The 142,033-nt window shown below is 49.6% G+C and overlaps 4 protein-coding genes across 5 annotated transcripts; 2 read left to right on the forward strand and 2 right to left on the reverse strand.

Annotated features, from left to right (window-relative positions):
• Window positions 1–19,360: 19,360 nt before the first annotated feature.
• LOC128096205 (group IID secretory phospholipase A2-like) lies at window positions 19,361–32,368 on the reverse strand. Its single transcript, XM_052715461.1, has 4 exons — window positions 32,313–32,368; window positions 32,109–32,203; window positions 22,271–22,415; window positions 19,361–21,675 (listed from the first exon to the last, which is right to left on the reverse strand). Exons 1-4 carry the CDS (start codon window positions 32,366–32,368, stop codon window positions 21,522–21,524), a joined length of 450 nt encoding a protein of 149 aa, XP_052571421.1. The 3' UTR covers window positions 19,361–21,521.
• Window positions 32,369–46,171: 13,803 nt separating this feature from the next.
• Window positions 46,172–52,448, forward strand: Pla2g2f (phospholipase A2 group IIF). The gene is made up of 5 exons (XM_052717432.1): window positions 46,172–46,447; window positions 47,047–47,099; window positions 49,975–50,119; window positions 50,976–51,085; window positions 51,849–52,448. The coding sequence occupies exons 1-5, from the start codon at window positions 46,332–46,334 to the stop codon at window positions 52,058–52,060; spliced, it is 636 nt and encodes a 211-aa protein (XP_052573392.1). The 5' UTR covers window positions 46,172–46,331; the 3' UTR covers window positions 52,061–52,448.
• Window positions 52,449–56,788: 4,340 nt separating this feature from the next.
• Pla2g2c (phospholipase A2 group IIC) lies at window positions 56,789–86,265 on the reverse strand. 2 transcript variants are annotated; one of them, XM_052717434.1, is made up of 7 exons: window positions 78,819–79,009; window positions 78,412–78,496; window positions 75,002–75,102; window positions 72,444–72,588; window positions 70,710–70,813; window positions 59,870–60,137; window positions 56,791–59,455 (listed from the first exon to the last, which is right to left on the reverse strand). In XM_052717434.1, exons 3-6 carry the CDS (start codon window positions 75,039–75,041, stop codon window positions 59,974–59,976), a joined length of 453 nt encoding a protein of 150 aa, XP_052573394.1. In that variant the 5' UTR covers window positions 75,042–75,102; window positions 78,412–78,496; window positions 78,819–79,009; the 3' UTR covers window positions 56,791–59,455; window positions 59,870–59,973. The 2 variants fall into 2 exon arrangements, with proteins under 2 accessions (XP_052573393.1, XP_052573394.1); XM_052717433.1 differs by lacking the exons at window positions 72,444–72,588; window positions 78,819–79,009 and adding an exon at window positions 85,109–86,265 and having other exon boundaries at window positions 56,789–59,455.
• On the forward strand, window positions 79,044–84,945 carry Ubxn10 (UBX domain protein 10). Its single transcript, XM_052717430.1, has 2 exons — window positions 79,044–79,135; window positions 83,429–84,945. The coding sequence occupies exon 2, from the start codon at window positions 83,444–83,446 to the stop codon at window positions 84,284–84,286; it is 843 nt and encodes a 280-aa protein (XP_052573390.1). The 5' UTR covers window positions 79,044–79,135; window positions 83,429–83,443; the 3' UTR covers window positions 84,287–84,945.
• Window positions 86,266–142,033: the final 55,768 nt, after the last annotated feature.

Below are 142,033 nucleotides of genomic sequence, written 5' to 3' on the forward strand. Positions count from 1 at the left end.
CACCCCTAATCCCAGCACCTGGGAGGTGGAGGAGGCAGGAGAGTCAGGAGTTCAAGGCTAGCCTCTGCTCCATAGTGAGTAAGTTTGAGTTTAGCCTAGACTACATGAGACTATGTCTCAAAGAGAACCAATTAACTAATTAAAATGAGACTCCTAATGCTCACCTGGTGCGGATCCAGGGATGCAGGGGTTCTGAGATGTCACTGAGTGGAAAGAAATGGTTTAAATAAGATTCAAGGGGGCTGGAAGTACAGTTAGTGGCAGAGTGACTACCTAGTTTTCACCAAGGGCATTGAAAATCCCAACTCATCTATCACCTTGTAAAAGATGGCGCTTTCTTATGCCAATATGACAAGAGGGTTCTTCCCAAGGAAGGGCCCAGGCTCCTTCACTCACATCTCCAAAATGTGCAGGACACATGAGGTCTCTATTTAGAGAACTCCAGCGTTCAAACACTTTCTAAATAAAGTTAATTATATGAGATCACCCCAAATTCACACGTTTTGGCATACACTAGCGACTATATTTAAACAATACCAGAGTGGGCCTCACATGCTGATTTCACACATGAAAATTGGGGAGGGGGAGGCTTGGGAGAGATGGTGCAGTTGGTAAAGAGCCTGCTTTGAGCAAGCATGAAGACCTGGATTGGATCACCAGGACTCATTAAAAAAAAAAAAAAAAAGCTGGGCGTGGTGGTGTGTGCTTGTAATCTCAGTAGTGGGGAGGTGAGACAGGCAGATTCCTGGCTCAATAGCCAGCCACAAGACTGACAACTGAAGTTCACACACACACACACACACACACACACACACACACACACACACACACACCAATACGTATACCCACACACATTTTTTTTTTCCAAAATCAGAACCATTTCCCAAGCGCAGCCTTGAGTGGGTTTGTGGGAACTCAGAAGTGTCCCTCTGATGCCTGGTGTCTGTTTTGATGGCATTAAGAGACCTGGACCCTGCTTCTCCTGTCAGGGTCGGATGGCAGGCTGGGTGTCATGTTGCTGGTAAGTTCTACAGAAGGGCAGATGGTCAGGTCCTTCTCTCTGGGCCTCCTAGCTCTGAGCCCTGGTATCCAAAGATGCTCAGCCAGGCCAGGAATGCTGTGAGGTTAGAAAAACAGCAACACAGCATGGAGGCTTTGGGCTGAATGGGACCACAAGGAACCTCTATTTATCTACTAGGGCCAGGAGAGGTTGGGAGACTGATCCCAGAGTCAGATCTGAGGATCTGACGCTAAGCCTTCACTTTGCCCATCATCACGTACTCCCAATGAAGGAGGAAACAGAATGCAGTACAATTCAGTGACTACCCCCACACTAGGGGGTTCCCAAGAGATGCCCAGCACTCAAAGCAAAAGCTAGCCCCTTTTTTTCTCTGTTCTAAATGCCTCTTTGAATTCTCCCCTGGGTGGTTAGTCTGGCAGGGCTCTAGGATTCATCCTGACTCTGTGGAACGGCACATGGTCATTGCCACCTTGGGTCTGCCTGCAGGGCTATGAACAGATCTGAGGAAACAGAGAGCTGAGTGAACCCCTAAACCTGTGAAGAAACCTCCTCATTTTTGGTCTGCCCACTCCTTAGCAGAAACACCGTCAGATAAGTCATCTCCTTGAGATTTCATGGCTGCCCTTTAAGAGATATGGAAATGCTCAGTGTGTAAAGGTCAGTGGAGAATGTGAATACACACACTCAGCAGGCCCCGGGATGCTCAGTGTGTAAAAGTCAGTGGAGAACATGAATACACACTCAGCAGGCCCTGGAGACCACAGGACCCATGCCAGCATCTGAAATTGTGCTTTGGACTCAAATGGGGCAGCAAGACGGGCCAAATGTATTAACACATGGATGTCAGTGCGTGTGTGCGTGCGTGCGTGCGTGTGTGTGTGTGTGTGTGTGTGTGTGTGTGCGCGCGTGCGTGAGTGTACATGCTCATAGCTGTCTCCAGACTGAAAAGGAGACAAAAAGGAAGTCTAGTGGTGACTGAGCAGGGAGAACAAAGCTGAGCACGCTAGTGTGGTAACAGGTGCATTGAGCTCCGCCATGCAGGAGGCTCCGCCATGCAGGAGGCTGCCTAGCCCCGAGCACCCACATGTTAGGCAGATGTTCTCATCCCACAGTGAGAGTGACGCCAGAAGCTCAGGGTGGTAGAGTGCTTTGCCTGAGGCCACACAGGTTCCAAGGAAGGCAGGTAGGAAGGAAGCAACCAGCTGCCTGATGTTCAAGCTGGAGCAGATGGTATCCGCTTGCCTCAGAAGCTGGGAGGGAGGGCCAGGTCTTGCAACAAGTCTGGAGGAAGACTCATTTTGTCTCCGCCAGGGTGACTGTGGTAAGCTGAACCTAAGATGTGCTTCCCAGGGCTCCTTTCCATGCAGAACACTGGGTTTGCAAGAGAAGGGGGTGTTTTGTGTAGTTTGTCTAGAAAGCAGAAGGGACGTCGCAGACATTCTCACTTTGCACCTAGAAGGTCTGAGCCTAGCATGAAGTCAAATTCGCTCACGGCTCAGACCCACTGTCACAGCCTGGCTCGCCTGGCAGGTGGGAATCTCATGACATGCTCTCCAGGTCTCTCCTTCTGCACTGGCCCAGGTGTGTCTTTAACTCAGTGAGAGAGGGAGGGAGGGAGGGAGGAGGAGGAGGAGGAGGAGGAGGAGGAGGAGGAGGAGGAGGGCTTCTGCAGGCTGGAACACAGCAAGCTGAGGTAAGGACTCTGAAGCTTACATGGTTCCAGCCTACTCTGTAGGCACCTCTCACTCTCACCCTCCTAGTTTCCAATCAAACCTCTTCATCCACTACATAGCCATCCTTCCTGACTCTCAGCCCTGCTAACTTCCTGATTCGGTAGCTTCAGGCACAAGGAAAACAGCCTCCCTCCCACACCATGTGAAGCCAGCCAGGTCCCAGGATCAGTGTATCACGGCAGTGTGGTATCCTGCCTCAGCCCAGTCCCTGGATGGCATAGAATGTGTTACTAGCTGTAGTTTCCGAGGAACAGAACCCAAAGGAAGGTTTTCTGGCTTTCTTTGGAATTATCTGGGATAGCTTTTTCTTCTTGATTGAAATGCATTTATGACTGGATTTCAGTGATAAAGAGGACATGCATTTCCCACAGCCTGCAGGGCTCAAGCAGTGACCTCACTGGTTACCCCATTCAAGCACGGAGTCCTGGGATGGCCAAGTAATTGGTGGGGCAGAATATTTTAGTGAGATAAAAACTGGGGTAGGAGAGCTTATAGGAAGAAACCATGAATTCGAGGCTCTGAATTCCCACTCAAGACCTGCAGAAGGGACACAAGTGTTTTCTTGCTGCCTGGGCAGGGCGCAGGTACCCACAGAGAGGCTGGGGTGGGAGGGCCCTGGAGCGTGCAGATGGAAGGGCTGTTCTGAAGCAGTTAGAGCGGGCCAGCTCTGTCCCCTGGCTCCTGTTGACAGATGTTTGCTGCATGACTTGTCCTGTCATGGAGCTGACACAGACTGGCTTTAGCTGTCAGAACGGCACTGCTCCCTTGCTTTGCAATGGCCCAGCAGTAGGGGCTCTCCGTCCTGGTCATGACCTGGCCAGAGGGACCTGAACTGGATCATCTCTCAATCCACAGGACACCACACTGAGTCCTACATCCCATATTGTGCTGGGTGGACCTGGTGATTGGGAAGAAATTTCCTTCATTCCTTCCTCCCTCCCTCCCTCCCTTCCTCTGTCCCTCCGTCCCTCCCTCCCTCTCTCTTTCTTCTTTTTTTTGTCTTGTCCTCCCTCCCTTCCTTCCTTCCTTCCTCCCTCCCTTCCTCCCACCTGCCCATTTGTCTTGTCTTTCCTTCTTTTAATCCTTTCTGTCTTGGCTAGTTGTGGGGACAGGGTCTTGATATATAGGCCTGGCTGGCCTGGAATTCACTATGTAGACCAAGCAGGGATTACAGGTGTGTGCCACCAAGCCCAACTGAAAGGAACTTTACACTAAGACACAAGGATGCCTAAGATAACAGCAAACCCCATCACAACACAGGGTCTGCTGTCTCAGGGGCTTCTAGAGGGGCCTTGTGGCCTGGAGTCTGCTGAGAACCTTCTTTTGAGAGGCACTGCTGGTTGGTTGTTGGAGCTACCAAGTCCTAGAGTCACATGTGATTCCACCGGCAAAAGGCAGTGACCCGTAGGAGATGGAGCTGAGAGTGTCCGTAGGGAACATGGATGCCTTGACCCCACCCCTGCTGCAGCACTTAAGGGGTGAGTTTCCGGTGATGGGTGGGCTGTGCGAGAAGATCCAGGCCCGTCTTGCTGACATTCACTGACAGGTCTTGCCAGTGAACCACTGTTGCTCTGCAGGGCCTGGCTGTTTGGGTTGGATGTGTTAATGTGGTTGGCCTTTGGTGCTTCAGTTAACAAAAGGGGACAGTGGCTGGGCATGGTGGTGCATTCCTGTAATCCCAGTACTTGGGATGTGGAGGCAGGAGGCTCGGGGGTTCAAGGCCATCCTCGGCCACACAGAGTTCAATGACAGCCTGGGCTACTTGAGTCTCTGTCTCAAAGAAAGAGCTAGAGAGACGGCTTTGTAGTGCTCTTCTGGATGACCTGGGTTCCGTTCCCAGTGCCCACAATGGGCAGCTCACAACTGCCTGGAACTCCAGCTCCAGGAGATCCAATGCCTGCCCTCCTCTGGACTCATCAGGCACCTGGACTCATGTGCACATACACTCAGACATACACGTATACACACTTATAAATACCAGCCTTAAAAAACCGAACAAAACAGAATGGGGCTTACATCCTCCCAAGGTGACCTCAGGCCTTTGATTTCTCTTCTCTCTGCCTTTGTTCTGTGGCTGTCCAGTGGGCTACTATACGCCTTCTTCATAGCTTGCTGGGGGTGTCTATATGATAAAGTGGGGTACAAAGCATACGTTATATTGCCTGGCTTGTAGTCAGCACTCAATAAATGGTGCATGTCATGGAGTGGAGCACCAAACCAAGCCTGAGCATTCCAACTGCAATGTCAATCCCTAAACACAAGAAAGGAGAGCTGAGGTAGCTATGAGCCATAGGTGTGGGGGGGGGGACCCCTCTCCTCTTTCCAAGACCCCACCTTCATGGGTGTGACTACGGGTGATGCTCAAATGGTGCAGTTCTCCTTAGGGGAGCACTAGTGAGCTCCCAGGAGGAAGAAACCACAGTTGTGAAAAGCAGCACCTGCAAGGAGACCCTAGTTGAACACCGGGCAAGCAGGCCTGCAGCTGGTCCCAAAGGCTATCCATTCTCATGTCCACCCTTTGCCTATGTGGTGCATCAGGTTGGATGGATGCCCCAGCTCCACCTCACCAGGCAAAGGCTTCTGCACAAGCCTCTGCTCCAAAGCTTCCTCTAGAAAAGTATGTCATCTCAGTCTTCCCCAGCAGGGGTCCTCCTTCCTCTTCTGGTCTCCCACAGCCTCTCTCTCTCTCTCTCTCTCTCTCTCTCTCTCTCTCTCTCTCTCTCTCTCTCTCTCTTCTCCCTCCCTCTCTTTCTCTTCTCCCCTCCCTCCCTCTCTCTCTCCTCCTCCCTCTTCCCTCCCTCCCGTCCCCCCCGCCCTGCCCTCTGTATCCTGAGCACCCATGGTTAATCCCATAACACATGCTTACTAAACATCTACCTGTGCCAGGCTTGGATGGACCCACACCTGCCGGTCTGTCCCCCCCCCCCCCCCCAGAGACTCACGCTGGGGCAGGGAGTGACTTGAAAAGACACTAGCTTTGTGAGAGAACAACAGGTTAAGGGAAGAAGAGTCCGCTTAAACCAAGAGACAGGGCAGGAAGGCGGGGCCTGCCAAGGACCCCTGGGCCCCATGTCCACCTGAGCAGAGCCATAGCAGCCTCTGACTCGGAGCCGTGACTCTGGATCAGGAAATTTGACTTGCTTGGGGGCAGAGCTCAGCCCCCTTCACTTAGCAGAGAGGAGAAAACTCAATCCACGTGGCGCCCAGGGGATTCTAAGACTATGCCCTAGGGATATTCTAAGATTCTGTGGCCTTGGGATGCACAGGCAGAAAGTCCATTTCAGAATGACCAGATGCCTAAGTGATCAGAGCTGGTGATCCACAGCCTGGAAACCTGTGGTCAAGTGTGGAGACACTGGGGATGGACAAGTCCTAGGAAACTAAATGGGTCACACACACGGCATACTGTTTCGTGACTCCCAGTCAAAAAGGTGGACAGAGCTCATCTGGTGCTCACATGTATCCAAGGGATGTACTGTAGACATCTAGAGTCTGGGACAACTTGAATTTCTGGCACTAATTTTCCAGATCTCTGAAGCTGGCATGGTGGCCCGGAGGTCAGTGTGCAGGAGGCATATCCTGGTCATGAATACAGGAGACACCATGACAAAGCATCCGCCACTTGGGGTACACTTTATTTTTTTATCTTTTAAGGGTTTATTTATAACTTTCTTCATCTGTTATGATAGAACAATTTCTTACATCGAAGTCTTCACTTCTCTGCTTTTAAAACAGAGTATATGCCTGTAACAACAGCCTTATCCCCTCCTGTGTGTGTGTGTGTGTGTGTGTGTGTGTGTGTGTGTGTGTGTGTGTGTGTACATGTGCATATTCCCATGCATACATATGCATATGGAGCCAGAAGGTAATGCTGGGAGGCGCTCATTGAATCTGGAGCTCATCAATTCAGCTATAGCAACTATACCAACAGCCTGCACCAGGTATCTACTCATCCCTGCCTCAGCCGGGGTTACAGGCGTTTGCTGCTGTGAGGGTTATTTTACATAGGTCCTAGGTATCAGACATTCATTTCCTTCATGCAGCTGCAGCAAGCCACTTACAGACTAAGTCATCTCACTAGCTTTTCCTTACCCTTTCTAAGTGGTTTGGGGCCATCAGGTCAATCCCCCTGCACCTACCTACAGCTACTGACCTACTGATCTTTTCCTAACCCAGCAAGGAGCTTAGGAGAACACGAGATGACTCTTAGAGAGAGAACGGTTGCCCTTCAAAGTCACGTATTCCTCTCTGCAGAGTTTCTGGGAATCTGCCAAGTCACTTGTCAAGTCTGAGCACCCAGCCCTGAGCCTCTGAAGATTGTTTTTCTTGGTGTCTAAAAGGCGTTGAGTCATCAGTCCTGAACTGCTGATCTGGAAATTCAGAATGTCGCATGACTGGTTTCCCATGAATCAAAGCGAGCCAGCTGCCGGGCGCCGGGCTTACTCAGGCTTCCAATAAACCTGTGGGCTGCAAACTGTGACCCTGTCATTACCATCCAGATCATGGCTCGGTCTAGACAGGCCTGCCACCTTGTGGAACATCGGGAATTCTAAAGATTCGGTCCAGTGTGGACCGCTGGATTGTCCTTTTCCAAGTGTTCTGACCCGGGCTGATTCTCCCAGAAGCCCACTTGATTGAGAGGGAACCTGAGAGATGAAAGAAAGTGTCCTGGGGGAAGGCTGCACTTGAATTTGTGTTGGAGGTGGGACTCAAAACAGGTTCTCTGACCCTGGAGTCTGGGGCAGTCCAAGCAATCCAAGTTGGCTCCCTGTAGCTGATTCACGGGACAACTCGAGGGACCAGGACAGTGCAGCTGCTGTCCCAGGAGGAGGGCTACATATTGGTGGCATCTATGAGCTACCCTTGGCTCCCCAACTCACAGTGACAGCAGAGAGGTCACTTCTCTGTGGCTTGCTGCATCATTTCATAGAGCTCAAATAAGCTGCCCTGGGTGGCAAGGAGCCCTGGGGAAGGACAGAAGGACACAGCCATAAAAAGTGTCAATAAAACACATCACCCATGGCCTCCAATGCTGATGCTAACAATGACAATTGCAGATGCTGGGTTCCACACTGGCCTCTGTGCCCCAAAACACACTTCAGTTCATCACACTTTGAAACTGGTGGGGACAGGATCGTGATCCCTCTTCCTGGGTAATAACTGAGGCCCAGGGAGTGCCAACAACTTGTACCCAAGATTCTACAGCCTGGAAATCAGAGACCCCAGCACTGACAGTCCTGCTCATGGGACTCAGAGCCCCCATACATGACCATGACATCAGTCTTCCCTGCCAGCCTTCCATGCAGCACATCTCCCCAGGATTGTGTAGTGTTTCAGGATTATCTAGTCATTTTTCTATTAGTACGAGGTTTAGGGGTTTTTTTTTTTCCTTAGTCACTTGAATGTTGATGGGAAATTGCAAGCCACTGGTGGAGAGAAAATGTTCTCTACCTTCTTATGTTCAGACACTGTGGGACCAGCAAATTGAACTAGGAAAGGTCAGATTAGCAGGGCAAATACACACACACACACACACACACACACACACACACACACATATGTATAAAGTGTGCGTGTGTGCATGTACGTTCATGGAAGTTTAACTTTTATATCACTTTAATAAAGAGAATTTTGGGCTTCAAGGGATAATGAATTGAGGAGAAAATTACTAGGAAGTATATGTAATGAAAGATAAAGGCTTCTGTGGTAAGGTCTATTTGTGCAAAATCATCTCGATGTTCATGCCTGGCTTCAATAGTACAAGAGAAAAGGGTCCCCTTCCTCAAAGGGAAATTGATACCTTGCTGGTGTGATAAGAGGAGCCCAAGAGCGCTCTTTCTACATCTATCGATTCTCAGTTGCTGTTAGTGTTAAACAGTCCTTACATCAGAGCAGCACATTTTTGGGGTAACGTGCTCTGTTGCCCTTCATTTCTGTGATGTTGGTTGTCAACCCGACAGAATCTAGAATCACCCGGAAGATGGACTTCTGATCATGCCCGTGATTATCTTGATCACATAGCTTGGTGTGGGAAGACCCGTTTTGTTTGTGAGTGCAACCATTCATTCCCCATTCCCCAACCATGCTGGGCTGTATGAAGCGGAGGGAGCTAGCTGGTTAGCAAGCACATGCTCACCCCTCTCATTTCCGGCTTGTGGGTGGGATGTGAGCAGCTGCTTCAAGTGCCTGCTACCTTGACTTGCCCGCCACGATGGACTGCACCCTTGAACTGTGCTAAAACGAATCCTTCCTCTTCCTGGAGTTATTTTTGGCAATGTATTTGATCACAGCAACAGCAAAAAAGACAAAGGTAGCTAGTGAGTGTGGATCATTTCCTGGAGTCTTTGAACCGAGGAACCAGAGAGGGATAGACAACTCTTTCTTAAACGAATTATTTAGATTAACAAAAGTGGAAAAGGGAAGAGAGGTGGGCTACAGGCCACTGTAGATTACTGGTCCCTGCATGGACGAGGCTCTAAATAAAATAAAGGAAGCAAATACTCAGTGGCCCCATGAAGGTCCTACAATAGGGCGAGGCTTGCAAGGTAAGCTGTCGGTGAGGGGTAGGAGCCCACAGAGTCCACTGGGCTAGAGTTTAGTCTAGAATGTATCTTGTCTTTTGGCTCTGTGACTGTGCCTTGGCTCCAGGGATAGATGTGGTTAGTCCAGGCTGGTGATAGGGTATCCAGATGAGGAAGGTGGGGTGAGTGCTAGTTGGGCACAGAATTAGAGGAGAAAGGCTTCTTCAGAGGGTGACCCCAACAGATACAACAGAATCTCCAGTATGTATTGTTCAAAGTCCAGCTTCTGGGGCTGAGATGTCTCAGTTGGTAAAGTGCTTGGCCATGCGAGCACAAAGACCCAAGTTTGAATCCCAGCAGCCACATAAAGAGCCAGGCACTGTAGTGGGTATCTGTAGTCCCAGCATGGAGGAGGCAGAGAGGAGAGGATCTTTGGGGCTTGCCAGCCAGCCAGTCTAGTCAACTAGGTGAGCTCCAAGGTCAATAACAGACTGTGTCTCAGAAGATAAATGGAGGGCGATCAAGAAAGACACTCAACATTGACTTCCGGCCTCCGTGAGCATGCACACACCTGTGTACTTGCACCTGCACACTCATACCTATGTACACACGGAAACACACACATCCATCACACATATACGTATAACATTGGAACACACACACATCCGTCACACATATACATATAACACCACACATGTAACACAACACATACATGTAACACACATATGCACTGCAGTTTCCTGAACTCAGTACAGTGGTATGCATTTGTGACCCCAGCTATTTGGAAGGCTAAGGCAGGAGGACCCCAAGTTCAAGACACAACTGGGCAATTGAGCAAAACTTTATCTTAAAATAAAACTTACAGGAAGGACTGAGAAGCCAGGCATGATGGTACATGCTTGAAGTCTCAGCACGTGGGAGAGGGAGGTAGAAGGATCAGGAATTCAAGCCTCAACTATGTATCAAGTTCAAGGCATGGGCTGTCTGAGGCCCTGTCTTGACACATACACCCTCAAAGATATAGGATACAGTGTAACTCAGTGGTAGAGTGATTGTCTAGCGTTATGAGGCTCTGTGTTTGATCCCTAGTACAGGAGAGCAGAAACCAGGAAGGGAGGAAGAAGGGACAGCGGAGGGAGGAAGGGAGGGAGGGAGGAGGAAGGGAGGGAGGAGGAAGAGAGGAAGGGAGGGGGAGGGAGGAGGGAGAAGGAAGGGAGGAGTTTCTTGTCATCTACTTCAGGTCTAGGAGATGAGGATCCTGAGGTTGTGGAAATGAAAAGGGACATTCCTAACAGAAGCAACATGAGATGTTTTGTTACTAAATAATTGATTGATTAATTATCAGGGGGCATTCACATGACAGGACATGTGTGGCAGTCACAGGACAACTTGTGGGAGTCAGTTCTCTTTTTCTACCCTGTCGCTGTGGGTCCCAGAGACTGAATTCAGGTCTTCAGACTTGAAGGCAAGCACCCTTACCTGCTGAGCCATCTCGCCAGCCTGGAAGAGGTTTAGGAAACAAGGCTGGGGATGCTGAGAAAGCAGACTTGAGTCTCCCTTCAAGCTTCACAGGGGAAGTGAAGTGGCCACTCTGTCCATCAGCCGAGCAAGGACCATTGAGGCTCCATCTCAGGATGGGACTTCATCCCATCCTTAGTCCCATTCTCTGAGAAGCAGAGGCAGAGGCAGCCAAGCTGGAGACTGCCACATAGTGGCCTCCAGGGGAACAGGGGGCTGCTCTTCACAAAGGTAGAGGGCTCTTTTGGGTTTTTTGTTGGTTGGTTTGTTTTGTTGAGGCAGGGTCTCCTGTAGCTGAGTTTATCTTCAAATTTGTGTATCTCAGGATGACCTTGAATTACTGACCTTCCTTCTTTCACCTCCCCATTCTGGGATTATAGGTGTGCCATCACCTCACATGCCTCATGGAGGAAGGGGGCTGGGAGGTGATAAAACACAGCCCTTTCCAATGTGCCCCCCGACCTCTGCCACCCTGTCTGTCATGAGTGCACTATGCCGTAAACACAGGATAAGCACATTTGTGTCTTACCACAATCCCAGAATTGATTGATCAACAATGAATTCACAAGGTGCGAAGGTTCCAGTGACAGCAATTTGTCATATAATCCCACCTACTTTGGTGACTGGCTGATGCAAATGCAGGTACTTTTACTCCAATTTTAATAACTAATATTAAGTCTCAAATCACACAGCACACAGCACTCAGTCAATCATCTATCTGTCTCTATCTATCTATCTATCTATCTTCTATCTATATATTATCTACCTTTATATTGTAGATGGAGTTTTTTTTGTCAGGATCACTGGCTCCCAAATAACCACACAGAGACTTATTAATTTTAAATGCTTGGATGATAGCTTAGGCTCATTACTAACTAACTCTTAAATCTTAGATTAACTCATATTTCTTATCTACACTCTACCCAGTGGTGGTACCTTTTTTCAGCATGGCATATTTATCTCTTGCTTCCTCTGCATCTAGCTGGTGAACTTGTCCTCCTTCTTCCCGAATTCTCTTTTTCTCCATAAGTCCCATTAACCTCTCACCTGCCTAGCTATTGTTCATTCAGCCCTTTATTAAACCAATGAGAGCAACAATTATTCAGTGTACAAAAAGATTCTTCCACAGTAATATATTATCCGTCATCCTTCTGTCTGTCTAGCTATCTATCTGAATATATGTGGTTTATAGATTGAATACAAGTTACAGAGGCTACAACAGAGTATAGAGGACTCAGAAATATAAGTGGAGTCTGGATTGATAAGATATAATGAACCCCAAAGTAGCTAAGAAAAAGAGTGTGGCCAGAGGTTCCAGGTCTAGGTGGGCAGGCAGGTGGATGGGCACTACAGTTGAGTAGGCCTTGTCAATATCTGTGGTGGTTTGAAAGAAAATGGCCCCCAAAAGGAGTGGCACTATTAGGAGGTGTGGCCTTGCTGGAGGAAGTGTGTCACTGTGGGAGCCGGCTTTGAGGTCTCTTTTGCTCAAGCTTCCCTCAGTATGACAGCCAGTCAACTTCCTGATGCCTTCTGGTCAAGATGTAGCACTCTCAGCTCCAGCACCACATCTGCCTGCATGCCTCCATGCTCCCAGCCATAATGATAATAAACTGAACCTCTGAAACTGTAATCGAGCCACCCCAATTCAATGTTTTCCTTTATAAGAATTGCCGTGATCATGGTGTCTCTTCACAGCAATAAAAAACTCAAACTAAGAAAATATCATGGAGATAAAAGTGGGGGCTAAGTTGATCTGAAGCCCCAGGAACAGTGGGGAGTTCTCTGCCTGTTGGTCCTTGATGCGCGTGCGCGCGCGCACACACACACACACACACACACACATGCACACACACACACACAGAAGACAATTGGCAGTGCTAGGTGTCCACCACTTTATGGGGTCCAGGTGAGGGAGTTACACCCTTCCCCTAGCCTGATATATTAAATGAATTCTTGGGCCTGATTTCTCTGATATGGTTTTAATACACCCACGTGCCCCTACAGTCTCAATTCATCCCTGTAAACGTATAGGGTGACTCCCTTTCTACTCCCAGGAATAAGTCACTTAACAGTCTGCTCCATGGGTGGTGACAGAAATGGTGTTGTTTACTTGGTCCACCCAGGAGCCTAGTCATCCTCCACCCTCAAAATGGAGTCACAGTTGCTTGTAAATGGAGTCTCTCAGGGCAAGGCATGGAGGCTGACAGGGTGACGCTGTTCAGGGTTGTAGATGTGGGCTTGTTTTCTCCACCAACTTAAAGAATAACAAGGCAGGGAAAGCAAGGTCTCAGCACTGACTCCATCTGGAAAACCAAAACTGTTTGGGGCCTGGGGGGTCCCCTCCCTCAGAATCTGCTGGTTTGGTCTATTGAAGGGGATTGCATAATCTACACAAAGAAAGGGAAGCTAATGGGTTCCCACCACAGGAGCCTGCCCCATGTGTGGGGAATTTGAAAGTCCCACAGAACAGTTTCCCCTGGTGAGGAGGGGGGACACCCACGCCAGCCACAGTCAGTGTTTAAGGGAAAAGTACATTGATCTACCTGGAGCCTGTTTGTCTGACCACCCCGCCAGCCCCTCAGCACCGCCTGAAGAAAGCCGCTGTTCTAGGCAACCTGAGTAACTTAGAACTGAGCAGAGCTTGACCTCAGCATCATCCGGTGAGAAGTGCTCACCGGAAGAGAGAGAGGATTCACTCAAAAAGTCCCTCTCAGCTAGACACTCCATCTTACAGATCACAAACTGAGGACCAGGGAAGAAAAGCCAGTAACTCAAGCTCACACATCTAGGAAGTGGCCCTGTCGGGAGGAATAGCATGAGCTTTCCTAGCAGGCTGTGCGACTTCATTCATTCACTTACTCATCTAGTCAGAAGAATTTTTTACCCGACCCCCCCCCCCCCCCCAGCATTGGTGTATTGGTGTTGATGCTGGAAACGTTGCAATCCACCCTTGCCTTGCCTGCCTTTACACATTCTAGTTGAGGATGGAGTGGGGAGGCTGAATGAGTGAGGGATTAAGAACAGATAGAGCAAAGCAGAAGGGGGTGGGCGGGGCGGAGGGGGCGGGGGCGGACGTCTCAGCAAGTTCAAGGTCAGCTTGGGCTCCAAGGTGAGTTCCAGATCAGAACTATCTAACCCAGGGTTAGATAGGTGGTAGATAAGAAGATGAAGGAAAGATGAGAATGGAGAGGTGGGGAGAGAAAAAGGCAGGAATAGATGAAGGGGGACAGGGAGGGGAGAAAGGAGAGAGCGAGGCAGAGGAGCGGTTGAGAGGGGAGCATCCCAGGACTGGGAGGAGGAGGAAGGTCAGGGGTTGGGATGAAGGCTGAGCAGGTTAAGTTGGAAGCACTTCCCTAACAGGTGCTGAGATAGAGTGTTAATCCCAACACTAGAGAATAAGACCACTACCACAGTTTTTTAGCCCAAGTTGGAGAATGCTTTATTAAATACTGGCCAGAATGATGGGCACAGGCCAGGTCCATACCTGGAATTACATTAGTCAGAGGCTTATTAAAGACAAACCCCACAAGACTAGTACTTCCTGCTTTCATCCAATCAGGGGCAAGTATAAATCCCGACATACTTCCTGCCTACATAACTCCCACCTTTGTGTGATCAAGCACATCCTGTGCAGTTGGGGCAACCAACCTTGTTGACAGAAGTGAAAACACATGGCTTGTTATCTTACAGCAACAACAGTCCTCAGCATTCCAGGAAGTTATCTGTCCTTGGGCAAGTGGGGCTCACAGGTTAGAGGCATTTTTTTGTTTTATAGCTCTCTTAAGCACAGTAATTTAAACCTAAAACATAACTTAAGCCCTCACAGAGGAAGCTGAAGCTGGAAAAGAACCAAGAGGAAGCCTAGCCTGCTTCCCCTGGCCAGCTGTTAGCTTTCTCAAAATATCCTCTTTATTTTCATTTTTAAAAAATCTCAGAGGAAGTGCTGGAGACCCAGGTCAGTCGGTAGAGTCCTTGCCCAGCACACAGGAAGCCCTGAGATCAGTCCCCATCACCCTAGGCATAAACTGGTATAGTAGAACACACCAGTAATTCCAGTCCTCAGAGAGTGGAGGCAGGAGGATTTGAAGTTCAGCACAGCAACATCAAAGCCAGTGGAGGCTCCCTGAGACCCTGTCACAAATAAACTAACAAATGAACAACCCACAGGATTCTGAGAAAGCAAGCTGAGCTACCCATCAGCCAGGGCCCTGGCTCTGGCCTGTCTAGGCTGTCTGGGAGACAGAGTCATTTGCCAACTCCCAGAAATGAGGGAAGATGGCAGAAATTCTAAGTGAAAATGTCCCTACACCCCAGTCTCCCTCAAGCGGACACTGGCAGGGTGTGGGATAGCAGGAGCCCAGCCACATATAAGCCATGTCAGAAGGAGGGGCTGATGGATGGCAGGAACACAGGTATTCGGGGCAGGATGCAGCTGGAAAAACAGGCAGGGACAGGTCAAAGCCACTGACAAGCACCTCACCTTGATCTGGTCCATGGAGGTAGAACCCTGAATCCACAAGGCCAGAGGGCTGCATCAGCCAAGGGCTAGGAAGGGGCCAAGTGTGAGATAAAGCAGGGTTCCAATGAAAGCCCCCCCTCTTGTGTTTGGCAGTGTTGGGGAGAGTCCAGGGCCTTGCTCATGTTAGGCAAACTTTCTACCTCTAAGCCCCACCCCTGTGTGTGTGTGTGTGTGTGTGTGTGTACATGCATACATGAACATGCATGTTTGGGAGTGCAAGCAGAGGCTGGAAGAGGGCATCAGGTTACCTCCATCAATCTTCTATTCTTTTGAGGCAGGGTCTCCCCCTGAACCTGGGGGCTCCATTTTCTCTGCTAGGCTGGAAAGCTCCCATGATCCTCCAGTCCCCATTCCTCTCAGAGCTGGGATTCTAGGCATGCACAGGCCATTTGCTTGTTACATAGTTCCTGGGACCCTAACTCTGGTCCTCATGATTGTGCAACAAAGGCTCTTAGCTGCTGAGCTGTGTTTTCAACCCCGGAACTTTTCATCTTGAGACAGGGTCCCACTAAATGTCTCAGCCTGGCTTTGAACTCACTCTCTATCCCACACTGTCCTTGAATTTGGAACCTTCTTCCCCCAGTCTTTTCAGTAACCTTTCATTGCCTTTTCAGTCTTTTCATTGCCACCAGGCTTGGCTTGAACACCATTATCGCCATTGTGTGATTAGAACCATTTCCCCTGGTCTCTTGGGTTACTCCACCCCATACTCACAGCAAGGTCTGTGGGAATGGCTAATCCCCTAGAAGGACATTTGGGCTGAATCAGAAGCTGTCCCAGTTAAGAGTATAGGAGTAAGTAAGGGTGGGACAGGGCCCTGCAGCCAGGGAGCTCAGGGTTCAAATTCCAGCCCTGGCACTTATCAACAGCTGATTCATTCCTGAAGTTTCTGTAGTGCAGGGAACAACACCTAAGTCTGAGGCAGAGGGGAAGGACAGGGCTCCTGGGTGTTTGACAGGTGTGCAGAGCTGCCCACCCCTTCCCACAGGGCATTCCTTGGTAGACCTGGACTGGAGAGATCTGGGAGCCTAAGAGATACCTCCTCCTGAAGGAGAGGTGAGCAGAGGGCAAATACCCTGGGAGTCTTTCCCTCTTTTCTGCTTCTTGCCCAGTTTCAGTAATAGAAAATTTGTTCAGAAGAAGTCTCCTCTTGCCTTGAGGTCCACAGATGTGGCTGCCTGAGGCTCCATCTGCCTGTAGTAGTCCTAAGTCCCATGTCTTTACCTGCCCAGTGATCATATATAGCTGCAAGGGAAGCCCAGCTCTGCCACATGCCTTGTCTTCCCCATTAGCACATCTCAGTGCTCAGGCTTGTCATTCTGGCAGCAGCCCCCTACTATCTTGATTCTGCCAGCCACTTGTCTTCTGGGACACTGACAGCCCCTTGGTAGAGAGTCACAGTGTCACAAACACAGACACATGTGTGTCTTTCCATGATAGATTCACAAGCCACAGTCCACGAGCAACATCAGCATGCGTTGGGTTCATTAGCTGTAGTATACCAAGTAATCCTAATTTCCTCTGGTAGCATGGCCATTGGCCATCATGGGTGTTATGATACAGGGCGCAGGAGGTCTTGGAGGGTTGGGCCAAGGTGCCCTGGTGGGTGAGGGAGACATGCCATGAAGACGCAGCGGCGGGTGGAGGGGTGGAAAGTTTACTCACACCATGCAGACATGGCATCCATGTGGAAAGTTTATTTTGGGGGGAGGGTAGAGGGAATAGAGGGATGGAGAGAGAGAGAAAGAGAAAGGGAGGGAAGAGGAAAAGCAGAAGTGTGTACACCTCATGGCGAGAAAAGGAAAAGAGGAAGAAGAAGGGAGAGGTTTTTCCTTAAAGGAGGCTTCTGCTTAAAACGGCGACGTCAGGACACTGGGCAGCCCCAAGGGGCGGTTCAGAATGCTTACAACGGGTCATTTCATTCCCATCTTAAGTACTGATATTAGATCTCAGGTCACACTCCACACTTCAAAGAGGGCACAGAATGGCTGGAGTTAAAGAGGCTATGGAGCTCAAAGACCCTACTGGAGGCAGAGAGCTGGTACAGAGGCAGACACCGCAGGTGGCCAGCTGAGATATTCAGAAGCTGTTGGGGGGAGGGGAGGCGAGTGCTGGAGGCCAGCTGAGCCACAGAGCTGGGCCAAGGTAAATTGAGGCAGGGGCAAGACAAGAATCTGGCAGCAATTCAAGTTCTCTTGAGCCACCCACCAGGATGGCCAGAGAAGGGCAGTGCGGTCAGTTGGCCCTCCTTCTGTGAGGTCCAGGAAAGGGCGATGCAGTTACATCCTTTCCAAGTCTGATGTGTTCTATAAGCTCATGGGCCTGACTTTTCTTTTGTTTTCTTTTGTTTATTTGTTTTTCTTTTGAGTCTCTAGCCCAAGTTAGCTTTAACTCAATAGGTAGTTGAGGATGACCTTGAACTACCCCCCTCTGCCTGCTCCCCCTCCCCACAAGGTTTCTCTGGGTTGCTCTGGCTATCTTGGAACTCACTCTGTAGACCATGCTGGCCTAGACCTCAGATTATCCTGCCTCTGCCTCCTGAGTGCTGGGATTAAAAGCATGCGCCAACACCTCCCAGTGACCTTGAATTTCTAATCCTCCTGCCTCTACCTCTAGAGTGCTAGGATTACGGGTGTTCAGGGGCACACTCCACTTTATTTGTTGGTGAGGGTTGAACCCAGGGCTTCACACATGCTAAGCAAGCACTCTGCTGTCTGAGCTATGTCCCCAGCCCCACTGATATTGATATGTTAATATGCTCACTCCTTTCCAATTTACCTTGACAAGTTCATATGCAGGACTCCCTTATGTGCACGAACAAGATGCTTAACATTCTGTGCCTTGTGGGTCTTGCTGAACAGGTGGCAGTGTCTGTGTGCACAGAAAGATTCTGCCATCCCTCCTCAGCATTTGCCCAAAATAGAGGGAGCTGCTACTTCGTAACAACACTGAGTACTCCACACAAGGCGCAGCCTCAAAGCTGATGTCCGCAGACTATGGAATGCTAGTCACAAGCGGGATCTGCACTTCTTCTCAGGGACAACTAAATTCATGGTAGTCCGGACCAACCAGGGTACCAGCTCAAGCTTGGGGTGGCTAGTCCCTAGGGAAAGTTGGCTTCGAGGACCAGGACTGCAATGGAGCCGTGGGGAGCCTGCCCAGGAGGAAAACCGAAAGAGGGCAGTCCGCCAAGGGGCAGGAAAAAAAGCAGGCTCTGAAGACATCCGGGCACCCAAGAGCCAATCTGGGAGGCAAGCTCTCGATACTCATCACCCCACATCCACTGCACCCCCGCTTTCCAGTCCCACCCCCACTCTCTCTGTCTCTTTTTCTTTTTTCTGAGATAGGCTCTCATGTAGCCCAGGCTGGCTCAATGTAGCTAAGGATGAGCCCGGGCTTCTGACCTTTCTGCCTCTGCCCACTGAGTGCTGGGGTTACAGCAGGCACCATCTCTCTTATGCACTGCTGGGAACAGAACCCAGGGCTCCCTGCATGCCCTCAGGCACTGTGCTTGGAGTTGTGTGGACACCAACATTGCTGAGCTCACATTGATCGCATCCCCTTCCTGTTGTCCTTTCTACCTTGCACACAAGGAACCAGGGAGTCCCTCGATAGTGTGTTTAGTCACGGCTTTGAACTAGCCTGTTAGGGTCTGCAGATGACCCCACAAAAGACCACCATTGACGTATGCAAAAGCCAGAGTGTTTATCTTTTAAGAAAAGAATTCCTGCATGCAGGGATCAGCCACACAACAACATGCCAATGACTCCCCCCAGAGAAGCTCGAAGGCTCCTTTTATGGACAACCAGGAGGGGATTAGGTCATCCGAAACATGATTGGCCAAGCGAGCAGCAGCCACACTATTACATTTCTGATCGGCTGAGGCTGTAAGTGCCGAATCATGCCTGGTGTGCAACATCTCCCTCACCTGCCTAATCAGAAACTGAGACCTAAACAGAAACTCAGGCCTAGTAGAGGCTGGGGCCCGGAGAACCCCACCACGGTACTGCCGTGGCTTCCCAAGCCACCTTCTTGTCTCAGCCTTTGATACTATCATGTCAAGCCTGAATTTTTTTTTACTAGACTTTAATAAATAAATAAAGTGGCAGTTTTTAGTGCACTGTAGGCCCTGTCCCCAGCACACACAGCTTCCTACTCTCACGGTCCTCCATTAGAGTGGGTATTTTGATGGTGGGAACTTGAACCCAGAGCCTGTAGCTGGGAATTCTTTGTACTCTGCCTCACTGGGGTTTTGGGAAGACTGCTCTGTCATGTGTTGCCGTGTGTCACAGGCTGGAGGGTGTGGGTGGCTCTAGGTGCCCTGAGCCCCGTGGCTGGAAACACAGCTAATCACACAAGCATGACAGATGTTCTCTGAAACCACTGTTACCAGTCAAATACCAGCTCAGACCCCGCCAGATGATCCCTTTTGCCAAGTTCTGCAATCTCAGTAGCAGTAGGGACAGAGGCAGGCTGAATCGGTTTGAGCCAAAAAGGCTACCTACCCAGTGGAGGCACCCCTCAAACCTAGCTGCTCTCTCCCTTTTAAAAGGACCCTCATCCTTGTTCAGACGGGAGGCTGATCTTCCACAGATGCCGTCTCCTGACTCTGCCACTGATGAACACACACTTTCCTGGGCTATAGCATCGGCTCTGCATTTTGTAATTAGGTCCATGGTTCTGGGAGGCAGGAAGAACATGAAGACAGTGGACTCTCCTGTTACCTGCCTGCCATGTGTCTCCCTAGAGGTGGGATAGGAGTCAGAGGTTCTTGTGCCAGTGGTTTATTGAGAGGGCTCTTTGGAGAAACTTTGCAGGGAACCAGGGGAGGACATCGGTCCTGGGAAGAGATGAGCCCCTGGGACATCTCACCACTCTGGCCTCAGGTGACACGTGGGGAGTTATGCCACCAGACATCCAGCACAAAGAAGCCCTTAGAACTGGAGAGAAGGGCCAACCCAGAGAGGCTTCCAGAGGAGGAGTCCCCCAGCCTACATTGCAGCAGGAGGTTCCAGAGATAGTACAAATAGACAAGAAACAGCAGGCCAGGCCCCAGCACATGGAGCAACAAGATCGTAGCTTCCCCAGTCCTCAAGGCCAGCCCTTTTGCAAGGAGGGCTTGAAAAGCCAGCTGGTCCAGGAGACTAGACTCTGGGGCGTCGGGCAGCAATCCTGGGGGACTTCAGTCCTCCAGATGCCCTGGAACAGGATGGAATCCAGGAGACGGACAGTGGGCTCTCCTAGCATGTAGGACTCTTGCCCTTGCAGCGGGGCCGCCAGTAGTAACGCAGGCGCTTGTTGTAGCTGTTCAGATTTTGCTTCAGGCACAAGGCCACCTCCTTGTCACAAGCACACAACTCCTTCTCACACCAGCTCCCTCTGTCAGCTGTGGGTGAGAGAAACAGGGAATGGCTCAGTATCTGTCCCTTCCTGAGACTGCCTGCGGGGTGTCGAGGGGGTCCTGAAAGCAACACAGAGTTCCTGCTCATCTTTGGTGACACCCCCCCACACCCCCAAACGGCCTCTCTGATTGGACAGTGTGCATGTCCTCCATCTCGCTCCTTTACCTATCATCACATCCATTCACTACACTGTCATTGAGCAGCTACTGAGAGGCTGGTCCTGGAGGGGGAAAGCCAAACCAAATGGACAGGTGGGAAGGCAGGTGGTGGAGGACCACAGAACGGCCAAAGAAACAGCACCAAGCAGAAGCATGGGAGACGCAGGCCTGCAAGAGGACCAGGCAGTGTCAAGGGGTCATCCCAGCTCAGATCACTGCTCCTTCCCAAAGCCGAGGTAGCCAACGGGTGTCCCCACAAGGTGAACATCTGTGTTAGCGTCCACAGTTCCATTAACCTTAAGGTGAGCTGTTACGAGGTCCAACAGAGGTAAAAGGGAAGGCCATATTGGGGATACCTGTGTGTTCTCCCATGAGAATGGGGGTGGCTAGCATCCCCTGAAGGTTTCCCTGTTGGCTCGGTTTGACAGATTTCCGAGGAGGACATTGAATTCCAGAGAGGTTAAACAGTGTTAAACACACAGCTAGTCAATGAGGGCCTTCTTTCTGGATACCAAAAGGGTGAGGTGTCCCCTGGTCCTTTCCATACCCCCACCCCATTCCTGCCCGTCCCCAATTGCCCATGAGAGAGGAACAGCACCAGGTGTGAGTGTTTGATGTAATACCACTGGGTCTTTGGAGGCAGGGAGGGCTAGGACTTCGCTTTTGCAGCCTTGGCCCTCAAACCCTGATACTCACAGCACTGGATATTGCCCTGGGAAATGCTGTATTTGTAAGTGTCTGTAAAGATCCTGCATCCATCAGTCTTGAGGTGAGCATAGCAGCAATCATGTCTTTGACAGCACCTATGGAGAGAGGCAGACACTTGTAGGAGTCACTAGTCAACTCTGGTCACTGCCTGCTCCCCCCACATGCCCACCAGGGACGATCGAAGACATCTGAGTCCCCTTGAGGTCATGAGAGCTGCTGCTAGTCAAGGGCTCCCATACACCAGACGCCTGTTCCACTCACATACTCTCCCTTAATACCATGACTATCCCATGATAGAGGTACTGGTATCATTCCCATTTCACAGATGAAGAAACATAATTCTGGGGCTTGAGACACTTGGCAAAGGTCACATGACTCCTCTGTCTGAGGAGTCTGACCCTCAAAATGGTTGTGAAAATCAAATGAGAAAAGGCAAAGAGTTTGGGCTTCAGAATACCGTGTGTAATGGTAACAAGGAGTGTGGGATATTAGACCCAGGTTAGGGAGATGTCGGGACTTCAAGGCATTCTGGGGAACCTGCTAGAAGGCCAGTTCCAAGAGGACTGGGACTATACTAGCACTTAGCAGAGTTCCTAGCACATAGTACACGCTCATCAAAATGAGTTTTCTAATGGGTCAGTGAACACAGAAGGAAGGAGAGCCGGAAGTAGGTCAGGGAGGGGAGTTTACCAGTCTGTGGCATCTTTGGGTTCTCCTTTGCCACCAAGTCCACAGTGACAGCCATAGGGCCAGTAGTTGAAGAAGGCTATCTTCCCAGTCATGTGTCTGACCATCTTGTTCAGGTCCAGGAGCCCTCCCTGGGTTGGAGTCATACCTGCCAAACATCCAAACAAGAAGGAAAGGGGCAAAGTTCATGGGGGTGCCAGGGTCCCCGAGCAGTGTGGGGGCTCAACAGTGCTGGGCCCAGCAAGGGACTTGAGATGACAGTGTTATCAAATAGTGGCCACTGCTCCTGGTATTTAAAAAGTGTTGGCTAGGGTAGTGTAGCCTGGTGATTGAGTGCAAGCCTAACGGGTGTGAACCCTGAGTTCTGTGCCCAGAACTGAGGAGGTAAAATAAAAAAATACAGCGACTGGAACTCAGTCCTTAGTAACAGGTCTTTCAGGTATTCATTTCCCGGTTCCATCCCTTTTTAAAGGTTTATTATTATTATTTCTCTCTCTGTCTCTGTCTCTGTCTCTGTCTCTCTCTCTGTCTCTCTGTCTCTCTCTCTCTCTGTGTGTGTGTGTGTGTGTGTGTGTGTGTGTGTGTGTGTGTGTATGCGTGGGCACATAAGTGCAGGTGCCTTCAGAGACCAGAAGACAGCATAGAATCACCTGGATCTGTAGTTACAGGTGCTTGTGAGCAGCATAATGTGGGTGCTGTGAATCAAGCTTGGGCCCTCTACAAGAGTAGCACATGCTCTTAACCCTGAGCCATCTTTCTAGCCCCGCCATCCCTTTTTAAATAAATAAAGTTTCAGATGTACAGAAAAGCGGCAGCAATGGTCCAGAGGGCTCTCAGTTCCTCCTCACTCAATTTCTTCTCATGCTATCATCTTACATGATTATGGCGCTTCTGTGAAAATCAAAGTTGGTACATGGGTGTGTGTGTGTGTGTGTGTGTGTGTGTGTGTGTGTGTGCTGGAATCCTTTATTTTGGCAAGGAGGGTTGAGACAAGGTCTCAGCACAGACTGGTCCAGAACTTGCTGAGTAGCTGAGGCTGACCTTGAATTCCTGACCCTCTTGCCTCTACCTGCTAAGTGCTTGGATTACAATCTGTGCCACCATGCCCAGCTAGAAATTCCATTTTTTTTTTTTTGAGACAGAGTCTCACTATATAGCTCTGGCTGACCTAGAATTCATTATGTAGATCAGACTGGCCTTAAACTCTCAGAGATCTGCCTGCCTCTGCCTCTTTTGCTGGTATTAAAAGTGTACCTGGCCAGAATTCCAATTTTTTTTTATGTATGTGTGTCTGTGTGTGTTTATGAGTGTCTGGGCACATGCATATCTGAGTAGAGAGAACAGAGGTCAGCATAATATATTATGTTTGGGAACGTTGTCCACTTGCCTTTGAGATGAGGCCTATCATTAGCCCGAAGCTCACCAATTAGGCTAGACTGGCAAGCCGATGAGGCCAGCAATCCTCCTGTCTCTGGCCGTCCAGTCCTGGGATTACAAGCACATGCCACCACATCTGGCATTTCCCACTCGGGTTCTGAAGGTCAAACTCAGGTTTGTATGTTTTCAAGGCAAGTTCTCTACCAACTGGGCTGTCCCCCAAGCCCAGGAATTCCATTTGTAACCCCCATTTTACAAACGAGCAAATGGAGGCCCCCTGACTTACTCAAGGTCACAGAAGGAAGAAAATCAAGCCAGAGTCAAAACCGATGTTGTCTGGCTTCTCTATCTCTGGGTATTGATTTCCCATTTGGAATGAGAAAAGGAGGTCTGACTCACCCTCCCTCCCACAGCCAGCCCTTCCTCTCTGGAGAAATCTTCGCTTTATAGCGGCCTAGTAGGTCTCTGGGGAGGCGGTGTGATTTAGAAATCAATGCTGTTCATTTCAGGTCTCGTAGCTGCTGGCTAGAATTGATCTTAAGGGAAATCTGCTTTATTGGGAGAGAGGAACACATTATGTTAAATTAGGAGAAGTAAAATATATGGAATCGATGAATTCAGGGAAAACCTGGGAGAAACAGACAAGGAATGCAGGGGATGCAGGTCAGGTGCAGCCACGAGGCTTAGGGGAGATGGGACCAAGCAGTCCGGTCCTGGCCTGGCATCTCACTGAGTTCCTTCAGGCCCAGCGTAAATATTAAGGAGAGCCGAGGCCCATGCTGGAGGACTCTGGTGTGAGAAATGGGGCATTGGAAGGCATTTGTGCAGTGGACAAAGAGGAGGTCCTAAGCAGGTGGCCCTGGGTTGTGATTAGGAATGACTGGTTATTGTGTGGGTGGTGGTGTCCTCTCTGTGGGTGAGTCTGTGTGTGGCACAGTGTTCCTGGCTAAGGGGTGTTAGAGGGAGGCCTAGCTAATCCTTGACTTCACTGATAAATGACCCTAGGTCCCCAGGAATCATGTAGAATTGCCATCTGGAATTAGAGAAAGTCTCAGATTCCACGATGAAGAACCCCAAAACAACTAACTGCAAAAACAGAATCTACCTTGGGCACCAGCTGAAGATCTGTAATGCCTCTGCATTACATTGTCTCTCTGCTGAAGGATACATTTGGGAAGCTCCAGTTGAAGATCTGCATTACATTGTCTCTGTGTTGAAGGACAAATTTGGGAAGCCCCATGGCATGCTTGTGAATGGGTTTCACTGTCACCCTGGGCAAGTGTCCCTCTCAAGGGTGCGGGGGTCCCCAAGACAACATAAACTCACTTTCTTTTCTTTTCTTTTCTTTTTTTTTTTTTGAGACAGGGTTTCTCTGTGTAGCCCTGGCTATCCTGGAACTCTCTCTATAGACAAGGCTAGTCTCAAAGTCAGAGATATGCCTGCCTCTGCCTCCCTAGTGCTGTGACTGGAGGCGTGTGCCTCACCTCCTGGCTATAAAATCGCTTTTTTAAAAAAATGAAAGACCTTTTATAAAATCATGTATTTGGAGATGAATTAAGAAAATGGAAGCCAATGTGCAAGCAGCCATGCTTTTACATCTGATCTTCAAAAGAGTGAGTAGAAACTGTCCCCGGATCCCTTTCCTGCCAATGGGAGAGGGATCCTCTTCCCAGAATGCCACACAGTTCAATCTCCCCTAGTTCTCTGGCTCAGACCAGAAGGCATGGTCCTAGGTGCCTGGCAGCTTTTGATGACTCCTTGCTAGTGGTGGAAGTGTTGGGGACTGGAGTGCTAGTGTCCCGAGGATCAGAGTAGCCCAGTCTCGCTAGGGTGAAACACCTGGGATCTACCTTCAATCCTGCTTCCTCCCCAGCCTCACACCTGTCCCCACTCACCAGCCAGCAGCAGCAGCCCACACAGCAGGGCAAGTCTCATGGTTCCAGCACAGAGCGAGTCAGGCAGTCGTTAGAAGTCCCCCGCCACGTAGGCAGTCCCTTATATTAGGTCCCCCAACCCATCCTACCCAGTCTTTCTCAGCTCCTGGGGAATCGGCCCACGTGCCTCCCGCTTCCTCTTTTCTATGACTCTGGGGCTGTACTTTTTTATTTAATGTATTGGGATCCCCACCAGATTTTTGATAAAAAAGGAAACATGTACCTAGAATGGGGGATTCAGCAAGCACCTTCAAAGTCTAGGGGATGGAACCCAAGGTCTCCAACAAGCTAGGGAAGCACTCTATCCCTAAGCCACAACCCCAGCCCCACAGCCCAAGATTTGAAAAACACACAACCTGAAATGTAGGATCATCTGGGAAAACAGGAAACATGATTAGCATTTTGGTTTATGTCCTTGTGGTACTGCGTTTTATCTATGTATTTACATATCTATGTATCTATCAGTCATCAATAATCTATTGTCCATCTAATATCATAAATGATATCCACCTAATACAAAAATCATGTCATAAATACCAATAATTTATCATCTGCTATGTATGCAATCTATCATCTATCTATTGCCAATCAAACATTTATCATCTTTCTAATCTATCATCTATCATTCTAACATCTATCACTCTATCTACTTACCTACCATCCGTCTATTACATATAGACTTTTATTTTTCTGCCTCTGTACTTTCACTTTACCAAACTAGGAAAATGTTATACGTGGTACTTTGTAGTTAGTTCCCAACCTTCCCCCCCGCCCCCCCCCCCACCACCAAAAGCCTCATGTAACCCAGGCTGGCTACAAACTCTTCGTTTAGTCAAAGATGACCTTGAATTTCCGGTCCTCCCCCACCTCCCAAGTTCTAGAACTACAGCCGTGTACCATCATGTCCAGTCTGTGTGGTGCCAGGCTGGGGACCCAGGGCCTCATGCATCCGAGGCCAGCACTCTGCCAACTGAACCCAGCCCCACCTCAGTCTTTTCTTCCACTTATTGACATTAGCTGAACACGTCTCTGTGTTGTTAAGAGTTCTTTAGCAGTGGTTTGGGGAGGCAGCCTCACGATTTCTCACTTTACCTACTTTACCACTGTCTGTATGATGAGTCTCTTACAGATGGACACACGGGTTGCTGATCATTTTTTTTTTTTTTTGGTTTTTCGAGACAGGGTTTCTCTGTTCAGCTTTGCGCCTTTCCTGGATCTCGATCTCTAGACCAGGCTGGCCTCGAACTCACAAAGATCCACCTGCCTCTGCCTGATCATTTTTTACCATTCAAGTTCAGTGAAAGAGATGTCCCGACATCCCAGCTGATGCCCAACTGTTGCCTCATGTTGCTTGCTGACTCAAAGGACACCCACAATTAGAAGGCCACTGACCTGTGTTGACAACTTAGCCTGCAGATGATCTGCCCCAATTTACTCGAGAGAGCCCCAATGTGACAAATGGCAGGGACCTAGTCAACGAGGGCGGAGCTGTTGCCTGAAGTACACACCCAGGACCTTGTCCATCAACGGCAGAGATGGGCTCGTCCATTTTCATGGGTGACTGCTGGGGCCATAATGCCCAGACTGACCTTCTCTCTCCTGGCCAATCAATTCATTCAAAAAGAAAAAAAAATTGTGACAGCAGATTCCGTTCCCCCCCTCCCCCCACTACCACCACCACTACCACCATCTGCTTCTTTCTTCTTTCCTTTGTTTTAGACAGAGTCTCACTGTGACCCACTCTGGTTTCAAAGTTGTGGCCCCTCTGTCTCGCCCTCATGAATGCTAGGATTACAAACCACCCTACTGGCTGCCCCTTGGTTTCTTTTCTTTTCTTTCTTTTTCTTTTTCTTTCTTTTTTTTTTTTTTTTTTTTTTTTTTTTTGGCTTTTTCGAGACAGGACTTCTCTGTGTAGCTTTGGAGCCTGTCCTGGATCTCGCTCTGTAGACCAGGCTGGCCTCGAACTCACAGAGATCCGCCTGACTCTGCCTCCCGAGTGCTGGGATTAAACGCATGTGCCTCCGCCGCCCAGCCCCTTTGTTTCTAGACTCAATCAACCAAGTAATATTCATTTGTGATAAAGCCATGTACAGTCGAAGTAATTAGCTGGGCATGGTGGCTTATACAGTTCATCCTAGCACTTGGGTTGCTGAGGCAGGAGGGTGGCTGCAAGTTCAAAGCCAGTCTGGATTGCAGAGAGAGCTCACAAGTACTGGGCCACCAAAAATTATCTCGAAAGCAGAACAACAAAATAAAACAAAAGGCCCTCACTCAACAATAATTTTTAAAAAGGAGAAAAATACTCAACAGCAGACAAACTAGAGGCTTCTGGCATATTCTTATTGCATACGTCACTTAGTGGAGGGGTGATTGGCACTCAATAAATTATAAGAAACTTGATGGGTGTGGGGATGAGTGCTCCTGTGAAACTATCACCCCTGTGGAGGCTGTAGACATGCCCAGGGCCTCCAGCATTTTCTGTGACTGGCTGGCTCTTGGCAGGTCTCCACCTGCTCATTACTAGGCCTGAGTTCCTGCCCACGTGTCTCTTTAACCGAAAGCGACCTTCTAGATCAGGTTCTGGATAGGGCCTGCGGCCACCTCCCAATCTGACCTGTCTTGGGCAGGAGGCACAGTAGCTGGGTCCAGAAGCTCTCTGTTGGTCCCAGAAGGCCACAGACAGACATTCAAAACTCCTGCCTCACTGCTGCCCCTGATACACTTAGCAGAGTCGGGGCACACCTGGCAGAGAGGCCGCGCTCGGGTTCTGCCTCTTTCTTTTGCCAGCTCTGGGGCACTGGGAACAGATTTTGCCGCCAGGAGGTTTGGTGTCCTCACTTGCGAACCAGGGCCAAGGGTTCCTCCCTGCTGTGGTAAGATGACCAAAGCATACCACATGCAGCCACCCAGTGAAGGATGCCTCGACAGCGAGCCTTGCCCGGCCGGGCTCAGGAGATGGGACTGATTCAATGCAGAATGGGTGAAAGAGCCTGGCCTTCCCATTGTCCCAGCAGGTCAACCTGGAGCAGTCGGTCCGCTCTGCTCCTTCTATTACTCCTGTGTGAGACAGCTTGAGGACGGTACCCACGGATAGGAATGTTGTAAGGCACACAGTCCATGTTTGTGTGTGGTCTAGAAAGCATCCCGTCAGCTCATGCTTGGCCCTCTTATGGAGATATTGAGAATCCAGGGGGCCTTTAAAAGGTGGGGCTGGCCATCATGGTGTACACCTGTAATCTCCGTACTAGGGAGGCAGAGGCAGGAGGCTTAATGTAAGTTTGAGGCCAGTCTAGTCTATATAACAGGATCTGGGCTAGCATGGGCTGTATAGCAAGACCTATTTGAAAAACCAAAACAAAAAAGAGGCGAAGCCTCGTGGAAGGCCATTATCACCCCTCCCTGTCTCTGGTTGCCCATCTCGCTGAGTTAGCTCTCCCTCTCACAGGAACTGCTCCACACTCCTTCACAGCACCAATGACTGAGGTGTGACCAAGAAGGCCGTCACCACAAAAGAATCCACAGAGCCACCTAGTCTTCGACTTTTAGTCTTCCGAAGTGGGAGCTACACTCATTATAAAGGGTCTAGCCTCGGGTCTTTCGTTACAGTCACAACAAATAAACTAATCTGGGACATGAACAGGCTTTGATCCACAGCTAGAGGTAAATAAATGTTATCTGAGTCTATCCTCCTCATCAGCATCATCTTCATCCTTATTCTCACTGCTTAAGGTACCCAGAATAAACAGCTAAGCCCCTCTTCTGTGCTGCTAATCTACTGTTAATCTTATCTGATGTCTGTCTTAGTTCAATGTATTTTCCTCTATGTATAAATTGATCTGGGTCTATTTTTTTTACACCTTCTGTTTTTCACTCTGTTTAAGCTTTCTTTTATCTCCAGAAGCAGACAGGGTTTAGTTATAAACCTGGGTCCTACCGTCTGGATCACTTCGTTGACTTTTTCTGTTGTTTGATGGTTTCTCTAGAGTACAGTTTGAGAAGTGAGTCAAGAGAATCAGAAGGTATGAAGGTTTCAGTGAAAATCTGTGTGATTTTAGCAACTCCTCCCACCGCTCCTGCTCCAGACGAAGTGCCCTTGGGTGCTTCTGGACACCGTCAGGAAGTCCATAGCTTGCTTCCCTGGTCACAGCTGGGAAGATTCTTACTAAGACTGTTAGCCTGTTGGCCAGCACACTCTGCAGCTGGTGCATGGAAGGGAAGAGGCAGGACCTTGGATGTCAGAGACAAGACTCTACTACAGTAGTTACCATGGGAACTGTGAGATGGCTTAATCATTAAAGGGATTGCCATGCAAGCGTGGGAATTTGAGTTCAACCCCCAAACGCCCATGTGAAAAAGCCAGACATAGTGCTGCATGCCTGTAATGCCAGCTCTGGGGGGGTGGGGGCAGAAGGAGCTCTGGGCTTGTTGGCTGGCCAGTCTTGTTCAAAATGGAGAGCTCCAGGTTCAGTGAGAGATGCTATCTCAAAAGAACTGATAGAGAGTGATCAAGGAAGCTACCCAATGTCAAACTCTGGCTTCCACACACATGCACAGGCATGTGCATGCATACATGAACTTGTAACACACATGCACATACAAAATGAAAAAGAATAGAAAAAGTTACCGTTGTCCAGGCCTTCCTTTTCACCAAGCACTGTGTTGTTACCTAATTTAACTCTCATAACCACACCAGGAAAGAGAGACTATTATTCCCATTTCATAGACAGGGAAAACTGAGACTCAGAGAGGTTAAGAACTATGCACAGTCACCCAAAAAGTACACGGCAGAGTTGGAGTTAGCACACAAGTCTGCTAGGGCCCCCTTACTGTAGGTGTAGAGCATGGTTCAACATGTCTCACAGGAGTGTGATGCAAATAGGCATGTGTCATGACATGGAGGAGCCTCCTGAGCCTCCCAGCATGCACTGGGGTGGAAACAGGAAGAGCCAGCAGAGCCTGGATGCTGCTACCTCCATTCACTGCAGCAGCGTAAAGGGACCATCTCCTAAGACCCTTCCATGGGGTCAAGTCATGTCCTCCAGCCAGGATTAGAGTCTTTCCCTCCAGGAATTCCCAGCATAGCTCCATCTGCCAGACAGTCCCACTGACTAGATCTGTCCCCAACAAAAAAGCCTCTGGTACAGTGTCAGAAGTGCCACTCAGAGACACAGCAGGTGCCAACACCGTAGAGGACACTGCAGCTGGGCTCCCCGGGGTGGGGCAGAGATCAGATGAGGGAGGCTGAGCTTGTCTTTGGTGGGAGTGTGATGGCCTTATCCATCCATACCAAGCAGAACCCCAGGAAGTGGGTTAGACACAGGAGTCACCCTCATGGATGTCGCTGCAGAATGCACGGGTGTGTGTCAGCCCAGTCACTCGCTAAGATACCAGGTCAGTGAACCATGACACACGGGAACCCGATGAGCCTCCCATACGTAAGGACAGGAAAGAGGGTAACTCCGGGGAGACTCCAACTCTATGGTATTCCAGAACTGTCCGGGTAATCTGTACTTGCACAAACCAGGATGACAGTGACCCACAGGTATGTGTGGTGACTTCTCAAGGGGTTACCAGAGGTGCTTGGAGGTGTTGTGGGTGTGTGTCTTTACTGCTTGGTTATGTGCGTGTTCACACTGCCAAAACTCAGAACAATTAGTTTTTGCTCTTTCTCGCACATGTGTTTCCTGTACATCTGAATAGTAACAGTGACTGAAAAACAAATGGGGGGTGGTTTCTGGGGAGAGGGATCAATCGGCAGAGGAGCGTGAGGGCCTGAGTTTGGATTTCCAGCACCTGCATAAAAACCAAGTGTGGTGGCTGCGTTTGTAATCCCAGTGCTGGGAAGATGGAGACAGATAGATCCCTGGGACTCACTGGACAGCCAGCCTCGCCTAATGGGTGAGCCTCCACACGCACGCGCGCACGCACGCACGCACACACACACACACACACACACACACACACACACACACGGGCGGGGGGGGGGGGGAGAGCTTCAGGGAACCTTTTAGATGGCCGGATGTCCTGACTTCTGAACAGTTGCCGCTCCATCATCAGACAGCTTCACACAGCCATCTTAATGATGCTGCTACATTTCTCAGAGCCTCAAATTTCCTGTGTGAACAGTGGGGTCCAGGGGGACTCTGTAGGGAAGGCTACAGGTGGAATGACTGGCATGCAATAGTTGGTAAATTACTGGGTGACACGTGGTGCCCCGCCCCCCCGACTTCCAGGAATGAGGCTTGGGACTGACCCATGGAAAGGGCTGTGACACCCAGGCCCAGAGATCCTCATTTCTAGATGAGAGTTGGTCATATGCAAGGGGATTTCCACTTCGACTTCTCGGTTCATCCAGGGTGACCCAAGATGCTCTTTGCGGGGGGGGGGGGGGGGGGGGGGGGGGGGGGGGGGGGATGGCTTAGTGGGTAAAATCTCTAGCCTTGCAAACCTAGTAGCCTGAGTTTGATTCCCAAAAACAACATAATAAAGTCAGATTCTGCAGTACTCATCTGTGATCCCAGTGCTCTTACAGAGAGATGGGAGATGAAGACAGGGGAATCGGCCAGAAGCTTGCAAGCCAGGGGGCATGGGTACACCGGGCAACAGAAGGAGCAAGAAGAGAGTCCTGCAAGGTGGAGGAGAGGACTGACTCCTGAAAGCCGTCCTTAGATCTCCACATGCATGGAGATGTGGTACGTGCATGCTCATCCCACACACAAATAAATAACAACAACAACAACAACAACAACAACAAAACCCAAACTCTTTCAAAGTCCCGAGCATTCCCCATAGCCGGAAGCTGGAAGGTGGGCATAGCTGGGGGGTTCTTGCTTGTTTGCAGCCCCTGCCCAGCCCCTGCTGGCTTCCTCAGGGCCTGACCATAAGCAGGAGGCCCTGGGGTGACTCCCTTCTTGCTCATTTTTTGAAGTGGGGCAAAGGGAAATGATAGCAGTCAGTTGGGGAAGCCATCCTGAGGATTCTGTGCCGTGGGCTGAGAACAGTGGACAATGTGCCCGGCAAACAGCAAGTACCTGAGAACCAGAGCTGCTAATGTGCCTGTCAGGGTTGGCCTGTGGGAAGCAAAGGGGATACTTTGAAATTTCCCAAGAAAACGAATGTGGTCAGCAGATACTTCCTGAGCACCCACTGTGTCCTTGTCTTCTAAGGTCTTACAGTGTCCCCAGAGTGACCAGACGCTGTCAAGCTAGGACCTGTACTACTTGCAGACAGCTGGTGGCTCCTTAGGGAAGTAATGGCAACAAGGCTTTGTTTGTTTATTCAAGGATGCACAGAGGATGCCAATTTACGCAAGTAGGACAAGAAGGCAAGGGCAATAGTTTAAAATTAATAATCAAATCCCGCAGTGACCTATGACCCAGAGGCAAGATTAATACAGAGGGACATGCTATTAAGTCTATGGGAAATGACAGCCCTCTGGCATGCACAAACTTCCCCTTCCTCCAGGAAGCCCATCTGTATTTTTATTACTTTCCTGGGGTTCTGTCAGTGCCAGCATCATTCACTTCTCACAGGACAGTTTGCCTGCTGGCTGTGTCCTTCTAGAAGAGAGATTACCAGGAGATGGGTATGATGGTGTGAGGCTGTGATCCCAGCACCTGAGAGGATGAGGTAGGAGGATCACAAGTTCCAGGCTAGCCTGGTCTACCTAGCAAGTCCCAAGCCAGCAGCTGGACCCTTCCTCGAAATAAAACACCTAAAAGGACAGAGGAGAATGATCACATGAGGGCCCAGGAAAGAGGCACAACCTGGAGAGAGGCCTCAGAAGGACCAATCCCTACCTTCCTTTTAGCTCAGACTTCCAGCTTCCACACCTGCAAAAAAATAAATTCCTAGGCTTGGGGAGATGATCAGCTCAGTAAAATGTTTGCCTCACAAGGCCTAGAGAAAGCCTGTGTTTGAATCCCCAGCGCCCACAGAAAAAGCCAGTCATGGTGGCACACGTGTAATCCCAGCACAGGGCGGGGGATGGCAGAGAGGATCCCAGGGGCTCGCTGGCTAGACCACGTAGTGGAATTGATGAGTTCTGGGGTTCAGCGAGAGACCCTATCTCAAAGACTAAGGAGAGAGCAACCTCTGGCCTCTGCATGCGCACACATGCATGTATGTGCCCTTTCTTGCTCTGTGTCATCCCATGATACGTTGTAATGGTAGCCCTAGAAAACCCATATAGGCATTGGGGAACCCCAAGAAAACAGTGTAAATGTAAGGGGGTCCTCCTGGAGGAGTTTGGTGCTGGTAGATTATTGTCTTTTTTATCTGTCCCCATCACAAGGCACAACACAGTCCCCGCAGAGCAGCAGGTCTGGGGCAGCCAGGCCCTTAGGGAGCTGCCTGTGCAGGGCTGAGATGAACACATAGCTAGCTCCCTGCCTCAGTTTCTACTCCACAAAATGGGGATGATGACCTTTGAGACTGACTGCCTTCCTCCAGAGTCATTTGGTCAGTTATAGAAATACAAATGTTTTTTGAAAAATAAGTTTAAAATTTAGGTATAATTTCTTTCATTCATTCTTTTTAAATTTTTTCTGAGACAGGCTTTTATTTATCCTTGTTGACCTCAAACTTGTTAAGCAACTGAGGATGACTTGAATTTCTCATCCTCCTGACTCCACCTTTCAAGTGCTGGGATTACAGGAATGCCCATCAGGACCGGTGTCATGTAGTGCTGGGCATTGAATTCAGAGCTTTTTGCATGATACACACTTGATTTACTGAGCTACACCCACCCAGCCCTTTATTGAAGTATAATTTGTATAACATAAAATGTATCCACTAGCAGTTTGGCTAATTGAGATGAAGACACACACCTGGAGAACTTCTTAATCATTGCCGTTTTCATTAACCTTCCCCCAAACCCATTCTTCCCTGCTCCCCCTATTCTCTGCCCCAACCCATCTCCACCCCCCCACCCTCAACACACCCCTGCCAAAATCTCCCTCCAGTCTCTGAGAAGTCAATTCCGCTCCCTCCTCAAATCCAAGACAACCACTAACCCATCTCCCATCTTTATAGATGGGTTGCGCTGTAAAATTCTCAGTGTGCCTGTAACCCCAGCACAAGGAGGCACAAGGTGTGTGTGTGTGTGTGTGTGTGTGTGTGTGTGTGTGTGTGTGTGTGTGTGTGTGTGTGTGTGTCACAGGGGATTAAAGCCAGAGCACTCTACTGCCTCTGTAGCCCTCAGTCCTCCAGTCCTACTCTGTTGCCCGGGCCAGGTTTGAACTGGCTGTCACTCGGGCAGATTTTGAATCTGTGATCCTCTTGCCTCAACCTCTCAAGTAGTGAGGACTAAAGGCTTGTGTCACCTGCCCCTGCTTAGATGAGTCTCTGGAGTTTCAGGCAGATGGAATCATCCAGTTTGGGGACCTTGTCTCTGCCCGCCTTCCCTTGGGATCATATAATGTTTTTGAAGTACAGCCATGATGTTGCATGTATGGGTGGGTTGTGAACTGTGTCTCTGAGTAGCATCTTGTGGGTTTGTCAAACAGATGTACCTTTTGTCCTTTCTTCAAGTGACAGGTGTTTAGACGGCTTCTCGTTTGGTTGTCACAAGGTGAGCGAGGCTTCGGGGGACACTTGTGAGGAAGGCTCTGGACTAAACACATGCACATGCTCTGCTCTCTGTAAACGCCAGGGAGCAGAATGACCGTGCAGTACTGTGAGTATGTGTTTCCTTTATAGGAAACTGCCACACTGTCTTCAAAGGCTGCCGATTTTCATTCCCTCTGGAGTGTGTGTTCCAGTGGTCTGATGTCCTCAGCAGAATGCGCCAGGGTTCTTAAACCTCAGACATGTATATAAGACAGACAGACACACACATATACAGACACACAGACACAAAGCTATTTACATTATACATGATCTAAAGGTTATTTATTAAGGGATTTGTTTATTTTTGGATTTTTTGAGGCAGAGCCTCACTATGTAGCCAAGGCTGAACTAGGACTGGCTGTGATTCTCCTGCCTCTGCCTCCTGAGGACAAGGATTATAGATGTGTACCCCCATGACCAGCTTCTGGAGCTAATTTAAAGTGATCTAAAGGAGATGGGCAGAGTTGTGCAGATTATATGCAAGCTAAGCCATTTTATGAAAGTAAAGTGGAATTGAGTATCTACAGGTTTTGGTATTGGCAATGGGTCCTGACCCAATCTCCACCCCCACCAAGGGTAGCAAGGTCTGGCTAGGTTTAAAGCATCCAATTTAGGGCTGGAGAGATTGCCAGTGGTTAGAGTACTTGTGGCTCTTGTAGAGGATCTGAGTTGGGTTCCCAGCAACCAGTCTGTAACTCCACCTCAGGGGGATTCTTTTATGGCCTCTGTGAGCACTGCACTCACACACACAAACCCCACACATACGCACATAGTTAGAAAGAAAATCTTTTTTAGAATGTGCAGTTTGCCAAGTGATGCCTGCATGAATCTGTGAAATGACCGTCACAACGAAGGCAGTGAACATCATACCCATCACCCCCGAAAGGCTCCTCACTACCCCACTTGGCTTCCAGGCAACACTCATCTGCTTATCAGTACAGATGATTTCCCATTTTCTGGGGAATTGCACAGAAACGGAATAACACAGTATTGACATGTCTTGTCTCATTTTACTCTGCATAATTATCCAGAGACTCAGTTTGGCTGCTGCATGCTGCTTTTCAGTGCTGAGTAATATTTCCTGGTGCAGATATATGGAATTCCTAGATGACTAGATAATAGTTACCAGTCTATAGACTTTTGGTTGTTTGGACAAATGTTTTCATGTCTCTTGGGAAAGCATCTAGGAATGGAATGACTGGGTTATTATCATTTCAAGAAAATATCTGGACTGAGGGAGGATGTTACTTAGAAGTGCCTTGTTGTGTGTGGCCTGTAGGAATCTCTCTCAGAACAGAGAGGGAAAAGAGGAGGAGGGAGAGGAGGAGGAGGAGGAGGAGGGAGAGGGGGAAGAGGAGGAGAAGGAGGAGGGAGAGGAGGAGGAGGAGAGAGTACCAAACAATTCTCAGCACCTTCCCCACATGCTAATTTACTATTGATACATCTTTTTTGGTGAAATGAAATTTTTGTTCATTTTTAATGGTCTCCTCTCTCCCCCACCTCCTGCCCCCCTCTCTCCTCTTCCCCTCTTTTTCTCCATGCTGCAGATTCAGTTGGGGTGTCAAGAGTGTGAGAATGCTCTACTATCCAGCTACACCCCAAGTTCTCCCATTTTCTTGAGAGGATCTTGAAAAGGATGAGAAGTCAAGGGCCCGTGAAGTCCAGTGTGCTGGATATTTTCTCTGATGTGTTGTGCTTTCCATGTTATATCAAGGGTTCTACCAAACACCAGATCACGATGATTTCCTCTGCTGTGTGCATTTGTCTTAAAGATCTGATCTCTGTGAGTTCGAGGCCAGTCTGGTCTACAGAACGAGTCCAAGGATAACCAAGGCTGCACAGAGAAGTCCTGTCTCGAAAAACAAAGTATTTCTCTTATTTTCAATTGTGTGTCTGTGTGTCTGTGTGTGCACATGCATGTCATCAAATCCCCTGGAATTGGAGCTACAGGTGTTTGTGAGTCATCTGATGTGGGTTTGGGGACCCAAGCCCAGGGTCTCTGTATGAACTGTGTTTCTTTTTTTCCATTTTCACTTATTTTATGTGTGTGATGTTTGTCCACATGTGTGTGCAGCATGTGTGCGTAGTGCCCATGTGGCCATGTGAGGGCACTGGATGCCCTGGGACTGGAGTTACAGAGGTTGTGAGCTGCCATGTGGGTGCTAGGGATTGAACCCGGGTCCTCTGCAAAGAACAAAAAGTGCTTTTTAACCACTGACCCATCTCTCCATCCCCTGGTTTTTACTTTTGTTAGTCTATGTTTTTGTTTTTTCTGAGACAGGGTATCATGTAGCCCAGGCTGGCCTTGAGTTCTTGATCCTTAAGCCTCCAACTCCCAAGTAGTGAGCTAACAGGAGGACTTCACTGTGCCCACCCATTTGCCTTTAGAAATTCCCTAAGCTAAATCTTACATGTAGGCTGACAACACCATTTCCAGAAGTATTTATTTCTTTAACATATATAAAATGCGTACATCAACAAATCTCCCATCATAACCATTTCAACTGTGCGGCATCCTGGCCATCAGTACACTCATGGTATTGCTCAACTGTCTCCACCATCCGCCCACAGAAATTCCATCTTGCAAAACTGAAACTCTGCTCCCAGTGAGCAGCGAGAGTTCGCACTCCCCTCCCGGCCCCTGGAAAGCACTGCTCTCCTTGTCGGCTTCTGTGAATTTGATCACTCCCGGAAGCAAGACTCCACAGTGTTTGTCTCTATAATTGACAGCTCAAGTATTTCATTATGAGATTAATCCTTATGGTTCTTTCACATTGTGAGATGTATTGAGACTTCCTTCCTTGAGGCCAAACAAAACGATCCATCTTCAGAGGCAGCTTGTTGAATATATATATAATGTTCTTTCATGTATATAATTTATTAATTTTGTTTTTGAGATAAGCTCTCACATGGCCAAGACTGGCCCCAAACTCAAGATGTAGGAGAGGATGGCCTTGAGCTTCTCAATGTTGAAGATGCAGGCCATCACCATCCTTGGTTTATGGGAATTGAACTCGGGGCTTCATGGATGCTAGGCACTCTACCAACTGAGCTACATCTCCAGTCCTTAATTCAATTTTCTTTTTGTTTTCTGAGCAGCGTCTCATGTAGCCCAGGCTGGCCTCAAACCCTTGATCTTCCTACTTCTATTTCCCAAGTGTTTGGGGTTGTAGATGCATGCTAAGGTGGCCAGCTTCAATTTTTTTATAATCATATTTATGTAACTAACCATGACATGATCTAATTTTAGACACCCCCAAATGAAACTCCACCAACAGCAGTCACTCCCTGCTCTGCTCTGGCACACACTCCCTCCCCTCAGCCCTAGTTTCTATCTCTATTGCCTGCTTCAGATCTGGAGGTGAATGAATCATATTGCCTTCAGTGGCTACTTCTCCTACCTGACATTCGTTTCACCCATACTGTGGCATTTACTGACACTGGATTCCTTCTTTTGTTTGGTGTGTCCGTGTATGTGTGCTTGTATGTACGTATATACATTTGTGTGTGTGTATATAGGTGTGTGTATATAGGTGTGTGTGTGTGTGTGTGTGTGTGTGTGTGTTAGAGGTCAGCATTGTGTCCTCCTCACTCCCTCTCTACTTAATTTCTCAAGAGAAGGTCTCTCAGTGAACCCAGAGCTTAGCTACACTCACTGACCGGTAAGACCCATGGGCCTTCCTGTCATGGGCTGGAGTTACAGGCACACACCACTGTGCCCGGCTTTTCTGTGAGTGTCTGGATCTGACTCGGGTCTTCATGCTTGTGTGGAAAGCATCTACTGGCCAAGCTGTAGACTGCAGCCTCTGTAGCGCTTCCAGTGATTGGATAATATGTCCCAGGGTAGCTAGTCCACTGGTCCATGGATGGGCATCTCTCCCTCACTCTTGGTTATCCTGCACACTGTGACTGTGAACAGTGTACACAGCTCCCGTGGACACCTGTTCTTGTTTCTTTTGGGTGTAGACGCCCGGAACGGAGCTTCTGCTTCACTTATATGGAAAGCTCCACACCTAAGGCTTTGAGGAAAGGTCAGACTGTTTCCAAAGCCATGCAGGGCTCCCGGGTGTCAGTCTTCTCAGCTCTCTTATTCATCACAGTTGGCTTAGTGGGTGTGAGGTGTCTCCTCTGGGTGGCCTCAGTTTGTATTTCTCTGGTGACTAATGATGTTAAGTACCTTTCCATATGCTTATTGGTCATCAGTTTTTCTTATCTGGAGAACTGTTCGAGTTCTTTGTCATTTGGAAACTGGGTTGTTATCGCTTCCCTGCTGGCGTGTGAGCGTCCTCACATGATTTTCTTCCACTCTGTGGGGTACCCTTTAACTTTCTTGTTGGTATAGTTTGCAGCAGAGTTTCAAATGCGGATGAGATTCAATTTTTTTTGTTTTTATGTCTCCTGTGTTCTTGCAACAATATTTAGGAAACTGTTGCCTATTCCAATACCACAGAGATTTATCCCCACACTACCAGATTTTGCTGATTTTGTTTGCTTGTTTGAGGCAGGGTCTTGCTGTGCAGCCCAGGCTAGCCTCCACTCACTGGCTGGCCTCCTGTCTTTGGTTCCCCAGTGCGGAGATCACAACCACACACCACCATACCTGGCTGTCTCCTAAGGTTTTATACTTTACATTTAGGTTTCTGGTTTTGAGTTAACCTTTTAAAAAAAGATTTATTTTAATTTTTCATTACGTGAATGTGTGGGTATGTACACATGAGTGCAGTGCCCTCAGAGGCCAGAAGAGGGCGTTGGATGCCCTGGAGTTACACTGGAGTTATACTACAAGCTTCCAAGTATCAAGATTGCAGATGCCTGCCATCATCTCAGTTGGTGTGGTGAACTGAACTCAGGGTTTCATGCATACTAGGCAAACATTCTACCAGCTGAACTATGTCTCCAGCCCTTAACTCAGTTTTCTTTTTCCTTCCTTCCTTCTTTCTTTCTTTTTTTTTTTTTTAAAGCAGGGCCTCATGTAGCCCAGGGCTTCAAACCCTAGATCTTCCTACCTCTACTTCCTAAGTGTTTGGGATGTTAGGTGCCTGCTACCAAGCCCAGCTTCAATTTCTTAAAATTCACATTTATGTAACCATGACCATGATTTAATTTTGGAATTCCCTAAATGAAACTCCACCAACAGCAGTCACTCCCTGCTTGACTCTGCCACAAACTCCCTCCCCTCAGTCCCAGTTAACTAACTGAGTAGACTCAGGTGCTGGGAATCAAACTTAGGTTCCTTCACAAGAGCCTCAGGCGCCCTTTACTGCTGAGCCATCTCCCCAGCCCCCACTGTGAGCTAAGTTTTGTGGGCGGCATGAGGGAGAGGTTGGGCCTCACTCTTTTGATGGGAGCTGTCCAGCTCGCCCCTCTAGACTTGTTGAAAAGAGTGCTTTTTCTCTACTCACTGTGTCAGCGCCCTGGTTGAAATATGATCCATTCTGTTTATTTTTATTTTCTTTTTTGAGACAGGGTCTCATATAGCCCAAGCCTGCCTGAAATTCAGGATGTAGCTGAGGATGACCTTGAACTTCTGATCTCACACCTCCACAGTGCTAGGATTCTGGGTATATACCACTATACCAGGTTTATGTGGTGCCGAGAATGAAACCCAGGCCTTCGTACCTACTCAGCAAGTGCTCTGGCAACTGAATTACATACCCCAACCCCCTACTTAAAATCTATTTAAATTTGGTATACGGTGAGCCGTAAGGTTTAAAATTCTTCTTCTATTTTTACTCTTTCTTTCCTTTATTTTCCTTTTTATAGTTGACAGGAATATCCGCAGCCCTGGTAATTTCTGTATGAATTTTAGGAGGAGCTTGCTGAACCCTGTAAGAAAAGTCTGCTTTTGGTTGTGAGTACACTTACATTGATTGCATGGAGCCCAGGAGGAACTGGCTTCTCAGAGACACCGAGACTCCTGATTCACCGCTGTGGACTAGCCCACGGCTTATTTTGGGTTTATTTTGGTCTTCTTTGAGCCCGCTGGACATTATTTTAGTTTTCAGTGTGCACATTTTTCATTTCTTTATCAGTTTCATCCATAGATATTTGATAATTTTGGTATTTTTATAAATATTTTTAGGTTGTCAGTTTCTAAACATTCATTTCCAGCATGTAGATGTAACAACTGTTGTTATTTTTGAATTTCCATGTTCTATTCTGCGAATTGGCTAAACTCAGTGTATGAATTTAACATGTGTAGATTCTACAGGGTTTTGCTGTATGTTTGTTTTGTGACCGGGTCTTACATTCCCTGGTTGAGTGTTCTCTGTTTGGGAACTCACCACCGGTCAGGCTGGCCCTGAACACTCAACCTTCCCCCTGTTTCCCCCTCCTAAGCGCTGAGATCACAGTGCAAGCCACCTCTTCTTTTAAAATATTAAACAGTCTGGGCTGGAGAGATGGCTCAGAGGTTAAGAGCACTGACTGCTCTTCCAGAGGTCCTGAGTTCAATTCCCAGCAACCACATGGTGGCTCACAACCACTTGTAATGAGATCTGGTGCCCTCTTCTGGCCTGAAGGGATACATGCAGGCAGAATACTGTATACATAATAAATAAATAACTCTTTAAAAAAAAATATTGAACAGTGATTGCATTGCTTGAGCACAGAGAAGTTTGTACAGCTGAGGCAAAGTTGTAGGTGATTCATCTTCCCTGGGATGGGGGAGGACTCAAGTGGTACTAGGTGGATGGATGGGTTCATCTCTTTATCATTCAGGACTATTCTGAGCTTCATGCTCTCATCCTAATGGTAGGAGTTCCTCCCACCCAGGCATGCATTTTTCTTTTGTTTTTGAGACCCAGTCTCACTCCGTAGCTCTGGCTGCCCTTGAACTTTTGATCTTCCTGTCTTTGCCTCCTGAGTGTTGGGTCTATAGGCAGACACCACTTGTCATGCCCGGCTGGGCCCAGGTCTCTCTGAATGTACCACAATGCATACGGTGCTATGTCTCGTGAGTCCTTCAAGGTCACAGTGATTGGTGAGGGAGTCAGGGCCCTTCTTAGCCAGTTTATAAACCTGCTCCTTCCTGTCATCAGATGTCAACTTCAGCCAAGTGAAGGCACTACTGTGACAGGGCAGGACCATGGGCACATGACTGGTGGTGGCAATGGTCAGGCAGGAATCCTCAGGTGGACTGTTCCGCTGATGCTAATAGAAGCATTCTTTTGTTGTTGTTATTGGTGGTTATCTGTTTATTCTTTGAGGCAGTGTCTCTCCTTGTAGTGCAGGCTGACCTCACACTCTCGGGGATCTGCCTGCTTCTGCCTCCTGAGTGCTGGGATTAGGCATATGTGTCATCAGGTTCAGGGACGGATGCATCCTTTGCAGCTTTAGTGTGCTTGACTTCTTTGTTTGCCTCTCCCTCCCTTGCCCTCTTTACCTGACTGTACTAAATGCCCCCACTGCTGCTCCTCCTCCCAAAACCCCAGTGCAATGCTGAACAGACCCAGTGGGTAGATATCCTTGCTTCCTTCCCAGCAGGGGGCATTCAGGTTTTTCAGCCTCAGATGTGACTTTGGCTGTGGTTTATCGGTCAAGTTGAACTTAGTTTTCAGTTTTCTGACTTTTTAAATTTTTGTTGCCAAGAATGAATGCTGAATTTTTTCCCATGGTGACTCCTGGATGGCTTGATTGCATCTGAGATATCTTAGACTTTTTCTTTTGAAATTTGTTAATGTGGTATAATACACGTGGGGTGTACTCTTGGTGTAAAAACCAACCCTTCGTTCCTCGGATGAAGCCCGCTTGGCTATGGTTTACTTTTTGTTGGTATATTATTAGAGACTCCATCTGTGTTCAGGAGGTGACTGGTCTGTACTCTTCCTTTGTAGTGCTGTTATCGGCTTTGGTATCAGAATGGATATAACTCCAGAGGACAAATTCAGCATTTCCTCAGATAATGTCATGTAGGAACTCCTGTACATCCTCCTTCTGGCCAGAATGGTGTTCCCTCAAAACTCACATGGCAAAGCCTCTGGAGCACTTTAGCCCAGTGTGTCAGAATGTATCTGTATTTGCAAAGAGTACTTTTAAAGGGGTGATTAAATTAAAGTGAGTGGCCCCGCACGCACTTGACTGTCCATAAACACAAACGTCATAAATTCACACACACACCCCCTCCACAGTGCCTCTTTGCATCCATCTTTGGGAACAGCTTAGGTTTGTATCTGGGGTTGCTCTCTTGCAAGTGGAATTTCTGGGTGGACCAGTTTATTATTCACTATTGAGCACTTGGAGCTTGGAAGAAGAAGGTGGGAGTGGAGGAGCCCGCCCCTCCCCGGGGAGGATCCAGCCTGTCTGAAGACCTGCCTAACTTGCACCTCCACTAGAATTTTAGGGGACACAGTGGCTTCCTGGGGTCCCAGGTCTTGGCTTCAGCCTAAATGCAGGTGCCCCCCAACGCCTGCAGCCTGGAGGCTGTATCTTTTCTTTGTAGTTCATGATCTTCCTGAGGGGTGGATGCAAATGTGTAGGGAGAACTAGAACCCAGCTCCCTGCAGACATCCAGAGCAACAGCAGCCTTGCCAGGGCTGGTCTGAGATGGTAGAGCAAGCTCTTGTCACACCCTGGAGCTCATGGAGAAAATGAGAGCCCCTCATCTCCAGGGTCCCCAGTCTGTGTCAAGAGCCACCAGCCAAAACATACATGTACCCACAAGGGAACGCACATCCAAGTGCAAATTAGAGCCTTCCCGTGTGTGGGCCTGTGACTGGAGGCTGTGAGGAACTTGCTGAGCACCCAGACAGGAAACTGGGCAGCAGTAGGGGGAGAAAATGGATGAGGGACAATGAATGACACCTGAGATAGTCCTATTGGCTGGGGACAGCCAGAAGAGTGAGAAGAGAAGCTTGGGGGGGCAGAAAGGGGATTGGGAGGGGCAGGGGAGGGACACCCCTTTCAGACCCTTGTCAACAGGATGGGAAACACTGGAGGAGGAGATATACGGATGAGGGAATTGGAAGTACCAGAGTCCAATAGGACTCTTTTCCCATCACCCCAAGCCCCACACCCCATCCCGATTCACCCCAGGCCCTTGTCACAGTCCAATCTTTGAAACTGGGCCCCGTGTGTGCCTTGTAGCACTGGCAGTCACAGTCCTTACTCCTGGAAGGAGGCCTTGACTCCACAGCTGAGGGGGCACAGAACAGGGAAGGAAGCCCACTGCCAAGGTCTCAGCCAGTCTGCTCAGGCAGCTCTCAGAGCTCAGACCCTCCCTTCCTTCCTGACCCCACACAGTGGACAGTAACGACAGGGCCAGCCACGCACACCCCACTCCCTAAAACCAGGCAACTGATGCCAACACCCAGACTCACCACCACCCTGGTACCGCTCGGGGCACCAATGGTGATTTTCAAAGACATTTTTTTGGGGGATGTAACTATTTAGGAGTGAAGTAAGAGAGCTGTTGCTGGGGCCTGGGGTGCTGTTTGAAGCCCTGAGGTGTATTAGACGGCTGCACTGAGTGTGGTCTCTACCCACAAGGACAGGTTAAAAAGAACCCTGAGACGCCTTGGTCTTGACACCTCAGGTGTGTGTGGGGGTATCTGCCAGATGCATGTGCTTGAGCCCCTCCCCCCACCCTGGGTCTCAGGCTGAGGGAGGTGGCCACCAACATGCTTATGGATGACTAGAACCCCTTTCAGTGTGAGGGGGATTCTGTTCATCTGGACAGCGGACAGGTATGTGTCCACACAAAGCCCCCTCACCAGCAAGAGCCTCCTTCACTGGGCTGGCTCCTCACAACTCTCTCCTCTAGTGGGCTTTGATGTTTAGGGTTTAGGTTTAGGATCTTTGTGGGTCTCTGCAGGGTCCACTTTTAGCTACAGTCTTGTTACAGTGGTTCAGCTGGGATCTCTGTCATCCCTCTCTGACATCTCCCTGGGGTAATGCCAGATCACCCCACAGTTTTGGGAAAAGTTGTCCAGTCTGTTTAGCTGGAGCCTCTGCCCCTGCTGGGTCCTCTTGATGATTTGGTATTCACTCACACTTGTCTTTGCCTTGTTTTACGCACTTCTTTTTTCTTTGAAAATATTATTTTTTTAATTTTTAAAATGTCTTATTTTCTTTTATTTTGTATGTATGTACCTGAGTACATGTATGTCTACTACATGCAAAGGTCAGAAGAGGCACTGGATCCCCAGGACTTGGAGTTACACATGGTTGTGAGCCACCATGTGGGTGCTGGGAATTGAACCTGGGTCCTCTGCAAGGGCGGTAAGTGCCATCTGTCTAGCCGCAGTTTATTTTTATTTTATGTGTATGAATGCTTTGCCTGCATGTATGTGCCTGTACCACTCTCATGCCTGGTACCTGAAGACACAGAATAAGGTACCAGACCCCAAGAAATTGGAGTTATGGGCAGTTGTGAGCTGTGAGTTAAGTGCTGGGAATGGAACCCAGGTCCTCTGCAACAGCACCAAGTGCTCTTAACTACTGAGGTAACTCTCTGGCCCTTTCTCTCTCTCCCCTCCCCCTCCTCTTCTGTCTTCTGTCTCTGTCTCTGTCTGTCTCTGTCTGTCTGTCTGTCTGTCTGTCTGTCTGTCTGTCTCTCTCTCTCTCTCTCAGACAGGGTTTTATGTTGTCCAGGCTAGCCTAAAACTTGCTATGTAGCTGAGGGTGGACTTGAACTCCTGCTCCTTCCTCCTGCCTCCATCTCCCAGGAGCCAGGATTCCAGGCATGTGCTACCACTTCCTCACTGCAAGGCCCCAGCAGAGTGGTCCCTACAGGAAGGTCCCTTGAAGAAAGGGCCTCTTGCTTTTCTTCAACAAGTGTTGTTGGGTAACATGTTCCTTGGCATCTTCCAGCTGAGGATGGAGAGAACTTCAGCCTTGCTTCAGGTACAGGGGGTGGGGCTGATTCTTGGTGGTTGCACCCCACTCCCAAGCCCAGGGGTGGGCAGGCTGATGTGGGGTGGGGATTTTACCAGCCTGGTGTGGGAAGGGCTGTGGCAGTGGGAGGGAAGAGGTGGAGCCAGCCTTTTCTAGGACATCTGTCACCTGTCTTCTGCCCAGGGGCATTGCCCCATCACTACCCTGCTAGTTTTCGAGGCAGCGTGAAGCTGGGGCCTGCTCCTCAGAGACTTCTGGGCATATTAAGGACCTTTCAAGCCCTATGTCGCTGGCCTTCCCAAATCCAAGACATGGCAGATGGGGCGCAGGCCAACCCCAAAGGGTTCAGGAAGAAGGTGCTGGTTAAACACCCTGCTAGATGGAAGAGTCCAGGCCTCGGGACCTCTTCTCCTTCCAGAACCTCCAGGTAGGTGCTTGCTGCCCTGGACTAGAACATTCCGAGGAGAAGGGCAGGGAGACGGGAAGGGGATAAACTACTAGAGTCAGTTTTTCAGGAAGGAGAGCTCTGAGTGTCTGCATGTTGAGCAGAGGTGTGCCAACTGCATTCTGGTGCTAGAAGGATCTCTGGGACATTTAGTCAATCTAATTCTGTTCTTGAAGCCCAGAGAGGCTAAGAGATCTGCCTGTGGACCCTCAGCATCTGCAGAGCTGAATCTAGAATCCAGTGACCAGAGTCTCTTGGTTTTAGGTTTTATGATCCAGGTGCCAGCTGAGGTCCCATGACTCCGGTCCTAGCATTCCTTGGAGTATGGTCCTGAGAGCTGAATCTGGTGTGGGACAATGGCTTCCTGTCTTGGAGCTGAGAGTCGGGGGAAATTGGTTCTGGTGGCTCTGCCACCCTGGGGTGTGTTCCTCCCAGGAGATGCAGGCCAGGTGGGGAGGAGTTGGTCACAGGGCTGGGTGACAGCAATTAAGGCAAGAGAAAGCATGGGTGGTGTCTTGAACGAGACCCGGCTACGGTTAGCTGGAGAGGAGGGATTCAGGCTGGCTTTGATCTCTCTTCAGGTCCAGCCTGAGTATGAAGAAATTCTTTGCCATCGCAGTCCTGGCCGGCAGTGGTGAGCATGGCTCCCAGGAGACCTTTCTGACACCCCTCTCACCGCCAGCCTTTCCCTAGAAATGTGGGCTCTGTGTTATTCTACTGGCAGGCTGTTCCTTCCTCTCTCCAGGCCTCCACTTCCCTGTCAGGCTTCAACCTCTCCTCTGGGGCTGTTTAGTTCTGGACACCTGTAAACAAGCCAGGGGCCTTCTTTTATGAGCTACGCTGAGCAGGTGCAGGGAGCTGAGCAAGCCTCGTAAACTGGTAGTGTTTGCCATCATTGTGGACCTGAGCATATGTATTAGTGACTTTCCGTGCTGGCAGGAGTTAATGAGTTTGTGTATAGCTAGATGCGTGTCTGTGCATGAGTGTAGGTGTGTCTGAGCATACACCATGTCTGTGTGCCCCACACTTCAGTAAAATACGGCTCCTGGCTGGCACCTGGGTGTACATCTGTGTTCATTGTGATGTGTGTGTGTGTGTGTGTGTGTGTGTGTGTGTGTGTGTGAGAGAGAGAGAGAGAGAGAGAGAGAGAGAGAGAGAGAGAGAGAGAGAGAGAGATCAGAGAATGTATAGCTCTGCTGACAGAGAGAGGGAGGGAGGGAGGCAGGAAGAGAGAGGGAAGGAGAGAATAAATGTGTTTGCCTGTAAACTTCTTTCCCTGGGCTGGTACCCAGGGCTTCATGGATATGAGCAGTTACTCTCATCATGGTTGAGTGGGGCTCCTGACACAAGCGTGACCCCACCTTGCACCCCCAAAGACAGAGTTCATTTGGCCAGACACGCAAAAGGGCTGATGCATTCAGACAAAATGGCCTGTCATTTAGAAAACAACCCCTCATGTCTCTCCCGAACCACTGGTCCGAGGAGACTGAATATGAGCTATTTCTGCCTGTGGATGTGGTCTTAGCTCTGGCTACTGATTCTTTGAGTGCCACGTGTGATAGTTTTGTGAGGTAAAGCAAGTGTGTGTGTGTGTGTGTGTGTGTGTGTGTGTGTGTGTGTGTGTCTATCTCAAGCATAGTCTTGTATGTTTCTTACTTTCATCCTGTGAGAGCTGACAGTTGGCAGCTGGGAGCCTGGTGCTGCATATACCCTATCCCCAGGGTGCTGCATATATCCTACCCCCAGGGTACTGCATATACCCTACCCCCAGGATGCTGCATATACCCTATCCCCAGGGTACTGCATATACCCTACCCCCAGGGTACTGCATATACCCTATCCCCAGGGTACTGCATATACCCTACCCCCAGGGTGCTGCATATACCCTACCCCCAGGGTGCTACATATACCCTACCCCCAGGGTGTTGCATATACCCTACCCCCAGGGTGCTGCATATACCTTACCCCCAGGGTACTGCATATACCCTACCCCCAGGGTGCTGCATATACACTACCCCCAGGGTACTGCATATACCCTACCCCCAGGGTGCTGCATATACCCTACCCCCAGGGTAAAGTGCCTGCAGCTAGAGGAGGAGATGGGGTTTCCCTGTCAGGGGAGGAGGTAGCCAGGGCCTCACAGTGGCAGCTGGGTACCTCCAGGCCCTTTAGGGTGCATCCAGCCTCCAGCTTTCCAATCTTGGGCTTCCTGTCTCTCAGAACATTTCCTTGTCCATGGAGGGGGGAGGTTGGAGAATGGGGGAGGGGATGCCTAACTCCAGGTGCAGCTGGAGCAGGCCAGAGTGGAGGTTATATCTACACAGGCTCCATGTTGCATGTGGCTTAGCGTCCAGCTAAGGAACAGACAAGGCTCCTGCCTGAACTCTGCCATTCCTAACCTGGGCTACCCGGGCAAGCCTTTCCCCTTCTGAGCCTTTGTCTTCTCACCGTGCAAATGGGGATAAAACCTCCCTCCTGCCGGTGAATGGGTGGCTTCACCCCGGCAGGGACTGCAGGCCCCAGGCTCCTGGCACTGACTCAGCAGAGATGGCTCAGAGAGCCCCACACCCTGCCGGAGACAAGAGAAGGAAGCAGTTGAGAGAGGAGGAAGGAGGAACGGCTGGAGGGCCTGGCCGCGGCCAGGAAGCTGATTTTTGCTGGGACAGAAGTTCATTTGCATTATTGTTTGTTCTGCGTGTGCACTGAGACACAGACTCCAGGATGCTGGCGGGGACCCTGGCTCCCCTTCAGTTGCAGAGACACCAGACAGAGGTCAGGAAAGGAGCGCAAGGACCCAGAATCAAATTCCCGTAACTCAGGACAGTATGTGGCATTTGTGAAGCACTCTCTAGTGAACCAGACACTCAGGATGACCTCTTTGGGGAGTGGTCTCTGATCTCCTTAAGTTGCCCAGGCTAGCCTTGCATGTTCAATCCTCCTGCCTCAGACTATTTCCTGAGTAGGTGGAATGTGTACCACCAAATGTGGCTGAACTGTAACGCTGACTTTTAGTGTTTTTACTATAGTATGAGTTTATCAGGATGTGGCTCCATCAGAAGTCAAGCACCTGAGACAGAGGGTGTGGCTGAGGTCCACTCCCTGCCTGGCTCTGGGTTCTCCAGCATCATGTGACAGTGTGACCCTAGGCAAGTTACTCAGGGTTCCAGCCTCAATTTGCTTATCTGTAAAAATGTGATAACAAACTGTCAGGAGTTGCAGTGAATACCCAATGAGTTAACAAATGTAAGGGTTTAGGAGCTGCGTGGAGCCTGCAGCTAAATGAACCACATTCTGTCCTCCAAGCTGTAAGGCTCAAGGCTGGGAGTGGGAAACACTTCAGCCTTCAGGATTTGTATGTCCCCCCTCACTCCCCTCTCCCTCCTCCCTGCACTCCCCTCTCTCTCCTCCCCCCACTCCCCTCTCCCTCCTCCCCCCTTTCCCATGTTGCTCTCTGGGTCCCAGCTCTGAGGAGTCACCAGGCCAGACTTACATGCCCAGCTCTCTTGCAGTTGTGTCCACTGCGCACAGCAGCCTGCTGAACCTCAAGTTCATGGTGGAAGCCATCACACACAAGAACGCCATCCTGTACTTTGTGGGCTACGGCTGCTACTGCGGGCTGGGGGGGCGCGGCAAGCCCATGGATGAGGTAGACTGGTAGGTTCTGGAGGCCTCTTGTGGGAAGACATGGGGGCAGCTAATGGACAGACTGAGGAGGAAGGGCCAGGATCCCCATCTTTAACTTCAGAAATGCTTTCTGGTGTTCATATTAGAGTAGCATTTCCTGCCTTCCCACAAACAGACAAGGAGGTGCCAGTCTCGTGGCTGATACTCCACAATGGCAAGGGACATGATGGACACCCACCCCATTAGTCCGAGCTTCCTCCCTCAGACTAAGAGATCCGGGAAGCCATGGATGGCTTCTGCTCTCACTTTCCCGGCAGCAGCCAGCACCAATTCTGGCCCCATGGGGAGCTGGCAATTGGCTTCACTCTTTTAGAAGAGAAGGAGATGACTACTCTCCATTTGTTCCCCATCCTGCACACCCCCCAATGCCCGAAGACTCACCCCAGACTCTGTCTCCTCCCTGGCTATCCAGCCCAATGAGGCGGGGCCTCTGCCTAGAGTCTGAGTTATTCATGTTGGTTTTAAAGCCATGGCTTCCTTCCGATGCTCCCTCCCTGACTGGGCTGTGGGGACACCTGACTCCCCTTGCAGCTCCACTCTAGGCTCCATGGCAGGGAGGGAGCTGGGAGCCCTGACAAAGAGGTAGGATCCAGGACAAGAATACAGGGTGCCAGGCGCCAGTTCTGTTTTACTGTGTGACGTTGGGCATGTAACTATCCCTCTCTGGACTGCAGTCTGAAGGGCTGGCCATGAGGGACTGAAACAGATGATCAGAGGTCTCTGCTGGGCTGGGGGTGGGGTGGACGTGCTAAGGGGTGGGGGCGTTGGCTGCCTGCACCTGTCTGCTCATCTCTGCCCCCCCCCCCCCCCCCCCCCCCCGCCTCAGGTGCTGTCACGCCCATGACTGCTGCTATCAGAAGGTCTTCGACCAGGGCTGCCGCCCTTATGTGGACCACTATGACCACAGGATAGAGAATGACACTGTGATTGTCTGCAGTGAGTCCCTCCCCTGACTCCCTGGCTAGGAATGGGACCTTGGGGTGAGGATGGGGACCCAAAGACAAACCCAGGATACCCCACTAAATTTGGATTTTAGGCAAGCAATGAAAACCATTTTGGGGATAAGGATATCCCAAATGAGACACATTGGCACTAAAAGTTAACCGTTGGCTTCAAATTAGTATTAGCATAAAACGAAGAATTAGAATGACCTTGAATTTGGCATGAATTTGAGTAAGAACTACCTTTCATTACTTGGCCCTTACCAATCACTCCCTAGGAAAGTGGGCGTTTGCCTGACTCTTCCACTAAGGGAGGAGTCTGGAAAACAGGGCATAGCCGCCCCTCTTTCCTTCTTAATTTTGTTGATTTTTGCTTATGTGTATGTGTGTGTGCCTGCTTGTCTATATGTGTCCCATGTGTGTGCATGTGCCCGTAGAGGTCAGAAGAAGGTGTCGGGTTCCCTGGAACTAAAGTCACAGGCGTTGTGAGCCACCTGATGTGTGCGCTGAGAACCGAACCTGGGTCCTCCGCTCTTAACTGCTGAGACATCTCTCCAGCTCCCCCATCCCTCTTTCTTAGCCTCAGTTGTCCCAACTGTTCAGAGGTTCCCCAGTTTTACCCTGTGCTATGGGGCACCAGCCCAGAGCAGGGTACCCTAAAGGCCAAAGAGGCACAAGACCTACTTACTGACTTGAAGTCACATCCCAGAGGCCACTGTGTCTCAGAGTCCCTTCCTCTCTTGTCCTTTCCACGACAGGTGAACTCAACGAGACAGAGTGTGACAAGCAGACGTGCGAGTGTGACAAGAACTTGACTCTGTGCCTCAAGGACCAGCCGTACCGAGACAAGTACCGAGGCTACCTCAATGTCTACTGCCAGGGTCCCACACCCAACTGCAGCATCTATGACCCATACCCGGAGGAAGTCACCTGTGGACATGGCTTCCCAGCAACTCCTGTCTCAACCTAGCCTGCCTGAGGTCTGAGAGAAAAGAGGGTGGACAGTCAGGCTGGGGTCTACATCTGATGTGTGGGGTCAGATAAGGCCCAGAGCTGTCTTGTGGCTCCCTCCCAGTCCCGTAGTGAGCTCACTACCAGAAAGGCCAGAGCTTGACTGTGGCCATCACTATTAGCCTCACACTCAGCAGTTGGGTCAGGTCTTAGCAGGAAACACATGCTCGCTTGGGTCTCTCCTGAATATGGAAGGAATGGATGTGGCCCCAGCTCAACTCCCAGGGCCTTAGAGTCCAGCACAGGCCTGGAACTACACTCAAGCAGGCAGAGCACTAGGTTGAGGCCTGGGTTCTGGGGGGCCCTGGAGTCCCACAAGATGACTTAAGGAGTCATCTCTCCTTTGAGGAAGACTTGTGACTCTCTAGAGTCCCCCTCACAGAGTGGGTGGGCCCACTCGGCCCTCAGCCAACAGGATGTGTCCAGGCCCAAAGCCTGACCTCTCTTACTCAGAGTGCCTTTGGGCAGGGACCCCATGTACACAATAGGGTACTGCATTTACAGGGACTGGCAGGGTGGTCACATACCCACAGTTCTTCCTGCCCCTCTGACTCCTGCACAGAAGTGGTGTGTACCCCACTATGCCCATCCAAATCCCAGGTGGTAAGCTAGGGGAACCTGGAGTTCTTGCTCCATACACAGGGAGAGGCCGATCCAGACTGTCTCTGGGGAAGACACTGAGGTGTAGGCTGAAAGGTGGAAGGGACGGTCAATGCAGGAGACAGGAGGAAAACGCGGGTAGAGAGGGGGTGGGCTGGTGAAGAAGGGGTGGTGGGGAGGTGGGAGCAAGATGCTGTAACGAGGGCCAGGCCGGCTGCCAGACATGCAGATGGGCATAGCAAAAGAAGGGATGGGGGCAGGCTAGTGAAGCTGACGGTGTGGCCCCATGGGTCTGGGGAATCTTGAAGGCTCCTGCTGGCAGGTCACCTTCTCCACTGTCCCCAGCCTTGTGTTTCTTCAGGTGTCTACCCCGTCCCCTGCCTCACCTCCCATCTCAGGGTCGGCAGTGTCTAGCCCTGCCTCATACCTGTCTTCTGCCTTCATCCGATGTTAACCCTGAGAACCCAAGGATGCCAGCCCCATCTGGACACTGAGAACATTCACCGGGAAGCTCAGCTTGTGTGGCCACGTGGGACATTGTCACTGGGGAGAGAGAGCCAAGCAGGTGGCGATGGAGGCAGGAAAAGATGCTTATGCAGACAGCAGTGTCTGAAATGGCAGCGTTGGGACTGAGGGGTCACTGTGTGCAAGAGGGACCCTCCTGAAGCTTGCCTCATGCTGGTTGTGACATGATGGTCACCTGTGTGCATTGATCCAACTTGGCCCAGCCTTGTGACCTTCTTCATCTGCCCTGTCGGGAGCTCAGCCAACAAGCCTCACCAGCCCCACCCCAAGCCAAGGGTAGAGCTGGAAGGGTGCCCAGAGAGCTTCCTGCTGAGTTTTGACCCCAGGCTTGTACACTCCTCCATGGTCACACCCCTATAGAGAAGGCTGGGCCAATGAGACTCTACTGCTGTGGGATCCAGCCCCCTATACCTCAGCCCCCACTCCCCTCTTTCCCAGGCTCCATAGAATACGACATTCCCTCCTCAGACTAATAAAAGTTCCCCAAGTCTTGGTTGCTACTGCTGAGTCCTTCTTAGGGTCAGGGTGGGCACAGGGATACATTCCTAGGTCTCTAGTTCTGGGGAAGACAGGTTCCTTGACATTCCACAGCTGGCATGATCTCATCCTTCCCCTCACCCTCTGCTTGTGGGGAGATGTGGCCCTGTGCAGCTAAAGGCACAGGCTGAGAAGACAGGAGAGTAATGCCTGGGCCATGGGCAAGGGCAAAGGGACCCTCCACGTAATGATGGTAGCCAGTGTGAACTGAGGATGCTTGCCCTTTTGTGGTGATGAGCCGAGGCCCAGAGAGGGAACAGCAGCTGTCCCAAAGTCTCCAAAGCCACAGTTGTGCTCTGAATCCTGAGAAGGACGTTCAGCCACCCCTGTGTCCACACTGATGTGCACAAGAAGGACTGGCTGAGGACAACACTACCCTCTTCCAGTGTGTCTCTGGTGTCCCTTCTGTGACGGAACCTCTGGCTTGAAGGTCACAACTTGATAGGACAGCCAGGGAAACAGCAGCTGTCTTAGTGAGCTGAAGGGCGGTGGGGTGAGAGACAGGCAGGAGATCTAGGTCCTCCTGGTTACTAGCTCTGAGGTCAGATGCCTCAGATAAAGTGGAGCAGCTACAGATGCCATGGAGCAACCCATCTGCGTCCCACCTTTCTCCCACTCAGGTTCCTCCACGAATTCGTGTCTGTTTCCTTGTGTGCCCAGTGTCCAGAGCCACGGCTGACTGTCCTACTTTGATTTCTAGCGCTGAGATAAACACCATAACCAAAAGCAGAGAATGGGGAGAAAAGAAATGTTCATTTGCCTTAAACATGCCTTTCACTGTTGATCACTGAAGGAAGTCAGGGCAGGAACTCAAGCAGGACCAGAGGCAGGAAGCACAGAAGAAAGATGCTCACAGCTCCCCATGGCTTGCTCAGCTTGCTTTCTTATACAACCTACCTCTGCCTAGGGAATGGCATCACCCACAGTGGACTGGACCCTCCCACATCAATCATTAATCAAGAAAATGCCCCATAGATATGACCATGTGCCAATCTGATGGAGGCAATTTCTCAGTGGAGGCTCGTCTTCCCAACTATACTGTGTGTAAAGTGGACAAAAACTAACCCGCCCAGTGTTCCTGAGGGCATGGGGGAGGAAGTTCTCAGGGGAAGTGAGGCTGCCACATATGGGCTCTGTCCCCTGCCTCAGTCCTTAGTGAAGCATCCTTTCTGCATCACAGACCCAGCTCTTTATCAGACCTTGAAAGAAGACAGAGACTGTATTGACGGTTTCCTGTGTTCCCAGGGGTGGCCCTGTTCCCCAAGAGCCCACCCAGGTCTAGGTGGGGAGGAAGGCATGTGGGACCTTCGTGCATGGTACCCTGCGGCATGCCAGGACAGAATGAAGATTATTTCAAGTCTGTGGCAGCCCCAGGTGTACCTCAGAGGCCGTAGGGTAGGACTGGGTAAGAGGAGGAGCAGGAAGAGGGGGGCTCTTTGTTCCCACAGCCCACTCTCCTTGGGTCTCCTGGTCTATCTTTCCGAGCTGTGAGGTCTACTCTGAGGCCTGAGGAGGGCGCTGTCCTTGCTCCCTCACTGACCAGTCCTTCTGAGTTCTGAAGTGCCTGTCATTTCCCCCTCCCCTAGTCACAGGTTTGGGACCCTTTGTTTTTTAATGACCGTTTTCTAGAACTTGGGTGACACCTGGTGGACACTATGGCTCACATCCGGTGCTGCTCACCACATCTCCAGTCTCCTCTGCTATGGAACTGCTGTGGGGTCCCAACCCTACTGACAGATCTCACCCCAGGCAGCCAATGTCCCCCTGGAGCAAAAGGACACATCTCCTCAACCGCCTTGTCAGGGCCACCAATGCGACCTCTCACAAACACCCGGGCTTCAGGCAAAGACTGTGGGGCAAGTGTTGCACAACTCAGCCACTGGCCACATGGCCCTGGGCAAGTCACATGACTCCGAGTCGCACCTCTTTGCACTCTGTGGCTGGTGAGTGCACAGCAGAGGTCTGGGGGTGGGGGAGTGACTGAGGTCAGGAACATGCATGCCCTAGTACAGTCTGGCATGGAGGGCAGGAAGAGTCAGAGCTGGGGATGGGTGCCCTGGCTAGGGTGTTGACCACATGGTCCCCAAGTCAGCTTGGCAAATAGGAAGAGGAAAGAATTGGTGGAAGTGGATTGCCCGTGACCTCCCTCGCAAACAGAAACCTGGCAGGGACTGGGGGAGTTGGAGGGAGCTGAAGGAGGAGAGGGGAGGCAACCACAAGTCCCTTCCCCATGCCACGTCTGCCCCTGGGCTGAGCTGGGCTGGGCTGGCGCATACCATTCACTCAGCCCGGCCATTGACTGAACACAGCCCTTCCTCTCCAGGGACTGGCAAAGCAACACCAGCTACCAGCCTCCCTAACAAGCAGCTGATGCCACCAACTGTGACAAGCAAGGTTCTGGAGAGAAACACCAAGGCTTCCTAGCATCAGGAGGCAGGATACTGGAGTGAAACCAAACCAGACCTCTCTGTAAGGGCCACCGTGCAAGAACAGCCTGCTGGAGCAGGGGTCTAAAATTCCAGGGTGCCAGCCAAGATTAACTGAGCGCCTACTGTATGCACACTGTGCCTCCAGCTGCCTGATCTCTCCTGCCTGGCAGCTGCCTGAGCTGGGAACTCTTCATCCTTTCCTTTAAAAAGTGAGGAAGCAAAGCCCATAAGTTATGTATTGTCACCCAAGAGCTGACTCTTGACTCCATTGAGCCACAACCTCAGAAAGTTTCTGGTTCAATATCTCTCTCCTAGAAAGGGGAGGAGCTATGTCTTAGTTAATTTTGCTGTGACCAAGTCCCTGGCAAAGCCACTTAAGGAGGGAAGGGGTTGTTTGGCTCTCAGCTCGAGGGGATGGTCCATCACGACGGAGAAGGCATGGGAGGCAGAGCCCATGGTAGCTGGTTATATTGTGCCCACAGTCAGGGAGAAGGGAGGAGGGAGGAGGGAGGACGGAGAGCGAGGAATGCCAGTGTCCGTTTTTTATTCAGTCCGGGTCCCTAGCTGTGAAACCGTGTCCCTCATATTTAGGGTTGGTCTTAATCTCCTCAGTTAAACAACCCCCAGAAACAACCTCATAGGAGCACCCAGAGGTGTGTCTCCTAGGTAGTTCCAAATCCAGATAGTTGATAAAGAAGTAAACATCACAGGAGGTAATTTCTCAGTGAGGCTCCCTCTTCCCAACCATAGTATGTATAGGCTTCAAATCAGAAGACAAGGCTTGCCTCCCAGTGCTCTGTAGACACAATCCTTCATTTTCACCAGTCATGGGGGTGAATAAATGATCCCTAGGATCTCTCCGATGATCAATAAGACCATGCACGAAAAACATGCAGCAAGTGCTCTGAGCCGCCACACCCTCTCTCCAGTTTCTCCACACGCTCTCTTCCATCCACCCAATTTCACATGCACTTCAGTGACAGCGGGGGAAACCAGATCGTTGCTCTCAAACAGAGGGGGGCAAATACTATAAAAAGGGTTGGCAGGTGCATCGGGCGACAGAGGGGGACTAGCAGTGGAGATAGGGAGCATGTTACAGACAGGGGCTGAAGGGGAACCGCTGGAAGGGTGAGGGGAGGGTGGCCTGTGTGGCCTGTTGAGAACTTGCTATGTGAGAAGATGCAAAGATGACCCCAAGGAGCAGGCACGGTCACTTCTGCACAAAGCAGGAAGCTGAGTCTAGATTCTTCCTCTTGTATTTTATTTGCATGTAATCATTTCACCAAATTATTTTATAAATACAGAATCGAGGTGTGCTGGCAAGGCCATGCCAGCAGCTTGAAGGTGGGATGTGGGATTTGAGAAGAATCTGATGCCTACATTATCCTCAGTCTGTCTGATGGTGGGGGGGAGTCCACACACCACACTTGGTTAGAGGGTGGGGTCCACACACCACACTTGGTTAGAGGGTGGGGTCCACACACCACACTTGGCCATCCCAACTCTCTTCTTTAGGGTCTCGGACAAGATGTCAGCCCACCCCAAGCCTGGTTCCTTGAAGAAGCCTTCTTCCCAGTGGTCATTGCTCCCCAAGCAGACACCGATCTCAGCACCTCTCAAACTATCTGGTCCTTGTGTCCTTCCTCCCCAGTCTGACAGCTCCTTGGAGTAGAATTTCTACTTCTCAACCCTCATCACAGGCCTGGGGTAAAGTCAGTCCCCAGTGCAGATGAATGACTGCCCTCCAAGAGAACGGTATTTCCTGCAAGCACCAACAGCATCCTTTTACAACTCCAACACTGTCTGCTTTGATTCTGGGCACTGACTGGGACTCATGCACCATCCATAACTTATCCCATCCACTTCCGTACAGAAGCTGGCCCCAGAGGCAAAGGAGACCTGGATCTCACATAGCAACCTAGTCATGGGGGCATGCTGAACATCATCCTGGCCCTTCTTCCACCTCAGCCTTCATTCAGACATCTTCCCAGGTTAGAACCAGTTTCTGATATGACAGGACCTCCCAGAAGGTGGCGTGCTACTGGCTTAGCCTAGCCACACTAGTATCATGCCTGAGCCCATCCCCAACACTCCTAGGCCGAAGATTCCTGCCCTCCTGTCCCACACACGTCTGCTTCCTGTACATGGCCGGCTGGGGGAAGAAAGGTGACTGCAGGTTGAACCAGGAAGTCCTCAGGGGCCCTGGCTCTCCACGGAGTCTTCTATCTTCATGTGCTCTGCGTTCTCAGTCCAGGTTTTAACCTCTGGCATTGGTAGAAGCTGCTACAACTCTCAACATTCTCCTTGGAATTCAAAATTCTTAGACTTGAGTCTGTGTGTGCTTCTTTAAATCCTTGCTGCTCATCACCTGCACATGGCACACAGTATGGGTTCAATGCACACATGTTGGGTGACCTACTAAGCAAAGGCAGCCCTGTGTGTTATCACCCAAATCCCGTCATCTCCCCAATACCAATGGGGACAACTACATTCCCATGGCCTCCAAGTCTGGCCCAAGTGCTGAGAACCTGGCAGTATTGGTGAATAAAGACCAGCATCGTCAGCTAGGCAGTGCTGTGGAACCAGCCACGCTGAAGCATCATGACAATGTAGCTTCCTGTATGAGATTCATGGTCCTATGTGTATGAGTTCAGCCTGGGTTCGGCTGTGCTCCTCAATGCTTGTGAAGTCTCTGCTGAGACCAGATTTGCTGTTGCTGATGCTGACCCAGCAAGTTCTCATCGTCGAGGAGGCTGAGCCCGGCCTTCCTCCTGGTGGATGCAGGTGTCTTCACAGTAGACCCGCCCTGGACCCCAGAGACCAAAGTCTGCACTTAAGACCTTTGCTTTGTCTACGTTACCAAGCAGAGTCCCAGATTTAAGGGATGAAAGGGAGACTTTGCCCTTGGCAGATGTGCTGAATGCTAGGGCCCAAAAAGCAAGTGCCACCAAGCAGGGAGGCGAGCCTGGTCACAGCTGTGTCTGAGATCCACTATTCCAATCTGGCATCACAAAACTGACTCCACCTCAATTAGACCTTCCCTGTTTACTAGATTTAAGACTTACAGGACCAGAGGCTTCTAAGTGGGGGCGGAGATTTAGGGTGCCTTGGATCCACTGTCCCCCATCTTCTCTCCTTTTCTTCATGTCATCTTTGCCGTGACATCCTTGTGGCAGTAATGAACAGCATCTTTGTAATGGCACCCGGTTTTATGAGTCACCAGACCAGCCTGCGTCCTGCCAGAGGGTTTACAGATGGCAGACCTGGATAAACAAGGACCAGACTCCAGGTGAGGCTCTTGGGGCTGTATTTTCTAAGAGACCTGCTTTGTTCCCAGCCAGATCTGGGTGGAGGACTTGGTTCCCCAGTTAGACTCCTGTCCTGACTTAGGTTGGGGGTATAGGAGAGTTCAGGTTAGATCTTGGGTTTTTCCCCCTTCCTTGGAAAAGGGTTTGGGTCTCAGGTAGCCCAGGTTAGCCTTAAACTTACCATGTAGTGGAGGCTGCCCCTGAATTCCTGCCTCTCCTGCCTCCCCCTCCCAAATGCTGGGGTTGGAGGGTGCCTCCCACCCCTTCACCCTTGTTTCTTGATTCCTAGCACTTATTTGGGTTGGGATGTGCCTCTGAATTGCCAGACACCCATGGTCTGTTCCAGAGCAGGAATTCTCTGTTTCTTACTTCCAGTCCCTGGTGCTGAGTGAGCTGAGGAGCCTGGGGGTTCAGACATGGTCGGAGACAGCTTTCCAGGGGGGTCACCACGTGACAGAGGGATGGCGGCCTCCCTAGCACCGGAGTTTGTGTCTGCCACACTGGGGCCTGCTGAGGAAGATCTGCTTGAAGGCCTTCTCATAGGTGCCCAGGTTCTCCCTGAAGCAGTACACAGACTGCTTGTCACACTCGCAGGCCTTCTGCCCACAGAGGCAGCTGCCACCCAGGGAGCATCCACCTGCGGAAACACGCAGAGTCACTGGGGGCTCACTGCCCAGTCCAAAGCTGGGTTCTGAAGTGGGGGGAAGGGCTGGGGGTATAGGAGGAGCTGTAGGTGTCCAGGGCAGAGGGCAAGAAGTGGGAATGCTTTCTCTCTGTTCACTGCCATTCCCCAGTCACACTCACACTTTCTGCCACAGCACAGCACACAGATGCCTAGAAGGAGGTAAATGGAGTGCAGAGGATGGCCTGCGTGTTGGGGGAGGGGTGAGTTACTGCACCCTGGGAGCACCTGGGCCAAGGCAACAGGAAGAACTCATCCCCCCCCCCCAACCCTGGGGCCCAGGCCCATCTCCCGTTCCAGACACCGGCTTGACATCTCAGGTGCTGTCTGGAACATCTCCCACTGCAGGTGTTCAAAGCTACCCTACACATACATATGTGTCATGGCCACTGAGCCTGTCACCTCTCCACCCTTAGGATGACACCATCTGACCCCAGCAGCTCTCTAGGATCCCCCCCTTTCATTTCCTGTTTCCCATCTGCTGGCAAGTCCCATGGATGTCCCCGTGTTTAAACCTTCACGCTCTGCCCTCTTTCGTCCACCCTCCCTGCCACTACCCACATCCCTGTCCCTCTCCACACTATGTCACCTCCCGTTCTCCCTCCTTAGTGGGAGGAAACAAACAGGTAGTCTCGAAATGTCACCTGGATCATACTCCCTCTCCTGTTTAAAGCCACACTGTGGTTTCCCAGGCTCTGTGGAAGAGGTGACCTTGTGGCAGTCCCCAGCCCCCTGCCACAGACTGACTACCCCAGCCTCCCTTTCCTCATGGAACTGCCGCCCTCCCTCCCCCAGTCTGCTCCAGACACAGGGGCCTCTGTGAGTTTAGCTATCACATTCTGCCTGTCCCAGGACCTTTGCACATGCTGTTCTCTGGTCTCTTCCAGTGGTCAGCTCCCATAGGCCATTTGGGTCTTGATGGAATCCAAGTTCTTCAGACAGGCCAAGCCCCCTGGTCTAAAGCTCTCCCCAGCCGCTCCCTCCCAGGTCCCCTTGCTGTTTTCATTTGCACACTGACTTGCTGTGCCCTCCTCTGTCCCACAGAGTGAGGCTCCATGAGGCTGGGACTCTGGTGTGTCACAGAGTCTCCCATTGCAGAGCAGAGGCCAGTCTACGGGAACTCCTCAGGATACTGCTGCCGAATAGCAAATGAACCCCAGAGGACTTTGGGATGCGGTGTCTACCCTCGAGCTGAAGGGCAAGCAGATTGGGGCCTTTTGTTGAGCAGTCACAGGCCTAATGCTTTGTGTGTGTGCATACACATGAGCATGCATGAGTGCATCCTGGGCCATCAAAAGCACCCCAGTTTCTATAGACCTCCACCCAGGGCTGCTCTCTGCATGAGGAAGGAGGCTGCCAGACCCCGGGGCTTGTGTTCCGCAGCTGGTTAATCTGAATGTCTCCCTGGACAAAATGATGCTGACCACAGTCAAAGATGAGCAGCACAGTAAGGCCCCCTGCTGAGATGCTGGTCACAGATGGAGTGTGTGCTTGGGTCTACTGCTCCGGCAGGGGCATCCTTGGGTCTACTGCTCCGGCAGGGGCATCCTTGGCTCTACAAACACAACGAAGCCTGCCCAGTGCTGGACCAGTGCAGGCTGTTTCTCTGCCGCCTTCCCTCTCCGAAGGCCACCTTTCCACTGGAGCTGTCCACCCATGCCTGTCTGGAGACTTGATTTCTCAGGGCAGACACCGCCTCGACACCGCCTCCTCACCGCCACCACGCCTCAGCTGCCCATCACCACACACCCTCAGGAAGGTGCCAAGGGCATTCATGCCACCCCCACTCTCCCTCACGCCTGCACCCTTTGGCCCTCTCACACCCCCTTCCCCATCTGAGAAGGTCTGCCCAGAGCCATCAAGTCCCAGACCCTTTGGAGCTCTCCCCATCTCATCCCCATGCATGAGCCTCTTCCTCTCTGTCCACAGCAAGTCTCTGTGTCTCCAAAACAGCAGCTGTGGCCAAGGCCACAGTGGGTGTGGGCTGCCTGAATGCAGGCCCTGCCCTAGTGGATCGCCTCCCAGGAAATCTGACCCACTATCCCCTCTGTCCTCCTCCACTTTCCCCTCCCCCCTTCTTTCCCCCTTCTCCTGTTTATGTCTGGCTCCTCTTTTTCCTCACTACTCAATTTTCTTGACTCTTCCTTCTTCTCGGACCGTGTATGAGTGTTTTTGTCTACATATATGTATGTGCACCATGTGCATGCCTGATGCCCACAGTGGTTTGAAGAAGACATCAGATCTCCTGGAACTAGAGTTACTGATGGTTATAGCTGCCACGTGGTTGCGGAGGAGCTGACCTTAGGTCCTCTACCAGAGCAGCAAGTGTTCTTAACCACTGAGCCATCCCCCCCCCCAACCACTTTTATGTGTCCTTTCTTGAGACATGGACTCATGTAGCCCAGCCTGGCCTTAAATCACTCCTGAGGTCACTCAAAGATGACACTGGACTCCTAATCCTCCTGGGTCCATCTTCCAAGTGCTGAGATGACACTCATGGACCACAATGCTATGAGTGATGGGATTGAACCCAGGGCTTCATGCATGCTAGGCAAGAAGACTCTACCAAGTGAGCTACACGCCCAGCTCTCTTCGAATCCTTTCTACTGTGGATGAAATCCTTTCCCTGAAGTGTAAATCCACTTCTCACGGCTCTCCCAGTCCCTAGATCTTCAGCACTGGTCTTGGACAGTGATTTTCTACCAAGGATGGTCATTTTGGCAGCATCCCTCAGTTATGGGCTGGGTTTGTCATGACCTGGAAGAAAAATGCAGCCCTAAGATTAAGATTGGGTTTGCCATGATCTGGAAGGAAAATGCCGCCCTAAGATTAAGATTGGGTTTGCCATGATCTGGAAGAAAATGTAGCCCTAAGCCAAAAAAATGCCACCTTTGCAAGTCACCATTTCAAAACACTGGACTCCAGATCTTTCATCTTCCAGTATTCCAAAAGAGAAACTGAGGCACGAGGAGAGGAAATGACAGCTTCCAAAAGTCCTTTCTCATCCTGAGAATGTCATCTCCACAAATGAGACAAGGTGACAGGCATAGACTTCTGCCTTGTGGCTAACCCACGGCCTCATGTGGCCTCTGTCTGGCTCCAGTTTTATTCTAGATTATCTTCACAGAGCTTTTTTTTTTTTTCTCCGAGACAGGGTTTCTCCGTGTAGTTTTTGGATCTTGCTCTGTAGACCAGGCTGGCCTCAAACTCACAGAGATCCGCCTGGCTCTGCCTCCTGAGTGCTGGGATCAAAGGCGTGCACCACCACCACCACCCAGCTTCACAGAGCTCTTGCTCAGTCTCAGGACTCCTGGGTTCCCAGCTCCAGCCCAGATCTCTCTTTTGAGCTCTAGACTGCAACTCAAGTATCTGTTTGCACTACATATCTTGTATTAGTCCATAGAGTTGTGTAATTTGCAAATAAAGTGGCTTATTTCGCTCACAATTTGGGGAGCTACAAGTCCAGACAGCATGGTGCTGGTGCTGGCAGGGCTCCCTTAGGCACATCACAGCATGACATACAGCATCATGGTGAGTGTGCACGTGAGAGGGAGGGGTCACATGGGACAACAGGAAGCCAGAGAGACTGGGGAAGGGCCAGTCTTGCTGTTCTAGAACAAGTTCCTCCAGTGGGAATAAACCAGTGTCCCAGGAGAGCTACATTAACCTCTTCTGAGAGTAGCGCCCACAGTGTTCAAACAGCCTCCAGGCCCCACCTCTTAAGGCCCCATTACGTCTTGTGTGTTCATGTGTATGGTGTCTAAGGTGGTATGTGTACATGTGCATACTGATTCATGGGTATGTGTGTGTGTGCATGCATGTGGAGGCCAGAGACCAATACTGGGCATCTTCCTTGATTCCTCTCAACCTTATTCTTTTAATTTATTGTTTGTGTATATGTGTATGTGGTGTGCATACATGTATGTATTTATATATGAGTGAGCACATGAACATGTATAGCTGCACGTGCATGTGTGTGCATGTGTGCAGAGAATCAAGATTGATGGAGAGAGTCTTCCTCAGTCATTTTCCACCTTATTCATGGAGGCAGGGTCTCTCACTCAGTGCGCTCCACTGGACCCAGTGCTCACCGACTGTGGTGGTTTGAAAGAAAATGACACCCAAAATGAAGCAGCACTATTAGGAGGTGTGGCCTTGTTGAAGGAAGTGTGCCATTGTGGAGGTGGGCTGAGGTCTCATATATCCTCAAGTCACACCCAGTAAGTGAGACCATTTTCTGTTGCCTGTAAGTCAAGATATAGGAATCTCAGCTCCTTCTCCAGCACCATGTCTGCCTGCATGCCACCATGTCTCACCACGATGATAATGGACTAAATCTCTGAAATGTAAACCGCCACCTCAATGAAATGTTTTTCCTTTCTAAGAGTTGCCGTGGTCATGGTGTCTCTTCACAGCAATAGAAAGCCTAACTAAGACAGCAATATAGATTAATTTTAGTTTTGTTGGTTAGCTTGCTCTGTGAATCCCCCATCTGTGCCTTCCAAGTTCTAGAGTCACAGGAAGGCTACCATGCCCACCCAGCATTTATGTGAGTTCTTAGGATCCAAACGTGGGCCCTCACGTTTGCATGATGGGATCTTTTAACTACCGAGTCACCTCCCCAACCCATCACCTTATTTTTGAGACTGGATCTCCCACTGAACCTAGAACTGCCCAATGAGCCGGGATGGCTATATTGGGCTTCAGGGGCCTGCTTGTCTCCACTCCCTTGTGCCCAGTGCTGGGGTTATAGATGTGCGCGCCACGCTCCAGATTCCACATGGGTGCTGGAGATTAGAACTCAGCTCTGTACAGCAGGGGATTCATCAGCTGACCCATCTCCCCAGTCTTGGTCCCCTACTTATTAACATTACTACCTGGGTAAGCCATCTTCCCAGATACAACTCCCTTGGGAACACACTTAAAACATATCTGAGCTACAGCACATCTTACACTCCACACAATTCCTATCAACCCACTGTGTCTTCATGGTCCATTGTACTTCCATTTTCACAGTTAAGGACATTTATTTCACATCACACAGCTGTACATTTTCTATAAATAATGCAGAGCTGAAATATTTACATCATCTCCAGTTCAGTCCACATCTTCCTTCAGTCACTGAAGCCAGACAGGCATGCATGCTGGACCCAGCTTGGCCCCGACTCACCCTTCCCTGGGTCACTACGCACCTCTTAGGCAGACCTATGGCTGCTGCGGCCAGGAGCTGCCATTCAGCCTCCCTCTCCTTCAACTCATCTAATCCACCTGTAGGTCCTGGCACCTGAACACCCAAAGCCAATTCAGCACCTGACACTTCTCATCTCTTCTGCCACCATCCCGGCTCAAGCGATGGCTATTTCCCCAAGGGCTCCAGAATCAGCATTCTAAGAGCAAGCCTCCTTCCTCCTCCGTCTCTAACAGCAGTGCGTTCCCTGTCCCTCTGGCCATGCTCCAGGTCATGTGCTACTGAAGCAGATGAGCCTCCTGCACTGCCTGGGCAGACAATATCTACTCCTTGCCCAGGCTCCATGCTCCTTCCATGCTGGCCCTGAGGTCTTGGACCTCCTTTGCAAGGCTGTCCTTCCACAACTTCCTAAAGTAGTTACTTTTCCCTCCTTGGACCCCAGCATCCCCTAGCCTGTTTGAGCAGCTGAAAGGACTTATTCCTACCTGACTGCATCTGTCACTATTTGTGGCTCTATCTGTCGCTATAATGGGCTCTCCCTTACTGGATTGTAAGCTCCTTCAAGTCAGAGCCTGTGTCTTGCTCATTGTTGATCTCCAGCCCTAGTGTTGGTCAAAGCTCCATCACCATTTGCTAAAGCCTCTAACAACTGCACTTATGGGGACCACAGAAAGGTGCCCGTCCTGGGACCCTGGAAGCCAAGTTCTAGACCCAAGTCTGTAACTAACACACTTTATCTTAGGCAAGCTGCTTCCCCTCTCAAAGCCCATCTCCTCAGCTTTTAAATGAGATCAATATGCCAGAAATGCCTATTTAATGAGATTTTTCACTCATCCACTCTTTAAACAAACAGATATTAAGCTCCTAGCACATGACCTGCCTTTGTCTAGAAACTGGGGTAAAGACATCAGCAAGCGCACCTCCAGATTGCATTGTTCCAAGAGTACTATTCCATATGGGCCCGAGAATGAGTTCCCCGTAACAAGACAGGCTTACTCCTTGTTATGTGTGAATGTGAGGTATTCCCCACAGACTCGTGCATTAAATACTGGTCCCCAGAAGGTGGCATTATTTGGGGGAAATAGTGGAAACTTTAGGAGGTGGGGCCTCACTGGAGGAGGTAGGTCATTGGAGGGTGATTCTGAAGGCTGCATTTGGTCCTGGCCTTTCTTCATGGCATCCTATCTGCCCTGAGATGAGTAGTCTCTACTACATGTTCTCACCACCATCATGATCCACTTCACTGGTCCACAAAACCAAGGACAATGGACTCAGATCTGTGAAACTGAGCAAAAATCAATCCTTGATGACTTTTAAATTGTTCTCTCGGGTCACACCAATGGAAAAACCTGATTAATACAGAAAACAAGCTTGAGAGATCTTGGAGATGAGCTAAATGCATTTTGCAACATAAGATGACCATGAGGCTTGTGGGCAAAGGCACAGTGCTATGGACCGAGTATATATATATAGGCCTGTGCGTTGAAGGTTTGGGTCCTTGGCTGACAGTACCACTTTGGAAAGTGATGGAGGTTGCAGCTGGCGGTGGCAGGGAGGTGTTCTAGTTGAAGGAAAGAGGTCACTGTCAGCAAGTCTTTGGGGCCTGTGGGTTGTCCTCTGTATGTCTCCTGCTGTCTGTCATGAGGTTAAGAACCTCCTCTGCCATACACCACAGTACTCCGCCACCACTTCTGCTCAGAGGCACGTGGCCAACAACGGCTGAACTCCCAGAACCTGGGAGTCCAGTTAAACCTTTCTTCCTTTAAGTCGGTGACATTGGGTGTTTTGTCAAGGCCATCGGTAAAGCAGTGAACACACAGCTCTCAGGTAACTTACACTCTAGCAGGGAGGTGGGGGCCACTGCACAAGTAGACAAAGAAGGTACAGGAAATGTCAAGATGCGATGAACACTAGGAGAGGAAAGAGGTGTGGAGCAGGCAGGAGAAGCTGGTGTGAGGAACGCTCCAGTAATGAGAAAGGTCTTTGCAAACTAAACTTCTAGAAGTTACCACTTCTGCCTCCCCATCTCCAGGGGGAGGGAGGAGTCAAAGGCCTGCAGCCGCAGGTGACAACAGGTGACATGGTACAGTGGCTGGAACCAGTCTCTCCCCCACAGGGAGAGCAGACGGGGGTGTCACTGCGCTGATCTTCAAGTCCCTTGTGAATGCTTATATAAACCTCCTCAGAGGAGGGGCAACCACCTGGTCAACCATGCCAGGGCAGCTGTCCGCTTCCAGAAAACTGTCCCTTGAGCTCCTTCAGAGACTTTGTTGAGTACTGGTATCTGGGTGGCATTTCAAGCTGTGGACACCACGCTCCTCCCCCTGCCCCCACTCCCCACTAACCCACCACACCCTCCCCAAAGTTTGTCCCACACTGGTTGCTAGGCAACCTGGGACCAGGCTTGGGGACCGGATTTTAGAACCGTTGGAGGCATTAACTCTTCCAGCGCAGCTCTTTGAACTGCAGTGTGGCCTGGGCACAGAGGAGGCTTAATTCCATAAGGGTCACAGTAATGACGTTAGCCCCAGAGGGGGCTATACAGGGCAAACTGCAAAGGAATGACGAGGGGAGGATGGGCTGGAGAGATGGCTTGGTGGTTATGAGTACCTGCTGCTCTTCCAGAGGACCTGGGTTCAATTCCCAGTACTCACAATTGTCTGTAACTCCAGTTTCAGGGCACCTGACGCCCTCTTCTAGCTTCTTCTGGTACTGCATGCATATGGTGCACAGACATACATGCAGCCAAAACACTTACACACATAAAATTAAAAAATTACAAAAAACAGTCCTGGTGTTCCCCAGCAAAGTAAAAAGCCAAGCCGGGCCAAACCAGAAATTCCCACATCCAAATGGCGGACACTAACTAAACACCTGCAGTGGGGCCAGCCCCTCCAGGGGGTCACAAGAGGGGTCACTCTTGCCCACCACCCAGCAACCTCGTGCAGTGTGAGTGATTCCACCCTTTCCACGGATGAGGAGACTGAGGCTGGGCTGGAAAGCTGAGGCCCCTTGCCAGGAACAAATGAAAAGATCTGGGATATTTGGTTAGACCAAGGTCCATTCACTACGCTCCTCCAGCCAGGGCAGAGCATCTCATCAGTTGTTAGAGGTCATGAGACTTGCATTTGGGGAATAACCTCCCCTCAAGTAGAAGCCTTCCCCTTAGTCCCTGGCTGTGTGACCTTGGACATCCACTTGACCTCTCTGAGCCTTGATGTACTAAGCAATAATGGGGGGAAAAGTGCCTACAGCCAGAGGTCTACCCTGGAGGCGTGCAGAGCAGCCAGTCAGCTGTACACCGCTGTAGCTGCTGCTCTCGCTTGATGAGTGAGAGGACCGAGGCCCAGACAGCTCAAGCCAGGCAGGAAGTTCTGCATGCAAGTCCCGGTTTTGCCTGTCACTCACCTGGATCAAGCCCCTCCCTTCTGTGGGCCTCAGCCTTCCCAGAGCATCAGTGAGGGGTTGGCTGGGATAGTCTCCAACGTGTTTTCTGCTCTGGAGATCTCTTAAGCTATTGATCTTCGGAGAGCGGACACTGGGCTGGCCTCACTCCGGGTCTGGCTTTGGGACCACAGTGACAGTGGGTGCTCAGCCACTAAAGGGTGCATGGGCGGATGTGTCTGTGTGTCAGCCAACAGCAGCAGCAGGCTCCACACCAGAACCCAGGCCCTACAGTTCTGGGCTCCTTGGAGGGTGACACCGATGCCCTAGGTAATTGTGGAAGTCTCCTCTTCCTCCAAAGCTCATGGCTGCATGTGGGGAAGCTCACCCATGGACACCAGCTCCCAGGTCCTGCCTCTGTCTCCTGCCGAGAGTTAACAAGTGCCGAGCAGAGGACATGTCATCTTCTGTGGTCTTAGTCTGTCTCAAGATACCTTCCTTCACTCTTCCCATCTTCTGGAGTTCTGGGCTGGGAGGCACAGTTTCCAGGTCTATCCTCCCTCTTCTGGTCAGCCAGGGAGTGAAGGAAGGGCAGAGGGTTGGCCCAGGCCTCAGTGGCAAAGGTTCTCTTGATGTGCGAGGTCCCTCTGCCAGCCATGCAGGCCTGTAGAGTAGGCAGACTGAACTGAAGGCAATCTTCTATTGTGGGGGTCTGAGCCCCCAGCCCGCCACATTTCCAGTCTCACAGTGGAAGCCAGGGAGAAAACTCAGTCCCGACTCTGGGGTTTCCTGTGTCTTGTGCTACAGCTCTGGGTGGAGTGCTGTGGCACATGATTCCCAGTGTGGAGTCCTAAGTCCTCCATCCTGGGAGACGAATCAGGGGCAAATGATAGTTCTCTGACCTCGGAGGAGGCAGATGGCTGCCCAGAAACACAGCTGTGATATACCCGGGAGGAAGTGGCTCACGATGCCCTAAGGCTTGGTGGGAGTTCAGCTGTGGCATGTGAGGAGCAAGAAACCACCTACTGGGCTGGAATTACACAGCTGGGCAAAGGTTCATGCCCACAGCCCTCACGCCCCATAGGTTAGACTTGGGCTCCACATGCCCACACCCTTAGCTCCAGGACACACTCCTTTTGAGCAGACATTCTGTGCACTTGCCCACCCAATCTCTCCCTCTTCCCTTCTGCACAGTGTCCCACTCCCAGTCACCTTTCTGTCCCTATCCACCGTGGTTACAGTGCACAACACGCAGTCGCCCTTAGCAAATATTTGTTCAACGGAATGACAGCCACAAAGCCTTGTTAACACGTGACAAAAAAGGGGTGGGGGCTGGAGTGATAATTCAGTGGTTAATGCACTTGGGAGGACCAGAGTTCAGACACCCAGAAACCAAATGCTGGGTGGGTCTGGAGCCCCTGCAGGCAGAGACAGGATCCCCACAGTAAGATCATCAGCCAGCTGAGGGTTTGCCTGAGACACTCTGACTCAATGAATAAGGTACAAGAGTGACAGAGGATGAACCCTAACATCAACCTCAAACCTCCACCTGCGTGTGCCCACCTCCAAGTACACCAACACACGTACAAAAACATACACACATGCATAGCACACACATCTGAAAACTGGGTGGGTGGGGTAGGGAGGAATGCTCTCAACAGCCAGCGCTGCCTAGGGAAACCGCAAAGTCAATGGACTCCACAGCCAACAACTCTTTACCGGCCCATAGTGTAGGGCGGGCTCTGGCTCCCCGGTTAGAGCTGAGATTCAGTGGCAGGCAGGAGAGAGCAGGCGATACTGTGCAAAGACTCTCTCCAAGAAGCTCTGACTCTCAGACATGCCCCCTTCCTTGCTCTCAAAGCACTTGGGAAAGTCTCCTTCCCTAAAACGATCAGTGGGTTAATGAAGTGACTCAGCCCAGGTCACACCGTCTCCCTACAGGGAAGGCTACTCACAGGCCACAGTCCCGTTGACAATGCTGAACTGGTAGCCATTCAAGATTGGCTGGCAGCCATCCTCCTTCAGACTGTGGTAACAGCAGTCATGAGCCCAGCAGCACCTGGGGGTGGGGAGAGGAAGGTGAGGAGGGACTACACCTGTGTGTGGCTGTCCCCGGGGGGAGTCAGTGAGAGGACACAGGCTGCCAGCTGGGACTTCCAGCTTCCCTGGCTTCCCTGGGCCTAAAGGCACCGGAGCTGGGGAGGTGAGTTACTGATACACTTGTCCTTTACTGGACGTTTCCATGTGTACATGGGCTCTTGGCCCTTCGTGGCCCTGGGCTAATGGTGTACGGTTTGGGATCTAACTTTGGGCTCCAGCAGGCAAAGCACAGGTGGGTGGAGACAGGAGGTGGATTCAGAAATGAGCGGATCTGTGTTCCAGGCCAGGCTCTGCCGCTTTGCCTGGGGGTGATGGTGGCTGAGCAACTCTTTTTTTTTTCTTTCTTTCTTTTGGTTTTTCGAGACAGGGTTTCTCTGTGTAGCCTGGGCTGTCCTGGAACTCCCTTTGTAGACCAGGCTGTCCTGGAACTCACAGAGATCTATTTGCCTCTGTCTTCTTTCTGAGTGCTAGGATTGAAGGTATGAGCCACCAATGCCCAGCTAAGGCTGGGCAACTCTTAGTCTGGGATCCTCTCTGTGAATCCACCTCAGCTCTAAGGTGGGTTACAGTGGGGATGCTCCTCCGATATTTACTGTGAGGGTTGAGGCTCATGTGTAGATGACCTGTTCAGTGTTGGGCACATACTGTGCATCTCACAGGGGCCAGTGGCCTTCCATGTCTCCACAGCTAAGCCTGGGGCTCAAGTTCCATATATTAGACCCTGCTGTAAGGGATATTTCCCTTCTTATTCCTTCAAATGGGAAAAGACACACACTATCCAGTCTCCCCACTGTGCCCCCTCCAGATTACAGTAACGTCCACTTTTTATAGAAGCCCACACCACCCACCCCCAAATCCTTAGAGCTGTCCTGGAAGCCAACTTCGTACTGTGTGACTGCCTCCAGATGGACAACTTTTTCGAACTGGGCCACTTGGCTTCTCTCCTAAAATATGGAATTAGGTCTGGGAGCTGGCAGGGCAGTCTTACTGGGTCCACAATCCAAAAAAAAAACAAAAAAACAAAAAAACAAAACAAAAAACAAAAAAACGGGAGCATGGGAACAAAGAGTACCTTTGCCAGGTGAATGGGAAAGGCTTCCAGATCTCGGCTTGTACTGTGTAAGGTTAGGGCCCTTGATTGAGAATATCAGGATGGACCTGGGGTGTATCTCAGTGGTATGGCTGTCCAGCAGGGATGGGGTTCTGGGTTTCAGTAGCACATGGTGGCACATGCCTAGAATCTGAACACTTGGGAGGCAGAGGCAGGAGGCTCCAGAGTTCAAGTCCAACCTGGACTATGTAGTAAGTTCGAGGCTAGCATGAGCTAGGAGCTAAGACCCTGTCTCAAGGTGGTCAGCACACAAGCCATACCCAGGACCTTAGGCATACAGGGCCCTGGGCAGTTACTCAGGTCCAACAGGGAAAGGTGATTCAGTTCTGGCTTCCCCAAGACTCACCCTGCAACCCCTTTTCAGTCTCATGCTGCCTTGGGATTGTTTCTTCAGGATTCCTACCCCCCTCTCTCCCGGCCAGAAGCCTGGACTTTAACACAAATGCAGTAAGGGGCTAGGCTAGAACCTGCGCATCACCTGTCTGTGGCATCCACAGGGACTCCTCTGCCCCCAAGCCCACAGTAGCAGCCGTATCCGTAATAGGAGAAGAAGGCGCTGCGCCCTGTGATGTGTTTGACCATCCTCTGGAATTGCCAGAAGCTGCTGAGGGTGGAGGTTGTCCCTGCCAAGGAGAAAGCAACAAAGGAGAGCAGCCTGAGGACCCACAGGCCTCGCTGGAGTGCTTGCAGTGGGCAGCACAGAGCCCTTGCACAAGGTGGACCTCCTTCACAGGGTAGAAAAACAGGATCAGTGTTACTCCATCACTCAGAAAGTGTCTCGATAACCAGGAGGAGGCCCAGGCTCCCCAGTTGTCAATGGTGCTCCACCACCATCCATGTCTGACCAACATTAACTGGGAAAGCTCAAAGTCAGCCCTCCCTCTAGGCAGCATCAGGCATTTACAGTCTCCCAGGAGAAGCAAAACCCGGGGCTAGGAAATCAGAAAAACACCTTTGATCCAGTCTGTAAAATGGCACAAACACACAGACCCATGAATTCTTATTAATTTTAATAGACAGGGTCTTCTCTTACTACATAACCCTGGCTGGCCTGGAAGTCCCTGTAGAGACCAGGCTGGCCTTGAACCTGGGGAGATCCTCTCCTCTCTGCCTTCGAGGTGCTGGAATTACAGGAGTTCAACAGTAGACCTTTTTACTTCTATAAACTGCTTACAGACACACACACAGAAATGCATACAGAAGGGTGGTTGCTGGCGTGTCCTCTAGAGTCTCCAGAGCAGAGCACTGGAAAGCATGTACCACATGAGGATGGCCATCAAAGCGTATGTCTTAGGAATGTACCACTTGTAATAGCTCAGCTCCGGACAGTGAGATTGAGGCAGATGGAGAAAGAATCAGGCCACATTCGTTTAGCATACTTCCATGTACCTTTTTCACAAGCACATTGTGGTGGTTTGATTAAGAATGGTCCCATAGGCTCATATGTTTGAATGCATGGTCACCAGGGAGTGGAACTGTTAGAGAAGGATTAGGTGGCCTTGCTGGATGAAGTGTGTCACTGAGGATGAGCTTTGAGGTTTCAAAAGCCCACACCAGGCCTGGCCCCTCTTTCTCTGCCTGCAGATCAGGATGTAGCTCTCAACCATTTCTCCAGCACTGTGTCTGCCTGTCTGCATGCTGCCATGCTCCCTGCCATGATGATAATGGACTAAGCCTCTGAAGTTGTAAACAAGCCTCTGGTTAAATGCTTCCCTTTACAAGAGTTGCCTTGGTATGGTGTCTCTTCACAGCAATAGAACAGTGATTAAGACACATGTATTATTTTGTTACAGTATTTTGAGTGTGTGCATGGTGGTGGTGATGGGGTGCTTAGAGGAATGTCCTCTAGAGTCTCCAGAACAGAGCAGTTGTATCTAGGTGCAGAAAAGTACTAGTCCCAGAGAAGGCTGTACCTTTGTTACTATATATTTTATGGTTTTGTTTTGTGACCAACTGAAAACTTATGTGACCCAATCTGGCCTCAAACTCATATGTAGTCAAGGATGACCTCGAACTTCCAACTCTCCTGCCTCCACCTCTGATTACAGGCTTGTGCCATCCTGCCTGGCTTTATACAGCGTTGGGGATTGAATACAGGTTTTTGTGTATGGTAGGCAAGTGCTCTACCCACTGAGCTACGTCCCTAGCCCTGCATTTGATCTTTTAAATTATAAGCATATATGTGGTTTGTGCTAAAAACACAGCAAAAGCACGAACTCAAAGAAGGAAAACAGTCAGAGTGACGGGAGGTTTTCTCAAGCGCCCTCCCACCTCAGTGCTGAGTTAGATGCCTTGACCTGATTTCTCAATCCTCCTGCCTCCACTTCCCAAGCACCGAGATTACACATTGGGCATGATTTTGAAAACTGCAAAGCTCATTAGCAACTTGGAGAAAGAGGGAGACCTAATTTTGATATGACTGACTTACAGAACCCGAGTCACTGCAGCGTGGCTGAAACAGCAGGAAATTGGTTTTGGACCAACAGCTAACACAGGCTATCAGCAAAAGACTGAGGCGTTTTTTGTTTGTTTGTTTGTTTGTTTGTTTAACAGCCCTCTGACGGGCCCCAGGAAACCCTTCAGATTGCACACTTCACTTGCAGAGGTACACAATCCAAAGCCCCAGTAGCAGTGACTCAGTTTGACTAAGTAGTCACTAGACATCATCAGGATGCCTTCACCAGAAGAATTACTCCAGCTGGCTGGAATCATGCCCACCGTTTTATACGGCAGCACACACAGCTTTAAATAAAGGTTACCAGAATGGGAAGGAAGAAAGCCTTCCAGACCAGGAGTGCTGAGCCCACAGCTAAACATCATTTTTCCAGTATGTGGTCCATGTCCTTGGATTCCAAAATGTTCTGTGAGGGCCCAACACCGTGACCAGCCCATCAGACAGCAGAACCAGAGGTAGGAGAACTCTGGAGGGAGCCTGGTTCTCTCCTGAGGGCCTTGTACCCTACCTTCCCTCAATGCCACCTAAGACACAGTCAGAAAGATGGCCTCCCGACACTCACTCAGATGGCTTATACTTACAGCAGAAGATAAAGACGATGAATACAGCAATGACCTTCATTCCCAAAGAGACCAGGAGGTCCAGGGTGCCAGGGTTCCACCTTCATCTGCCAGTTCAGCTCCTTTTGGGGGAGGAAGTAAAGGAAAAGTACAAACCACCAATACAGCCAAGGCCTTTGGATACCCTCAGCACAGGGCTCCAAGGGATCTTTGCCAGACCTAGTGACGTCTGACTATGCCACCCGTCCTGGCACTTTGACCCAGATGTAAAATGTAAGAACGGCTCAACCGTTTGGAAATGGTGAACACTAATGGTGTCTTTCTTTCTTTGGCAACACTATCACTCTGGTTGTTTTTATTTTTGGAGGAGTCAGCAGCCCACAGGGCAGTGGGGCAGGGGGGAATGTGTGTGGGTGCCTGTCCCTTCATGGAGTGGCTCCACGATCAGCTTTCTTTCAGTTCAAGTATTCTCCACCAGCCCCATGAGACAGACATCAGGCTGCATCAGACTGTGAGGAGTCTGGGCGAGGAAACAATAGCTCAGCAGAGCCTGGAGAGACTCTGGCAGGTCCAAAGCCTCAGAGAAGTTTTCATGCAGTGGTGAACTTTCCCAGGAAGACTTCAAAATGTCAGTCCTACCGCAAGAGCCCTGTGAGAGCCCACCTGGTGTCCAAGCTGCTTGGCCTTCTTTGGTACAACTGGTGGATGCCGAGAGGCTGGACCCTGACCAGGCTGGTCCTGGCCAATCATCATTTCAACAGCTGTACAAGTTTTTCTAATTAGGTTCTGTCTCTATGGGAACCTGACAAAACCAGGCCCAGGTTGGAGCTACAAAGAAAGGACTCACATCTTTTGAAGCAGCAGGGTGATGAGACTCCAGATACAAAGGGGCCTAGGGTGTGTGCCTGGTAATGAAATCCAGCTGAAGTACCAACTGTGTACTCAGCTAATGAGAAGATCCAAGGGAGGTCCAAAGGAGGCTGCCGAGCTGACTACAGGTAAACAGAGACTAGGCATAGACCAAGAGCCCCACATGGGCCTTGACTTCATCAACTGTATCGCAGCCCAGCCCAGCTGCTGACTTTGGCATTCCACAAGAGGCAGCATCAGTAGAGAGCCGTGAACTCTGAGTCCATGCCAAAGAGAGTTGGAGCTCTCCCAATATTTCCTGTCAGCGAATCTAAGCCCCAGGACCCCGAGCTTCCCGTCTGTGGAGTCAATGACCTTTGTCTTCTGCGGCGCCAGCAAGATCTAGACGCTCTTGGTGTAAAACCATTTGGTCAACATGGGGCCAAGGTGAGTGACAGTTCCATATATTCTAACAAGACAAGAAGTGTCAATACACACTTGGACATGTTCCAATGAGATGCAGGAAGCAATGAAACAGTACAGTACATCAGTGGCTCCATTTTATTCTCCAGAAACTTCTCTGCTGAAGGTCTCTCAGGAAGCTGATTTCTCAGGAGCTATGCAGAGCCATGCAGCCTGTTGGCCTTGTTACCAGATTATAATTGGGCATGTTATCACAGACCAGAAGGAACTAAAATACTGCATGGGGGGGGGGACATGGTCAGGAAAGGACTTTATAGAACAGGTGACTTTTAAGACGGGCCTTGAAGTATCAAGCAGTTTGGATTCACTTTGAAGAGGGAGAAGGTAGGACAGATGCGAACCAGGCACTGGAGATGAAAACGCCAAGGGCCCATTTGGGGGACAAGCTGGCTAGAGTCCAGGAGAGAGCTGGGGAGTGGAGGCATGGTACAAAGGAAGATGGGTCCTCGCATTAGCAGACGGGAGTACGGCCTCCAGCCATTTTCCTGAGAATTTAGTGGATGTGTGTGCATGTTCAGCCCAGGCATCAGAGGGATGTTCTTTGAAGATGCTCTCTGGTGCAGGTCAGGAGATAAAGAGAGGGACTAGCTGGCTGTCTCTTTCCCACAGGGCTGCATCACACCATGCCAGAGAACAAAGACTTATGTGCTGCTGAACACGAAACGGACCCCAGGCATAACCAGCATCTCACCATGCTCCAGCAAGAGCACACGCACCTCGCTCGCACACAGTGGGGGAACCACGGATTGAAACTGATGCCACTCCCAAAGGGTTGCATAATTCTTAGGTGATATTAAAATAGCTGGCGAAGGATCTACTTTAATCTCTTCTGAGTGGGCGCCGAAGGGCTGAAGAGCATCGCCTGGAGACTTCTGACAGGATCATTAACGAGATGTAAGCCAGCGACACCACCATGTGAAACCACCAGCTTCTAAAACTGCCAGCGGTACCTCTCCGGGGCCATGATGCCTCCTGGATATCCAGAGACAGAATTCCCAGAAAGGAGGCCAGCCTAGCCCAGGCCCTCATCCTAGGCTAAGTTCTCTACCAAGGTCAGCAGCATCCTCTCTGAGATGGGCTAACAGTCCATCGCTGAAATGAACCCCTGCCTGCCAGCTCCTAATAAAATGTGCCATTGGTACCAATCTCATCATATGTAATCCCATCCAGCTTATGTCTGCTCTCCTACCCTTGGCTCAAACTATACTGAAAGTAGTATTATTTATAACCATCAGCGAACAATGTGTCTTTCTGACCCAACTGTGAATGTGCTGACAAGGGTTTCGAGTTGTACTCCTATCAAAATCCCACCCCTATACATGCAGGACAAAGCAGGTAGCAAATATGTGGCCATACTGTTAAGTAATGAATCTGTGGTTCCTGACTGTCTACTAGTAACTTCTAGCAGTTCGAGCACTAAGTTACCCTGAGGGTCTGGAGCACAGTCCGCTTGGGACTCCCTTTAAAGCCAGCTTGGAAGGAAGACTTCATTAGATTGGAACAAAGACAGGGAGGAATTGGGCAAATGAAGGGACAGGGCAGGCTGGGGAAGAATCTTCAAGCCAAGGGTTCAACAGAGCAAGGGTGTTGAGCCTAGGGAGGGCGCGTGTAGGTGTGGCCATGGTCGGGAACCAGCGGAGCACCATAGAGGCAGTCAAGAGGGGACAGAGTCAGAAGTCAGCCCCTTTCCACTCCAACAGGCCAGAGGCAAGAGAGCAAGGATGCAGAGGCAGGGGGCTTGCAGGTCTGACAGCAGACAGCTATGAAGGCTTCCATCGATGATTTCTGTTTTTCTCGACAGAGGGTAGGAGAATATCATCCCAGAGGGAGGAGGGAAGGCGGAAAGCGGGGAGTGTTTGGAGGAAAGGCAAGATTTGGAATAGCCATTGGAGAGGGCAGAAGACTGAGGAGAGCAGACAGAAGGCTGGCCAGGGAGGGCTGAGGGTCTGACTGATGTTGGAGACCACACAAGTGCCCTGAAATCCATTTGGGTGACTTGCCATGATATCTTTAGTGCTTGGTGTGGGTGGACAGATTCCAGCTAAGGCTCCATTCACATGAATGGGATGGAAGGACAGTAGGGTAAGGGGGACTCTTACCAACAGAATGGCTGAGGTAGTGGACCATAGCTTCTGAGCAGGGTGGAGGGAAAGGAGACAGGCTGCGGGACTCCGAATCTCAAGGCTGTTGGAAAACAAGGTAAAGTGGCTGGAGCTGCTGACCGTGTAGTTAGACCCTTAAAGGAGATGGGGGGGGGGGTGATCACAAAACCCAGAGTGTCCCCAGAGTGGGAGTGGGTAGTCTCTTACTCCCCCATGACGATATACCCTAAAAAAAAAATGAAAACAAAAAATCACACTCGGACTCTAAGGGGTTCAGGAATGAGTCCCACACCCGTTTTAAAATGAGGACACTGACAGGTTCAGGCCAGCGACAGACAGGGATTTGATGCTGGTCCCCACCCCACCCCCACCCCAGGGCAAGGTTCCCTTTCCCATGAACGCACTCTCCCCAGAGAGTCAGGCCAGGTCAGGAAGAGGAGAGAAGGTGTCAGAGGCCCAGGCCCAGGGCCCTGTGGCCTCCATGGGGCAGGGCCACACCAAGGACCTGCGTCTGGAATCCTTGAACCAGGGACTGCAGGCCCCCTGCTCTCTGAGCCCTGGCTCGTCCAACTTAGTTTACGCAGGCCGGCCCAGGCCAGGCAGGTTCCGGATCCCACCGGAAGCACGTGGCGCCCCACCCCTCGGCGGTTGCCACGGAGACGGGGCTGTTTACCAGCTGGTCGCAGCCAGGCACAGGAGGCGGATGGAGCTGAGCTGCGAGGTGAGAGACCCACTGTGGGTCCCCAGAAACTGAGAGCCAGGCCTTTTGAAAGGACTTCCCCAGAGGCAGAGCCAACCTGGCCGGAGCCTGAGTCTGCAGCAGCCAAGGAGCCCTCTGGGAGGGGCATATACCAGCCAGTCAGTCCCTGGACGCAGATCCAGAGAGAGACAAGGGGATCGGGGTCATGTGCAGAGGCCGGAGCTGGAGGGAGCCTCCCGCAGTTCCATGCTCTTTCCCCAAGTCTGCCCTCATGCTCCAGCCCTTCCTGCCATTCCCTGACACCCCGATTCTGCACTTTGAACTTTGCTTCTAGGCCTGACGGACCGTGGAAGTAATAGAAGCCTCAGCCCCATCCCCTCGCCCGCCCTTCTATCCTGGAGTCGACCCTAGTTCCCTTCGCAAAGCTTCCCTCACTTGGTGGCTTGTGGTTTCCCGCATCCTAATCTCTGGTTTGGAGTAGCACTGGGAATGGTGTCAATCTTGGCTCTCTCCATCCCCGGGGTGGTTCCTTTACATAGTTTAATTTTGTAAGCCAGGCTGGGGACTAGGGGGTGGCAGCAGGGGGGCGGTAGTAACTGATAAACAATTTTAAAAGACCAATGCACATGGATGTGTCCTGGTATATGGTAGCAGATGGTTTGTAGGTGGTTATATTTTGCTGCTTTGGCTGTAGGTTTAGATTTGGGCTGTGAAGTAATGTGATCTGACCCCTTGGTGGCTTGTGGGCACCATTGGAAAACAACAGGAATCTTGGTTTATTTTCCAGCCAGTGCCCCTTCCTTCCTGTTTGTGTGGTGATAATCCTAAGGAATGGGCACCTGCCCTCCTGGCAATGTCTTGGAAGTGGTGCCTAGTGTTTTGTTTCCTGCCTCCTAGCAGACCTCTGCCTCCTAGCTATTGTGTTTAAGTAAACAGGCCACTTGCCTCTCCTGCTGGCAGCCTGACGGATGGATGGATGCCTACGCCTAGATCTTGTCAAATCATTTTGTGGTTGAGTGTCTGCCAGACCTAGAGGTGGCGAAATGAGCCAAGCCAGGATTATGCTGTCGTAGAAGCCTGGACTGAGGGCACAGGCAGAGTTGGGGACCCGGGGTTTGACTGTAAGGGCTCCATGGATACAGTTCTCCAAACACCTGTTTCCCGCAGCATCCTGCCCTTGTTCTGGGTGGGGGTGGGAGCTGGTGTTCCCTCCATGTAACAGATGGTCTCTGCACTGGGGAGGAGGCAGTGGGTTATAAAAGCAGGTTGGATGGAACGGTTTTACCTGAAGGAGGTGTTACTCTCTAAATAACCATGAGTGGGCTTATGAGAATTAGTCATAATTGAGGTTTTTTTTTTTCCTCTTGAGATAGCTTGCAGTCATGTTATCTTATGGCCAGGGTGTCTTGACTATGACACCCCCTGAACATGGCTAATTATATAGAGTACCAAGAGGTATAGCAACTTCATGCACACACTCAAGTTTGACTGTTAAAAATAACCCAGCAGAGCGCCTGTGAGAACACATGACTCTCCTCATCAAAGTTGTTAGGAGAGGTTTCTAAGTTACCAAACTTCCCGACAGTCAAACCTTCCCCAGGCATGTGTGGGTGTTGGAAGCCAAGCCTGCGATAATTCTGTAGAAGCTGTGGCAAATTAATAGCTGAGCCCAAGTGAGGAGCTAACCTTCGTCGGCTCAGCTGGACAGCTACAGCTTCCTCCTGCCACTCTGAGCAAGAAACTCATAGGGAAAAATGTTCTTCATAGTTGATCAGAAAATAAATGAAGCGGACAAGGAGATGGGGATGTATTTCTGACGCCAAAACTTTTTGCTCAGGCAGAAGTCTCTGGACTGCCTGCTGCCAGAATGGGCATGGAGGATGGAGAAGGGAAATGGAGGAAGGTTTGGGTTGTGTATAGAATGGGACAACCACAGAGCCGCTTAAACCGTGAAAGGGGGCTGAGAGGATGGCTCAGTGGTTAAAGCACCTCCCCGAGGACCAGAATTTGGATCTCCATAACCCATGTACATGCCTGATGGGTGTGGCAGCTCACTTATAATCCCAGCCCTGGAAGGCAGAGACAGAATCCCCAGAGCAATCTAGCAAGACTGACCATATGGGTGAGCTTTGGGTTTGACTGAGAGATCCCTCCTCAGTGAATAAGGTGTAAGAGCAATGGAGGATGCTTTTCACTGGCGTCAACCCTGGGCCTCCATGTGTGCATGTGTACTTGCAAACACACGTGTGCACAAATATGCAACACACACATATACACACACATGTGGCAAACGGGAAAAGACAATTAAAATATGAAAGGGAAGGGAACCTTGCCTGAGATTCCGAACAGCAGGCTGCCAGGATATTTAGAGGTAGCCTGATTTTGGTTCCTCGTGGTTTGGTAGAGAACTGGCATAGAGCAGCAAGGGTCACATCTAAGCCCAAGGACTTGGCACAGCCCTGTTGAGGACTGGTTATGGGAGGAGCTTGGGGGAAGTAGGTCTGAGCTAAGTGAAAACGTGCCATTGGAAGGAACGATTGACTCAGGAAAGGTTTTCTAGTTTTGAGGAAACTGCATAGGAGGAGTGGAGAGGGTAGGTTTGGGGGCTGGGGTCTCCCAGCTGGTTAGCACAGAGTAGGAGAGTAGGAGAGCAGCCATTACCAATAATACCATCGGGGTACGCTCTACAGCTGGCATGTGAAGCCACGTGTCCAATGAATGTGGCCTGATAATGTCATATTGCAGCGTCAAAAGTTGAACATTCCTGTTGAAGAGAAACAGGGAAAGCTTCGCTCTAGAGTAACAGAAAGAAGCACAAGACAGGCGTACAGCCAAAGCAAAGCCACACCCGTCCATCTGATCCTGCCCAGGACTGTCCTGCGGAGGCAGAGCTGCCTGGTCGCCCCAGACTGAAAAGTCAAAGTAGATGCTCACTAGGTCTTCATGGGGAAGCTAGCCAACCCCTTGTCCAGAGTCTGAGCATCTCCTGTGAGTTCTAGCAGGTGATCAGGGCAGCCCCTGTTCTCCCTGCCACCCAGCCAAGCTGGGGAGCCATGTGCCACGTGACTTGTGTGGAGCACAAGTGAGGAAGGCAAGATGAGGAGGGAAACAAAGTAAAGGCTAACTGTGGACTGAGAGGGAGGGAGAGCCGAGGGAGGCCTGCAGCAGAGGGAGACTGGGAATTCCAGAGGGTGTCGCGTCCACAGGGAATGTCAGGGCAGACAGTGTCCCTGGTAGAGAGAAGTGACCTGCTGTTGAGTGTCCTAACAGGGTTCCCTTCCCTCTCTGAGCAAAGGCAGCCAACCACCCCTAACATTCCAGCCTCTGCATCTGAGGTCTGTGCCGGCCACTCCCTAAGAGAGCTTCCCGCCCTGAGAGCCAGCCAGGACTTGGAAGCTTGGTTCACTCTGGTTGCTGTAGGAAGTCACCAGGGCCCTTTTGTCCCCCTGGACACTTTTCTGTGTTGGGGCCCAGTCAAACTTCACCGGAACACAGCACCCCCCATTGAGTGTGCTGTCACGCTGGTCTTGTGCCCGCACCGCAGACAGAACTCAGTCGTTGCAAACATATCTATGGAAAAAGTCATCTGACCTGGACTCTGGTTTGTCATGTGGCTTGTTCTCTCGGGGTGGTCTTTCTGCTCACTGGCCCTTCTCCATGAGAGTGAGAATTAGTCCCTTGCCTCAGTCATTCTGGGTCATGTCTTCTTTTCTTTTCTTTTTTTTTCCTTTTCTTTCTTTTCTTTTTTTTTTTTAAAGATTTATTTATTATGTATACAGTGTTCTGCCTGCATGTGTCCCTGCAGGCCAGAAGAGGGCACCAGATCTCATTACAAGTGGTTGTGAGCCACCATGTGGTTACTAGATGGTTGTGAGCCACTATGTGGTTACTAGATGGTTGTGAGCCACTATGTGGTTGCTGGGAATTGAACTCAGGACCTCTGGAAGAGCAGTCGGTGCTCTTAACCACTGAGCCATCTCTCCAGCCCATGTCTTCTTTTCTTATCACTCCTTGAAAATATCTACAGACTTGTGGATTTCACCCGTTGCTCTCCTCACTTTAATAATTTACGTTCCAAGGATTTTGGTTCACTGATCTGTTCCAAGAACCTGTAGTGAATGAGTGAGTCACAGCTGCCCCCCCTCTTCAGATGTCAGAAACTCAGAGAATGGTCCCATACTCTGGCCCATTGATGCTTACCCCCCCCCCCCCCCGCCCGCCCCCGACCCAGTGGGCAGTAAATGGCAGAAGAGTGAGTCTCAGTGTCTCAGGAGCTTAACCCCTGGCTTTCTCTGTTTCCTCCTGCCTCCTTAGGGGTCCTGAGAAGCAATGGCCACAGAAGCCCCTGTGAACCTAGCACCACCTGAACGCAGCACCGTGGTCGGTACCTCAGCTGACAGCTTCATCTGGCAGCCCAGCCCACTCAGGATGCACGTCATCAGGCCCAAGTCCGCCAAGGGCCGGAAGCGGCCGAATCTGCACAGACCTCAAGGCGTGGGTGACGGTTCTCCCAGTGCGCTGTCCGCTTCGCCTCCACCACGTTCCTCCGGGTCCTCGAGCAGCCAGAAAGCAGGAGGCTGTGCACCCGTCTCCCCATCTCCGGGAGCCCCTGATGAGATGCCCGAGCTGCTGCCTCAGGTGCTTGTCGGCACCACCTCATCTCTCAATAAGTACCCAGTCCTCCCTTCCATCAACAGAAGGAGCCTGGAAGATGGGGCTGTGGACACGGTGGCCAGGAAGGCCAGTTCTCTGCAGCTGAGTAGTGTGCAGGCCCTTTACCAGGAGGAGGCCGGCACCACTGTAAAGTCAAGCCAAGAAGATTCCCGAGCCCAGGTCTGTGCCTTAGAGAAGAAGTTCATCATCCGAACCAAGAGACAGAGTTCCTCTGGGTCCTCAAACATGGAGGAGCCAACAGAGCAAGAGCCGAGGCTGCTGCTGGCCATCAGGTCACCCTCAGGCCAAAGGTTCGTGCGCTACTTCAGGCCCAGTGACAATCTACAGACTGTCCTCGCAGTGGCTGAGCAGAAAAACAAAGCCACCTACCAACACTGCAGCATCGAAACGATGGAGGTGCCCAGGAGACGTTTCTCTGACCTCACCAAGTCCCTGCAGGAGTGTGGCATCCTCCATAAGTCCGTGCTGGGCATCTCCCAGGAGGAGGGAGAGGGGTGACCTTGAGCCCACAGCACCAGGCTGGGGCCCCAGGTCTTTGAGCAAAGAGAATGTTGGGCGGGCTGCAGCCTCCCATACAGCCTGGTTTCAAGCGCCACATGAGCCCAGTGAAGCTCAGACCCTAGGGCCTTGTCTGTATAGCATCATCTGTGGAGGCAGGGACACATCTACACGTGGGCTGAGCCCCCTGGGAAACTCCCTTCTAGCCCCACATTCCACCACTGCAGCCACAGGGGAGTTCTATGGCTGTTCCCAGAAATGACTGTGGCCAGGACTTCTCCTCCCAGAACTGGTTCCTTCTGGAGCACCTGCTGCCCGGGCAGTGAACTCCGGGTCTCTCTTGAAGCCAAGCTTTTGCTTCTCTGTATCTGACACGAGATTAACCACTTCCCAGAGAGGATTCTAGTCTAGCAAATAACCAGGGTTTAGGGGTCATGGAACTGACATTGTGTTTCTTGCAGTATGGTAAGAAACAGGCTGTGGGTCCGGTGTTTGGAAGCAGCCTCCCTCCTGAGCTGCAGGAGTGGGGATCCCCGGGGATTCCTGTGGGCGTGAGGCAGCAGCAAAGCGAAGAACTCTTCTGCTGTCCCCCAACACACATACAGTTCTCCAATGTCCTAGAGCTAGCCCGAATAAATTGCCTCTATAGTCATGGGCTAGCCAAGGCTACTTTTGAATGGACTGACTAGGTTGGCACTTCTTGGTAGCGCCCGTCTACAGACTTCTTCCAAAATGGAAGTAAAATGCAAAGTCCTCTGTTGTTTTTAAGACCCACACAACTACAAGTCCGTACAGGTTTGTGCTGACATCCCCTTGACCTACCTCGACATAGGTAAACTGTTTTATCCCCCAGTCTCAGTGTCTCATCCACTTCAAACATGGAAGGGCTTTGGCGCAACATCAGCACATCCCGGAGTCTGATGTCAGGCCCACCCTAGGAGAAGGAAGGTGACTTCTTTTCTGTGCTCCTGTTGAGACCACACTACGCAGCTGGCTGACTGGCATGGAGTTCCCCTTAGCCATAGCTGTCACAAGCACCGTAGAGTCTTGGTTTTCCTGTGGGGAAACACATTATTTGCCAAAGTTCTCTTGTATTGCAGGTTCAGCCAGACACCCACAGCTCGTCTGCATCCCTTTACGGCCAAATCCCCAGTTGGAGTCAGGAACACAGAGACCTTCTGGGCACCTTGTGCCCCTTAGAGCACAGTCAGCACATGGCCCTGGGTACTGATACCTGCCCCCCCCCCCCCCCAGTACACAGACGAGGCAGGGTTCAGGTGTTCTTGGAGCATCTTGGAGTTGACACCTCAGAACAGGGGCATCATGTGCGTGGACAACACCAGCGCTTAGAGACATTCCTTCTAGTGGACTGCCCCTTGGGAACAGCGATGGTTACTCTGAACAGACTGGCTCATCCTACACCTCCCACACCACACAGATCACTCTAGACTAGGATATTCCTGAACATGTGCAAGATTTCCCATCCTGCCTAGGTTAGTGGCTCCTTTGATGGGAGAGGTCAGCAGGGACCGGCACCGGTGAAGCTGGTCACCTTGTCTACTCAATGACCATGGTAGAAGGGACTGGTGGCTTGCTCCTGGACTCCCCCAGTACAGGTATTTCACTTCCCCCCAAGTGCCCAATTCTGCCTCTGATCTAGGAGCCTATAAAAATCACACCTACTCTATGGTAAGAATAAAATCCCACCCACCTGCAGCTTGGAGATTCCAAGCTTTAGAATGTTCCAGTGAGAAATGTAACATGCTTGATGGAATGAGAGGCTCCTGGACACAGGGTTTTGCTGCTGCCGTTTGGCTTAGAATTTTGGGGTGGTGGGGAAAAAGGGGAGCGTGAAGCATAGGAATATTTTAGGATCTTTTAGGAGACGTGATTAAAGCTAGATTTGAGCCATCATAATAAACTCTCTTTTTCTCTTTTTGGACAAAAGATAATGATACGAACAATAAAAGCTGATTTGTGTGAAACACTGTGGAGAGAAACACATCTTATGTTTTAGCCTAAGACTTGAGCTGCCAGACAGGAGTCTGCAGAGTGGCATGACTCTCACCGTCAGGTGTCTGCCTGGGAAATCACCTATCCTGCCGTCATAGCCAATCCCCCCCGCCCCAAACACACACACACACACACACACACACACACACACACACACGCACGCACGCACGCACGCACACACGCAAACACACACACACACATGCTCACCATGGAAGCCCCGTCACACTGCCTCAGCTTCTGACCTAGCCTGTAGCTTGTGTAGAGAGTCCCCTCCATCTCTCCTGACTTCTAACTACTCCTGTGGCATCAGGGATTCTGTGGTCTCAGTGGCCCTGCTGGTCGTCACATTCATCTTGGTGGCCCTTGGTAGGCCATCCTCACCTGGTGTGCAGTCACAGACCTTAGGCGTTTGTTTAGTCAACGGTCAACTGAGGGATCTTCCCTGGGACAGTTAAGTGGTTGGCATGAGTAACCCCCAAGAGACTGTTAACAAGAGAGCACAACCCTACCGAGGTAAGTCAGTGGTTCAGCTGTATCTGTGGCAGGCCCAGCATTGGGGAAGGGGCCATACTATGCCCCACCACGTCTTCCTCCCACCACTTCCAAACACATCATCTCCCCCCTCTCCAGGGGGACTGGGAAGGTGTCTTATCATGGACATGGACTTTGCAGAGGACAGAGCTCCATGGCAAGTGATCCCAGCATATTTTCCAGAAAAGCTCAATAGGTACATTCGTCTCGACAGCAGCAAGAACAGCAGAAGTGACTCATCACCCAGAATCCTAAAAGATTTGCATCAACAGATGCCAGGTGGCTCTGACACAGCCCTTAGCCTGACTGTTGTACCTGGGATGCAACCAACAGCCACACCAGGGTGGTCCTGTCAGAGAGACAGCCTGCGAACAGGACTGTGGGCCCTTCCCAGTGACCTGAAGGAGGGCAGACCCTAGCCTCACACAAGCAGACACAGGGAAACTAAACTTGCATGTCTTACTGCCATCTTAAGGATTTCCATGTCAAAACCACTCTGTTCCAAGAAGTTGCTCTTGACTTTTGTTTTCCTCTGTAAGCTGGGATGAAAGAGCGCTCAGTTTCTTGGTGTGCGGGGTATCATTTGGATGAGTCTTTCATGTGGTGAGCTCCATTTCTCTGTCTTCTAAGTGGACTCCCTGGACAGGCTTCTGGTTCGACATCAGCTTGGAAGTCTTTTATCAAATAGGGCTGTCTGTTCTCTCCATCCATGACCACCCATGGCAATGGTGTGGTGGCAGTTAAACCTAGAGCCCTACTTAATCACTACATGAGAAAGAGCCAAGCCACAAGCCACACCGTGGTGGGTTAGACCCATTCCGGAGATCCGGGCAATGGAAGCAGAATAGACTTCTGGTGAGTCAGTTACCAACACGCAAGTCAGTAGTGCCCATTATAAAAATTAAGTCAGATGTCTTCCTTTTCGTCCACACTAGTGACGTGCCGCTTCCTTTCCTGATTAAGGATGTCCCTCCCAGCCCACTCTGACATCCCTCTGTCTTCCTGTGTGTTCAGACATTCAGGAAGCATTTGCTCTCCTGAATAGTCAACACAGATGAACAAACCAAGGTATTTCTGGACAGTTAAATTCTTTCCTAAAGGGATGAACAGCCGTCGTGACAAACACTGGTGGGTGAAATTCAGCCAGGCTTATTCAGCCTGTGCTGACTGGAGAGGCACTCTGACTCCTGGCTGAGTAGACTGGAGCAGTTAGGGCAGACGATGGAAGATCAGTTCCTAGAGGCAGATACTAACTAGGCAAGAGGTGGGAGAGGTATAGTCTCGTCTCCTTGGAGGTGGTTAGATTCAGTATAGACGATCTCTTCATCTGTGAAGAAAAAGGAGTGTAGTTGACAGGTTGAGATTTCCTTGAGCAGGCCCAATCAATATTTTCAGTGTGAGGTTCTTGAAAACACAAACTTGAAAGCATTAAAACCCACAGCAGGGCAGTCACCCTGAGCAGCAGCGATGTTCATATGAAGGGAAGACACAAAAGTTTATGGATGAAATGTGTGGAAAGAAACAAGGCTATTAACTGCATTCCTTGAAGAGAGATGAACCCTCAAAGGTCCCTGACTCATTCAATGTTCAGTCTAAGTTAACATCAATTGCCACCTCCATCCAGGACTGTGATCCCTGACCAAGGTTGCTTCGGAAGACGCCTGTTCCAAGGAAGTACCACATAGGCTCCCTGGTTCTTCCGGTCCTCCCTTTCTTGCTTCCTCTCCTTCCATTTATCTAAATCCTGAAGCTGATGTGGAACACGTCTTCTCAAGAGGGTCTACTGACCCACTTAACGAACCTCCTAATTTTATATTTTCCATGCCTGCCTGGTAACACTGAGGGTTCCAGGGCTTTGAGTCTTGGTCCTTAGGTCATCACCTGAAAACCCCCCTTTCTGATATCTGTCCCTTGTGACAGGAGATGTGTCTGCTTTGGCTCATGAGTACCTCCAGCAGGCAGTTTGGGTCTGTTTGAGCTCTAGCCTTCTGTTAAGAATGATCTAACATGGAGGAGAAATCCATGGAAATGGCAGCAACTCCCACCTCCCAACAGAAAAGTAAGGTCTGGAAACTCCTGCTTGCACCCCACCCCTAAATCCAATCATGGGGTGATGTGATGTCCACTCTGACCAGACTCCAACATACCATGACCCTCAGACCCTGGACCTGGGCTTCGACGCTCTCTAGGGATTTCCTGCATCCAGGCCTCTGCCTCTGCTTGCTCTTTTCCTCTTGACAGAGTTCCCAGAAGGCCTCCACTGTATTCAATCTATAACACATTAACTCCACAAATATATGTTAGGTACCTACATGCCAAGCCTATAAGACCTATCAGGGAACAGAACAGGCCCTAATCTCTGTCTTTAAGGAAGTTACATTTGGTAGAGGAAGTACGCGAAAGCCATAATGCACGAAGATGCAGAATGGTAGAAGGAGAAACAGAAGGCGAGAAATGGCTACCAGTAGCCTCCAAACCAAGGACCAGGTGGGTGGCGACACAACGCAAGGGAAGTAGCCAGCTTCTGGGACTCCAGTCAATTTATCTTCCTTACTTCTGTTCTTTCTTCTCCCTGCCCCCCACCCCCACCCCCCATTTTTTTTTACAGGACATCATGTTATTTCCAGTAGCCCCGAAAGTAATAGTTTTATAATAATAATATTGCTAAAGTCAGTGCTGACCTATGGTATGCATCATCTTTATCATACATTATTTCCTCAGGAAAAAAAAGAGGTAAGGATTCATTCACAGAGTCAACTTTGGCCTACCCCTCAAATAAAACGTAAGTTGTTTTGGTGATGTGAAAATTGGGAAGCAGAGAGAAGATTGGCAGGGGAAAGAAAGCCATCCACAACCTTTCTCGTCAAAAATTGCCATTGTTAATATCTCAGTATGGATTTTTTTATCCTTAGAGATTAAGTTTATGTTGCACATTGCTTTCTTGCCAATAGACACAAATGCATATTTTTAGCGTTTATGTTCTTTGCAAAAGCTTGTGTGTTCTCGTTCCAAGTTTCTATGGGCTCATGATTATTTTAAGATTGAGTAATACCTCAATGTGTTGATGACTTGTCATCATTGAACTATCTCCTTTTGTTGTTGCTGTTTGGTTGGCTTTGGTTTTGCTATGGAACAATCTTTGTGCACTGTAGATATGTATTACTCTCACTGGTTAATAAAGAGCTGACTGGCCTATAGCTGGGCAGGAGAGATTGGGCAGAAGAACCAGACTAGGAGAGTTCTGGGAAGAAGAAGAGTGGAGTCAGAGGTGTTGAGAGCAGATGCGGAAGAAGCAACATGAAGTTCATAGATGAGGTAAATGAGCCACATGGCAAAACATAGGTAAGAAATATGGGTTAACAAGCCTGAGCTATTGGCCAAGCATTTATAATTAATATTGAGTTTCTGTGCCAGTTATTTGGGAGCTGCTAACAGGACTGAAACCTCCACCAACATGTTTTTTGAGGCAGGGTCTCTCTGAATGTCCTGGCTGTCCTGGAACTCACTCTGTAGACCAGGCTGGCCTTGAACTCAGAGATCCACCTGCCAAGTGCTGGGATCAAAGGTGTGCGTTACCACTGCCTGGTTGAGCTTTCTCCTGTTTATGCATGCTCCCAGTTTTTTTGTTTTTTTGTGACCACAGAAGTCAAAGTTAAAAGTCTTTATTTATGTAGCTTTTGTTTTTAGTGTCTTACATTATTTCTTTAGGACAAATAACCAGAAAGACAGTCAAGGGTTTTATTTTGGTTTTTCCCTGTAGCCCCATTGCCCCAAAAGGCTTTGAGCTTGCCAGCTTCCTGCCTCAGACTGGGAGAAGATAGGATTAAAGACTCCAGACTCCAGGCCCAGGGACTTTGCTTTGCTTTTTAAATGGCTACAGAGCAAAGCAAACAGGGGCTTAAGCTATTGCTTTTTATAATTTCCCATCATTTTTAAGTTGAAAATAGAAACTAAATATTTTCTTAATTTTGGATAGCATTGTTACTACTAATTATTAACAGTTTTGTGTGTCTTTTAAGACACTTCCAAAATTATTTGGGGTGTGTGGGTGTGTGTGTGTGTGTGTGTGTGTGTGTGTGTGTGTGTGTGTACCATAGTGAGCAGCATGTGGAGGTCAGAGGGCAACTTTTGGCAGTGGATTCTGTCCTTCCAGGGTTGGTCCCAGGCTTGAACCCAAGTCATTCTATGCTACAAGTCATGCTACTTATGCCGCAAACACTTCTACCTGCAAGGCCGTCTCACACAATGCACTTTTCAAAACTAAAATGGAGGGTGCAAGAGAGAGTCGGGCAGTTAAGAGCGCTGCTGCTCTGGGGGCTGGAGGGATGGCTTACTGGTCAGGAGCACTCGTTGCTATTCTAGAGGATCAGGGTTTGATTCCCAGAATACACATGACTGTCTGTAACTCCAGTTCCAGGGGATCTTTTGGCCCCTGCTAGCACCAGGCATGTATGTGGTGCCCAGACACACATACAGACAAAGCACCACAAACACAAACATAAATAAAATTTAATTAAAAAAAGAGTACTTGTTGTTCATGGAGGACCTGGGTTCAGCGCCCAGAACCTATGTGGCCACTCCTAACTGTCCATACCCAGTTCCAGGGAATTGAAAGCCTCCTCTGGCCTCTAATGGTGTTCACACACATACACACCTACATACCTGCAAGGCAAACACCCATACGCATAAAATAAAATTCAAATTTTGCTCGGTGTGTGATGCACACCTTTTATCTCAGCACTTGGGAGGCAGAGGCAAATGGATCTGAGTACAAAGCCAGCCTGGTCTACATATAGTGAGTTCCAAGACAACCAGGGCTACGTAGTGAGATTCCCTGCCAAAACAAACAAACAAACAACAACAACAACAAAAAGCTGAAATGGATTTTATAAAGAAAATAGGAACATTTGTTGAGAAAGGAATTGTTGTGTTCTTTTTATTCATATCTGTGTAATACATTATAATTTGCGAAATACATATGATACAAACTATATGAACAGTGGATCCAACTTAACCTCTCCAGCACTGGGATTGCTGGCGTGTGCCACCATGCTGGGCTTTGGGCTTTGACTCTAATGAGTCAAATGTTGTGTTTTCACTGCGCCAACGAGATGAACAAGCACACACCACACCAGGCACAGAACAGGACGATGAATCAGACTGCCTCTGTTCTCCAGGAATTCCCAATCGAGTGGGAAAACCCGTGTGAAAGAGATACTGGCACCCATGCCGAGCATCCTCCGTCTCATTTGGTGAGAGTCAGAAACCAACTAAGCACGGAGTGGCAGAAAATATTCCTGTGCATCCGTCACAGCTCCAGAAGGAGTCCAAATGCTCTCCTTCACAGAGGGCAGGACAACACCAGCAACACTCGGGCTGAGAGGCAGGCTACCAATCCATTGGCGTCCAATGCCTTTCAGTCCACGTCTTTCAAAAGCGGAGAGGAAAGGGGAGAAGCAGATTGAGGCAAAGGCCAACATGGGATCCTGGAAGTCAGCCCTTCCTAGAGAGAGTATTTGCTTTTCAATGCCACTTACACAGCAAGGGAACCACCAAGGAGATGTTCTAGGCCTTTCTAAAAATGCCAATTAAGTCTCTGAGGTAAGACGCAGGAAAGACAAAGGTCAAAGCCAGGTCAAGAACCCCTGGGCTAATCTGAACCATTTCAAGTCCGTGATATGACCTATGACTCCAACTCACCAGGTCAGATGGTAACCTGCCTCCAGACCCACCCAGGGCTTCCTCTCTCAGGTCATCTGTGGCATTCTCCTGTCAGGAGGTCACTGTTGTGGTTTGGCTGTGAAATCTCCTTCCTAGGTTCACGTGTTTGAACACTTGGTCCTCCATTGTTTGGGAAGGTCGTGGAAGATCTTTATGGGGGAAGTGGGTCACCAGGGGTGAATGTTGAGGCTTTATAGGCCACCCCTTCTGGTTCACTTTCTGCTTCCTGAATGCGGATGTGATGTGACCACCCAGCCTCCGGCTCCACCAACATTCAAGCCTTCCTTGCTCCTACCTTCCAGCCGTGATACATGGCTTCTCTCTGTAAGTTCAAATGTTTCTTTACTTACGTTTTGTCAGCACATTATATCACTTCAGTGAGAAAGTAAGGAGGCATCGGGTGGTTCAGCTTCCTCTGGTATCCTCTCCCTTTCCTGTTTCCCCCAGTTCATCAGCTTTTCCATTAAAAAAAACAAAAACAAAAAAAACCCCTACTCCTGGGGCTGGAGAGATGGATCAACAGTTAAAAATACACTCTGCTCTTGTAGAAGACCTAGGTTTGACCCCCCCAACACCCACACAGCCGATAAAAACCATCTGTAACTCCAATTCCAGAGAACCTAACACCTTCTATGGCTTCTGTGAATACTGCGCGTACACATGGTCCACTTGTATACATGCAGTCAAAACACTTATGTGCATAAAATATTCTTCTTTTTTTTTTTTGAGGAAACACCCCTGTGTGGTGCAGAAAGTATGTAGAGTTGAGACCCCAAAGTCGAATTCTCTACATGTGGGTGGGTCAACATTTCCCTTGGCCTCAGCATTTTCCTACTCAAACGGAAGCGATTGCTTCACACCAGGCTTTGTGAGGAATCACATGAAGTCATTTATATGGAGGATGTTTTGACACCTGTAAAAAAATGTACAAATGCTAATTTTTATTTTAGTAACCGTCTTACATTGCTGTCATTTTTCCTCACCTGTTCTCCACGCACTAAATGAGCCAAGAACTGGTCCAGAAATGAAGCCGGGCTCACTGGCCTCTAGGACCACCCTGCCCACTTGGGGAGGGTAGAGCAGACCAGAAGCTGCCATCTCCACCATGAGTTAGATCAACCATCTAATTTCCTTATTGATGCATGTCCAGTAGCAAACAGTGCCAGGCACATAGCAGGTGCCCAGTGGTATCTGTGGGATGAGTGAATGCATTGAAGGGTACGTGAACTCATAGATTCAAGGATGCGGGTAGGGGAGGTTTGCAGTATAACGTGGGAGCTGAGCTTTAGAGGACATGGAGCAAACCGGCCAGGGAAACAGTGGAGTCTGAGAATCAGTGACCAGCTGGCCTCTTCCCCAAGGCTGCAAGACCTTTGAATGCCAGCTTGTGACACGGCATTATTACATCTTTCTGGTGCCTTGTCCTGCCTGTGCACATGGCTGATGCCCACCTCCCCCAAAGGAAACCATCAAAAGAGCCCAGAACTTTATATGAAAAACCAGCTCAGAATCATAGGCATCAAGCTGACGGGTTATTTGGGTCAGCCAAGGCCTTCAGCCAGTGCACAGTGACGCGCTTCACAATGCTGCCATCCCCAAAGAGCTTGGCACGATCGCAGAGCTTCCTGTGGAGAGCTGGCACACACACGTAACTCAGACCATCTGCCATGATCCTCATCTGCGTGTTTCAGAACAGGCCTCTCATTACCCTAATAAAGACAACACGGCCTTTGCAGGAAGAAGCCAGGCCGGTAGGCGCTTCTCCTCCAGATATCCATATTAAATAAGAACAGAACCCCAGCACACAGGTGAGACGGTGTTAGTAATACACAAGAAGTCAATGGCCCTTGGTTGGGGCCCTTTCAAGGACCACATCTCTGAGTAAAAACACTGAGATCCGGGTTCAAGGACTAGGACTGGGGCAGAGTGTTAACCCAGCAGACACTAATGAGTGCAGGGTGGAGGTCCTGGGGGCCCTGTCCATGAATCTACCCAGTAGACACAAGTGAGTGCAGGGTGGAGGTCATGGGGGCCCTGTCCATGAATCAACCCAGCAGACACTAATGAGTGTAGGGTGGAGGTCCTGGGGGCCCTGTCCATGAATCTACCCAGCAGATACAAGTGAGTGCAGGGTGGAGGTCCTGGGGGCCCTGTCCATGAATCTACCCAGTGGACACAAGTGAGTGCAGGGTGGAGGTCATGGGGGCCCTGTCCATGAATCAACCCAGCAGACACTAATGAGTGCAGGGTGGAGGTCTTTCTGGGGTCTCTGTCCATGAATCTACTCAGCAGACAGGAGTGAGTGCATGGTGGAGGTCCTGGGGACTCTGTCCATGAATCTACCCAAGAAGAGAAATAGAGCCTTGTGGCTGGGATGAAGACAGAGTCTGTCAACCTTGTGGTACCCTTTCTATCCTATGATGCCATAACCCACCAGGGGCTGAGTCTTCATGGCCTGGAACTGGAGATTTTGCTAAAGGTAGGTGCCTCTGCGAAGCTGTGAGCATGAATGGGTTTCACTGTGCAAAGCCCAGCTCTGACCTTCCATCATCGTGGTAGAGTCCTGCGACATGGCCCGCTACTCAGTCTGTCTAGATCTAGGGATCTGTACTGGGATGCCAGCAAGGCTTGCAGCCAGCCTAATCAAGCTTCAGGAGAACTGCTGGCATTTGGAGAACATGTCTCCCCTCATTGGATGCTTTGCCTACACTCGAAATGATGGCTTGTCAGGATGGGGAGGAAGGGTGCAAGTCGAGTGACATTTTCTCTGCCTGGAGGAGAGCGCAGATTTAGGAAACGTTTAGCTGAAAATTCATACCAAGTGATCTGATTCTTGTGGTGGCTTCCCCCCACCCCCCACCTTCCACCCCCACCCTCCACCCTCCACCCCCAAACCCCACCCCCCACCCTCCAGCCCCCAAACCTCCACCCCCAACCCCCACCGTCCACCCTCCATCCCCATCCCAACCCCACCCCACCGTCCACCCTCCACCCCCCAATCCTAACCCCACCCCGTCCCCACCTCTTTACTGCTTCTGACTAGTACTTCCATCACTATCCCACTAACCTTGACTTGGGTTTCTTTTCTTTTAAAATAATTTACTTTTATTTTATTTGCATTGGTGTTTTGCCTGCATGTATGCCTGTGTGAGGCTGTCAGATCTTGGAGATACAATTGTGAGTTGCCATGTAGGTGCTGGGAATTGACCCTGTGGTCCTCTGAAAGAGCAGTCAGTGCTCTTAACCACTGAGCCATCTCTCCAGCCCCCGACTTACATTACTATTTGATTATCACCTTAAGAGATCCTATTTACACATGTCGACTCCAGGGACTCAAGCACACCCCAAACGCATTGTGTCTTTTTCTTATCGTTGTGTGTATGTACATGCGTGTGTGTATGGATACAGGTGTACATACATGCTGCTGTGTACATGGAGGTTGGAGGACAGCCTTGGCTGTCAGTCCTTGACTTCCACCTTGTTTGACACAAGTTCTCTTGTTGTTCACCACTGTGTACATCCTGGTAGTTGACCTGAGATCTTCCAGGGATGCTGTCTTCATCTTCCATTTTGCCGTGGAATGCCAGGATTACACACATGGGCATGACCGCATCCAGCTTTCCATGGGCTCTGGGGATTCAAACTCAGGTCCTCAAACTTGTGCCGCAGGTGTTTTACCCTCTGAGCCAACTCCCCAGCCCAACACTGGTTTTTGATACCTGGGAAAAGGTAACCTAAAAGACGCACTTCTGAAGAGCAGGTAAGAGCCCCCGGTTCCTGGAAGTGCCTTCTTTCGAGTTAGTGCTGTAGACTTGACCTGAACCCCAGGATGATAGCCTGAGCCACAGTCATTCGCCAACCTTGTTCTTTGTGTGGTATGAAGGTGGGATGTGCAACCCTCTGGGTCCAGACCCCCAAGGCTCCGTCCCAGGTTCCCTGTCTAAAGCCTGAGCCTTCTGAGACAAGTTACTTCACCCTTTTGTCTTTCAGTGTTTAAAATGAGGGTGCTACCTCCTCCCAGGGCTGTGGGAGCTAAGTGGATAAATACATGGAGCTACAGAAAGTCAGGGATACCTACTGAGCATCATGGTCACCTGACTTCTGAACAATTCTGCAAGGGAGGCTTTTAGTCCCATTTTTAAAAAATAAATGTGTGCTTGAGATGTGATGAAAGGCAATCTTTGCATAGGAGGGCACTCCTGGGCCGGGTGAGCCACCAAGGAAGGAACAGCATAGCCCTGTCTGCTTTTGGTACCCTTCTTGGTCCCTCCTTCCTTCCTCTAGAGCGCCACCTGGTGTTCTCCCTGGATGCGCTAGGTCACCACTCACCGGCCCATCTACACACCGGGATTAAACGGTGTCAAACAGCTGGACACGGTGACGGTGACGCAAAGGCTCCACCTCTGCAAACAGCCACTGACCCTGAGACAGGAAGTACAGCCTTCGAACCCCTCACCGTGTAGCGTCTGTGGCTCAAGCTTTGGACAGACATTGGAAGGAGGAGAGAGGAGGCTTAAGACTACTGCCCTGACCCTGCATTGTAACAAGATACTCACAGACCTAGTGGCCAGGTTTGGGAATGGCTCAGAACCTGGGGTAGATCCCTCGCTGGATTGGTGAAGGGCCAGGATGAATAAAACTGATGAGTTTGAACATCTAACAGGAATTCTGTAAAGAGAATCTTATTTAATTTTCAGGGCAGTCCCTGGAGGCAATCATCTCATTTCCCTTTTACAGATGAGGAAATAGAGATTCAGAGGGGGGGAGCGGCTTAGCCAAGGTCACATGGCCAGCAGCAGAGAGCTGGGGTATACACCCAATGCCTAGTGCCGAGTCCTGATCAGTGGCCCAGTATTCCTGAGGTGACAAAGGGCAAGAGAGCCAGCAGTATCAGCCACCAGTCTGTGGGAGGAAGATCCTGCAGGTGGCTCAGAAATCCCTGGCTCCCACCTCGAGCTGGGACCCCTGCTAAAGAGATCATTGGACACTTCAATTCTAAGTCCTAATGTGTATCCATTTGGTTATTACAGAAATAATGAGACAATTTAATGGTGTTTACCACCTCCTAATCATCAATTATGCAATTTTCATGTCAAGGACGATTTCTGGTGTGAGTGTTCACACCGAGTCTTGGAGGATGGGCCGGAACAGACAGTGTAGGACAAATCTCAAGACGTGTTTTCTGCCACCGAGTTAGCCAAGCTATGGGTCTCAGTGGCACCTGACTTAGGTGGCCCTGGGAGTAGGGTCTAGCTCCAGACTGACAGAGGCATGGCAACTTTCACCAGCCACTATCAGGAGTCTGTGAAGATGGAGGCAGAGACAAAAGCTTAAAGGCGAGAGGCTCTGGGTCCCCTCAGGGCTGGGCGTGTTGCGGCTATAGAGACCACATATGATGAGGAAAAGAGACCCTCTGGCCCACTTCTCACTCACCAGACTAGGTTTTATTTCTCATGCCATAGGCAAAATAGAAAAAAATTAATAAAAAGAAACTCAACTCCAGCCCTTCATTTTCACCAGCAAGTGTGACCTTTAGAAATGTGGTAACCTGGGTGCAGTGGGGCACCCCTTTAATCCCAGCACTTGAAAGGCACAGGCAGGCGGATCTCTGTGAGTTCAAGGCCAGTCTGATATAGATAGTGAGTTCCAGGATAGCCAGAGCTACATAGTGAAACCCTGTCTCAAAACAAACAAACCAACCAAGCTGTGAAGGATAGGCTTACACATGGAGATACACTCAGCTAGCACTCTGTGCTTGGTCTGTATTAGGTCCCAGACTAGGTTCTGGGGACCTCTCCAGGAGAGGGAGAGCTTGTTTGAGTGTGTGAAGGGTGCTCTAACAGGTTTCAACACAATAGGCTGTCATCAGCTGACTCCTGCCAATGAAGGCTGAGAAGGGACCTTCAAGGGAGGGAGGAGCATGAGATGAGCTTGAGGCAGGAGAGGTCTGGCCTGCCCCTCCAGGGACCAATGAGTTCAGAGTAGCAGGAGCACGTCCTTCCTGTAGAGGTAGGTGTGATGGCATAGGACCCTGAACGCCACACTAAGGTATGTGAACTTAACCCTGTAGGAGAGGGGAACCAGCATGGGTTTTGAAGACCGATGCATCACAGTCCAAATCAGAAGCTGGTCTGAGAAAGGCATCTCCCAGAGCTCTGTGGAGGGTCAATGAGGGTGAGACAGTCTTGGCAGGAAGACAGATTTGGAGGGCTATTGCATAACCTTTCCTGGGGGTGTGTAAAGACACATATGTTTACCCAAGATAGAAAAGACACCAACAACCAAAGAAGGATTTGCTGTGGGATGTTCTGTATGGCAAATGTGTTGCTCTGATTGGTCAATAAATAAAACACTGATTGGCCAGTGGCTAGGCAGGAAGTATAGGCGGGACTAACAGAGAGGAGAAAAGAAAGAACAGGAAGGCAGAAGGTCACTGCCAGCTGCCACCAGGACAAGCAGCATGTGAAGATGCTGGTAAGCCACGAGCCACATGGCAAGGTATAGATTTATGGAAATGGATTAATTTAAACTATAAGAACAGTTAGCAAGAAGCCTGCCACGGCCATACAGTTTGTAAGCAATATAAGTCTCTGTGTTTACTTGGTTGGGTCTGAGCGGCTGTGGGACTGGCGGGTGACAAAGATTTGTCCTGACTGTGGGCCAGGGAGGAAAACTCTAGCTACAAATGGCACCCAACGAGTTGGCAAGAGTTTCCACCTAAAACCTGAGAAAAGATTCTAAAACGGAGCTAAAAACAGCTTCCTAATTGTCTCTCTCAAATGAGCGGCAGCTGACAGTTTGAGCTACTGGTGGGTTCTTAGCGTGCACGCTCGACCTGCAGTATGGTGGGAATGAGGCCTCTGCAAGTGGCACATTAAGCTGCGTGGTGAATTTAGCCTTTGCTAGTACAAAACAAAAAAAGAAGTTTCTGGGCTACACTCTGCTTGGATAAAAGCATAGACCCACAATAGCTCCCAGAGCTGGCAGTAAACATACCACCGCCATGTTGGGAAGCTGAGGTGGCCAGAGCCAGCAGCCATAGTGCCATTTCAGTCTTACAAATGCTGCAGTTTAAAGCAATAGATTCACAATAAGACAGATTCAGATGTAATAGTTTACAATGTGTGTAAAATATACGTAGGCTTGAAAGAGACAAAAAAGGTGACATATACAGTTATATAAACAAATACATAGTTTTAAAAAATAAAGTCTTTAAAGAGACAGTAAAATTAATATAAAAATAAGCCACGTGAAGATGAATATTACACAGAGAATCTGGATTGTGTTGTCTTTGGGATTTTTAACTGCAGAAAAACATTTGATCGTAAAAGATGTTGAGTTAAACCAATATGTATATTTTAAAGATACCTTGACTTCAAAATTTGGATGTAAGGATGTGTTGCTTTGGAAAGGAGACTCTGCTTTTGTTCCCACAGAAAGCCAGAGGCTATGGATTTGTTCCAGATTAAGATACATCAGGTTTGACCAGCCAAGACCCCCTGAAAGGTCTCCGATGACACCATGGCCCAGATGATCCAACATCCAGAATGGTTTGAAGGGAACTGGCTCAGACAATACAGCCTCATGGACTATTCCATAATCCTAAAATTTTTTTTGTGTCCCCATAAGATACAGCGCCCCACTCCAGCAGGAAGTAGTAAGAGAAGCTACGCCCAAATTCCCAAATTATATGTAATTTTACTTTGTTAAGGTTAAAACCTTCCTTTTTGAAAAAAAAAAAGGGGGGGGGGAAGTGCTGTGGCAAATGTGTTGCTCTGATTGGTCAATAAATAAAACACTGATTGGCCAGTGGCTAGGCAGGAAGTATAGGTGGGACTAACAGAGAGGAGAAAAGAAAGAACAGGAAGGCAGAAGAAGGTCACTGCTAGCCGCCACCAGGACAAGCAGCATGTGAAGATGCCGGTAAGCCACGAGCCACGTGGCAAGGCATAGATTTATGGAAATGAATTAATTTAAGCTATAAGAATCGTTAGCAAGAAGCCTGCCATGGCCATACAGTTTGTAAGCAATATAAGTCTCTGTGTTTACTTGGCTCTGAGCGGCTGTGGGACTGGCAGGTGACAGAGATTTGTCCTGACTGTGGGCCTGGCAGGAAAACTCTAGCTGCAAGGATTCTGTCCCAATCCAGCTTGATGAACCACAGAGGTTACTGGAATTACTTTCAGGAGCATGAGCGATGCGAAGCCGCTAAAGCACTAGGAATCCCTTTGGGAAGCTTACACTCAGCTGCATCACTTCAGAAGCCCACCCAGAGCATGGATGACTCAGGAGAGGCTGCATCACTGAGGGAATGTGTCAAGTATCATCACGTCCAGGAGGGGATATCAGCACCTACCAGCTTCCATGAGAGAGCATCACCAGGCTCCAGTCTCATGAAGCTCTTGTGCAGGTGACCACAGCTTCCCTGACTTAAGATGGGAATGGCCATATCCAGCCTGGAGGAAATAACAATGCAAACGCTGATGATAAAGCCGCTGTGCTACCAATATAGCCTGGTCAGAGTCTGTAGGCAATCCTAAAATTCTTAGGACAGCCCGAGTTTCTGTATTCTCCACCCTGGTGACTTAGCACAGCCCAGATCACCAGTGAATATGGGAAGGTATGGTGCATCTTTCAGGGACGGGATTCTCAATCTTTGACCCGTAGGCCACCCTCACGCAGCTTGGGGTTCCTCCAACATCGTCATTCAAGTTAGGTTGGCCAGTGAAGTGGAAGCTCTAGCGTAAATGAGGCCTTCTACAGTGGCCAAGGGCAGCAGCCCTCCCTGGCCCTTGCGTCTACGTCCCTACTTACAAATGAGAGGCGTCACTCCCAGCAGTGGTGCTGTATAGCACACAGGACAATGAGTCCCCTAAACCCACCTGTGAGCTCCTAATGCTAGAAGAATAAGAAAAACACATCAGGACAGAGGTCCTTGCAGGGAATGGAAAAGGCAGCTGAGAATTACTGGGGCCTTGGCATCACTAGCCAGCTGCTCTCCACTCCCAGAGTACACTGTGTACAAAACCCTTTCCCGTTACTTCTCCCATCCCACCGAAGCGCATGAAAAAGCCAGATAGTTGTTTTTTTTTTTTTTTAAGTTCCTCATTAATCGATGAGGTGGCCTTTCTTGGAGGGTTTTCATTTCTACCTAGCCTTGGAAATGGCTCTCATATTTAATGAGGTGGTCTGTGGCTTTTACAGCGTGCTCATTAGTCACACTTCTCAATCCCTGGTTTTAAAAAGCCGTTAGACTCCCACGGGCACACAATGAATCCCTTCACCCCTAGCATTTACCCTTCCGTAATGAGGCTCAGAGAATGCCTTGGAAGCTGTTGCTTGACGAACATAGAACAGTGTTTCGGAGGGGGGAGTGTTGAGGGGTGCTACAGCTTGTTCAAACAGTAAAAATGTGAGTCAGAGCTGGGTTCTCTGCTATTCATTTAGGAAGGCTCAGCATCTGTAAAGTCAGTCTAGACCAGAAGAACCCTAAAAGTCACACCTGCAAATGTCCTCATGGACTGTTTTAAGAAACACTGATTAGCCAGGAGTGGGTGTTTCTTGTGGATGGAGGTCCGTCTTGCTAAGTTGAAGATGACAGATCTTTGTTGCTTTACAAAAAGTCCAGCAAAAAGTGTCACGGCTCTTAGGGCCATGTGCTTGGGATAACACTCTGGAGGCTTAGCCAACATGCCAGTAAAATCCAGTGGCCAAAGTGTGCCAACAACGAAAACCATCTTTGGTCTGGGCACCCAAGTGGGGGCCAATGAGCAGAGGCCCTGGGAAGGCTTTCCTGGGGAGTCATGGGTGGTTAGATAAGAACTACATAGAAAAATTCACATCATGGTCCTGTGCTCCAGCCTCTGGGGGAAGGTAGTAGACCAGAAGGACAATGCATCTGCCTGGTAGGGCACTGGGACTCCTGGGAGTTACTATCGTGCTCCAGAATGAGGCTAAATTAGACACTAGAAACATGCTTTCATAAGGATACTGCCCTGTCTGACCAAGGCTCTGAGAGAAAGCAGTGCAGATCCACCATGGCATAGGGGAGGACCTCCAACCCCGATGCCGGAAATCCTCACTTCATTCTTCACTGGTGTGTACAAACTCAAAGATTACAAACTCTTAGCCTCAACTTTCCTGTGCTCAAAGCAAAGATCAGCACCTGCCTGCCCACCTGCAAGAAGTGTTCCAAGAAGCACCGAGAGAGAATACATGAGGAATCACTTAAGAGCCTGCCCTGTGCCAAATGGAGTCTAAACGTCACCATGACTCTAGCTGACCTGCGTCCTCAACATGAGCATTAAGAGGCTTATGGGATGCATTTCAAAACCACCCAGATCTGAACTTGAAGGTCTCCTGATTCTTCTGGACTAACACCCTGCCAGAATAGTCCCGAAAGCCTAAAAGTGTATCTTAATTTCATGGTCGCAGATACCTGTCTAAAATAGGTAAAAATCTTCACATGTCTTATAGATGCTGACAGATGTGCTGTTAAAAACCAACCAAACAGGCTAGAGAGAGGGCTTGGCATTTGAAAGAGTTAGCTGTTCTTCCAGAGGACTCCAGTTCAGTTCCCAGCACCTATATCGGGCAGCTTACAGCCACCTGCAACTCCAGCTGCAGGGCATTTGGCGCCATCATCTGGCCTCTGCAGGTACTGCACCACATGCACCCCTGGCCCCATAATTAACAAGAAAAACAACATCTTTTAAAAATAAGAGAACCCAGTCAAACTTTTTTTAAAGGATGTTGTATACTTGTGCCAAAAATTATCAAAACGTCCTCAAAATGTGAGAGTGCAATACCAACACACTCCTCAGACTCCAGCTCAAGCCCCTGCAGCGGGAACTGGCCTTCTCTCATGGCCATCAACCAGAAGGTCAGAGTTAGAAGGGCCCTGGGCTATTTTCTTTTGGAACAACAGAAGAGGCCAAGACCAGATGCCTCAGAAAACGGAGGGGTGGGGTGGTGGGGGAGTGGGGGTGGTGGGGGGTGGGGGGTGGCAGAGTGACCTGGTGGTGGTCAAGAGCCCAAATATAGAAAGAAAACCTTTCCCCAGATTTTGCTTCCAGAAGGGAGTCACATTTTGCACTTGTAAAACTATTTCCTGGCTGAGAACTGACCTCCATTGCCGTCCCTGCCCACACTGGTAATTGTCTACCGCGGGGCGCCTGCTCTCTTTGCCCAGCATCCTTTTTCTGGTGTTTCAGCCTGTTAATTGGTTTCCAGTGGTTCTGTTGCACCAACTGTACCGAAAGCCCTCCCTGGGACCTGCCACTGCTTCCCTGAGCACGCTCAAGAGAACAGATGACCCTCAAGGACCTCACAGCGACCCCAAGGAGGTATTGCCTTCACAAAACCACCCTGAAGAAAAAGAGCCGTTTGTTCTGAAAGAACAGTTGCGAACACCGGGAAACGGAGCAGGGTGGTCAACGAAGGGAATTAGAGGGGAGGCAGGCGCGCTGCTTGGTGGAGAATCTCTTCCTTCTCCCTCAAGACCCAAGAGCAATCAAAGCAGGATTGAATGTTGAGGGCAGAAAGGGAAGCCGGCTTTGAGTTTTCACTCAAGGCGAGGCAGGGGTTCTCTGCTTGGGGCCAAGAAGCCAGAGTCTAGAGTGTAAGCACTTGGCAGCTGAGAGTCCTTCCCTGTGACCAAGTCCGTTTTTGTTTTTCTTTTTTTCATTCTCCAGATGGGCAGACTGGATCAGAGAGGTAGCAGTAACTGGATGGTTAGTAGAAGGATCTAACAGGCTCCTCAGACTTCTGAGCCCCCTGCCCATGGCGGCTCTACTCATTGCTTAGGGGCCATCGATGGCTTCCTCCAGAGTGGGCAAGATCTCCATAAATAACTCATCAAGAAATGATGCCCTATTTAAACTCCCCTTTCCCCTTATGTGGAGTTGGGGTATAGTGGGATGGTTTTAGGGTTCTGACTTGTGAGTTTTCTGTAGGGTTCTCTTTGTGTGCTCACCAAACAGGGTTTTCCAGGGTAGGAAAGGATACTGTATAATGCTGGGGGGAGGGGAGCACATTCATAATAATGTGGATTATGGCAACACAGGGATATGGGGCTTGCAGGAGAGCGTAGGAAACAGGATTGTAACACATTTGGTGCGGGAAGGAGAAAGGCCATTACAAGGCTAAGAGTTCCAAGATGAAGGCCAGGAGACGGCAGGAGGGCCTCTGGTGGAGGTGGCAGGTGAGGAGCAGCTCAACTCAACACACTGAATAATGAGCCCAAGGCCTTGCTGGAACCAGGAGCAGAGGGAGGCACGCAGTTCTTCCGATGCGCAGTCACAAGGATCTGGGAACATGTTGGCTTTTATGACTCGCCACTGGAGATGGCCGTGACACATTTGGTATCCAGTTTCTGGTTGGACGCACATCCCAATTATAACAGCGGTCCCACGGGGAGGTATGATCTGCAGGGTGAATAGGCTCTCTTTGTAATTGCTTTGCCAGGACATGTTCGTTGGGTAGGAAGATGGCACAGGGGTAGGTGTAGAAGTAGGTGGGACAGAGCCCAGCTGGGGAAGGCTTTCATTTGGGGGTCACCTGGCAGCAGGTTCAGCTATCTGGAGAACTTAGAGAATGTTCTACTCAGGGCAAGCCAGGCTGTAAGGTGCTACACGGTGACTCAGCCAGGGCTCTTGGCATTAACAGTTTTGTCTCGTCTTGGCCAGTTCAGGACATTCCAGGCAGCAAAGGTCTCAGAGTCAGATTCTTTGAGATAGAAAAAAAAAATCAAAGAGCATGAAAAGTTCCCCAAACTCAAATTAGCTTGGAACAAGGAAGGAAGGAAGGAAGGAGGGAGGGAGGAAGGAAGGGAGGGAGGAAGGGAGGATGGGAGTTCTTGGAATTCAAGAAACCCATTTCTAGCGGGGCGGTGGTGGCGCACACCTTTAATCCCAACACTTGGAGGGCAGAGGGAGGCGGATCTCAGTGAGTTTGAGGCCAGCCTGGTCTACAAAGCGAGTTCCAGGACAGCCAAGACTGTTATACAGAGAAACCCTGTCTAAACAAACAAACAAACAAAAAAAAAAACCACCCCATTTCTGTCTCTAGCTGTTCCTGGGAATCAAATCATTTCAACAATGATTCCCCGCTGATTAAAAACAAACAATAACAACAAACCCCCCACAAACATCAGACCATGGAGAGGCTTTCCTCCTGTCCACTAGATGGCACTGTGTCTCTAACTGCAGCAGGCCCGGCCCAGAGCAGTGCAGAAGCAGGCGGCAGCAGGCTGCTGCTCTCCCAGGACCGGGTCAAGGTGGTACCACTAGGCTCTGCAGGCAGAATCAGGACAGAACAGGAAATGGTCAAGAACTTGAATCTCACAAAGCTATTTGGTTTTTAAAGGGTGTGTATTAGTTAAGGCCCTGAGCCAAAGCCCACAACCTTACCAGCATGTGGACACAGGGTCACCAGAAGCAGAGCACAGAGAATTCTGGTCCAGACTGGGCTGGCTCTTCACTCCCCATAACTTTACTTCCCAAGAGACCAGCAGAGTCTCTGCTACATGTCCTCAACGGGCTGGCAGGCAGTCCAGGTCACCTGTGACCGTCTCTTTTCTTCATCTCTGCCCAAGCCCACGTCATGACAAAACTGGAATTGCCTTCCTCTTAGCTATAACCTCAATGTGTGCGTGTGCGTGTGCGTGTGTGTGTATGCGGGTCTGTGCATGTGTGTGCAGATGCATGTGGAAATGTCCATCTTGTTTTGTGAGAAGAGTCTGTCACTGGCCTGGAACTCCCTCAGTAGGCTGCTCTGGTTGTCCAACAAGCCTCAGGGGTTCACCTCCGCCTCCCCAGCACTTCGATTAAAAACACAGGCTACTTTGCTGGCATTTAAATTCGGGTTCTAGGGATAGATCTCAAGTCCTCACACTTGCTGGCCAAGCACCTCTGCCAACCTGAGCCATCTCCCTAGACCCTCAGCACAATGCAATGTTTAAAAGAGAAGGTCCGCAGTGGGCACCAAGAAATGTTCTAGAATCACCGTGTTTCAACATATAGTTGTCGGTAAGTCCTTTGAATAACCGAAACAATTGTTTTAAAATACTGACAGTGGTGTCCGGGGGAAGGGGTATTATATAATAAATATAACTACAGTTATGTTAGGCTTTTGTGTATAGATGGGAAAACACTCAAGTGTGAAAACCAAGCAGAGCTTGGGTTGCGGCGCTTGTGTGATAAAGGGTGAGCTTGTTTTCTAGAATTCGCAGTTGTTTTGTTCTGATGTTTGAAAAATATCGGTAGCAAATTCTTAGTGACTGAAAGATGCTGGTTTCTGAACAGCTTTCCGTATTTCCCTAAAAATGTTTTTCTCCTACAGAATCCTTTTCCAAAGGCCAAATTCCGTGAAATGTGTGGATGGTTGAACTATTTTAAAAATTCCTCTCTGAACCTCACAATTGATGCTTTTCCAATTGATTTTTAAAATTGGAGTGCTTTTGGCTATTGCCTTGGTTTTAATTGTCAACTTGACACAATCAAGAGTCATCTGGCAAGGGAGTCTCTGTGGAGGATCCTCTAGGGTCAGTTGGTCTATGAGGAATTACCTTGACTGTGTTCACTGAGATGAGAGGAGCTGCCCACCGTGGGGGTCATCATCCCCTAGGCAGAGGATTCTGAACTGTGTACGAGCAGAGAAAGCATTCTGAACACCAGTATGTGTGCATTAGTCCATTGCTCTCTGCTCTTGACCGTGACTGTGATGTGACCAGCTGTTTCAAGTTCCTGTTGCCTAACCTTCCCCACAGTGAGGAACCGTAACCTGGAATTGAGTCAAATAAACCCTTTTCTCTTTAACTTGCTTTTATTAGGGCATTTAATCATAGCAACAGGAAAATAAACCTCAAAGCTGTTGCAGAGTGATTATTTGTTCTTCACTATTTAAATTAGAGAATTAAAATGAAAAAAATTCATAAAAATTAATTTATAATCTTACTACTATAAAATAACTACTTTGTGTATTTCCATCTCAATGCTTGCCTTAGATAAATATTTTTACATAACTATAATGGTAAAGTGCTTGTTATCTTTCAGAGTACTTTGTTGTGGTTGTGGTGGTTAAAGATCTGCTAAAATTGTATCAAAGGCCCCTTAGAATTTACTTCATTAAGAGCTATGGTATCTGGGCAGTGGTGGTCCACACCTTTAACTCAGCACTCAGGAGGCAGAGGCAGGTGGATCTCTGTGAGTTCCAGGACAGGTTCCAAAGCTACACAGAGAAACCCTGTCTCGAAAACCCCCAAACCCAAAACCAAACCAAACCAAACCAAAAAAGAGCTAAGGTGGTACTGAGTTCTGACAGTCCCTAATATGACCTGCGTCACTCTCAGAAACAGTGAATACCTGCAGGTTCTGACTGGTCCAACTGTACCGGGAGACGGCCACACCCCTGTGATTCTCCGCTAATTGCTCCTTCTGCGCTCCTGTTTAACACTTCCAGCTGTCCGTCTCTCACAGCTCCTGTTCGCTGTCTGTGTGGTGGGGGCAGTTTCTCTTTGCCTTCCTATGCAGGCACTTCGCTGAGCACAGCACCTATGCTGGGCAGTCTAGTGAAGGAGAATCTCCTAAGACTGAATCTTCTGTGTCGGAGACAGGGGGCTGTCTCTTGAGCTCTTGGATCTGGTGGTATAACTCAGTGGCAGAATGCTTGCCTGGCATGTGTGAGGTCCTGGGTTCCATGCCCAGCATGGTGGTGAGGGAGGGAGAAGGATCCATCTCCTTGAAAGCAGGGAAGAAATTAAAAGGGGATTAAAAGGGGTGGTGGTGGAGAGATGGTTCAGTGGTTAAGAGGCGCTTGTTGCTTTTGCAGCAGACTAGAGGTCAGTCCCCAGCATCCACAGTGAGCAGCTCACAGTCACCTGTAACTCCAGCTCTGGGGTATCTGATGTCCTCTTCTGCCTCCTTGGTCACCCACAGGTACCTGTGAGTGAATGTTCACGCACGCGTGTGCGCACACACACACACACACACACAGAATAAATATTTTTTAAATGAAGTTTCCAAATTTAAAGAGGAGACAAATATTTCCCAAGTGCTCAGATGTTGTCTTCCATCTCCTACCCAGCAAGAAGAAATGGCTGCCCTCCATAATTACACAGGTCTACGCACACCATCAACCATCCCAACCCTTCTCTGAGCTCAATGACACCCTTCACTGATCCGTGCCACTGGAGGGGTTCCAAGACGGCTCCTGCTCTTGGATCAGCCAGCGGCGACTCCCACTGGCCCACTCCTCAGGCACTGAGCTCTCTCAGAAGCAGGAGAACGATGCCTCACCTCACCTCATGACGGCAGAGGGACAGGTGAGTCACTGTGAGGCCCGAAACGGCTTCAGCTATGCAAAGTCCACAAACCATTTTGCAGCATGGTAGTTCTTTTTCAACTACCCTACTGAACCAGTCAAGACCAGCGCTAATGTTTAATTAAAACAAACACAAAATAAACACTGTTGGGTCCTTAGCCTTTGCTCACAGCAGCCTTACAGATACCAGTAATGAGACACGGCAGGCTGGTAATTAACATGTAGACTTTGCTTTCATGCCATTCCAGGGTAAGAATGGGCATGACTTGCTGCAATACTTTGGTAGGAGGGTAATTACTTGATACTTCTCAGCAAGGTTCTATTGAAGCATTCCATGCAACCCCAGATGCCAGGACAAAAGAGTTCCCTTTTAATAAATCTTTATCACATCATCAACTATTTATACTCTGCCTTGACTCAGAAAGGGTTTGAGGTAGCCAACAAGAAGAATAGAAATAGCTGCTCTTCATGAGTAAGTAGTGTGTGTCAGACACTGCCTGTCGGGTGTGACACTTGCATTGCCTATAATTTTACAGAAATTCCTCCAGGAGCAAATCATTATGGAGACAATAGGTACAGAGGTTGAGAACTCAGGCAAAACTATATGGCTTCTTTCCTGGCCCATTATGGGTGAGTTGTGAGATGCCGGCAAATAACCTTACCTGGTTTGGTTAACCTCAGTTTTAACCTCAACCATCTCTCCAGCTCCTGCACAAAACACTTTACATGAGCCAAATTATTATTGCTATACAAGCTATGATGAGTTCCAGATATACTTGTTACTCCAGCAAAGCATATACTACCCTGACTACCATAGCTGTTATAATATCATTCTTAATCCTTTCTGTCAATACTTCAAGATATGAGGTTCAGGCAGCTACAGGAAGAATGTCCCAACTATCAGTTTAGTAATGCCTGCAACATTATCCATGAATATTTTTCTTGAATCCTGGCCATCCCTCAGGTGCTATGAAAAAAAAATTCAACTTATGTTGGGTACTGATTAAAATACTGAGATGATACATATTTGTTTTCTCTTCATGGCATATAAAGCCTTCACCTTTTATAATGTCACTGATGGTAACTTGGGGCATTTGTGTATTTACCACCTGCCTCTGGCTGGACTGTGGCTTCCTTGGGAAACACACACACACACACACACACACACACACACACACACACACGCACACACACACACACACACACACACCAGAAAACTGAGATGAAATGATATTGCAGATTACATCACCAGGAAGGCCACAAACTCTGACACATAACCAGAAAGATAAAAGATAGTCTGGTATGACAGAGACCGCAAGGAACTGGGGCTGGGAGCTTCACAGGAGAGGGACTGGGACAGCCTGTTACAAGGAGTATAAAAAGAGAGCTGGAAACACAGACAGTGGGGTCAAAGAACACACCCACAGTTGGGTCCACCTCTCTGGCTGCCATCAGCATTCCCACCCACTGTGATCTCGTGTGTAATGATTTAGGGTCTCTATTCCCTTTCTTGAAGGTCCTCACAGTAAGAACGAAGTAAGCCAAAAGTCTCCTCCAAAATGCCCTCCATCTTAGCAACAGGACTGGGGAGATGACTCAGACAGCAGGCTAAAGCATGATTCGTCTCCATCCTCTCTGTGAGCACTGGGTACCACGGTTCCCCAAATCCTCAAGTCTGTGCTCGGATGAGTGTGGATGCTGCCCTAACATCCTCATGTGGGTCCCACCTCACAGCCTGAAAGCATCCCTGAGGCAAGATGCCGTCTGCACTCTGGGCCCCCTTCCCCTCTTTAATACATAAAATCATTACAATTCTGCTGCCTACCACACAGGGAAGGTATGAAAATGAGTTCAGGTGCTATAAAATGCTTCAGAAGCCTCCCACAACATGTTACATAAGCCCAAACATTAATATCCAACAGCTGCCACTCAAACTTCGGGTTTCTAATTTAGTGCTCCTACCTGTATCACCTTCCAAACTGATGAGATTTTCATCTTTGCTTTTTGCTAAATAACACTTGTGCCTAAATTGAAGTAATTTATGTGTACTGTGGAAAATTAGAAAACACAGAGAAATATAAAGAATAAAATAAAACTCCTAGTCCCACGCCCCAGTGACAACTTTGATAAAATTATCAGCATAATAATTTCCCTTTCACCTTTTACCAGTAATTTTTTTTTAAATTTACATCAAAACCAGGCTCAGCTCACAATTCTGTCCTACTTTAGCATCATATCACAAACATTTTCCTATGTCATCCTTTGAAATATGCTCACAGATAGATTTGTATGTGGTGTTTGTGTTTTTTTTTTGTGTGTGTGTGTGTGTGTGTGTGTGTGTTCGTGTGCATGCAGCTATGAGCATGTCACTGTGTGTGTGAGTGTGTGTGTGTGTGTGTGTGTGTGTGTGTGTGTGAGAGAGAGAGAGAGAGAGAGAGAGAGAGAGAGAGAGAGAGAGAGAGAGAGAGAGAGAGAGAATGTGTAGAAGTCAGAGGACAACCTCTGGTGTCTGTCCTTGCCTTCAGCCATGTTTGAGGCAGAGTCTTATTCATCACTCGGCTGTCTGTGAGCTTCCAGGGAGTCTCCTGTCTCCGACTCCTATCTCACTATAGAACACAGGGAACATAGATGCATGCTATTGTATTCTTCTTTTAGGTGAGTACTCGGGATTCAAACTCAGGTCCTCAAGCTTGCCTGGCAAGAGCTTCACCCCCTGAGTCACCTCCGCCCCAACCTTACAAGCATCCTTTTTCATGGCTGTATGGAACTCCCACTTTATAAAGTGCTCTGGTCCTAACTACATCCTCACTGCTGGACAGTTTTAGCTTGTGTGGGGCATGTTATTATTTCCTAAGGCTGATTCTCATATGCAACAAGTTCATACTAAAAGTAGCAGTCAGCTTGCGAGATGTTCGGGTCTGCATAAAAGGTAAAAAGGATCCAGTCCTTGTATCATTGCAGCTGGTGTGACTAACAGCCTCACTGGGAGAGCTTCCTGGGGAGGTCTGTGAGCAGAGAAGTGGTAACTTCCAGTCAATAGCACAAGGAGAGACTCTTGAGGCTGCCTGTTCTCAAGCTAGGGTTAAGACACCATTCTTTGCCACCACTTAAGCAGAGCGCTGTTTCATCAAGACCAGGCGCCAGTTTACAAAGTGTAATATGCTATTCAAGGAAGGTATCTGTCCACCCACACCTTCCTTGTAATTTAAAAGGCTCTCTAAAAAGCACATATTGCCTACAGACACTAGCTGACAGACACAAAGGGCTTTGAAAATCTAACCTTTCTATGTCCTCTAGCTGTATGCAAAGCTCTCAGGAGCTCTGCCCTCATCCAAACAGTTGCCAAGGAGACTCTGAGTAGCTATAGAACCTGGGCTCCATTAGTCCAAGGGTCCTCATTGGTTAAACATTTTTGCTTTCTATTTTGACAGATGAATACATATTTTTCAAACACAAAAACAGAAGAACACATAAAACCATCTAACTTTCATTCTTTAGATGCAGCCGGCTACCCATAACTACTTATCACCCAGGATTCTATCTTCCGAAGAGACCAGCCCATCAATAAACACCACAATAGCGATGTTGACAGCCGCAGTAATTAGAGTAGCAGAGCGTTTATTGTGCCAGACACTTCTTGCGTGAAAACAGTGGCTGCATAGATCAATCATATGGTTTCGGGTGTTTAATCAGGACCAAAGCACACAAGGCTGCAATGAACCCTTCTAAAACAAATTTAAATTAAATTAAAAAAAAAAAAACTGGTTTGTTAATAATGAACTCTTGCAGCGTGATGACATAGGTGCCATCTTCTGCTGGGCTTCAAAGACATTTTTATCAACCTTCGTGACTGCCCTCAAGGGAGGCATCATTAGTACCATTTTACAGAAAAGGAAACTGAGGCACATGGTAGCTAGGAGAGATTGCATGTAGAACCAGAGTTTAAGCACTGGATCAAGTTTGGGCCTCTTGTCCTTTCTACCACCTTCTCCACGGCCTCAACTAAACTGGTAAGCTAGTAATAATCCTTGGTCTCAAGGTGGGTAATGCTGCCATTTAAGGGAAGGGCTAAAGAAGAAGATCGACGTAGCTAACTGGTAAGGAATGAACAAGGCAGGAATGAGCAGACACACTTTGAATTCTGCCGGTTCCCTGGAAGTGTGTTGAGGGCCGAGGCACTGTCGTTAATGGTGGCAGAGAAGCCTTGTGACTTTGGTTTCTGAGTCTCTCGTCAACTAGACATTTACATAAATATATAATTTTTCTGTCTCCAAGGAAAAGAGGCCAATTTTACCACTCCTCCATAAAAGAGTTTCCTAATCCTCTGCTCGGGGGAACCTCCAGAACCTTAAGATTGAAGCTAAACCCCCAGAACCTTTAGATTGGCACTATCCTTGAGCCAAAAGCTTGTAAGAGAGTTAAAAACAAACAAAGCATTTGCACTCAGAAAGGTGAAAAGCTAAAAATTCAAAGTAAGGAGAAATCTGCGAAGGGGCCTGAACCGTGACAGGTGGTGATGATGTGGGAGAGGCTGTCACACTGCTACTTATGAGAAATGGCTCCAAAGAAAGTCATTTGATGCTGTGGGCCTGGTGGGTGATACTGAGATAGTGCCATTTAAACCAGAGAGCCACCTCCAGCTTGCAGGGGAGGGAGCCTTCTGCAGCATTTGCATAGTTATCCAATGATGCGAGCCCTTTTGGGGAGCGTTTGAGGACTGAAGCTGGCATCCTAAGGAAAGTGGACTGGAAATCAGGACCATGGATCCCCGAACCAGCTCTACCAATCATAAGCTAGGTTGTATCCTCACCTTTGTGCATAAAAAAGGAAGGACCAGAGATGTGCTGAGGTCCTTTCCCAGTGCGCATCCATTCGTTCAGGTCAGCTCGGCAAACGTTTATCTAACATGTACGCTGGGCCAGGCATGATTCTGGCGTTGAGAGCTGAAGAGCTGGGGAGAAGGGCATGGGGACAGATCACCTGAACGGTTTCAGGGTGACTAGCACCGCTGATGTGGTACAGGTGCTCCCGGGTAGGCATGCAAATGTCCAAGCTAGGAATGGAAGGAGCAGAGGGAGCAGTGTTGATGTTGCCCTGACAACTTGCCAACCTAGAGCGATCTAGACGCCAGATTTCAGTCCACTCTCTCGAAGCGAAGACGCTGGGGTCCTTCATTCATGGGCTGTAGCCTTCGAAGAGACTCCAGGATCCTTCTGCTCAGGAGTTGTTCTAAATTCAGTAGTCCAAGTGGGCTTCTCCCAGGGCAGGCCTGTTTCTGTGCCCTTCCTTGGAGTCTTGGGAGTCAGAAGTGGGAGCGGGATTTGAGCCAGGCAGAGATAGGAAGGCTAGGGGAGACAAGGTTTCATCTCTAACCTCCCTGGTTTCTTAGTGACATCCAAGGAGGGTTGTTGCTTAAATGTTTGTGGAAACCAATACGCTTCATCTTGAAGTAGTTGGGACATTCACAGCAATTTCCTCACAGATTGTCAGGGACATAAGTCATCAAAGAAACGGTCCCCTCGGGGAGTCTCCTCTTGTTGCTGACAACAGTTTCTTGGTTTCCTGGGTTGGTCCCTGGTTCCACCTCTTCTAAGTCATCATTAAGGGTGGGATTCCTCTGGGCTCTGCTGAGTCCAAGCCTCCTCTCAGACTAGTTTGTGGAGTCTTAGATTTACAGCCCACCTGTTGCTCTCTACGTCTCCAGTTCCTGTGTTGCAGATCTACTCAGCCCTGTGCTCATCCCCACTTGACACTTCAAATGAAGTAAGAGAGCTTTGACTTGTGATGGCTGCTCCAGGCCCTCTTCTCTCCATCACCTCCACTCCAGAAATCACGCCACTGTAAACTCAGCCACAGCTTTAGGAACAGCACTCCACTCCTCCCTCTCCCTCCTCCCTCCTCCGTCCTCCCTCCTCTCTCCTAGCATGCCATTAGCCACCTATCCTCTCTGTCTTCCAACGCTCTCTGGAATCCATCCCCTCTCTGCATCATCACCACCAGAATCTTAGTTCAGGCCAGTGAATACCTCCAAGTGATCCCTGCCTCCCGCCTGAATTCCTAATAATCAGTTCTCTGGGTCATTGCTGGGGCAGCTCAGGAGCATGAACACGACAGTGAGAATGCCCTCACTCACAACCTTTTAGAGGGGCCCGTTACAACTTACAACTCAAGTCCCTTGAGTGCCTTGGAAAGCTATGAAAGACTAGGCACCTCTCCGGCCGTAACCCAGGCCACCCTTCTCTCTGCTCCGTCTCATGGGCCTCAGCTCCCAACAGCACACCCACTCTCTTCCTCCCACCATGTCCCATGTGCTAGGTCCCCTCTGTCCCCTCTGCTAAGCCACTTTTTATTTTGTTCTTACCAGACCTGGGGGTTGAACACACACTGGGCAATTACTCTACCACTGATCTGTACTCCCAGCAACCTCAGGTCAATAGTTTCCTCTCTGCCCTGATGCCAGTACTAGACATAGTCTAGGGCCTATGCATGCTAGGCAAGTCCTCTAGCCCTGAGCTACAACCCCAGCTGTCCCAGTCATATCTAACTTGACCTTCAGTTCTTAGCTTTGACTTCATCCTGTGGGGAAGTCTGGAGACTTTAGGGTGTGCTGCAGAGCTCAGGATTCATCTGCAGATTAAAAAAATTTTGCAGTCATTTGCTTATTGTCTATCTTCGAACCAGTTGTGTTTCCTTTCCTGCCTATAACCCATGGGCAGCACAGAGCCCAGCACACAATGGCGGCTTGATGCATGCTGTTAAGTGCTCATTAGGCTTCTCATCTGTGCTTGAACCGCTTCCGGGCCCGAAAGGCATTCACTGCCCTCAGATCCAGCCCCTCACCCTTCCCTTATTTTACCAGTTAGTTCCTAGAAGGCGCTTCTCTTCTGCCTGCACGGTGGCAGCCTGATGCCACCGTGACCCTCACACTCTGGGAAGCAACTTCATGTTCTAGTGAATGATTCCTACTCTGGAAGAAAATTCCCGCTGCTGTCATCAATACAAAAATAAGGATTTCAACTCTAGAGTTCTGTCTAGTGTCCAGAATCCAGGTGAACAGAAAAAACGGGGAAGGGACAACATTTCAAATAGGCATCTGGGTTCAATGGTCATTATCACCTTACACACACACACACACACACACACACACACACACACACACACACACACACACGGAAATCTGCCAGTTAAATAATTCATCTCAAGCAGCACTTATAAGCAGTTATCATCCTGCTTGATGCTCACAAAGTAGGTTCAGTGGGTTGTGCAATCCCCCCTTAAAAAGCACCAAGCATAGCAGGGGGGAAAAAAGTACCTCGCTTTCCCAACGTCTAAAAGCTTCCCTCTGCTGCAGAGCGACTGGGTGCAGGCAACGTGACTAGGAATGGAGGGTGACTGACAGCCTCCAATTTGTTCAGCAAAGCCCATTTCAAAGCAATTAAAAAGGAAATGTCATCTCCTGTCCAAGGCACAAACAAAAGGCCATGGAGACTTTTTCTCTCTTTTAATTGATCTAGCTGTCAACTGCTGCATTAGCATCCCAATTGGGTTCTAATTAGCACCCTAATTAAGTGTTTTACCATCAGAACCTGAGAAGGGTGTGAACCAGGAAGTGAAGGTGCCAGTCGGGTGGGAAGGTCTGAGGTCTCCTCGCAAGACTTTTAAATACCTTTCTTAGCTGTGGGCAGGATTCAGACGTTTTTCTCGCTAGTGGATTTCCACAGAGAGGAGTCTTTGGAACTGGTTGCCTCTGAAGCAAATGTTTCAACCTCTTACTCAGAAAGCCTGGGCAGGGACCGGCAAAGAACAGCCCAGAAAGATAATTGGAACATAGTTAGCAGACAAGAAGAAAGGGAGAAAGCCAAGGGATGTTTTGGGCTCCAACTGCCCTCATAGAGTGATGTTCTCTGGCCTCACAAAACCCTTGGATTCCAGGCAACCAGGAGGAATCCTGGAAGGTTCATCTAATGGTCCCTGAAGCATTCCTTGCAGACCAGAGGGAGGTGAGTGCTGAGGTTACCCCATACTCTGCTTCCAAAGCGCCTCACTTTGGGGAAAGGTTGCTACTGCTGATGGTTCCTCCGCTACATAGGAAGCCTTATGACCGTGCTCAGCTGGCGTACTCGGGCCTGGTGGCCGGATGGGGATCCACACAACCTTTGGGAATTTTCTCCTTCCTGACCACAGGCATGCAGCTTCAGTTGCTGACTATTTCAAGCCAAACAGGGAGGAGAGGAAAGCCTAAACACTCCTTCAAAAGCTGCTTCTCCTGGGCAGTGAGATGGCTCCGTGGGAAAAGGCGTGTGATGCCAAGCTTGATAATCTGAGTTCAAACTCTGGAACCCACATGGTAGAATGAGGTCTGATTCTCTACCCACCACCCAGCTGTCCTCTGGACTCCACACATGGCATATGCACGCACACATACATCCGTATACACATACAATCAAATCAATGCAATCGTTTTAAAGCTTTCCTCTGTTTCCTGTCTTTGCAGCAGTCACAAGAGTGTATCAAATAAGGAGAACACGTGGTGTGGCTTTGTACATAGGCCAGATTGTTAATGCTGGTGAAATGCAAAGATCCCATTGACTGACTGACCCAAGGCCTTACCTTAGCATCCTAATATTATAACCTCACCCCACCTCCAGAATTTTCTAACCCCTCCCCCAATAAACTGAAAGTCAGAGAGATCCATTTGTCCATAATGGATTGAGCCACAGACAAAAATGAAAAATAGTTGTTAAAAATGAGGTTCTCTGAATGAACACCACCCATGTGTGTGCGCCCCCACCCCGTGAGTGTGTGTGTGTGTGTGTGTGTGTGTGTGTGTGTGTGTGTGTGTGTTTGGGGGGAAAGAATTAGAAAGATGGGGTAGGGTGTGAATTCATTACAATATCTTTCATCAGTTTGTGCTATAAACAAATCAACACTGCTATTTGGCACACCTTGTCGGTTGCATTTTGTGAGAATAGAAATCTAAGTTGGTTACAGATCATCCTAAGAGTTATGACACCAGGGTTGGCGGGATGGCTCAGTATGGGAAGGTATCAGCCTCCAAGCCAGATGACTGAGTTCTGTTCCTGAGGTCTACATGGTGGAAGGAGAGAATTGACCCCCAAAGTTGACCTCCGACTTCCACATGGGCACCATGACCATGCACACATCCCCAAAAGATAATTTAAAAACATTTATGACACTAGAGTGTCCTACCCCTCTACTACCAGCTCCTCTGGTGGGATGGGGCAGGGTGAAGACCACAAGCTTTGGGGCTGACCTTCTCGAGTAAGATTTAGGGAAAGAAAGACTCCATTCTCCTGTCTGTAAAGCTGGGGAAGTGTCCTCACAGGGGTTTTGTGACTATTACAGAGGAAATGTTTGTCAAATACTAGCACACTAGTAAGGACTAATAGATGTTAGTCCCCCCCTCTCCTCCCCTCCAGTCCTGTCTCCCCTCCTCTCCTCTCTTCTCTGCCCCCTCCTCCTCTCCCATCCCTTCCCCTCTCCTCCCCTCTCTTCTTTCCCCCTTCTCTCCTCTCCCCTCCCTTTCCTCCACTTCCCTCTCCTCTCCCCTCCAGTCTTGTCTCCCCTGTGCTCCCCTCTCCCCTCCTCTCCTCTCTTCTCTGCCCTTCCTCCTCTCCCATCCCTTCCCGTCCAGTCTTCTCTGCTCTCCATTTCCTGAAGCTTCCTCCCCTCTTCCCTTTTCTCCTTCCATTGTGTTTTTAACTTTAACCCGTGAAAACAGAACCGATTCCCCGCCCCTGGTTTCCTTGTAGATCAACTCAATCCAACGCACAGGCTATCAGTAGACTTTCCTTTTCAAAAGAATATATACTATGTGTACCTATTTATGAGGTGCACTGTGGTGTCCTCCATATAGTTAGTTATGTAGTGTGCGGTGATCATATGGGGCTAGTTAGCGTATCTCTCACCTCAAACATACATCATTTCTTTGTGCTCTAGACAGTCAAATCCTCTCTTCTAACTGTTTTGAGAACTACAGTAATTTACCATGACTTACAGACCCCCGCCGCACCGTGCTGCAGAGCACCACCACTCACCTTAGTTAGCTGTGATTGTGAACCCATTAGAATTCTTCATCTACGCCTTGGATTCTCAACACCACCCAAAAGTCTTTCTTTTGAAAGCTTGGTCCTGAGCCGGGGATGTGGCTCAGCAGGTAGGGTGTTTGTCTAGGGTACAGGAAGCTCTGGGCTGGATCCCCAACACAGCATAAACCAGGTGTGGTGATGCACACCTGCAACCCCAGCACTCAGGTGGGAGAGGCGACGAGGTTCAGAAGTTCAAGGTTATCCTCTGCTAATAGTAAATTGGAGGCCAACCTGGGTAGATAAGTTGCACCCCCCCAAAAAAAAGACTTGGTCCTTTGCCCAGCCTGTGGCAATATCAGGAAGTTGGAACCTTTGGTAGATTCTTTCTTCCTTCTAAAAGGAAGCTAAGTCATAGGTCACCAATGGCATGCCAGTAAAGAGATATTGGGACTTCCAGCCTACCCTCATTCTGTTTCCCAGCTTCCATAAGGTGAACATGCCTCCTCTCCAAGCCAATCAGTCCCACTGTGATGTGTTCTTCCACAACAGGCCCGAAAAAACGGGGTCATACAACCACAGGCTGATTCCTCTGAAAACTTCCCTTATTGATTATCTCAGGTGTTTGCTACAGTAAAAGCCACTGACTAAAAAGCCCGCCCATCATTTCCACAGACCCTATGCACTTCTGGAAGTCTTAGAGTACGGATGTCAACACCTGACATTTGAGGTCTTTAGCAGGGTCAACTCAAAGCCCCGAGAACAATGACACTCTCCGCTTGTCCCTTCACCTACCTCTTGTCACAGACCCTCAACAGCAGTTGCCATCTCTCTGCCTGTTCTTACTGTCCCTGCATTATCAGCCTTGACAGCAGCACGGATCAGGGGCCGGCGGAGCCCTTACTCAAGGGCAAGGATTGCAAACAAGATTGCTAACACAATCTCAAAGCTTGGACAGGCTGGCTGTTGCCGCAGCCCAAAAGGGAAACGCTATGGGTGCTTACGCAAATGACAAAATCAGCTCACCCGCCTTGGGAGCTGCGCTGCTTCACACACACACACACACACACACACACACACACACACACACACACACACTCACACACACACGCCAGGCTACCCACTGGCCCTGGGGGGGGGGCAGGCTGGCCGCTGGCTGGTGGTGTGGAGGAGACTGGGAAGGATGTTGCGGGGGGCAGTGAAGAGAGAAGAGCTCAGTCTGGAGAAGGTCTAAATTTAGGGGAAGGAGAGGAAAGAGGAGCCAGCAAGAAGAGAATAAGTGTTGAGAAAAGTGGGTGAATCAAGAGAGAGTGTGATTTCACGGAGTCCAAGAAAACTGGGAAAGGGAGAAGTGTTCAACAGCTGCTACTCCTGACCCACAAGCACCACTACCTGTTACAATGTGCCAGAGTCTAGGGAGTATGTGATGGAAGTCACCCCAGTCCACACCGTCTATAGTATTACACTTATATTCCAAATAAGGAAGCTGAGAGTCCAAGATGACTCCGGAACCCCACACCGCGGTAAATGACACAGTGTAGGATTCTGATCCAAGCCACGTGGCTTTTGGATGCTTCTTTGCCATCTTCTGTGCGTAAGGCTCATATTCATGCATCAAGTGTTGGGATGTCAGAGTACCTATGGGACTTCCTCCAAGGTTGGATTCCCCGAGACTGATTTGCACAGAGTTCATTAAACAGCGTGCCCTTGATCACACTTGTAAGAGAGAGGAGCCACAGAAATGCACAAGAGAAACTTCACTGTGGTGCATTATGACAAATGCCTCATCTAACCCTACTAACAGCCTGGCGATGGGATGGTCTTGAAGTTACACTGCACTGAGACAAAAGGTCATTGAGGGGACACACTGACAGCCATCAGTCACCAACGCTCAGTGGGAGGAATAAAGATCTTGGCCCCAATATGTACAAAATCTTATTAATAGGTTTTTTTCTACCCCAATAACAGGTTTCTACACTGACACAGTAGGCCAGATCTAGCTGAATTAAAAACAAAAGACCAGGTTTATTCTGGGCAAAGCTCCCAGGTGACTCCTTCAGTCCCCAGAGATCAAGGCAGGAGAAGGGGCAGGAAAAAAACAAAACAAAACAAAACAAAACATGGCCAATCTAAGGCAGGGCACTTATGTACCTTGTAGGCTCGGGGTGATGATGTGTCCTCCACAAGCTGGCTTTGGCCCAATTATGACGCTTTAGGTGGGGATCGGGCCACTGGCAACTTCAGGGGATGAGCCGCCATCTGCCGAGAATGTGGACCTGGGCTTTTGGGTGGTTTTTCTGAGAGGGCAGGGTTTGGAGAGGCAGCAGTGGGGCTTTCCGGAGTGAGCTGGAGGCTCCAGCAGAACACATACATGCTTACCTCAAGCTCAAATACACACTGGTCCCCATATCCTCTAAAGAGGCTGCTTGAAGAAGGGAGATTTAAGGCAAGTGATGCAGCCTAGTTGAGGAGGGGTCGGGGAGGGGACGTCATCTCATGAGTGTTGTGTTGCTAGGCGCCACCGCCACCGTATGTCTTGGCTTAGGACACCGAGGTGCTAAGTCATTTAACAGAGCCACTGGGTTTTCAAACAAAGGCTTGTTCTCTCTGCGGCATTGCGGTTGCTCTTTGCAAAAAGGGAGCACCAGAACCCAAACCAGCCTGGCAGCATGAGAAGCCAAAAGGCCCTTGGCCTTTCATCTCAGTAGTGACTGCATCTCATCCCATTGATGGGAGCTCAACTTGTAAATCTGACGTGACTGGCTAATGGGTAAGAAGGGGAAGGGGCGGGACCCTTGTCGGGCTAACTACTGAGTTCACTCTATGGTTATAGCTACCGATATTAAGCACCCACATGTAAGGCTCAGTGTTGAGGGCTTTTATATCAGCTGTTAGGCTTGTATCTCACACTCTATGGATGGCGGGGGGGGGGGGGTCATAAGCATTACATAGTTGGGTACTAAAACTCAGAGGTCACTGTAGCTACCTAAAGCCAGGGAAGGACTTGTTCTCAGAGGCACGCACACCTGAACAGGTGTGCTCCTGTGTCTCTTGCCTCTCACAGGTGTGAGCCAGGGCAGTTCCAGCTCACTCAGGTCTCACATTTCCTTAACCTGATATGCTCCCACAAACTCACATTTGGGGTTAAGTTCTCTGACTCCCAGGCCTGTGCACACCTCAGGTGGGTACCACAGAACTTTTGCAGCCCCCGAGGACTCCGGTTCAAATACTGACTCCTTTACTCACCCATTAGCCATGTGGCCTTAGTCACATGACTACTTCTCACAGTATGGGTCTTTCAGACCCAAACTCACCTCTGAGCTGACAGGGACCCTAAAAGACAGAGCAGAGAGGACATGCCCCCCACACACAGTAGGCACTTAGGTGATTCTTCCCCAGTCAGTTTAGGACTTCCAGGTAGGAACCAAGGAATGTTGTCTTCTCAAAGTGGGTTTAAGAACTACACAGTGTGGTGGTGGTGGTGGTGGTGGTGGTGGTGGTGGTGGTGGTGGTGATGGTGGTGATGGTGGTGGTGGTGGTGGTGGTGATGGTGGTGGTGATGGTGGTGGTGATGGTGGTGATGGTGGTGGTGGTGGTGATGGTGGTGGTGATGGTGGTGGTGGTGATGGTGGTGGTGGTGGTGGTGGTGATGGTGGTGATAGTGGTGATAGTGGTGGAGGTGGTGGTGGTGATGGTGGTGGTGATGGTGATGGTGGTGGTGATGGTGGTGGTGATGGTGGAGGTGATGGTGGTGGTGGTGGTGGTGGTGATGGTGGTGGTGGTGGTGGTGGTGGTGGTGACGGTGGTGGTGGTGATGGTGGTGGTGGTGGTGATGGTGGTGGTGGTGGTGGTGGTGATGGTGATGGTGGTGGTGATGGTGGAGGTGGTGGTGGTGATGGTGGTGGTTGTGGTGGTGATGGGAGCAGCTGCTGCCAGGAGTGAAGCCAGCAACCACCCAGCTCTTGGTACTTGCAACACCACTGGGGTGTGCGTTCCCCTGGGCATTGGCTAGTGAAAATGAGGAAGAACTGCTCACTCTGACCCAGGATAGGGACCAGCCAGCTGAGCACAGGCCTCAGAGCCAAGGAGGGGAGGAGGCTGGGAAGCACAGCCCAAGCCAGGCCAAGGCTGCAGTTAGAGCCGTCTGTCAAACTTAGAGAGGGGTGTCTGAAGAGGGTGGGGAGGGGAGCTCGGTGTCCACACCCGGACCACAGAAGCAGCAGGTTCCTTAACTCAGATGAAAATAAGGTGTGGCCTCTGGTCCCACGCTTCAAGAGCTTGAACTGTCCAGCTACAGCAGCGCTTGCCTTACTGTGCTTTCTGTTGCTGTGATAAACAACGTAACCAAGAGCAGCTCGGGAAGGAAAGGGTTTCTTTCATTTTACAGCTTGCAGTCCATCACTGAGAAAAGTCTGGGCAGGAACTCAAGGCGGGAGCCTGGAGGCAGGAACTGAAGCAGGAGGCCATGGAGGGATGCTGCTTACTGGTTTGCCCTTCATGGCTTGCTCAGCCTGCTCTCTTATACAACCCAGGACCACCTGCCCAGGGATGGCACCACCCACAGTGCGCTGGGCCTCTCACATCAATTGCTAATCAAGAAAATGCCCTACAGTGCCTACAGGCCAATCTGATGGAGGCATTTTCTTAATTGAAGTTCCTTCTTCCCAGATGACCCTGGCTGCTGTTGCATTGACAGAAATTGAACCAGCACAGCACGGTCGGGTGAAACACTTTTCAAATCATAAAGGGAATGTGTTAAACCTTCTGCGTGCTGGTTGACTTTCCTGCCTTCTATAAGCGGGGAAATGTGGCTTGCTTGGGAGGCACCGGGTAGTGTGCATAGATCATTGAGGAGGATGCGGGAGGGAAGCCCCGAGGATCCCCCTGCGGTTCTAGGCAGGCCCCGTCTTCACTGGAGCAGAAGAAAGAGAAGTACACCGGGTGGGAGGCTCTGTGTCAGAGAAACAGAAAAAGAGACCATTGCGGCATAAGCGTTCACAAACTAGCCCCTTTCATTTTCAAGGACAGGAGCTGATAAATGTTGATTGTCCTGGCTGCTGTGTGTATTATGCAAATGAACCCAAAGGGGACAGATAATGCTTCAGGGTCAGCACCTGTCATATTCTAGCGCCTCACATTTCAAAAGGGGGTTAAGAATGGCTGACTTCGTCCTTAAATACCTGTGTGGGAGTCGACAGTGTTGAACCACCATTATCTCAGATCTGACTCACTGGGGGCCACATTAATTTCCTATTTACAGAAGCGTGATGGAGCCTGCTCATTCAATTTACCACCCACGTATCTGTCATATGCTACTGATGGCCAGAGGCTCTGAGTACCAGTCTTCCCTACGGACCTAGAGAAGCTCCGCTCTTTCAATTATAGTCTTAAGATGGCAGCATTCAACATCTGCCTCGATCGTATTAAACTAATAGATGGGCCATGAATTCTTTAAAAGACTTGAAAGCACTGGAGGTTAAAAAGGAAAGAAAGAAAAGAAATGGCCTATCAAAGTAGGCCAGTCGATCAGACGATAATCTTACCACGATGATAACGGTGCCCCACCAGCCAGCACCCCTCAGCCAAGGCCACGACAAAGCGATCTGTCGCCCTTGCTGTAAAGCATTCATGCGGTACCTTCTGAGTCTCTCTGGGGGTTTCAGATGCTCAGCGACCCGGCTAGTCCTTGAAAACTGTACAGTCTGGGCTAGCAGAACGGCTTAGAAGCTGCACTTACTTTACATTTGTGGAAGACCAGGGCTGAGGGGACCGCTCAGGAAGTAAAGTGACTGCCTTGATTGCATGAAGACCTGAATTCGAGTCTCCCCACATCCTTGTTGAAAAAAAGGCCAGATGTAGAGGCCTATTCTTAGAATCTTAGTGTGAGTGAGGCAGAGACCTGGGGAAGAAAGGGTTATTTCACCTCACAGCTTACAGTCTTGAAGGGAAGTCAGGGCAGGAACTCAAGGCAGGAACCTGGAGGCAGAAGCTAAAGCAAAGACCATAGAAGGGTGCTGCTTACTGGCTTGCTCTCCATGACTTACTCAGGCTGCTTTCTTATAGAAGCCAGGACCACCTGTCTATGGTGACACTGCCCACAGTAGGCTGGGTCCTCTCCTATCAACCATTAATGAAGAAAATGCACTTATAGACTTGACTGCAGGCTAATCAGATGGAGGCATTTTCTCAGATGAAGTTCCCTCTTCTCAGATAACCCAGTCAGCTGACAAAAACAACTAGCCAGCAGACCCATGGCTCATTTGGCTAGCCCGTCTAGCCAAATTGGTGAGCCCCAGGTTGCCCTGAGAGACCCTGCCTCAAAAAACAAGGCGGAAGATTTCCGAGGAGCAACACCTGATGCTGACCCCTTGGCCTCTACACACTGTGTATCTGTGTATGCATATGTACCTGGACACATGCACACACACACACACACACACACACACACACACACACACACACACACACACACACACACACCACCAAAGACCACAATAGAAGAAGTGATAAAGGTAAGAAGGAAATAAATCACATACAGATTCCATTCTTTCACCCTTACCATCTATAAGTCTCCTGCATCATGATTTGAAGAGTAGGGGCCACGCATCGAAGCCAACACTTACTTAAACCTCAGCGAAACTACACCATAGCCCTGTGTCAGCACACCTGTCTGTGCTGTTTCAGAAGGATGGATTACTTTTTTTTTTTTTTAACGAGAACACATTTAAAGGATAAAAGAGGAATTGAAGACAATATTTATACATCTTCCAGGGACCACCTGTCTCTTTAATAAGACAGTTACAGTATTCTACCATTTTCCTCCTCCTCCTTCTCCCCCTCCTCCTCTTCCATTGTTCTTGTGATAGAATTTGTGCAATAAACAAAACCAGAAGGCTGAAACAGAATCAGGTCTTTTTTCAAAACTCATTTTTCCATCACAAACTCAAAAAAGCAACCAGGTCACTACCAGCTAGATGGGTTGGTTGGCAGCCTTTCTGTTCCCAAGTTTCCTGTGCTGAGAGATGCGAAGGAGAAGAGGAGAGGGTTCTTCTTGGATGACAAAATGTGACCCAGAGCCGAGCATCCCAGAACTTTGATCTCTCCTAGTCCCTTCTTTCTCCATCTTCCTCGTGTATCTCCCTACTTCTGACTTGGTGGGTTAACGAGGCCCTTTGGCAGCCAGAGACTTCAAGAGGGGCCGTGATAGTAACAAGGAACTGTGTGGCAGAGTCTGATCCTCCCAGGCTATGGCAGGACTCAGGCAGCCCCCGGCACAGTGCCCTCCCTCAGCTCCAGCCTCTTCCGCCCACTGCAGGGTTCCTTTCTGCAATGGGCATCTGTTTCTCTGGAGCTCAGCCTCCAGCTCCTCTGCTTCCAGCAACAGTCCTGTCATTTGGAAAGCTGCTCCCCACTGTCCCTCATCCCCAGTGACTGGCACTGACTCTATGATGAGCTAGAAGGGTAGCTGGTGAATTTAAACTTGGCCTTAATCACTTGGCCTACTGCGTCCTCTTGGTAACAGGACCTAAGACGTGTGCATGAACAAAGCCAGGCTGTGCCATCCACTCTGATTTAATTCCAGGATTGTCACTGGAGTACCTGGGAAAGCTAATGATGTCATTGTCCCTAGACCATAGCCTTGAAGGATGTGATTCAGGAGTTCCTGCAACCATATGCCCTAGTGACTTTCCGGATGTAAGCAGCACATCCTAGGAATGGAAAACAGGGGACAAGAAAGAGTCCTGGGTCTCTGACTTCAGGCACACCTTCATGTGGGCACTCTAGGTGGCAGAGCAGGCTTGAGGAGGCTTTCTGCAGATGGGTTAAAGACGTTGTAGAGGAAATGCACTTGTCAAAAGACAGATATATGGGCTGAAAGTTTAGAAGTCTAGACTTTAGTTATAAATTTTGGAGTCTCTGGCACATAGAGAATATTTAAAGTCAGGGGGTGGATGTCTAACCAAAGAGACTCTAAATCAGAAAGACGAACTCAACCAACCTTCAAGAATTCCAATTTAAGAGGTCGACTTGTTGGGATCAAGTTGGCAGAAAGGAAGTGGAAACCGCAGCTTCCTGAGAAGAGAAAGCATGCCTTGTCTATTTCTTTAAAAACACAGTGGTGGCGCACGCCTTTAATCCCAGCACTCGGGAGGCAGAGGCAGGTGTATCTCTGTGAGTTCGAGGCCAGTCTGTTCTACAGAGTGAGTTCCAGGACATACAAGGTGACACAGAGAAACTCCGTCTTGAAAAATCAAATAAATAAATAGATAAATAAATAAATAATAACAATACTTTAAGCATAGAAGGTAACAAATATTTGTGAATTACAGTCCAACATGGCCATTGCATAGATTCTAAAATGTTATGGTTTTGGATGAAAAAGGCAACTTTTAGTTTCAGCTCATAATTTAACTGGCTATGACAGATCCACCCTCACTCATTCAACTAGTAGTATATTGAAGGTGTCAGCACAAACACTACTTAAGGCTGGGAGATTACTAAAGTCTGAAGGGATGAGCAGGAGGCTGCTTCCCGTCTTGTTTATTAAATTCTTTTCACATGACTCTGAATGAAAACCCTGTGAGGGACGTCTCACATCTGGGGAAACTGAGGCCCTCACAATCTCAGTTGTGCAGGCAATGAGCTATAGCTAGAGTTTTTCTGGTCCTGCCTGGCCCACGGTCAGGACAAATCTCTCTCACCTTCCAGTCCTGCAACTGCTCAGACCCAACCAAGTAAACACACAGAGATTTATATTGGTTACAAACTGTATGGCCGCAACAGGCTCCTTGTTATCTAGTTCTTACATCTTAAATTAACCCATTTCTATTAGTCTATAAGTTGCCACGTGGCTTGTGGCTTACCAGTACCTTACATCTTGCTTGTCATGGCAGCAGCTGGCAGTGTCTCTCTGCCTCAGCCTTCCACCTCCCAGAATTCTTCTCCTCCTTGTCCCGCCTACCCTATCTTTCCTGCCTGGCTACTGGCCAATCAGAGTTTTATTTGTTCACAACATACAGGACATCCCACAGCAATGAGCAGTAGGGCAAGAACCCAGACTCAAGTGAGTGCATCTCACAGATCTGAACTTTCATGCCTAATGCAGATCATCTTCCAGCCAGCCTCAAGAACACAACGTCTTACCATGCACGTGATAAATTCAGGGTGTCTCATAATTCAATGTTCAAAAAAGCTGCTGTGAATGTGGCAAAGAAATGAACAATCAAAATGATCAGGTAGTCAGGAGGCAGGAAAGAATAACGGGACCCTGAACTTAAAAAAAAAAAAAGGAGTTTAGAATGCATGCTTATGGGGGCAGGGCAGTAACCCCAAAGTCAGAATATCAAACATAAGCAAATTGAACCTCAGAAGTTGTTTTGTGTGTCACATGGGTCTCAGAGAGTGTGCTCCTAAAAATCACATGGCTTGTCTGGGACAATGGACATTGCATCAGAAACAGGCAAGATTCTTCAGGTCTTCTCCGTGACAGCTAAGTGGTCTGGTAAAGCATATTACCTGGTATTCACTGAAATATTACTAATGACCTGGGTCATAAGTAAATAAGATTCCCACTGGCTTTAATATGATGACAGGGACTATCTGCAAACCCCCGTTTACTCCTGATGCAACTCTACCAGTATCACGCCGCCCCCACATTCTTCTTCCCTCAGTGCTGTGGGGATTCTTGAGAAGAGGGATGGACCCCCACAGGTCTCCCTGATGCAGCATCTATCAAAGGATCCCACAGTCATTTCTCCTGACTCAGAGGCTTGGCACAGTGTCTCACCCATGTTAATTATCTCATGGGTTTTATGCTCCTAGAAAAGAAACATTATATTGTAACATTTGCCCAAACCAAAGCAATGTGAATGAAGAGAGGAAGCAATGTGGATGTCGAACTCCTCCCCCACCCTTACTGGGTTTTTATCAACCATTGAGAGGTGCTGGGAGGGAAGCTATGCCAAGTGTTCCATTTTCTACATTAACAATTTCCAATTTTCTAAATTAATTAGTAAATTGAAATACAACCTGAACCTGCCAGAGATCGGAGAGCAGCTACAAATTACAGGCTCACTCCACTCCCGCAGAAGGACTCTTAAAGATACACTGCATAGCGAGAGCAATACCATGGCCGTCCTTCTGCACTGAGCCAATCCTGTTCTCAATTCTTCCAGGGACAAATAGGACCTATCTGCAAGAATTCTGGCCCTGGAGAATGGGTGCAACCTGAGGCTGGAAATCTGCAAAGCTTGACCTCTTCTTTGATTTAAAAAAAAACAAAAAACAAAAAACAAAAACAACAACTAAATTCCACTTTGTTCCACTTTCATAAAACCTGGAATTTATAACATGTTTAAAAGCATGCCCAGGGCCTGCTAGCTCATCCTGTCGTTTGATTCGCTCCGTGATAATCTTGAGAATAAGAAACACCTAGCGCAGACCTGTTGAGAGTGCAACCAATGTATTGACTGGACTATCAAAGTCCCAGTAGGACTCGTGATCTCGCTTCAACTATGTAAAAGTCTGCCTCGGAGAAGAAAATCTAACCTCACTCCAGGGCTCTGGAAGACGCTGTGGCTCAGTTTACCTAACTGAGATGTGTGAGCTTGAGCTGACTCTCTTAAAGCTCAGGTGCCTGCCATTCTCTCTAGCGATTTCTCAGCCCGCTCTCAGCCCCACTCTGTCCTCTGCAGACCCTCCTCAGCCCAACTGTCATCTCTAGTCAGCCTGGAAAGCCCCGCAAAAGTGTCAGACCCCTGGGCTCTCAGGCTGCTCTACGCATGCGCGGACTCTGCTAACCAGGGCACTGAGCCTGCGCAAGAGTCCTGCCCATTCTTGCCTAGGTGGGAACCCAAGCTTTGCACTGCTGTTCCTCAGGCAAGCTCGTTCCAGATGCATTGCTTTTGTGTCTGAGTCTTTATCTGAGGTCGATCAGAGAAACCTCCAAACAGATCTTTTTATTACAATTCAAAACTGCCAGTTGGAGAAAAGAATCAGAGAAAGGGAGGGAGGGAAGGAGGGGGAGGGAGGAAGGGAGGGAGGGAGGGAGAGCTAAAATGATAGCAACCGTCAAGGCAGACTCAAGGAGCCAAACTTGTTGAGCTCAAATTCCAGTTCTGGCACTTAACACCCAGATGACCTTGAGTCTTGGTTAATATGAGACTTAAATGTATTCGTAGATGTAAATCATCTATACTAGAACAGTGCTCGGCATGTAATGTAAACGTGAAATTGCATTGTAAATACTTTACTGGAAAAGGTGATATCAGTTCTATTCTCAAGTAGGTGTTTTTGATCTTGTTAAAGGAGGGTTCTGAGATTTGCCCTGTCCTCTCTCAGAGTCCTCTCTCTTTATCTGGATATTTTACCATTCCTCCTAATGTGCTGACCACAGGACGTTTTCAAAAGTGGAGGTAGGGCTTTGTTGTATATGAACGAAAGCCTGTATTTTTTATGCTTGGGGGTACTGAGGTGTAGTTATCGCTCGACATTTGTCTGGTGAGGGCTCTCCCTGTATTTCCTTGCTCTGTACAAAAAGGTCAGAGAACAACAACAACAACAAAACCCTTCCTTTGATTTCTGAGATCTGTTTGCATTCAACAAAACACATAGATGTATACATATAACCTCAAGTGGCCATAAAGCAACGAATAAACAGTCTCAACACGAAAACTAGGGTGATGGGCTGAAAGAAGCGGCCTTCCCATTTCGAATAACTGTTTTGCGAATGATCTGATTGGGAAGCCTGTGGCTATGGCGTCTTTGGGGGGAGCTGTCCTTTCAGAACCACTCACAGGCTGAGTCCCTTCACCCGCAGAGCCGTGGGGTGTGGAGCTATGGAGACACTGTGCCATCCTGGCCACATGAGAAGAGATAAGGTTGAGAAAGCCCTTGGCCACTTCTCAAAGAGATGACTGTATAATGGTATGAGGTTAGTCAACCTGACAGGGTCTAGAATCACCTAGAGACAAGTCTGTGGGCCTAGCTGTGAGAACTGACCTAGATCAGGTTAGTCCCTGGGCATGTCTGAGATGGAGTTTCTGAATTGGACTGACTGAGGTGAGAAGACACACGTGAATGTGGGCATCACCATCCCATGGGCTGGGGTTCTGGACTGAACAAGAAGCAATGAGAAAGTGAGCTGAGCACCAGTGTCCACCTCTCTCTACTTCCTGGTGTCACGCAGATGCAACAGGACGGTCACCTCAAGCTCCCGACACCACGCCTTCCCCACCACCATGGACTGTAGCCTCCAACTGTGAGACAAGATAAGCCCCTTCTTTCTCAGGCCGCTTTTGTCAGACATCTGGTCACAGCGACACACAGGGACTGACACAGACAGGAACATAAACCACACAGGGTCTCATGCCAGCACATTTGCTTGGCTCTGCACCCCATGAGCTCGAGAGGGGTGCTGAGGTCCATCTCCTCGCTAGAGCTCTACCACCACACCTCACCCTCACATCCCCCTGTGGTCACTCCCGAGGCTCCTTATTTATTTCATATTTTCAAATGTTCATGTCCTTCTTCCCTCCAGACCTTTGTTCATTGTGTTCCCTCGGCTTGGAATGCTGCCCATGGCTTCCTTTGCCAGCTTGACTTAGCCTTCCTGGAGATGCTAGTCCTCTGGGGAACCCTGCCACAGCCTGTTCAGAGAGAGTCAGGGAACTAGATGACAGTAAATGACAGCCCTGCCCAAGAGAGACCCACCATATCCCAGCAGTGAACACCAGAGCACGTGTGTCTATGTATGTACATGCACATGTGTCTGGGTGGAGGCCAGAGGTTGACATCAGGTCTCTTTCTCTACCACTCTCCACTGTATTTTTTGGAACTCTGTGATTCAGCTGGACTGACTGGCTAGCGAGCCCCAGGGATCCTCTTGTCTTCACTTGCATGAGCACTGAGATTACAGGGGTGCATTACTGTACCCAGCTTTTTTTTCATGGATGCTGAGGATCTGAACTCAGATCCTCATGCCTCTACAGAAGAAGGCATTTTCCCAGTGGAGCCATTTCCCCAGTTGATGTAGCATTTACAGCCAGGCAGGGGGTAGAAGTCAGCTGACCAGGGTTGAAATCAGTCCAGTCCCTCTGCTGACCTAACCTGAGCACTCCCATCCATCTTCAAGGACTGAGTTTAGCCAGCCATACTTAACTAGAGTGGCTGAGGGGCATTCTGACAGTGATGTCAGAGGCCCAAGGACACAAAGACCTCCTTGGGTTAGGCTTAGAGTTGGTTCTTAATTGGCCCAAGCCTAAATAAAGCCAAGAGGCTGTGGAAATGTACTTTGTTGTACATAAAAGAATCTTCACAGTCACATGACAAGATTGTGCAAACAAGAGAAGGAACAGAACTGGAGCCAGTGATACAAATTTTTTTTTTTTTGAAACATCGTTTCTCTGTGTAGTCATGGGACTCTGTAGACCAAATTGGCTCAAACTCACAGAGATCCACCTGCCTCTGCCTTCCAAGTACTGGGATTAAAGGTGTGCGCCACCACCGCCTGGCCTCCAGTGATGTAATTCACCACCAGCAGGTTTCTGGTCCACTGCCTCTGATGACCTAATCTTCTATAGGGGGCTCACCACACTTAAAGCCGTTTTAAATACACCCATTCATCTGCATGGCATTCTATTCTTCCACTATGTAATAAACCTCACAGGATAAAGAACAAATCCAAGATCACTCTTTTCTAATGAGGAGCCTAATAGTGCTGAGCACATGGCCGGTCCTCAATAAACCCTTGCTGATCGAATGAATGTGAGTGGTATTAGCCATTAGTAGGAGGCATTCCCAGGAGGGCCAACCATTCCTGAGTGAGTTAGGCAAGGCAAGCTTCCTGGAGGAGGGGTGACGAGTTCATTATAAATGTGTTCCTATCTGGTTCCTATCTGGCTCGCGCCTCCCTCCTACTGAAACAGGGCCTGTTCTCCACTGTAGACAGCAGAAGGCTTGAAATCACACTCAGACCCCCTTTGTAGGTCGTGGGGAGACCTTTGGAAATTTCCAGGTGCAGAGTTCAGAGTGCTCTGGACCAGAGTCCTGAGGTCCCTGGGTTTCCCAACCACACACTCTCCCATGTCAACTTTGCCTTCAGCAGCCAGAACCTGCAGCACTTCCTCTTCCTGGGAGAAAGTTTATTTTCATACAAACCTTCCACAGTCCTTAATGGCCTCCAGTGTTTCTCAGGATCTTGTTTAGATTCCAGGCACAGACAACAGCATCCTCAGTACCCCATTTCCCTCTTCAGGCCTATCTCGTCTCCTGCGCTGTCTCTCACCATCTGCACTGGGCAGGGCCCTCCAGAGGACTAGACCCAGTATAATAATATGTACACGTTATTAAATGCTGCGGGCCACAGAAACATGAATCAGGATTCAGCCGACTATAGCAAAAGCCAATACCTGGAAGAAGCAGGGCTCTTCCAGAGGGAAAAGCCAAGTCTCAAGCAGTCTTGGTGACACTAGCTTTTGAATATATATTATCCGGTTCCTGCAATGATTTTCTTGTGTGCTATGGTAGCTTTCCCAATTAATTCTTCTACTAAGAACTTCTAACAGTGTATTTTATCTGAGATACCCCTCAAATACCCAAAGATAAATGGGAGACAGGTTAAACATTCCAGACGACCTGCTACTCTCCTGAATTAAGGTATATATCCATATGGAGATGGCCAAGCAGACATTAGATATATAGCTTTGTTTCTTGTGCAAATTAAGCTCAGACCCTCCTTTCTTCCTCAGCCCAAATGGCACCCCAGACTTCCCCCCCAACAATTAGCTCAGAACAAAAGGGCCTTTTTCATATCAGGTGCTTTCAAGCTATGACGCAGGTTTCCTAGCTCCAAGCACTTACCTGGCCCAACCAGAAAGCCAGGCCAGAGGATTGTGGTTTGTAGGTGGATTGAGAGGGATGATGGGGAGAAGAAAGGAAAGAATGAGGATGGAGAGAGGAACGAAGATGAAGATGAGAATGAGATGGAGGGAACTTAGAACTTCAAGAGGACAGGAGGAGAAGGGACAGAGAGGAGTTAAGGATGAGGACGGAATGGAAGCTGTGGAGACGGAATTGTGTCTTAGAAGAATAAAGTGAGTGGACTAAAGAGTTTTGTGTAAGTAGATTCATTTGCTGTCCCTCAGATTACTATCCCCGCCACTTGCAGCATCTTCCCAGGACTCTGGGAGAAATCTCCTCAGGCACCTGAGGGGCTTTCAATAATTAAAGAGGCGTATTAATGTGGTTTGCATGGCATTGCGGGCAGTTCATCAATGGCCACTGGCACACTGGAGAGGCTGAGTCTGGTAGCTTCTCAGCCTATGAAGTTGCCTGCCTCAGTAGTCCCAGGGCAGTGATGAAGACCTAGAATTTCCTGGAAAGTTCTTGGTGTGGAATTTACATTGGAAATCCAAAGAAACTGGAGGTCAGTGGGGTGGAGGATGCAGCAGCAGATGGTTGCTCAGGAAGAGGGGAAGACAGGCAGAAACACACTGCCTCTTCCTCAGACGTCACATCTGTGCTGCCAGTCAGAAGATGCCACCCACTCTGAGGGCAGGTATTCTCTCCCAGTCAGTCCTCTCTGGAAGTACCCCATGAGACACACTCAGAGGGTTGTCTTAGAGTTTCTATTGCTATGAAGAGATGCCATGACCATGGCAACTCCTATAAAGGAAAACATTTAATTGGGTGGCTTACAGTTCAAAGGTTCAGTTCATTATCATCATGACGGGACATGACAGTGTGCAGGCAGACACCATGCTGGAAAGTTATCTGAGAATTCTACATCTTGTGCAGGCAACAGGAAGTGGTCTGTACTACTGGGTGTGGCTAGAGCATATATGAGACCTCAAATCCCACCTCCACCATGACACACTTCTTCTAACAAGACTACACATACTCCGACAAGGCCACACCTCCTAATAGTGCCCCTCTCTTGGGGAACCATTTTCCTTCAATTTCTAGAAAACACCAACCCACTTCCTGACTGGGCTTTGCCCATGTTAACCTCCTCAGCAAGGGCTCCTCTAGAATACAGGGCTCCATTCTTCCTGCCCACTCCCACCACAGACACACCCCTCTGCCTTCCTTAGCCAGAATTATAAAGAGCTGGCTCGTTCATCATCTCCTTCACAAAGTCTTGCCGGATGCTTTCTAACTCCCTTCATTTCTTCTTCTCAGACCTCTAGTACCGCCCAGAGTCCTACTTGAAGCATCTGCTTCTATGATGTAGAGGTTAAAGCCACGGTTTTCAAAGGCCAACTCCGCCAATACCTGGGTCAGAAGGCAGCTGCTCTTCCACAGAGTGTGGGCTCAGTAGCTTTAGAATACTGTAAAGCATTTAGAACATTACTGGCACAAGGGCTCAATGTTAACTATCTTTCCTTCCTCCTTCCTCCTAATGCTTCGTTTCTTGCCCTGGCTGCTAGGAAGCTCTGAGAAAATGCTCGAGCTGGTCAGCACATCTCTAATCTTTTCCTTCAGAGAACTTTTGGCACCGAAAGTGGACAGACATTGAATCAAGTTTTCCATCTCCGAGTAAGGTGCGTGAGTGTTATAAAAAATATAACCCTGAGAAACTAAAGTGCGTAGAGGGTGTGGTGAACACAGTCACGGCCTCAGAGATAGCCACGCTGTAGTCTTAGGGCCTGTGATGGTGTCATTCATGCAGCAAAGGGACTGTATGGATGTGACCAAGCTTTGAACAGTGAGGTGGGGATGAGGTGTTCCTGGAGTCCTTGGGTAGGCTGACATCATCACAGGGGCTTGTGAGTGGAACAGGGGGGCAGGAGAATTCCAGTCAGTACAACAGAACGTGAGCAAGACCTGGATGGCCATTGTGGCTTTGAAAGTGTTGAAAAGGGGCCAATACCTGAGGAGGGTAGGATGCATCTAGAAATGAGAGAAGATCTGAGGAGATGGTTCAGTCAAAAAGAACTTGCCTTGTAACCGTGAAGACATGAGTTTGATCTCCGGAACCCACATTTTAAAAAAATCTGGGCATGATAGTTGGAGAAGCAGAGACATGTGACTCCCTGGGACTTGCTGGCCAGCCAGCCTAGACTACTTGACTAGCTCTAGGCCAATGAGAGACCCTGCCCCAACCACTCCTCTCTCCCAAAAAAGTTAGTTAGTTCCTCACGCTGTTCCCTGACCTCTAATTGCCCACACATGAACATGCATGAATGCACATACGTACATACAAGAATAGTAGAAGCATGAGATAGAAATGAGCTGGACAAAGTCTCTGTCCAGCTGCCACGCAGCCCCACTGATATCTCAGCGACAGCCAACAGGAGATCCATTTTGGACAAGTATGTGGTCACTTGTTACAGCAGCAACAGGAAACAGATATGGGTGGTCAGCTCAACACATTTTCTTGGGGGAGAGGGAGAAGAGAGAGGGCAAGGGACATCTTAAGACAAGGAGAGACTGCATTGGAGGAGATAGCCTCTGGGGTCCGTACAAGCCAGCAGTTTCTGCTGCCATTCCTGGCAAAGGGAGCCTGGATAAGTCAATATTTACCAAGCCAGTTTCGCCTCTGCACCTCCGCTTACCCCGTTTCCTTATGAGTCACCTTTAGCCTGCATTAGAAAGTACACAAAGTCAACCACTGCCAGCCCCAGAGCGCTTGCAAACATATGGAACAGAGATCCCCACGGGCTCAGCGGCAACATTTAAAATGCAGACTAATACTTTAATATGAGCCAGGCTCTAGCGCAGTAATCCTCTGGGCCTGGAAGCCAATCTGAGTGGGAGAGGCAGTGGGGGGGGGGGGGGAGGCGGCGGAGGCAGTGGGGGGGCGGGGGGGGAGGTGAGGTGGGGGAGTCACCAGTCAGCTCCCACACGCAGGCACACGACTTGATGGGGTTGAAACAGGATGGAGCTGGATCTGCTCTGCTTTTTATCCTCTGCCTCCAGTTCTTCTGGGTGTCTACCTGTTAGGCAGAGTGGGCCATGAAGGAAGCAAGAAAGACCAAGTTCAAGTGTGCTTGAACTTCGTGCAGAACATTCCAGAACACGTCCCTGGTGTGGATAGTTTCATCAAACTTCCAATGAAAATATGTATCCTCTTCCCCCAGCCTCTTCAGCTACATGAGAAGTTGCTCTGCAGATGAAAAAATCTCATGGCTGATTGTTCACCGGGAATATCTCCATGGCCCCCAATGGAATACTCAAACGCTGTCACTCTGTGTCTGTGTGGTGTATGTACATGTATGTGTGCATGGGTGCATTCAACTATGAAGATGTGAGGAGGTCAGAGAAGGGCATTAGGGGTCCTTTTCTACCACTCTCCACCTTATTCTTTGAGGCAGGGTCTCTCCCTTGAACCTAGAGCTCTCATTTTTCATCTAGGCTGTCAGCTGGCAAGTCCCAGCAATCCTCCTGTCTCTGCACTCCTCAGGGCTGGGATTACAGGTGTGGTTGGAATTGAATAACACCCTTGGCTCATTATGTGGGTATAGGAGCAGGATCTGAAGTCTGAACCTCATGGTGCTGTCTTAGTAGCTAAGCCATCTCTCCAGGTATTGGCTTTCAAACCTCCTTCTCAGAGAGGCCATCCCAGCCTGCTAGGGAAAGTCCATTTCACCCAGGCACTCAGGTAGTCTAGCTGCTGCTGCCCACCACTGGGGCAATACTCTTACCAGTTTCTTTGTGTTCCATCACAACTCAGTAGAATGTAAACCCCTGGGAAGCTGTGGCCATTTCCTCTGGAGTGCTGCTGGGTCCTTGATTTCTTCCTAGGCTCTTCTTCATCCCCAATAATCGTGTTCCTGTTTCTCAGGCACGTGAAAGGCTGGTCTGTGCACCTCCGATCATACACTGGAGTTCTAACCCCCAGTTCTTCAGAAGATGCCAGCACTTGGTGATAGCATCCTTAAAGAGGTCATTAAATTAACATGAAGTCATTAGAGTAGGCCCTCATTCAATATGACAAGAAGAGGAAATTGGGACATGGACCAGCGGTGACGGGAGCAGGGAGGATGCAAGGAGAAGCCATCCATCTTTAAGCCAAGGAGACAGGCAGGCCTGGAGTGAATCTTTCCACATCTGTGCTTTGGAAGGACCAAGTCTGCTAACACCTTGACTTTGAACTCCCAGCCTCCCCAAGGGTAAGAAACTAAATTTGTGTCATTTGAGTCCCTAGGTCTGGGGTACTTTGTTTCAACGGCTCTGTCAAACTCATAGACACCGTTCAGAGAGCACCCAGAACTTGCATGAAAATCCCAGAGGGAGTGTCTGTGGCCTTTGTCAGTTAAAGGGTTGGCAAATGTAAGAGCAGGGGAAAGGGATCCCTTCCTGCCCCTGCCCATTGTAAAGGAGCATGGCAACACTCTGTAACTAAACCAGGTGAACAGGAGGAAAACTGAATACAGCACCCAGGGGGACCAACAGGGCCTGTCCAGATTCTTCCGTCCATGTGGCATTTCTCCTTCCCTGGTGTTGGGCGGGACCTCCCCGGGATAAGGTCTTATGACTTATAAGCAAATGAGGCAGATAAAGGGATTTCTTTATGGCAAAGAAGGGTGGGGAACATTAGAATGACATCTTAAGTTTTATGGCTGGTACTAGGGAAAAGGCTCCAGTTCTCTTGACCCGCCCTGGCCCGCCCTGGGGAAGAGAAATATAGTCTCTGGGCCTTGCATTGGGGTTTTATGAGGGATGAGAGAAGGGAGGCCAGGAGGGGAAGGGAGAGAAATGGTGTTTCCCAGGGCTTCCCTTTGTGACACAGATTTAATTTTTGAGCTCCAATCCAAGAACAAGCAGGCACCCTCACAGTGGATAATCTGAGGGGGGTATAATGGGGATGTGTGACTTAGAGAGTGTGGGCGCAAGGTAAAGACATGCAGTGTCCTGGGGTGACCACAATGGGGGATCGTAATACCCTGGGCTGCCGGGGAGAGAGAAGGAAGCATTTAGCAGGAAGCTGAAGAGAGACAATTTCTTGTGGAGAGGGCCATTCCAGAATAACAGCTCTGGGTCTTCAGAGAGCCATCAGCCTGCTAGGAAGCTGCTGCAGGGAGGGGCCAGGGAAGGAAAAGTCCACTCCAAGTCTCCCTCCCTCAGGGCGTAAGATCAGCAGGACTCCCAGAGTCCCTGTGTAGCTAACCCACTTTGGTCCTAACCTCCCATAGTCGAAGAACATGGTTTCATAATGTCCTGTCAGCGCTGGCCCTTCAAGGCACCCAGTGAGTCCGTTTCCTGAGCTTTCTCAATGCTTCCTTGATGGTGTTTGCGTCATATAGCAGCACAGTGGTCCAGCCTTGACAGCACCTGGAGTGCAGAGATAGCCCTCCCTCATGAGTCTCTAGCAAGTTCTATGAGAGATGCTTCAACGAAGCTTACTCACCAAAGCCAAGCAATTCATAAAAGAGCAGAATGGGTAGCTAGCATGCGCTGAGTATCTGCTGAGCAGTGGTTAACTAGCCCAATCCTCGTGTGCGTGACAAGTAATGTTACCTTTCCAACTCTGCTGTTCTGTCCAATGCCTGGTTTCAGAGTGCTGGCCTGGTGAGGCTCTTGCTCAGTGGGCAGAGTGCTGGCCTGGCAAGCACAAAGCCTTGGGTTTCATGCCCAGCACTCCAGAAACTAGGTATGGTAGCCCATACCTGTGATGAGAAGTCCAGGGTTATCCCTCTGCTATATGATGAGTGTGAAGTATCCATGAGGCTTTGTCTCAACAAAATCAAGCCAAACAAAGGAAGATAGGTGTATTATGACTCCTGGCTTCATTCTGTCGTGGTGGGAAGACCTGGCGGCCGACAGGTCACGTCACAGCAGACCAGAAAGCAAAGTGAAACATGTCACACAGAAACACTCTCACACATACAGACACACACATTCGCACACGTGTACACACATGCACTCATACATCCACATACACACACCACACAATACACGCGCGCACACACATACATGCACACACACTCATAGTCAAACCAGAACACCAGCTTTGCAGATGAGGAACAGAGACTGGGGAAGTCACGTGACTAAGGTCACCCAGCCAGCAGGTGGGCAGACTATAATGAGAACTCCAGGCAGTCTGTTCTGTGTCTTCAGCCTGTCCATCATTGCAGAAACTTGTCAAAAAATATGAAAGACTTCAAAGGATGTGGTGACTTGAGCCCATAATCCCAGCAACTGTGAGGGTAGGCAAGAGGGCTGCTTCAAGTCTGAGGGCAACATGGTGATCCCCAGGCCAACACGGATTACGGTATGAGACTCCCCAGATGCTGCCAGGAGTGTACAGCCATCACCCTTCCCACCTACTTCCCACCTCTATTCTGACTGAGAGCCACAGCCGCCAGCTCTTAGTAAAAATGAAAAGCTGGCGAGAGACCCAGGACAGAAGCCCTTCACCTTAAACAGCCAAAACCAAAGCCAAAAAAAAAAAAAAAAAAAAAAAAAAAAAAAAAAAAAGCAAAGGCGACAGGTATGGCAAGGAGCTCAGAGTGACAATTCTGCCAGACACATGTTGAGTGTCCCCTGCCCAGCACATCAGTGGATATGGGCCCATTAAGTCTTCATAAGAAGCCACACTGCTATCTCCATTTCACTCCCTCCCGCCAGTGCTGGGGAACCCAAAACACTGAACAGCCAGATAAGCTACTCACTTGGTAGCCCAGGCTGGCCTCGAACTCACAGAGATCCGCCTGGCTCTGCCTCCCGAGTGCTGGGATTAAAGGCGTGCGCCACCACCGCCCGGCCCTGAATCAGAGGTTTAGGCTAGGCTGGCTAATAACTCACTTGTCTCTGCTTCCTGTGATTAGGATTACATACATGAACAGTCAGTCTTTTTATTCGGGTGCTGGGGATTTGAACTCAGGTCCTCGAGCTTACACAGGAAGTGCTCTTAACCACTGAGCTATCGCTCCAGCCCATGCTAGCTCGATTTGAGAGACAAAGACTAGACTGAAGCTGTAGCCTGGTGTTGGAAGAGTGCTTGTCTAGTGTGCATGAGACTCTGGGTTCCATCCCACGTTCAAAAAAGCAAAATAAATAAAATATAAATATAAACGAAGGCTTTGAGACTGAGAAGAGTTAAATGAATGATCCAGGTAAGCCATAGGTTCACAGTTCTAACCCTAGACAGCCTGAGTCTGGAGCCCAGGCTTTCCACCAGAATCAGAACAACCAGGAACAGAATCAAGTTGAGTCAGAATGTCAGAGATGGGGCGAGAAGGAAGACACTCTCCCAGCCTGAGTGTGGGAAATGCGAGCATCACAGGTGTGCTTTGCACTTCATGACGAAGGAAGTGAGGGTGTGGCAAGAACTGCTCATGGAACCAGAAAAGGATGCTTTCTCAGTGTTCCGTGAGGTGTGGGAGAGTGGTCCTAACTTGAGTTTCTTGCCTCCTCACTGCTGGCACTGGTCCCTTGGATAACTCTGTGGTGAGGTGGGTGGTCCAGGGCATGGCAGGATGCTGAGTGATCATAGCAGCAGTCTACCTGCTCTGATGTAGCAACCCCAACATCTCCACCCTGCCCAGATCCTGCCCTTTCCACTTGCTTCTCGTCTCTATTTTGACTGAGAGCCACAGCCACCAGCGCTGAGTAAGGGTGAAAAGCTGGGGGGAGATCCAGGAGAGAAGCCCTTCACCTCGAACAGACAAAAGTGCCACTTCCACATGGCAGCCCCAGGATGAGGAAGAAGGAAGAGCTCAGGATGAGGAAAGCCACCCAAAGACCCGGTGCTTTGGTGCAAGGACCGTGATCTTTAGCACTGGCTTGGCAAGGCTCAGATCTAGGCTCACCCATTGCTATGCCAGTGTGGGCATATCACTAACCTTGCAGAATTCCAGACTCCCAGGCTGTAAGAAGGGCATTAAAAAAAATCTACCTATCACCAAGGCTCTCTTGGCAGGGAGGGTCCCCGGTGAACTGACCGTTCTCCCATAGCATCAGGACTCACAAAGTACTGTACCACTCCTTGTTTCTGAATCCCACAAGGCCAGGTTCTGTGGCTTCTGAGACTGACATCTATCTTCCTGCCTGCTCTGATGATGTCCTTTCTCGCCCTCTAAACAGCTGGCCAAGGATGAGTCACTTCCCCAGGAGAGTCATATCTTAGAAATGGAAAGGGGAGGAGCATGAGGGAGGCTGTAGAGACATAGTG

The sequence above is a fragment of the Peromyscus californicus genome, unplaced genomic scaffold, assembly GCF_007827085.1.
Source record: "Peromyscus californicus insignis strain IS unplaced genomic scaffold, ASM782708v3 Scaffold_5__1_contigs__length_169319896, whole genome shotgun sequence".
Classification (NCBI taxonomy): Eukaryota; Metazoa; Chordata; class Mammalia; order Rodentia; family Cricetidae; genus Peromyscus; species Peromyscus californicus.

Bases quoted from the DNA above. Each gene is read 5' to 3' on its own strand.
- LOC128096205 (XM_052715461.1), bottom strand. From the start codon at position 32,368: ATGGGGAATGCTCGGGACTTTGAAAGAGTTTGGGTTTTGTTGTTGTTG. The intron at 32,204-32,312 runs GTTGTTGTTATT...TCCACCTTGCAG, and splicing joins TTGTTGTTGTTGTTGTTGTT to GACTCTCTTCTTGCTCCTTC. The intron at 22,416-32,108 runs GTAAGAGCACTG...GATGTTTGGCAG, and splicing joins TCTTCATCTCCCATCTCTCT to GTATGACTCCAACCCAGGGA.
- Pla2g2f (XM_052717432.1), top strand. From the start codon at position 46,332: ATGGCAGATGGGGCGCAGGCCAACCCCAAAGGGTTCAGGAAGAAGGTG. The intron at 46,448-47,046 runs GTAGGTGCTTGC...ATCTCTCTTCAG, and splicing joins TCTCCTTCCAGAACCTCCAG to GTCCAGCCTGAGTATGAAGA. The intron at 47,100-49,974 runs GTGAGCATGGCT...GCTCTCTTGCAG, and splicing joins CGCAGTCCTGGCCGGCAGTG to TTGTGTCCACTGCGCACAGC.
- Ubxn10 (XM_052717430.1), top strand. From the start codon at position 83,444: ATGGCCACAGAAGCCCCTGTGAACCTAGCACCACCTGAACGCAGCACC.
- Pla2g2c (XM_052717433.1), bottom strand. The intron at 75,103-78,411 runs GTAAGAGTCCCC...CTCCCCCAAAAG, and splicing joins CTACCTCAGCCATTCTGTTG to GAGCTGAACTGGCAGATGAA. The intron at 60,138-70,709 runs GTGAGTAGCCTT...GTGTTTCCGCAG, and splicing joins TGTCAACGGGACTGTGGCCT to GTGGATGCTCCCTGGGTGGC.